A 144,179-nucleotide genomic window follows, 5' to 3' on the forward strand; every position below is an offset into this window, starting at 1 on the left:
TTCTCTGTCATGCGAGTCAGTCATGTGAGTCAGAGGCTCCACCCAGCGTTACAGCTTCAGACACACTTTAAGTGACAGATGTAGCCAAATACATAAGAGATTGTTTTATTTATTCCTAATTGTATTACATACTCCAGGCTTATCTACCCTCCCGGAATTGCCGGGAGGCTCCCGAAAATTGGGTCCCCTCCCGGCCCCCCGGGAAGGTGGGCAATCCTCCTACATTGGCCAGGCAGCCCTCGCACCTCCCTTCCCTGCAGCACAAAATTACAGTTTTTCGCGGGTCCGCGGTGAGGGGCTATAATGACACCAATCGCGTCATTTCGCATCATTTTAGCCCCTCCCAAATTCATGGACCCGCGAATTACGTTGTTTGACTGTCATGGGGCGGTGTTTGATGGTGTCTGCCTGTGCCGCCCCCCTGACTTGCTGCTGTCGGGTCTCCTCTCTGGGCTTCTCCCGGAGAGGAGGAAAAAAAAAAGTCGGCAAGTATGACATACTCCTATGGTATTGATTCCATCTGTCAGAGCCGGCCTTAGGCATAGGCAAACTAGGCAATTGCCTTGGACATTTGGAATGCCTAGGGGCATCACCAGCTTCTACTGATTAAAATGATATGCAGCATGCCTATATTCTGTGTGTGAGTGAGGCTGTATCTGCATATGAAATAGTGTATTCATGGAAATCACTGTAACATAGCATTCTGTAGGCAGGTACAGCCACAGTCGCACACAGAATATATTCATGCCCAGAGCCAGATTAAGGTCTAAATGGGCCTGGAGCTGAAAATTATCAATGGCCTATTATGCACAATAATAGGGGTTGTGGCCAGCACCTAATAATGTGGGGGGTGTGACCAGTGTTCTGTTTGGGTGGTCTGCTCGTGGGTGTGTCTGTATTTGTGTCAACTAATTATATATGCCTGGATAAGGCAGGGGGCTGGCATAAGAAAAATGCAGGGAGATATGTTATCGGGTGCCCTCCAAAGGTGCACATGCAGGATAACGATGTTCTAAGATACTTGCAGGGTGAGGCGGCACTCCAGTCATAAAAAAATACTGAAAGCCGAAACTTGGTAGACAACATTTCAGCACCTTTTATGTGGCTACCTAAATTTACCACACCATATACCACTTATACAAATCATGCAACACAATAGTAACCCCCTTATACTGTACTTGCCTCTTACACATTGTGCCACATGGAATGAGCCAAAATTCACACTGACTGAGCCAAAATTCACACTATGGCACACAGATTGAGTCAAAATTCACGTTATGCCACACAGATTAAGGCAAAATACACATTTTGCCACATAGATTGAGCCAAAATACACATTATTATACCAAACAGATTGAGCAATAATGCACAATATGCTTCATAAATAGGGGCATTGCACGCTGAAGGCGCGCATTAAAAATTTACACCATAATGCCCATTACATGTTAAGCCAAACACCATATTCTCCATTACGTATTATGCCAAACACCATAATGCCTATGAAAAATGATGCTACTTAAGTGTTGCTTACCAACATGTTCATTGCCAGGGGTTCCATGCTCATTGCCATGTGGGATTACATGCTCATTGCCAAGGGGGAATACATGCTTGCGGTAACTGGGGGATAGCCGCCGCCGGGCAGAAATGACAGCCATTGACAGCTGGGCAGAGAGCAGGGGGCTGCCTGGCTGTATTCAGAGCACTGCATGTCCCGGCTATTTGAAATAATACCCCTTTCACACCAGAAAATGCAGGGATTTACCCGGGAATATGGCCCCAAGATCATGCAGGGACATTCCCGGACTGGACCGTTTTACACCAGCCTAGTCCCTGCATTTTTTTGTGTGAGGGGGAGAGAAAACAACCCCCGCCCCCCTTTAAACAACCAGCACATCTTCGGAACCAACTGACCGATTTACATGTAGGCTTCAAATGATTTTGGTGCCGTGAAACTGGGCCATTTGGTTCCAGAGAAATCTGTCAAACAACATGAACAGCCATGAAATGACATTTCAGAAATGAAAAAAAATTGGTTTACCCGCAATATCTCTAGAACCAATGAACCCATATAGACCAGGTATCAGATTGAAGGCCCAGCGATTTGGGTTCGACTGAGATCAACCTCAAGCTTCTGTGATGCCGGAGCGGGAACTGGCAGCCGTTGGAACCGGGTGGAGGTCGGAATTAGCGGGTCCCATGTTATCCTATGGGGAAAACGTTCCAGGTTTGCCTGTCGGTATCTCCGGTTCCCGGGGGGCTACCGACACGGGGCTGGGCTCATTGGAAAGCTCTGGCCCTCAGCTACAGAATGGGCCTATTTGGAGAATGGGCCTGGAGCTGTAGCTCCATCAGCCCCATTGTTAATCCGGCCCTGTTCATGCCACATATAATTTTAATCATCGGAACCTCCTTGTGTGTGCTGGTCATAACAATGCAAATAAGACGAATTTTCAGCAAAAAATGCACCCAGCGTTAGCAGAACTGGCCAGGAGCTGTATGGGTTATTGAGTCAAGTTGTATGAGGAAACATCTGTATCCAAGCAGAGGCAGAGGTAACAGTGCGAGTGCTGTCTGTGGGTGGGTTGGTTGTGCAATAGTGTTTGGCATATGTGTAAGGGGCATTATGTGTGTCATGTATAAATGCATTAATAATGTGAGACATATGTGTAACAGGCATTATGTGTGTCGGGTATAAGGGCATTAATAATGTGCAACATATGTGTAAGGGGCATTATGTGTGTCATTATGTGTATGAAGGGCATTAATAAAGGTTGGCATAATGTGAAAGGGGCATTATGGTTATAAGGACATTAATAATGTGTGTCATGTGTAAGGGGCATTACTGTGTGGTATTATCAGGGGTGCCGAGAGAAAGGGGTACAAATTACCCAGGCCAAAGTCTGATGGAAGGGCCTAGTGGGGGCCCCGGGCCCCCTCCCCTTAAGTGACAGCAGCAGCTGCAGCTCTTCTCCTCTGCCCAGCACACACTGCTTTGTGCTGGGTTGCAGTGTGGCCATGGAGGTGCTTTAAATACAATATTTTCTCAGGATTTTTTTCTAAGGGTATAATGTGAATAATGTGAGGAGTAATGTATATAAGGTAAAGTGGTACTACTGTGTGAAGTAACGTGAATAAGGGACACCATTGCATGATATAATGTGAATAAAGTTGCACTACTGTGTGGCATAATTTGAATTGGGGGTACTATTGTGTGGCCATGCCCCTTCCCAGCAAGAACACACCCCTGTTTGGGCTGCGCACCGAATGTGTGCACTGTTTCTATTTAAAATATTGCGGGTAGGAGCACCAAAATGATGACTGCTATGATGAAGGTTGATGGTGCTGGGAAAGGGGAGCAGGGTCAGAGGCGAAACTAGTGGCGGTGCTAGGGGGCACCAGCCAAAATCTTGCCTAGGGCGTCATTTAGGCTAGGGCCGGCTCTGTATCAGGCCTTGCCAAGTACTATACTAAAGTTTGGGTAGGGGTCTGTCAGTGCTGCTTCAGCCTCTGTGCTCTCTGAAGGTCAGTTCAGGCACCGCTACTGGTCATGTGCGACCCGGATAAAGCCATTAAAGTGAAATGCGCATTGACGGAACACCTGTGTTGTGTTGGGATTCGGTATGGAATCCCGGCGGTCTGAATCCCGACCTCCGAAATCCAGACAGGGGGGGGGGGGGGGGGGGACGACTTGGATCGCCCTCCCCCCCTTGTGGGCTCGCCATGCAGCAGGGCTCGGCACGCTAATTTATTTAAGTTTCGGGATTTCGGCAGTCGGGATTCTGGCGTCAGGATTTTGACCGCATCGCTTGTGTTGTTATGGTAACAGTGATAGGTTACTGTGTGTGGCCTACACAGAAGGGCTCAATAGTGGAGTTACCTGTAAGGCATAGGATTAGGATTACCACCTCATCCCTTTAATTCCGGACACATATTAATTACACAGGATCTGTTGCAGTTTAAAACCAGGTGAAATGGAATCTTGAAGTCAGCCAGCCACAGAACTTGTAATTAATGTGTTTCCGGAATTAAAGGGATGAGGTGGTGCTAACCCTAGATGTTGCTACGCGCAACCAATCAGAATCTACTAATTTATTTAGCACCTTCTAGAAGATAATATATAGAATCTGATTGGTTGTCCATAGCAACATCCCATCTGAAATAGAACTCCCGTCTTCGTAAATTGCCACCACACAGTCAGATTATTTTTCTGGTCCAATAATCAGGGTCATTTTTAGTCAAATTGAAGGCTCCAATATCTGAGCTACGCAAGAAGCAATTTGGTTATTTCAAGTAATCGATTTTCTGCCCAAGCGCACTGAATTTGCATGTGTTTGCCCACAATGAGGACGATGTAGTCATGGCTAAAAACATGGGAGATGTTATTGAGAATGCTCACACACTGAACAATTTGGGGAGATTGGAGCCTAGAACATTGTTGCTGACTGTTAAAGCTACTTATCAACAAGATTTCACCAAATTATTGTCGAAACGCCAAAATGATTATTCGTACACACTAAAAACAAAAAATACCAGGTCAGTGGTATAATGGGGCCTACACACAGGGTGATTTAGGGGCATTTTATAAGCAATCTCACTAAATCGCTTAGAAAACACCCCTACATTGCTCCGTGTGAGGGGGGGGGGGGGGCATAGCAATAGTGATGCTATTGAGAGAGAACACTGGCCCTGACAGATCGCTCAGCACACTGTGCGGACACATCGCTGTGTGCTGAGCAATCTTGCTGAGCGACCTATCATCGCTCAGAACGCTCAGCATGTGTGTAGACAGGTGCTTCCACTAGGCAGCTTTAGGCATTTGCATAGGGCGCCGGCCACTAGAGGGCGGTGGTGAGCAGCAGCAGAGCTTCCGCCGGCACAGAGGGGAGAAAGCGGCTGGGAGCCTGGGACTGGAGGTGAGTCAGCCATACCCCCTCCCCTGGATAGCGCCGCCAGCACACTACTGACCCCCCTGCTCGCCCGGAGCTGCGGCTAATTCCGCATCTCTAATTCCCCCCAGTGGAGCGATACGGCATGCTGCGTAACTCATTCCTAGTCAGGCTTCGCTGTGTATCACCAGTTATTATAAAGAGGCACACCGCTGAGAACCTCCTACAATAACTGAGGGACATCAAGGGCGTAACTACCATAGGTGCAAGGGGTGCAGCTGCTATGGGGCCCAGAGCTGAAGGGGGCCCATCTTTACTGTCTAAGTAATATGTTTTACATACATTTATCACCATCAGTTGATAAATAGGGGGCCCTTACAAACTTTTGCTATGGGGCCTACGAATATTTAGTTACGCCTCTGAGGGACATCATTGCACAGTGGCTTACCCCACCTGGACTCTCCTGGGCATGCGATATCTGACAATGCCACCAATATTGTGAGGACGTTACATCTGGGCTAATTCCAACACGTCCCAATAAAAAAGTGAGAACAATGCATCAGCGCACTGTTCTGTCACTACCCTGGTGCGACACACCTATGGTCTCCCTAAGACCAATGGATAGTATTATGGAAAGAGAGCTGTGGACCATAGGTGCTCAGAATAAAGTATTTAGTACATAAAAAGTATAAAACAGGACAATGCATAAATAGGTACAAAAAATTATCATAATAGAAACATATGGTGCTGGTGTAAGAAGTATAAAATTGTGCTTACCCGGGTTGCTGGAGCAAATGGTGGTATAGGTACAGGGTGAGTTATCTGGAGTCAAACAAACCCTGCTGGCTCCAAGAGGTTTAGTCTGGGTAGCATCCTCAGCTTCCCTCTGTAGCGACAGTCACTTTTCCAATGAATTTCAAGCCTCTAAGGCAGTGTTTTTCAACCACTGTGCCGTGGCACACTAGTGTGCCTTGAGCTGTTCTCAAGTGTGCCCCCAGATCTAGAGATGCCCAAACCAATATACAGCCACCACCAGTTCAACTGTTATTTACTGGTCTCTTCTTTTCTGCTAAAGAGCCAATGTACTTTATTTGTGTTACCTGTGGGGACCAGTGTGATTGTTTTTTATATGGGGGCTGATAGGTTGTATTTTCCTGTGTGGGCCAATGTGTTTTGCCCTGTGGGGATCTCATGGTGTGCCTTGGCAATTTTAAAATCTTATTTAGTGTGCCGCAAGGTAAAAAGGTTGAAAATCACTGCTCTAAGGGCTCTTCTTCAAGGCAGGGAGATGCCTGTCCAGGGGGTGTCCTGTCCAAGGGGGGTGACAGCTTACACCAGGGACAGAGGGGAAGCGAGATTACGGCGTTCCTGTAAGGGCCAGACCGTTCTGGATTTTACTACTTCCCCAGATCACCGACCGTGCTGATTTTTCAGACAGTCAAAACATTGGCTGTTTCATTGAATAAGTCGAATGTAAATTCAACTGAAAATCTGCAAAAAAGTGCAGATTTTTCGACAGTCGGAAAAACCGTTACTAATTGAATACCCCTTACTGTGCAATAGAAGGAATGAAGCAATAAAGTGTAAGTAGTGTACAAAAAATTGTCATTTATTAAACATATCCATTAAAATTAAATATAGAAAATATTAGAATTTTGGGAGCCCAGGGGGTGCAGAAGGCCGTGGTTACACTGTTACTGGTTATCTTGGTAAGGTCTATCCAAAACAATGCGCTTAGAATGCAGACATTGCGCTGCTGATGGAGGCAGAACCTAAAAGGAAAACCATAAGGGGCTAAGACAGTACAAAACACAACATATTAGAAATCCTATTTTGTTAAAATTTTTTCTCAATCTCTGGGTCTAATTCAGACTTGACCGCTAATGAGAGAATTCCCAAATTGAGCGATTATCGAACGATACGCTCCCGCATGCCCGAGTGGAATTAGCGACAAAAAATGCTTATGGATCGTCAATGCAATGTGGCCGGACTGACAGGAAGCCGGCATTTAGGGGTGGAGTTTGACCGTTTTCCAGGTGTGTCTGAAAAAAACGTAGAAACGGCTAGGGTGAGGGTGATACGGTCATCAGACAACCCTTATTAAGATCGACATGCATTGGGTTGACCACTGAAGGTAGTCAGGCCTTAGGACGACACCTGAAATAGGTTGACATGGGTATGGCCGACAGTCAAAAAGGTCAACATGAGTTTTCCACTTATTATGAGTGACAGGTGGTATTTCATGCCCTGCCATCAACTACGGCGTGGTGGTAGATTAAAACAGTGTGCCCAAAGCATGGCGCGGTACACTTAGCCGATGTCCATGGTGACTGTGTTGACATTCAGATAAACGTGAAAAACTCATGTCGGCTTTTCCATTGTCGACCTTGCAACCCTTTCAACCTTACCCATGTTGACCTATTATAGGTGTCGACCTAAGGCCTGTGGCATGACCCATACCCTTCTGAGGAGAGTCATTGCGGACCACTTCCACCCAGCCTCAGTGGCAGATTAGTGAAAGCCTCAGAGTTACTCACAATTGCACAGATGGAAAAACTGATGGTTCAGGAATTGCGTATGGATTTCTGAGTGGATAGTGATTAGCGATCCATTCACAATTCTCTCGCAATTCAGAAAGGGGCGTCTTCTCTTTCTGTCAGGGAGGTGGCCTTCTCCTCGCAGTGCACTGTGAATTCTCATACTAGTGCTCAAGTGTGAGTTAGGTTTTCTGTCCTCTAGGTCTCCGCACACAAGGGTGACCTAGGAAATTTCAGGACCAAGATTGAGAACCACTGCTTAGATTATATGCATGGTAACTTCCACCTTTGGTGTTCTAAAAATCCAATAGACCCCAAGTATTCATACAGTACATGGAACCGTAAGCCAGCACTAACCCTACATTAATCCAGGTGCAGTCATTTTACTTTAAGATATTGTTTTGTACATGAAAAAAACAATTTTCCCACATAATAACTGATAAAGGCCGTCATCGGGAGGTAATCCATCCACTTTGGGACCACATATAACAATCAGGACCGCCACCGCCTCTAGGCATTTGCCTGTGGGCACCAGCCACAGTTGAGCTGCACATGGGAGCTGGTCAGCAGTGGCCGCACCCCCACCCCCCTACGAGGGCATCCCCCCCCCCTGTGGAGCGGGTGAGCGGTGGGTCTGCCCACAACACCCCCCCCCCTGTGGAGCGAAACGGCAGCGGACGCACCCCCCCATGGAGCGGGTGAGTGGTTCCCCCCATGGAGCGACTTAGCGGTATACGCATCACCCCCCACCCCTGCGGGTGAGCGGCTAGGTGTCCCTCACCCCCCACCCCTGCCTGGGACACTGAGGCCCTGATAACAATACTGAACCAATTGTAAAATTAGATCCTGATTAAAGTTAGGTCATCTTGCATGTCTGTGGGGAGACCTAATCACAGCGGTGACATAAGCAGGTTAAGCCAAACTTGCACATTAGATGAGAAGTGAGCGCGCACCAGGAGAGAGGTGGAGTGTAAATATTGGTAACATGATGCGAAGAGAGGGGGGGGAGTGGGACCAGAGAAGGGAGGAGAGCTTCTGGAATGGGACGGATGCAAGGGGGACGGCATCCGGCTGAGATTAACCTGCAGTGTCGGCTCCTGCACTGTGATAGAAGCCAGGCGCTGCACGTAATATCAGAGTGCAGCACCTGGTTCCATCAGTGAGGCACCGTCAGCACTTTGGTCCCACCCCTTAGATGGTGACACCTGCAACCCCCTGGTGACGCCAATGCCATGTGGGCAATCTGACCTGTAACCAATGTCAAAATTGTAAAGGGACACTCAGATTCACACATTAGCAAGCAGCAAGTATTAGAGTAAGCAACAGAGCCCCCACCCCCTCTTTCCTGGGGTTCCCATTTCCTCCCACATGCAAGTTATAAATAAACCAAACATTCTGGTGGTTAATTAGCTTCTGACAAAAGTGTGATTGTGTGTACATGTGATAAGGAATATAGATTGTAAGCTCCACTCGGGCAGGGACAGATGAGAATTAAAGATACTCCGTAAAAGCGCTGTGCAATATGTGTGCACATTATAATAATAATAATAATAATAATAATAATAATAATAATAATAAAGTAATGCCATCACAGGTTACCCACTACCCAACACCATAAATATATCAAAGTTTAGCCCATGTTACGCTGACGATGAAAGTGCAGAATTCGGCCAATTGTGTCACTGAAAAGTCGTAATTGGCCAGGAGTGACTAGTGTACATCTGGGATGCGGTCATTTGGTCTACTGCATTATGGTCGACAGTCATTAGGTCGAATCCATTAGGTCGACATGCTAAAAGGTCGACATGACTCTAGGTCGACATGACTCTAGGTCGACATGGGAAAAGGTCGACATGATTCTAGTTCGAAAGGTCATTAGTTCGACAGGTCATTAGTTCGACATTGTCTATGTCGACATTCACAAGGTCGACATGGAGTTTTTCACTGTTTTTCGAGCCAACATGTGCCGACAGGCGGTATTTCATGCCCTACCATCCACTAGGGCGTGGTGGGAGAATAAAATAGTGTGCCGAGCGTAGCGAGGCACCGTGCCCGACGCATAGCGAGCGCAGCGAGCGATGCGAGGGGATGCAGTGCACTTTAAACTGTGTCCATGTCGACTGTGTTGACATTCAGGTAAAAAAACAGTGAAAAACCCCATGTCGACCTTGTGAATGTCGACATAGACAATGTCGAACTAATGACCTTGTCGAACTAATGACCTGTCGAACTAATGACCTTTCGACCTAGAATCATGTCGACCTTTTCCCATGTCGACCTAGAGTCATGTCGACCTTTTAGCATGTCGACCTAATGGATTCGACCTAATGACTTTCGACCATAATGCTATAGACCAAATGATCCCAACCCGTACATCTCTACCACCTGGAAGCCACACTTACCTCTGGCTGGGTGACCGCAATCTGGTACACAGCTGGCTCTGAGGGTCTGACACTTTTCCTGCGTCTAACACTGCGAGACCTGGAATGTGACCTGGAACGGGAACGGGAGCGGGACCTAGAACGGACCCTTCTTTTTGGAGTGCTTGTGATATGTGCTTCTGTAATGGGGACAATTAAACAAACATGAAGAAAACTGCTTTAGGGCAAAATACTCACTACCCAAAAAGAAAGGGGTCTCAGGACTGGAGTCTATGGAGTATGTGCGTCAGACACCGAAGATCTCACCAGGCACGCCGGGGCTCTAGAAGGGGCACTCCCTTTTTGGTCATTTTCGGACCCCACAATTTCTGATGGCAGCCCAGCTGGGGTCTGCTAATGTGGTGTTCACTATGAGCAGTGCTGGAGTTCCCATTAGGCACATGAGGCATGGGCTGCTGCGGGAAGTGTGCTGGTTGTCGGTGGCCTTTAATCTCTTTTGCATGGCCGCTGCCCATCCAGGACTTCCACACAGTCTTCCATCTTCTGGAGCTCATCCACACTCCTCCACTACCATTGGACTGCCTCTCCGGCCTCAAGCAGACTAGCCGATGCAAGGGGGCAGGGGAATGACGTGACAAGCCTCAAGTGTCCCACCATGGCCCCCTTGGTTTTTCAAAAAGGCACAGCAAGCGACATGCCTGTCCTGGATGGTTGGCAGCCAGGCAAAAGAGCTTAAAGGCTGCAACACACCGAATGAAGAGAAGACACCATGGAAGTCCGAGGGGAGACGACGGCCATGCAAAAGAGCTTAAATACCACCGCACACCAGGTGAAGAGCAAGATGATGCCGTGGAAGTCCCGGTAGAGGCAACAGCCATGCAAAAGAGCTTAAAGGCTGGGTGAATAATGAAGCAAATGTCTCTATTTCTCTCTCTCTCTGGGAGGGCGGCCAATCATCCTGTGCCTAGGGGCGGCCTGACCCTTAAATCTGGCCCTGTAATACACTACAATACCTTGTTTTCCCAAATATGTTCATTTCTCACAATACCTTAACATTGGTATGTCATAATATAAGGATTTGACATACCAAGCTGTACAGAGTCCAGCAGACCGGCCCTTATGGAACGCTCCTGAAGACAGGACTCTGTAATTCCAGAATCTCCAAACAAGTCTTCCTTCAGCAGAATCTGGTCTTGGCCACAACTGGGTTTGGTGAGAAGTTTCTCTAGAGGAATACAGCAACATGTCACAGAGAGCAGAAGACAAACCAACAACTTTTCGCTGTATGGGCTATTATTGTCATACATGTCTGTCTAGGTGCAAGTCCTAACCGACAAAGTGATCTGGGAAAGTTACAAGGTGAAGAATAGGTCCAGGGCTGTTCTAGGTCCTCATCTGCCAATCTTCAGGGACTGGCAAGTTTCTCTGCACTTGAATCTATTTCAAACCACTTAATATATTGGGCCCAATTCAGACATGATTGCTTCTCTGCAATTTTGCAGAGGTCTGCAATCAGAAATGCGTCGACCCAAGACAGAGTGAAATCCTGCAATGTGCTAGTCTGCGAATGATCGCAGTCATCTGCAAATCCATTCACAACTCACTCCCCATTAACGGATTTTCCCATTCTGTGCAAGTGAGCTGACCCTTCCCCAACTCTGTGACAGACACCGGCTGACCAAGCCCAGCACGGATATCACAGACCCTCCCTGAAAATACCTGGACACACCTGCATTTTTCTTGACACTCACTGAAAAGGGCCGATTGCCACCCCCAAACCTGGGGTTCCTGTCAGTCAAGTTCTGAGTGGGGATACGGTCACTAGGTCTACAAGAATTTGGTCAACAAGCATGAAGGTCGACAGGGTCATTAGGTTGACACAATCATTAGGTTAATATGAGTAAGGTCGACAGTCAAAAGGTCGACATGTGGTTTTTCATATTTTTTTTAATGAGCAGACATGTGCCGACAGGTGGTATTTCATGCCCTACCATCCACTAGGGGGGAGAATAAAATAGCGTGCCGAGCGTAGCGAGGCACCCAGCCCGAAGCATGGCGAGCTGAGCACAGCGAGGGGACGCAGTGCTACGTTTCAGTGTACATGTCGACTGTGTCGACATTCGGGAGAAAAAACTGAAAAACTCCATGTCGACCTTTTGACTGTCGACCTCCGCCGTGTCAACCTAATGCCTGTGTCGACCTAGTTGCTGTCTATCCAATGATCCATACCCGTGAGGGGATTTTGAAGAAAAAAACTGCAGACTTGTCTCTGTTTGGCATACGCATGTTTACTGCGATCTGTACACATGTGCAGTCATTTCATAAATCAAACAGATTGTGAATCGCACAACAGTAATCAACTCTGAATCGGGCCCACTGTTCAGTATCAGCAAAAAACTACTTCGGATAATTGTATTGCTAAGAAAGAGGACCATAAATTCAATACCTGCCTCTTGTATAATGCTCCGCAGTTCTGCCTTAGTTTCCTGCAGACCCTGCAGCACCTCCAGGCTCTGCCGCTGCACATCCCGATAGGTCACAGAGAAGTAAAGGAGAACCAACAGCCCAAGTGAAATTGAGACTCTCCGGGATATTCCGATCCAGAACGTAATATTCTCCTTGGAAAAGAGACAATGATATATTTATACACCGAAAGGAAAGGAAACATTTTGAAAAGCCATTGCTGGCAGCAAAACCGTGCACCATGACAAAAGCTTGATGCACTAGTGCCCTTATCCTGGTTGACTCACAAGGCTGCGAATGCCCCAGTCTTGCAAGTCCACCAGTCGCCGCCCGCACAGAAGTCAGCCCCCCCTCGCATGGCGAAACTACCCACAGGCAAGCGAATGGATGATTTGCATAATCATCCATTCGCAGCCTTGCGCGCGGACACAAAATCATTCGATGGTCGCTGACCATCGAATGATTTTTCAAGCGCTCGCAAATCTAAGACACCTCTTTGGTGTCTTACATCTGCGAGTGGCTGTAAGGTATGTGGGCGGTCAGCTGACATCCGCTGACGTCAGTTGTCCGCCCCATCGGGGAATTACCATGAGAACGCCCAGCGTTTTCATTGGAATGCCCATGAAATGCTGGGCGTTCCTATGGGCGAATCTCCCTGGGCGCAAACCCATGCCCCCCCTTTCCTCACAGTGTGAGCGCCCTAGGTCCACACTGTTGGACGTCCAAACAATCAAGGTGCTTTTCCAGGCTTATGGTGCTGAGCTCCACACTAAAGCTGGGTACAGCGTGAACAATTTTTTAAATAATTTGGATGATTCTCAACGATCAGAACAACAAATCGGTTAAATCGTAAACTGTGTACACACTATGCAACTGACGGTGTGCGCTCCAACTGGTCAGCGATTGCAACGTCTGAACTTTTGTACTTGCAGAAAGATCTGAACACATCGTTAACGACAGCATACTCCTGGATGTAACCACTGACCATATCTTTTGAAGGATTGCACTTTATCGTTTGTCCAGGAGCTCCGGGGAGTTCAAGGAAAATAGTTAACGATATTGTATAGTCTAATGCAGGGGTGGGCAATTATTTCAGCTGGAGGGCCACTTAACACTTCCAGTAAATATTCAAGGGCCGTGCTCTGGAAAAAAGGGGTGTGGCCATTTAAAAAGGGCTCACGTCTTTCAGTGTAGTGTACCAAAATTTATACACATTATGCGTCTCAATAGTAGACCCCCTTATACTTGCCCTTTACACATTATGCCACACGGAATGAGACAAAATTCATACAGAAGAGGAGATCTCTTGACAAGTGTTAAAGCCCCCATCCACTAGTGGGATTTGGACTGTTTTCATCAGATTCCGAGGCCAAAATTACATGCGTTTCACTCCGACTCTGATCCGATGCACGTCACATCGGAGTCAGAGATTGTAAGTGCTGTACCAAGGATACATCGGATCCCACAGCCAGGAAAGGACCTCATACTATGTGTCTAATGCGATCCTGCCACCTGGGACCTGAAAGCTTGGGTGCATCATGGGGCATTTCCTTTGTGCCATCAGATACTTGTCGGCATGGGGGTTGGACAAAGTCGCGAGAGAGGATGTGCTGCTGTCATCTACTCTTGCGTTTTGGCGTCTGACAGCCCCCGTGATGCACCCAAACTGTGGTGATATTATGGAGAATGCCCACACACTGCATGGTATCAAGAGATTGGTTGGCCAGAAGATCGTAGAGTCCTGTTTTGCTCCTCCCACTACAATCTCTAGACAGTGGTGCTCAGGCGGGTGAGCAAAGCACAAATCATGCAAGTATATTAGGCAATCACAAGTTTAACTACTGTACTAAAGCTGGGTGCACACACACTAGTTAATTCCCAATGGGGGGGGGGGGGTGTTATGCGGGGGTCAATATTGATTCCTAGGTGCGTGCATCATTAACGATATTGAGCATACACACTGGCCGATATACATGAGATATCGTCAACAATATCGTCCATACGTTTAGGAAAATATCACCTATTGTGTACCCACCATAACACCCAATGACTATTTCTGTTCTTGCAGTTGTGCTGTTGGAACATTTCCCAGTGCCCTCTTATGTACGTATCATCTCCGTAATAGTGAAAAACAGAACTGGCATTTTAAGATGTAACTTTCGAATATAGCCTCACCGTCTCGTCATAGGTGGGCTGGGAACCACCCAATATATACGAACAGATCATCCTCTCAGTGTAGATGTTAGCAGCTACCAAGCTAAACAGGATCAGTCTGCGGAAAGAGTCACATTGGGGCATCACATCAGAGTCAGTAGACCATGGTCTCAACACAGGGACATAGAATATGATGGCAGAGAAGAGCCACTTGGCCTATCTGGTCTGCCCTGTTCAGGGGTGGTGATTAGGGTATGGGGTTACAGGTGAACTACAGTTTTGGTTAAGGTATTAGGATCACGCTTCAAATAAATGAAAGGGTTGGGTGCTAGTGCAAGCCTGGTGGGATTAACTGTGAGGGTTAGGGTATTAGTGTTACAGGTTTGGATTAAGGGTGAGGGTATTGAAGGTACCTAGCACCAGAAGTCCTTTGAGTAGAGGTGAGCAGGAAGACTGCTCCACAGCCCATCAGGTTGTACAGGAAGGAGTAGAGGGTGTTGGATTCTCCCACCACAAACTGATGCAAGTAGGTGATGCGGTTAAAGATCTCAGAAAACAGAACACGCTGCTCATTGGCGGATTGCTGCATTTCTTGGAAAACTTGCTTCACTCCTTGGGAGAATAAATAAATAAATCAGACCAGAGAGATATACACACCACTAAAATAATGGGAGTTGCAGGTTAAACAGATGGGGGGGGGTTGATTGAATATTTTATCCCTACGACCACCACTAGATGGCGCCCAAAAGAGCAATTCAATTGTTTTTCCGTTCAGGCACAATTAGCTGCGGGGAGACTAATTTCAGTTCGCAGCCTCTCGTGGTGGATTAATTGCTCAAAATGTGAACCGTTTATAAACCCAAGCAGCAAACTGGTCCGGCTAACGCCCGCCCCCCAAACACTTTAGACAGAAGATCGGTTGCGACGAGCAATTGAATCACCCCCATAGAATGTAATCTCTTAAAAATGTATTGTGGTTGTAGCAAAATGCAATGTCGACTTTGTGGTTGTTACACTACACTTATCCTTTGTTTTGCCTCTTTAGTATGTACAAAGCATCAGTGGAGAACTTATAATGGGTGCTTCTGAGCCTGGAGGGGCCCACACTGCACCAGTTTTTTTTATTTTATAACACTTAAGGTGACCATACACGTACCAATTACCTGGTACTTTTTGTGCTAAAATAGCATTGCATCGCTTGCACAATGCATGCACAACGATGCTATTTTAGCACAAAAAGTACCGGGTAATTGGTACGTGTATGGGCACCTTTACCCCTCTGGAGTTCTTGCCATGACGGCAGCAGTACTGCATAAATTGCCAGAAAAATGGCCATTAGGGATCTGCCCCCTCTAGGACAGGCATGTCCAAACTATGTACCTCGTTGTGAAACTGCACATCCCAGCATGCCTTGCCATAGTTTTAGCAGTCCCTAATAGATAAAATGGGGCAAGGCATGATGTGATTTGTAGTTTCACAACAGCTAGAGGGCCATAGTTAGGACTCACAATCTACACTACTAACAGCAGAGAGGAAGGGCCTGGATAGAGGCCTGCACACGGTCCTCCTCCTCTCTTATAATGACCATGCAAAGCATGTTACAGTGGTTATCAGGAGGAAGGTCTAAAAAGATATCAAGGGAAAGGCACTTTGAAATGAGTGTGCTTATAACCAAGCAGCAGTTAAAATAAATGGGTAGTCACTCCCAATGGTTAGCAAGAAAAGGTCAGGAAGGGTAAACTGCGCTAAATATACAATAGAAACATATATATTAAAAATAACATTTAATTGGTAAGTGACATCATGGAAATCACTGTATACGATAAAAAAAATGCTATAAGCAAACACTTGTTATAAATGAAAAATAATAATAAAAAATATGATCATAAAAATAAGTACACTCAGTGCAATGAGTCCAGTACAGTGAGTGAGGAGGAATTTTTCCTGGTAAGTGAGAAGTCACCGGGTCCTTGGGGAGGTGGCGTGCCTCTCAATCTGTTGTTCGCCACGGTGGAAGGAAGAAAGGAAGGTGCTTTTTTCCAAATTATGGTACACTGATGAACCCAGCTTTTTCAAGGATGTCTTGAAAAAGCTGCATTTCAGCAGCGAAACGTGTAGGTTCTTGCTACACTCATGGAATAGCCACCCCATTCCACCCCAGAAGTGATTGCCAACTGTTCCAGCCAATATTTTGCACATCTCTCTCACACAGCAACATTGGCACACAAAGCATGCCTCCCAACACAAACCTCTCCAAGCGTGACTCAATGCTGCTCGCTACCCCCTGCCAGCCGAAGCGTGATTAGCGTGCTGTGGAGTTTGGGTGGCAGAGAAGGGGTGGCACTGTTCTTCAAAACAGGGGCATGTCACCACCATTTTAAAGGTGTGATGGGTCCAGACTAGACTTCTGGGTGTCCGAATCAGAAAGCCAGCCTGAGCTTCAGCTTCTGCAACCTGCCTGGTGTCAGATGTAGCACTTGGATCCTCTCTAATGCAAACAAGAGGTGCCCATCTCCTATAGACTCCTGCATTAGAATTTAATTGCACACTGTTCCATGCGTCTGTGCAATTCCATACAGATATGATTGGTACTTACGTATTATCTGGGCGCTCGATTTTTTCATTGCATGCCACTAAAGGCACGCGATGCGATTTTTCATTGTAAAGACCCGATTTTTAATTGTATAGTCAACATGGATGATTTCATACCCCCACTATCCAACTATGGAGTTGATTCTATATAGTGTGGCGAGCGCAGCGAGCCACCGAGCCCGAAGCGTGGCGAGCGCAGCGAGGGGACGCGGAATACTTTACATGTATTCTGCGTCCGCTCGCCATGCTTCGGGCTCGCCACACTATATAAAATCAACTCCATGCGTAGTTGGATAGTGGGGGTATGAAATCACCCATGGGTGACTATACAATTAAAAATTGGGTCTTTACAATGAAAAATCGCATTGCATGAATTGTATGCCACTAAATTGCATGCGATGCGATGAAAAAATGGGGTGCCCAGATATTACCAGAAGTACCATATGATTTATGGATAAACTATTCTGTGACCCACCCATTGTAGATTCCTGGAGCGTTTGCTTCAGTAAGTGGCCATTGCGTAGGATTGCCTCTTGGGATAGGAGCGTTGCATTCTGGGCCTGCATCATTTCTTCCGCCATTATGTTTGTGGCTTCCAGCTGCCTGGCCACACTGTCCGAGTTCACCGTAAGCCTGCGGAGAGAATCCAAGAAAAGAGCTGCAGCTTCAACATTAAGGTGACCAACTTTGAAGGAAAAAAAATATTGTAAATAAAAGAAACATTTTATTCATTGCAACACTAATACACTATAATATGATAAATGCATAATAAAGTCCGTAGTGGCTCCCAGCATGCGGTGCCTGCTCCACCATCGGCCTGCCAAAATCACGCTATAGGGTCCCGCTGAAAGAATACGTCAATCACGGTGCAGTCGCTGAGGAGGGTTATCTGCAATTACCAGCGTCTGAGCAAGGGGGGGGGGTGCTCTTTTAAGGGACAAATTTGTATGGCCCCATAAAATGGTGGTCGTGCATCAAGGGAAAGTCATTTAAAAATAATAAAAGGACTCACCTAAACCACTACACTTCCTGAAAAACTTGTCATGCAGCCCACACAGACCTTCCTCAGCTTCCACTTGACCACAAGTCCTCTTCGCTGCTCCGCACAAGGCAGCAATGAGGTCTAAAATGGCCGGGGGAGAGGAGCAAACCTAAATAGACTGGCAGGGTGGTGAAAGGCAGGCCTAAACAGGGGGAGGACGGAGCTAACAAGGCCACTTGTGCGGAGTGCTCTCTCTCATGGTCTCCTGTGCCATGCGGAGCACATGCGTCTCATAATCGCGCCTCGCCGCACTGTACCGAGCCTTGACAAATCGTCATAACAAATACGTCATATAACATGCAAAAGATCAGGATCGAACGAATATGGGGATTTACAGATTAGTCTTCAAATATCGAAAAGGAGGAAAATTGGTCACCTTATTATAATCAGAAGGAAAATGAACAACAGACCTCAATATCTTCTAAATACTTAACATTTGGGGGATTCAATTAGAAGTGAGGGGATATAGCTCCTGGGATGAGTGGTCATAGCTATTGAAATGCCTACCATGCTGCAAACTCTCACACAGCAGATATTTGGTTGCACCCTCCATAGGAGCAAGCAGAAATAAGTAAAAGTGCCCATACACGGTGCGACAGGGCAGTGCGATGAGATGCGGGCTCCCGTGCACATCCAATCGCACACCACATAAAGTCTGTGCTGCCCGTGCTCTTAGTACTAGATTGCATCGTATCACGTATCGTACCGCTGTAGCACATTGTATGAGATGCAATGCAATCTAGTACTAAAAGCACATAGTTCATTGCACCGTGTATGGGCACCTTAATTAAGACTCACGCAGTAGTCACAGTAAACTGCGTCTCCAGACTTAAGTGCTGGATGTGATGAAGTGAAGCAAATGCCTCTGGGAACTCTGGAAGCTACATCCCCTCTCTCCTAATTGAATTCCTTCCTTGGCGTCAGTTGTTATGACTTCAGCATTGAATTGTTATTTTTCTGCTTATTTACTATACTCCAAGTTATCTTCCAGACACCTGTTGCCCCTCTCCTCAGTTGGTAGCATATATCACCACCTCTACAAGTGGATTCTATTGCATACTAGTCATCTAACGTACCCTGAGCCAGAGTGCAGAAACCTTCTCAAAACTGACCTCGGAGATCAGATGATGTCACCGGCAGCGGCCGGTATGTGATGGTATGGCATATCCCTGCTTAATTCTCCCACCTTTATTGGTCTATTCATTAGGCAATAAAAAAAAAAAGTGTGCCAGTGAAGAAGTTGCTCATGGCAACCAAGCAGATGCTACATATAATTGTATAGTGTTGATTTTAGCACCTGCACCTTTGAATACCTGTACAGTTCCTCCCTCCTGTCTGGAGCCTGTTGCTTTCTGCTGTGGTGCTTCCAGAACAGTGTGGTCTATATATCAGTGCTGAGAAACAGACCAGGCTGTGCTAGATGCACCACAACTGAGTGCAACACCCCAGGCAGGGAAGAGGAATTGAAAGGGGGTTGAAAGGTGCAGGGTGCTAGGATGGACACTCATTTTATAGAATTCACTTTATAAATGTTACTTCAAAGCAGATTGGGTGCCATGGGCCAACTCTCCACTGACTTTTCCACCGTTCACTGCTTGATGAATTGAAACCTTAGTTACATGAATGATCTAGTAATGTTGCTGCACGCAAGGCGTGTCTAGTAGAGTGAGCAAGATACATTAGTTAGGTCTCTGTGCTACCCAATGTATCTATGAGGGGGGTGCAGGGGCGAGAGAGGGAGCAGGAGGAGATGATGGGGGAAGGAGGGGGCGAAAGAGGGGTTAAATAACTATTTAATATAACATGGTTTCTATATGGTATAGACCAGTGCTTACCGGAGAATAATGTCCTCAGCCTTCTCCTGCCATATCTCATTCTGCAGGTAGTAGCAGATGCTGTGAGCATGAGTGAAGAATTCCGTATACGTGTTAAAAGCCACGGAATCCATTCCACGCGTGCACTGTCGTACTGTGCTGTGTTCTGTGCAGGTTGGGAAGCTGCGGCCTGACCTGTAGGAGATGTAGGTTATACTGCTGCACATTACAGGGGTTTCCAAACATAAAGAGCCAGCAGTGAATGATTCGTTTAGATGGTCAATATATCCCAGTGGGTTGTGGATTTCTCCAAATGATATGCTACAGGCAAAGCCATATTAACAATGGGGTGCATGATACTACAGTCACCAAATAAAAATAGTTGGAAAGTGTTCAAAATGAATTTCTATTTTCCTAAAAAAAATACATCGGGCAGCTTCGCACCCACCATAGAAATCTATGGGGGATGTGGCTGGCGGTGACTCGGGGGGGAATCTCAGCATGGATCGGAGACTCCTGCTGCGCTCCCCATTTGGTCGATACCTAATATTTGTAGCTTACCACTGAAAACAGGTATTTTCAGGGATTTAAACGCAGATATCGTAGAGATCTCGAGGGTATACACACCCATATGGCACTGGCCACACCCACACCACACTGGCCACTCCTCCTCCACTTCTTATAATTACAATCAGCCACAGCCAGGCTATAGACATACCTCCCAACTTCCTCTCAGAGGCAGGTGGGACATCTGTACATATCTGAGCTGCTTGCCCAAATTTATGGGGTGTGGCCTCACATGATAATCCATGCCCAAATGCCCTCCCATTCACGTCACTGTGGGATCATGCCTAGCTCCCCCCGCCCCCCAGTTGCTCTCTCCTGTGAATGTTGGGCATCCCAACTGCCTCCACCCCCACCATGGGACAATGCAGCCCTCAGGTGGAAGAGCAGGACAGTGCCTGAAAAGTGTGACTGTCCTGCCGAAATAGGTACAGTTGGGAGGTATGCTGTAGGTGATAAAAAATAAAATACAAAAACTGTATTCTAAACATCAATAAAACACTAATGTTTAGTGCACTTTGGGTTGGTCGGTTGTTCATACTCTTTGCCACTATAGATCATTACACAGAACCTTAAATGTATTAACCACAAGCGAAGGTACCTCTCCAGGTGACAATGGGTGAACGCGAGTGCAATTCGGCTCTGCTCCTCTTCATTCAGCTCCTTACACCCTACATCCACCCTCTGAAGAGCCCGACTCCAGCAGTCACCATATCGAGGGTGTTGGGCAAAGTTCTGAAGAACCTGCAGCTGGGACCTTCCTATCTCCATAGTTCTGGCATCCAGATCAGACCGGGCTGTCCACAGCGTGAATGCTGATAGCAGAATAGCAATGTGAATGAAGGTAGCCATTTCTCACTGATCAGGAGGTAGGTATCACCTGGAAGTGTAATGGCTGGTGTTATGCATGGAGCCACACATATCTAACACATCCCAATACCCACATCTTGGGTGGACTATAGGCCGTAAATTATAATGTAGAGCCATGGTGGCATTCTGCCTACACTCCCGGAATGACTGCGTGGCTCCTGAAAAATTGGGTCGCTCTCCTGACCCCCTGAAAATGTGGGTAGTAGTGTTCATTCTAGCACCCTGCATCTTTCATAACAAGAATTTGTTCTACTAACAAGTAGAAGTATGGTCGCCTATGATATGAGTTGGCTCTCACAGAGCAGCTGCTGGGGTATAGGGGCACCGCACCACCAGAAAGGACACAGGGCAACACACGAGGGTCCACCTGCTATATCATCTTTACGAATTCCTCCAGAAGCACCAGATTGGGAACCGTACAAATAGTGAGGACTCACCACCCTGTACCCTTTGTTCCTCCAGCGGTAACTGGGGGCACCGCATGACCAGAGAGGACTTAAAACGAGGGTCCATCTGCTGTAACATCTCTATGAACAGGAGGAGAGGAGGCTGAGAAGCCCGGAGAGCCACACCCAGCTGTCCGCCGCCGCCCCACGTGACCCAGCCCGGACAGCAGCAGCATGGGATGAGGAGGAGAAGGGCAGCAGCCGTGGCGGTGAGAGGACTGTGCGGGGAGGGGGGGGGGGTCTCCGGCGCCAGGGACAAGGCGTCATTTGGTCCGGTCCCCCGTGTCAGCTGCTAACTAAGCAGCGGGGAATAAACGCTGTGCGCATGCGCACAGCGTCTATTCCCGCAGCCAGGGGGCTGGGGGCATGGCTAGAGGCTCACAGAGCCTCTGGGTCATGCCCCCATAGCGGCAAAATGGGGGTGTGGCCTCGTGGGAGAGCAGCGATTATAGGCCACGCCCCCAAATTAGGCCACGCCTCCCGAAAATTTCGGCGCACCTCCGGCGCGCAGCAGCATCACTAGGGGGCTGGGGGGGGCACCAAAAGACTGCCTTGCCCCGGGCGCCAGAAACCCTAGTTTCGGCCCTGCTATGAATTCCTCCAGCGGCACCAGATTGGGAACTGTACAAATAGTGGGGACTCTTCACTTGCTTCTAAAATTTAATCTTCAGGCAGCTGAATTGGTAAAGTGCACTTCCCTTTAAACTCATGACATATCCTAGATATCACAGATGCTATTGGGCATCCAGCTGAGGAAGCCGCCGAATACATACAAGGCGGAGAAACGCGTATTGGAAGCCCGATACAGCCCGGTGCCAGGACCCCGTTACGCTGCACTTAATAGCGTTTGTTACACCACTAAAAGTCGGGTGAGCAAATCTGACTGCATATTCATTAAGGAGCCCTAATTACATGAACACTTGTCGCCTGGAGCTGGTCTAACTTTATAATCCTAAAAAGGACTGCTCGGATATAGGGAAAGTGACTGGGATCTCCATGATCCAAAATAGGATCAAATATGCTACAAACTACTGAACGGGACTGGTAACTATTTGCCATGATTTAAATGCCTCGAAATATACTTGTATAGTATAAAGCAGGGGTCCTCAAACTTTTTAAATCGGGGGCCAGTTCACTGTCCCTCAGTCTGTTGGAGGGCCGGACTATAGTAAAAACAGAAACAATTGTACACAGTAACGGCAGCCACCACAACAGACAGGCATGCTGTGCAGTGTGTGTGTGTATATATATATGTGTATATATATATATGTGTATATATATATATATATATATATATATATATGTGTATATATATATATATATATATATATATATATATATATATATATATATATATATATATATATACACACATATATCATTTTAAATATTTTAGTATAAAAAAACAACGCACCTCTAACAATAAGAAAACAGTCAAGAGTAGACTGTGTGCGGACTGGGACACTGTCAGTGTCTGCTCAGTGCCACTGCTCCCTCCCTGCTGGCTTCTCGTCCGGCTCCTCTCTCTGGATTCTGGAAGCTATTCTCCTCTCTTCAGCGTGTGACGTGATGACGTCACACGCATAGGAGAAGCTTAAGCAGGGAGAAGGGGTCGGACCAGCAGACACTGCTGCTTCCTCTGACATCCCAGGCCACACCCCCGCCTGTCCATTCGCCAGCCAGCCTGCCCATCCATCCTTGGGCAGCGGCAAACCCGGCGGGCCGCATAAAAGTCCTCAGCGGGCCGCATCTGGCCCGCGGGCCGTAGTTTGAGGACCCCTGGTATAAAGCCTCATTCCTATATATCGCTCTGCACAATTTATGTTCAGTGTTGTATGTCTTGTTTGTCCTTTTGAGTGTATTGATTGTATATGCATATGAATTGTTTAATATGTTTTTTTAATAAAATTAAGTGATATCACAAAAATATGTCATAAAATTGTACTTTGTGGTGAAGCAGCGCCACCTTGTGGTAGATTTCTATCACTCCCCAGGTTGTTTATATCCTAGAGCAGCGGTTCTCAAACTGTGGGTCCTGACCCCCAAGTGGGTCCCGACCATCTCAGTATGGGGTTGCAACTATTCAAAAATCTGTTGAATTGTTTATTTTAGACTCCTCCCATCATTTTATGCCTCCACAATGCTGCCGTGCAGGTGCTCTCTGATGACTACACATGTTATGTGATCTTCTGCAATAACTTTCTCGGGTCCCGTAATTATTTTTATTGTCTGATGGGGTCCCAGAGCAAAATAGTTTGAGGACCCCTGTCCTAGAGCCACATGAAATTAGTCTCCCAAAATTCATCCTATGAGTGAGGCTATTTGTACATTTCTTTTTACTTTTTAATACTTCATTTATTGTATGTTTTGTGTGTGTGTATGTAAATGTATTAAATATGTCATATAATAATCTTTCTTAATATAATTTTTTTTTAAATTGAACTATTGGTATCTTTCATTCATCGTAGTTGTAGCGCTGCTTCTTTTGTTTTTATCTTTCATAACAACTACTCTTCCCTGCCTGAGATTTCACTCTCTGTGCTAAAAGCACCACAGCAGTTTGGTCTGTATGCCAGTACTGAATTACAGACCACATTGTGCTATAAGCACCACAGCAAAGAGAGACACCCCAGGCAGGAGGAGGAACTGCACTGTTCTCAGAAGTTGCAGGGGGCTAGAATGAACACTAGGAGAGTCTCCCCCATCCCCCCTGTAATCACAACCCCCCAGACAAGACAAATACTACATGGATGGAATGCTGTATATTACGCCATTTGTGTAATTTTAGCCCCGAGATCTACATCACATCGCACACGTTTTGCAATGCAATGAGATGCAATCTAGTACAAACAGTATGTGCAGCACTTTTTGTGCTTTGCACAGGAGTACTGTATATGGGCACCTTAACAGTCCAGGTTTTAAGGATATCCTTACTTAATAAGGTAACCACCTGTGCTCAAGCCTGCTAGGGTGCCTTAAGCATGCCTCCTAACTTCAAGTCTCAGTGAAGATGGACACAGGCGCAAGCATAAAATTAGGTGGCGTGGCCTTTAATTGCATCTTCACGCGAGGCCACGTCCCCATTTTGACGCTGTGGGAGCATGGATTAGAGGCACTGTGATTCTCTAGGCATGCCCACAGCCCCTCTGGCTACGGGAATAAATGCAGTAAAAATTAGCAGGGGGACTCCCAGCCCGTGCCTGTGATGCGCTGAGCCGGATGCCAGAGGGTCTGCGCATGTGCGGTCAGTGCTGCCCCCCCGCCAGTGCGGTCTGTAGCCCATAGGCTACAATGGGCGACCGCCATCACAGAATGGCGGTAGCCCAGGGAATACATCGGGCAGCTTCGGATCCTCCATAGTAACCTATGGGGAATGTGGCTGGCGGCGCTGCATTAGGGATTGCAGCAGGTGATACTTCATATTTGCGGCTAACCCCCGAACGGGTGGTTTCGTGGATTTAGCTGCAAATATTAAATGATAAATGGGCCCTGTAGTGAGGCAAAACTACATATGATGCATATTACGGGTTCACATAGATAATGCAGGGATCAGTCACGCTGATCTCTGTATAAGAGCGGCAGGACAGATTAGGAAGATAGTTCAGGAATTGGGCAGCCTGTCTGGGAACATGTGACTAGCTCTGGCTGACCTAATTGGCTCCTGCAATCATGTGTACAGCCATAAAGAGAAAAAGGACACCATAGAAAAAACAACAACAAAAAAGAAAACAAATTATTAGCAAATAACATGAGTAAGGCCTCATACACACGGTGCAATTCATTTTATATTCAATCGGGATCGAATCGCACGGGGCCGTGCACACATTTGTTTTAGATTATATAGTACAGATCTGTTCTATATATTGCCTGCAGTCTATTTTTCTATTAGATTTTAATGTCGCATATTGGGATTAAATGCGGCTGAGAACTATTCAATTTCGCCTATATAAGTAAAAGTGAATAGAAAGTTAGACAATATCGAACCCTGTGTACGGGGCTTAAGACGTGTGCATATTTTCTTTCAATCATTATAACCAAAACCATGATAATTAGTGATCTCCAAGAAATAAAATCACTTTATGTGGACCAGTACCACAGGCTTTTAGGATTGCTGCAAGTTTAATAGAATCACAGAGCACTTCATGTACTATATCCCATACAATACACTGCACATTACCTTGTCCTTACTGATGATTGGGATCAGAAGAAGCAGCTAGGCTTATCCCAGCAGTACACCTGATACCACTGAACCCAACCTGTCCAGCTGCCCCGCCCAGCACACCCAACCTTTCCAGCTGCCCCGCCCAACACACCCAACCTGTCAAGCTGCCCCACCCCGCACACCCAACCTGTCAAGCTGCCCCGCCCAGCACACCCAACCTGTCCAGCTGGCCCGCCCAACACACCCAACCTGTCCAACTGACCAACATAGCACACCCAACCTGTCCAGCTGCCCCGCCCCGCACACCCAACCTGTCCAGCTGCCCCGCCCAGCACACACCCAACCTGTCCAGCTGCCCCGCCCAGCACACACCCAACCTGTCCAGCTGCCCCGCCCCACACACCCAACCTGTCCAGCTGCCCCGCCCAGCACACCCAACCCTGTCCAGCTGCCCCGCCCAACACACCCAACCTGTCCAGCTGCCACGCCCAGCACACCCAACCTGTCCAGCTGCCACGCTTAGCACACCCAACCTGTCCAACTGACCAACATAGCACACCCAACCTGCCAAGCTACCCCGCAGGGTGGTGTCTACCCCACCCTGCACACCCAAGCTGTCCAGATGCCCTGCCCAGCACACCCAACCTGTCCAGCTGCACCGACCAGCACACCCAACCTGTCCAGCTGCACCGACCAGCACACCCAACCTGTCCAACTGACCAACATAGCACACCCAACCTGCCAAGCTAGCCCGCAGGGTGGTGTCTACCCCACCCTGCACACCCAAGCTGTCCAGATGCCCCGCCCAGCACACCCAACCTGTCCAGATGCCCCGCCCAGCACACTATGTCGTTTTTTATGTCAATGTTGAGCCTTCAGACAATTCAAAGCTGTATTCCTCAGCATGGCTCTAGCACTAGTGATATTGCTAACAAACCATGGGAGCATGCATTTTTAACTCTTAAGGTGCTAACCCACTGGGCAATATTTTAAACAATTTTGGCCGTTCTGAGCAATATCATTCAATACATTATGTCATTAAGGAGGTTTTTTTCATCTGTTCATGCACCACATTTTTGGCTATGGGAGTTATTCAGACCTGAATGTAAAGCGTTTTTTTTTCAAATGGGAAAAACCATGCTGCACTGCAGGTGGGGCAGATGTAACATGTGCTGAGTTACATTTGAGGAAGTTATTTTGCTTCTGTGTAGGGTAAACACTGGCTGCATTATTTTAACACTGCCATTTACAGTTCAGTTTTAACACACCCCCACCCAAATCTAACTCTCTGCACTTTACATCTGCCCCACCTGCAGTGCAACATGGTCTGAATAACCCTTTATATCTTTCACAAAGAGCTGCAAAACTAGATTGTTTGTTGTTCGGCATATTGTTCAGTGTGTATGCACGAGATTGTTTGCCCAGGACACTGGAAAGCTCAAGGGAAACTGTTCAACAATATCAATGAACAAATCGTCTAGTGCAGGCATGGCCAAACTTGGCCCTCCAGCTTTTGTGAAACTACACATCCCAGCATGCCTTGCCAAAGTTTTAGCATTCTCTGATAACAAAACTGTGGCAAGGCATGATGGGACTTGTAGTTTCACAACAGCTGGAGGGCCAATGTTGGAAATGCCTGGTCTATTGTGTATAGGTCTTTATATACACTTTGTAATATTAGCTATTTTTTTTATGGCATGGACTAGGAGAGGAGGATGCCTATGTGCAGCCTCATCTGTCTGTGCCCCCTCCTCTTTCTCTGCAGCGTCCCGCTTCCCAGCACACATTGCAGTTGCACCCATTATAAATACACCACTGCATGGATTCCCTAGTAATCCATGGCTATGTTATACTGTATAAACTGTACTTACTGTTTTTTTTTTCTAATACCAACTTTCCAGCTGGGAGGGGACAGCTGTATCCATGACACAGGGGGCGTGGCTGTTCCGTGAAAAAGGGGGCGTGGCTGTTCCGTGAAAAAGGAGGCGTGGCTGTTCCGTGAAAAAGGAGGCATGGCTGTTCCGTGAAGCAAGAGCCTCCTGGCTTATATGGGACAGTAAGCAAGTATACAGTGAACACATTCCATCTGGGATGAGCAAGCCTCTGGAAGGATCTTGGCATTAACAGACTGGAGGAATCAAGGATGGGTGTTGGTAACCCTAGTTCTGGGTCACATATAAAAGGTACTTGTTTCCTAGCACGGCCACAATCATTGGGATCGTGTACCTTTAAGTTAAGGTACACGATCCCAACGATGGACCCGATTTCCTTTGAAATCAGATCCATTTTGCCGGCAAAGGTAAAAAATCGGGGGCATCGCGTCGGTCGGGACCATTAACATTGGTCCCGACGCGACCGATGCGATGCCCCCGATTTTGCCATAGGCTTCAATGTTAAAATATTTTTTAACATTGTAATCGTGAGCATCGCATCGGTCTTGTGCCATTATAATGGCACAAGATGAGATGGACTTGATTTAGTCCATCTCACATTGAAAAAAATGTGAAATGGGCCAATATGACCCATTTCACATTATATATGGCCCCGTCGTCACCCCACGATAGACGCCAACCCGAAGCGTGGCGAGCGCAGCGAGCCTTCGAGGGGCGGCGGTGCGCGTCCTCCGACCTTTTCATTCCCCTACTATCCACACTGGCAAATAGTTGAGAATATATAGTGTGGCGAGCGCAGCGAGCCACCGAGCCCGAAGCGTGGCGAGCGCACGCGTATACCTGTGAAGTTATACGCGTCCGCTCGCCATGCTTCGGGCTCGGTGGCTCGCCACACTATATATTCTCAACTCCACGCTGACGTGGATAGTAGGGGAATGAAATGGTCGGAGGACGCGCACCACCGCCCCTCGCGGGCTCGCTGCGCACGTCAGATTTGATTCAATCAAAAAATCGGGTCGGTCGCATCGCATGCGACCAAATCGCATGCGATGAGATCGACGCGATTTTTCCGACACGACCACCCCGATGTAAATCGGTGTGGCCGTGCTAGGAAACAAGTACCCATATAAATTTCAGTGTAAAAAAAAAAGTTAGCAATAGTCTATACCAGGTGCACCTGTATGTTTAACATTTATCTTTTATCAATTAACATATTTATAAAGTGATAACATATCACATAATGATGAAATATAAAATAGTAAGTGAAAAAAGTTAAAGAAATATGTGACAACTTCTTAGGATGTAAATGTGATAGTCTGCAGTTAAAGCACAAATTGTTTGGTTCATTTCAAATCCATTGTGGTGGTGCATGGCACCCAAAATATGAGAGTTGTGTTGATTTCCCAATATTTATGGACCTGACTTTGGGCTAGATGCACTAAGCTTCAAAAGTGATAAAATGGAGAGAGATAAACAACCAGCCAATCAGCTCCTACCTGCCACGTCACAGGATGTGTTTGAAAAATGTCAGACAGGAGCAGATTGGCTGGCTGTTTATCCCTCTCCATTTTATCACTTTTGAAACTTATGCTGCTTTCCCTCTGCCTACCCGGGTAAAGACCCGTTTTTTTTTTAAACGGGTCTTTACCTGGGTAAGAGCCACAAAGACCCTTTCCCACTGCAGCTTTTAAACAGTAAATTACCATTTAAAAGCAGTAAATGTCCCATTCACACTTACCCATGTAAACCACAAAGCAACACGTTTAAACTCTCTAGTAAACCTTGCCTGTCATTAAAAACATCACATGCACCAATCATGTTCTTAACCTTTATTATTACTTCTAAATACCGTTTGAAACCCTTTCCCATTGCCAAAAAAAACGGCTCTTACACGGGTAAAACACTGCTTTTTACCCGGTTAACAAATACCGGTATTTGTTACCCGGGTAAAGCAACCTGGAGCTTTCCCACTGCAGCTCTAGCCGTTTAAAAAGGCTAAAAAAACTGCATTTTACCGTGTAAAGCCTGCAGTGGGAAAGGGGCATTAGTGCATCTGACCCTGTAGCTGTTATTACAGCTTTAATGCATGTTGCTCAGGGGTAGATGTATGAAGCAGTTGATAAGGAAGAAGTGATAAAGTGCCTGGTACGCTATCACCAGCCAGTTCTCAGCTCCTGATTGTCCTTTTTAAAACCCAGCCTGTAACTTAACAGTCAGGAGCTAACAGGCACTTTATCACTTCTCCCATATTACTGCTTCCTACATCTATCCCCCAGTACTGCAGGAGCTGCTGGGAGTTGTAGTCCATCTCTCTGATGCGTGCTCTGTAAATAGTATGGAACGTGTATGCGTTTTATATTACAATTGCCGAAAGTCTGCTGAACTTCTCTGTGCGACAACCCCAGGAATGGCAGACCCTGAACGGGCCCGTCTTAGTCAAGAGGCTGGGAGCAACAGGTGAGAAGGGGCCAGAAACACAGAGGCCATTTTACTGGTGCTGAGTGGAGGGTGCTGTCAGATGCTTTTTGAAGAAAGGAAGGGAAAGAGTGCTGTGAGAGGATTAAGTAGGGGTTCTGTGAGGGGACTATTGAAAGGGGTGGATGTGAGGTGATCCTTAACAGAGGGTGCTGTGGGGTGATTATTGGGGGGGGGGGGGGGGAGGGGGGAGGGGACGACGGACCAGTTCCAAAATCTGAGCTATCGTGGTTACAGTTGTAACACATTTGGGGTGATCTGTTGTGAAACAAAACCTTAAAGAAGATAACAGACCTCATTGTTGGTGGGATGGGGCTCTTTGCATGACCCATTTTCAAGGACTCCACCCTTACCATCATCTACTCCATGTTGGCCTCAAGGTCCTTGCAAGAGTCAAACGGCCCTTTAAACCTTGTTGGATGTTGTCCTATTATTGCTGGTTATGTAGGGAATCCTTATAAGAGCTCAGGTTTCATGATCCCAAATATGTAGGTCCACCACAGGTTCCACCAATCCTTTTCTCTTTTCCCTACCTCTTCTCTTGATTCCTGTATTGTATATTGTTCCTCACAAGTACAGTGATCTCATGTCGTAATTAAAACCATTGTCTCCGTGCTTCTGCAGTTATTGCCCCTCTTTATTTTCTATTTTACTTTCTTATAATTTCTTTACACACAGAGGTGCAGTGTGGTACATGCCCTGGGAGCTGGTTGTGATACACATACGTGTATGCAGGATGGGGGGGAGACATAGACAGCTACCAATAAACAGGTTGCGTTTTCCAGGCCATCTGTGGATCTGTAGAATGTGCCAATATGAATGACTGCACCTGCCAGGTGGTCTGGAAATAGTGATCTGTTGGTATATCGCAAGGACCAGTTTGACCAGCCCTGCTCTATGGTCTTCCTTAATGGAAACACTTAATTTGAATACATAGCCCAGCCCACCACCACTGTAAAGAGATTAAACACTTTTCCAAGGCAGCCATTTGCATCCAGATGTCCAATATCTGACATGCAGGCAGCTAATGAAAAGCTGCACAGAGCAAGCCCACCCCACAAAATTTGCAATTGCAGCGCTATTATACCAGTGGTTCGCTATGTGCCGAAGCGCTCACATTAAGGATAGCCATCTGGCTGCTCAGCCAGTTGCTGGGCCACCACCTTTATTATCGCAGCATCTGCACATGACATCACTCAACTGCAATACCCACCCTACAATCAGTTCAGACGGTTGCACTTGCAATGCAATGTTGACATTGTCAAGATACTTTATCACCACACCACGCCACACCCCACCAGACCAGACCTTGAAATACTTATTTTTTGGAATGCAACCGCAGATTTATGGCGCACACATTTCCATTACCATGTGCTTGCATATGCAAATGAATTAAAATGGCTTGATAAAGCAGTCAGTAGTACTGCGAAACGCATTGGTGCTTATTGCCTCCTGGACCCAATTTGATTTAAGACTATTTCCTCAACACCAAAGGACCCTCCTTACATGCTAATTCATCTGATCTGACTCCATCCATCTCTGGAAGTCCCTTGCCCATTCCAATTTGGACACCTGACCACTCGCAGTAGTGAGGACCCCCGAGCTGGCTAATTACACCTTGTGCCATCGGTTGAGTCCATTCAAACACCATGAGGATACCATAAAGTGGCTAATAAGGACTCCATCCTATATACCAACCAGGATCAGTGCAGGTTGAACTATCCCAGTGGTCGCCAACCCGTCGCTCGCGAGCTACCGGTAGCTCGCGGCAGCGATCCGGGTGGCTCGACCACTCTGCCCCTGCCAGCCGCCCGCCCGCCCATCCGTTAGCCGAAGCTCGGCCTCCCTTCTCCCTGTCTGCTCTGAAGGGAGGAGAGTGCATCCCGCGTCTCTCCTACCCCTCACTGTGCATTCCTTTGACTGTGCCGTCTGCGAATCAGAACTCGCGGGCCAGCAGCCAATCAGGAGCCGGGCCGCGAGTTTTGATTGACGGACGCTCAGTCACAAGGAAGTGAGGGGAAGGAGAGACGCTCGGTGCTCTCCTCTCCTCAGAAGGGAATCAGCAGCAACGGCGACGACAACACCGGACACAGACAGCAGCGGGACAGCAGCACTGGTGAGTCTGCTGGTGCTGGGAAACTGGCACTGTGGGGGCATACTTGTTCACGGCACTATTGTGGGCATATGTGTATACCCTTTTCCTCTGTCTCCAGTGTTGGGAGGTATGTTTGTGACATATTGGACATTGCAGTGTGTGGCATATTGTGTCTGGGGCATTGTGGTATGCGGCATAATGTGTAAGGGCCATTACAGTGTGTGGCATAATGTGTAAAGGGCATTTTTTGATTATTATGCAGATTTCTTGTTTTTAAAAATTTTTAGTAGCTCTTCAGGCGGGTTATTTTGTCTCGCGTAGCTCCCGCCCCAAAAAAGGTTGGAGACCACTGAACTATCCTAAACTTAGTGACTATAAAAAATTGGGTCCATCATCAATTTATTTCTTGTTTTTAATATATATATTTTAATGTGTATTATTGTCATTAAATAATTTTTCATTGATTTAATTGATAAACATCAGTGCTGCTTCTTTTTGTCATTTTTATTTTCACTTTTTCCGGGAGCGGACTACTCCCATAAGCAGCTGCTTTGGGCAAACAATTCCTGGCAAGCGCTCTAAACTAACCTTTGGTTAGCATTTTTTTCCATTTTTGGCTCCCTAGCCTGCACATATAGGTGTATAAACATTAGAGCTGGCCACACTGTATAACTAATGCAGAGGTTCCAAACACCGTCCGCAAGGAACCCTGAAGGTACAGGTTCCATGCTTGACCACAGCTGACTTCATTAATACCTCAGTCAGTTTAATTTAACCCACAAGTTCTCAAAGGGGAGTATTCATGGTTTTTTTTTTTCTCAATGTGCAGCGAATCCTGTTTAGAATTCGCTGCACATTCGCCAGGGTTCAGGAGGGCTGCAGCGGCTCACTGCCCCGACTCTGAATTTTACGGAGGGAGGGACGGAGGTGTAAGCCTCCCTGCCAGCCCCAGAATTTGTGGGAGAGAGGGACACAGGCAGCAGTGCATGTTTTGCAGGTTCTCACAGAAACAAGCAAAATAATTAGCTCCACCTGTTGATTGTTTAAAATTGGCCAATGAGTAATGAGTGCACCTGTTGGGTAACATGGAAACCATGAACTGTGTAGGGTCCTGGGGACCAAGTTTGAGAAGCACTTCTTTAAACATCTGTACTGATCCATGGATATACATAAAACCTGCACCATTGGGGTGCGTTGAGGGCCACATTTGAAAACCTCTGACCTAAAGATTTAATGGCCAATCTGGCTGGTTTAAACAAAAACCTGGTAATGTTTGGGAGCTATAACAACGGACCATCTGCACCAAAATGCCAGAAAACTGACAAAACCAGTATAGTCGTTAATTTAGAGGGCTTTGTTTGCCTCTATGCTGGTTCCTAGTGATCGGACTGGCTAACCATAAACCTAAAGCTGCACGCCAGTCTAGTGTCCGTTTGTGTGTCTCCAAAACACTACCATCTGTTGGCAGTGAGTGAAACTAAAGCTTTCACTCTCACATGCACAAACACAGAGGCAATCACAAGGTAGACTAGCTTCCTTCAAGGGGGCTTACTAGTAACATTTGATTATGAACAGAAGTTTGTGGAGCTCAAGGCTGTGCAACTGTCTGCCTCAGCAACTTACACAGAGAGGCCTTTGCTAGAAAAGCCACAGCAGTATTACACAAGTCCTGCAAATACATGGTGGCTGTTTTTGCAATTCCTAGGTGGGTTTGTTATAGGACGGTTATGGTGTTCTCAGGATTCACCAGTCTTAAGAGAGAGTCCATCTGTGTGTAGGGCAGCGCAATACTGCAATTCCAAAATGTACAAGAACCAGTTCTATAGACCTGTATGTAAAAGGTTTAACAAAAAAAGGGGGTTTTTGGTAGTGGCGTGGCGCTACTTCAGGTTATTCATAGAATTATTCTTAATGCTTTTGTTTTTCTTAATCATGTGGGGTGATCTCTCTTCTCTCCTCTTATTGTTTGATCTCGCAGATTAGTATAGAGGATGTGTTTTTATTGTGAGAATATTACAAGTTTGTCCTAATCCTTTTCAATATACCTGGACGCGAAATTTTTAAATGTTCTTACGTAAGTAAGGTACGAATCCACAGAGACTACGATCCGTTGAGTATAAAGAAACCCAGATAGGCTTACCCTCACTACATTGATGTGTAAGTGAGGTAGGAATACCTACAAACTGGGGCATATTCTTCTTTGAAAAGGATTAGGACAAACTTGTAATATTCTCACGATAAAAACACAATCCTCTTCTCTTTTATCTCCTCTATACTAATCTGCGAGATCAAAAAATAAAAGGAGGAGAGAAGAGAGATCACCCCACACGATTAAGAAAAACAAAAGATAAGTAGTAAGAAGAATTCTATGATTAACCTGAAGTAGCGCCACACCACTACCAAAAAAAACCTTTTTTTGTTAAACTATTTAATCAGGACTTTAGGGAATAGTCCCAATTTTTGGGTATAGGCGGGCAGCAGAGCTCCAGAAAGAAGCGCCAAGGCTTCTGTTTTCTCACACACTGGGGGAAATTTACTAAAGGAAAAAAAAAAAAAATAGGTGTATTTGTATTTAGAAATACACTTATTTTTGACATTTACTATCCCGAAAATACGGCAATTCGTATTGATAGGCACTAGTATGAGGTACCTTGCATGGGGTACCTCTTCAAATGGTCCGGCAGCTCCCTGCCAGCTGGATCGCATGGGATAACTCATGTGTGGTTATTTTGCATACGATGTATGCCATGTGATCCCAATCACCCTGTGGAAATTTTTTTTTTTTATCCTTAGTGCAGCAGTGACCATATCCAGATGCGATGCACACAGAACTGCGCCTCGGATCAGAATCATAAGTAAACTTCATTTGACACAATTTAATTGGCCCAAAAATCATGTAGAAAAAAGGGCCAAACCATACTAGTGTAAAACCCACCTTAAGTGTTGCTGGCTAAAAAAGACAAACAATTACATTCAGGGCCCGATTCTGAATTGGGAAGATCAAGCAAGCAACTGTGCACCTGGACAAACAAGGTTAGTGGAGTGAATACATGGGGTTTTTTTTCTTTGCATGTAGGGTAAATACTGTCTGCTTTTGCATGTAGCCCACAGCATTATTCTCGCACTGCAATGCAGATTTGTTTGTACACCCCACATAACCTAACTTCCTGCGTACATTATATCTGCTCCACCTGCAGTGCAGCATGGTGTTACCCAGGTGTTAAAAGGTAACTGCACTCTTACTTCATTCCAGAATCAGGCTGTCAGTCTCGTCCATATCCATTTAACAGACAGACACTGCCGACACTGTTAAAGTGTTTTGTAACAAACCGCTAAAACACAATTAAAAGGATTTCCACCTTCAGGGGACTTTAATATTTCTGGTTTACTCACTCCTAGAAGTTTTTACATTAATATATCTGTTTATCCATCTAGTTTTCTTATTTGTTTTTAATCAAAGCCCTTATTTCATCCCTGTAAAAGCATGTAACTGCTTAGTGGCTAGAACTGCAGCAAGGTTTTATGCAGAACAAGTCGTATCGAAGGGTAACGCACAAAGCACAGTCGCCATTTCCAAAACCGTAAAAAGGCAGACGTTTTATTCCAGAGGGTGAGCATAAACCAAATTATCAGTCACCTAAGGGGGGAAAGGAGAACCACCACCTGCAGCTGCCACCAAGACTGCTACTCCCACCACTGACCACGGCAGAGGCCACAGTGATTGTCAAAGAACTTTATGAAGTATTGAAATAGTGGGATACTCAAAGTACTCTCTAAGAAAGACTGTACAGACTTCATAAACTAAGAAATAGTTCCAGGTAAAGAAAGGTAATAAGTTAATCTTTCCTACAGATAGTCAAAAAAAAATTTTTTTTTATATATTTATCCCCACAAGCAGGAACCATAAGTCTCAGAGGTAACGTAGTCATGCTTAGCATAATTTATGCAAAATAAACATCTGCAATACTGAGGTATAAAACACAGCGGAACGTTTGCCTTGCAATGCAAACCCGAGAGACACCGTCCAAAAACCTCTACCTTTATTTCTACATGTCAGAAAAAAGAACCCTCCAGAGTGGAGATTTTAGGGTCAATTTTTTTTGTCCTTTTAGATTTTTCTAGAAACTTTTTTTTTTCCTTCTTTGTTTTTTAACAAAGTGTTCTTAACAAAGTGAACATGGTTTACAGGGGGTGGGAAGTGCAGAGCACCCCCTCAAGGATCCTGTACTACAGATGGGGGAGGGCAGGGGGGGTAGCCGGGCAATTAGTGAAACTATAAACCACAAGGAGGATAAAGGGAATAAATAAAAAAAGGTGTGCCCATCGCCGCCTCCCGTCCCCCCAAAAAAACAATGTTACAGTGTCCTTTGTGACAAAAAGCGTGCCCTTGCCCAACACGATACCAGATGCTGGTATTGGTCACACGCTTAGCTTCAACTCCCATGTGGCATACAAGGGGCGTGAACTCCATGTACTTGCCGGGGGCCTCCATTATCTTGCAGGGAGCCATGGAGTAAACGTGTCAGGATTTACATCTCGTCACCAGCAGGAACTAATTGCTTGAAGGTCTACGAGACGTGGGGAAAACGTTAGTCCTCCAAAGTCTCCTAGAGTCTTTGCATCCGTTAGCAGGGTTATGTTGTGTCACACGGCGGTAGCACCAGCTTCCACTAGGTGTCCCCAGAGAGAAGTTCTCTCCTCCAACCAGGAGAGGAGGAAGTATAGAACAGAGACTGCTGTGTAAGAGGTAGAGTGGAGGGGGTTTCTAGGTCGCTGCACCCCAACAGTCGCCTCTTATCATTCCTCAGCGAGGTATAACTCTGAGCATGTCCAGTGGGGAGTGTCACGGTCCCAGTTCCATCGTGTCAGGGGAGGCTGAATGTCACAAGCGCTTCTAGACCGGAAGGGGGGACAGAGGGAATAAAACAAATGAGTGATTAAACATTATATATCTTTGCACTTTAAAAACCACTGGTAGCTTCTATTTAATAAGTTAGGAGATGGCAAAAGTTCCCTTTTATTCCATACATTGTATTTTTCTCATCCCTCCGGAACATTGTCAGATGTGCACACCTTACATATAATTACCACACCCCATCAGCACACTTCTATGGGGTGTGAGGAAAATGACACAAGGTGGCGGTGTCCTGACAATTTCTCTGGCACTACAAGTAAAGCCATCAGCTCTTCATTGTGCTGGAAGGAAATCTATTAGAGAGGGGTATGGGTCGACATGGCTAAGGTCAACAGGGTGGGAAGACCAACACAAGCATTTGGTCGTCAGTAAAATGGTCAACATGAGTTTTTTTTCCCTTACGTCAACATAGTCGACATGGACAAGTACCACAGTGCTCACCATGTCACGCTCAGCACACTACTATATTTTCCCACCTATTATACTATGGTCTGTAGTAGATATAGGGCATGAATTACCACCTGTCGGCTAAAGAAAAATGTGAAAAACTCTTGTCACAATGCATGTCGACATAAATAGGGTTGACCTAGTGACCGTATCCCATTCGAACCTGCTATTTACGGTGCACGCCTCTAGAGGAGAACCATGCGGTAACACTGTAGACCCAATGGTTCCATGCACAATTATATACTGCACTGGATTACCCATTAGGTTTGGAGCAGAGTCATTTAAACATGGTGTCCCCCCTAAAACCTCTGATCAGTATTAAAATTAGCCCAGCCCCCACCCCCAGTTAGGTGAACATGCCAGGAGTGAGATTTAGTTCATGCTACAGAAAACTCGAACCTGAAGACCAGAAAAGGTTCCATGTTCTAGGCTACTGTGGTCCATCTTGTTCTTACCTCACCATTCTGGTTACTTTCTGTCCCCACTTTTCTCAGACTCTCCTTGTCCGTCAGTGTGTCCTGTGCCCGATCACTGCGACTCCTCTTTGGTCCCAGCTCCTCCTTCGGGAGCATTGGTGGAGAATATTCCCCCTCAGCCTTTTCACTCCTCCTCTTCTTTCGTTTGTCGTGGTCTTTGCCCTTCAGGCGACTGGCTCTCCGCTCACAGCGTTCAATCTAATGACGGGGACAATCGGATTTGCAATTGTGGCATCAGTCTCTCGCTCTTCTTAAGTATGTTGAACAATATGGCAACACACCATCTGTTTGGCACAATACCTAAGGTGTTCTATACATTTTATACAATGTGTAAGGTCTGCGACGTCCATGTGTTCCCAACTTGTAAGTCAAGAAAAGACAGATGCGTTTTAACAATAGAGCTGGACTCCACTTAAGTTTAGTCTTGCAGGTGTCAATCAGTGGGACCTAGCAAAGGTCCAATCAAATCCATTTTGTGTAACCTATATGCCATTTGGAATTCACCTAACCTTCAATAGAGAGCGACATGTAAATCCAACAATTCTAGAAACAAAATCTTACGGAATTGGTTCGACAACCCCTTAAAAAGTTGAAGTACAGGATTTATAATATCTGTATTAATACATCTGCATTGCAAAGGTTTACTTTATAAACTGCTACACAACTTGGGTGGGTGATGTGCACCATATTATAGTACACTTTCCTCTTACTACTTCCATATTAGGTATGTACGTACGTAGTAAGGGGAGGATGTGGACTATATTACGTACACATAAATGTTTGGGACTTACTTCGATCAGGGTTCGCAGTCTCTCCACACACGGCGTTTGCGATGCCTGTAGAAGCCTCCAAATGCTCTGTTCCTCTTCAAGTGTTACTTCCAGCAGATCCCCCTTCCAACATGAGGTCCTCAAGCAGAGCTCGCGACCCAATAGAAATCTCCAGAATCTGCTTCTTTTCAATACGCGGGAGCAGGGCAGACAGGGCATCTAGATCTTGATTGCAATGGAAAAAAAATCAGTCTACTTAGTACACATACAGCATCACTGTACCCTATAATAAGACAACGGATAGGATGAGGTTACCTGGCATAGCAAAAGTGCCATTCTCGGAGTGAGAATCTCCGTTCTCATGGGAGACCTGAAAAACAAACAAAAAAACCCCCCACTAAAATTAGAATGTGGTTAAATGTAAGCATTATAATGACAAGATGAGATCTGCCCTTTCTTTCAATATATAACAGACAATTCAACAGATTTTTCAGACTCCTTGAATCACCGACTGAGATTAGAAAAAAGTCATCAGCCCAACGGTCAGCAACATGGAGTCACGACCCCATGCAGAGGTGGTCAGAACCTATATAAGGCCTATCCATCAACAGTGAGAAAATTTACAGAATTCAAATTACACAATCTGATCATTAAACCTAAACAATTCATTACATGCAACTCAAATTATGTGATTTACGCTATGCGGTGTTCCTGTGATAAACTATATGTCGGCAAGACCGAAAGGAATCTTAAGATACGGCTTGCCGAACATGTACGTAACATTAAGAAAGGTTTTAAAGAACATCCATTTTCCTTGCATTTTTTAGAAGTACATAACAGCTCAGTCAAGTCAATCACTGGATTTTGGGGACTTGAGGCAGTCAAATGCAATTGGAGACATAATAATAGGGACATTAGACTTGCCCAAACAGAGATGAGATGGATATTTAATCTGTCCACTCTGACCCCGAATGGTCTTAATCACGAATTTGAGTTAAAATGTTTTTTTATGAGAATATATTGTTTTAAAGATTACTTGATTTTATACATTAATTTATACACCTAATTTGCTGCTAATGATTGCTGCTATTGTTTTTAACCCCCATTTTGCTGCTAAATATCACTGCTTGTATTGTACATCATACAAGGGATGGATTCATCCATTCATATTGCTGCTTGTTAATTATAATTGCTGCTTGTTTATTATAAATTGCTGCTATTTTGTGGGTCTGGTGTTTTAAATTTAAATAGAATTGTATGTGTTTCTTAATATATTTTTGTAAATGGAGGAACGATGGAACCATTCAGTGTTGGAAAACAGGGAGGATATATTTTGTGGGTGCACGCATACTGATATGTAGCGTCACCACTGAATACTGCCCATTAATTATTATTTTTTGGTCAAGAATTGGTATAATAGAAGCCTCCTTACATATATGTCACCTGACACCTATCCTTTATATGACTAGGGGGCTCAGACCACATCCCAAGACAGTGACACGCATATGCGGGTCACTGAGCGGACATCTAACTTCCGGGCGTGCGTTCCACATCCCGGAAGTAGCTAGCACAGGCACTTGAGCTTCGCCAGCAGTAAGCCTGATGCGCGTCACGAACGGACACCCGACTTCCGGTTGTGCGTTCCACGTCCCAGACGTGCGTTTCACATCCCGGAAGTGGGATATTCAGACGCCGGAGCTGCATTTAAGTATAACAGGCTGGTTAATCCCCAGTTTCTATGGCCAGTAAACCCTGTGCTTATCCGCCGATGAAGCTACAGATTGATCTATTTATCGGTTAGCTTATTTCAAGTTATAAGCCCCGTTTATGATAATGACACTGAACCGGAAATGGTTACTCCATACTGCTATATAAACCCGGTCTGATTCACTCACTATCTATCCTTGAGAAAGGCGGCTGGGACCGTCGAAACATGTTGGAAGATAAGTGAGTTTTGTTTTTATTGTATTTTATTCTTGTTTTCTGTATTTTGTGGCTTAAGGCCATTGGGCCACTATACAGCAATAAATCCTTGAACTAAGACCGGTCATCCCCTCTGTTTTTTCGGCATACCATCTGCCTGGGGGAGTTGATTGGAAGAGGAGTGCTAACTCCACAAAGATACCTTGATAGGTGTATCTTATTTACATCCCCAGTGAGTACGGTACGCAGTACCCTTGTTCATTCCTGCTACTTTGATTGCCTGACGATTACTCTGGTATTTGAGTGTAAAGATACCTTTATATGTTTGGAGACTCCTGAATTTTCAGTGAGTACGGTATGCATTTGAGCCTATTGACATCCAATTTTGGTACATATCTTTTATCCATCACTGTGGTGAACCTATAAAGAAACCGCTACACACCTGTCCCACTCCACTGCAGAGTGAGTTTCGGTACGAGTTTCTTCCCTGGGTGCAGGGTGCCCCCAGAAGTTTAATAAATTGAGATTGTGTCACTGATGCACATTTTTCTTCTTTGTTTATTTTTCACGTGAGAAAAAATCACATCACGGAGCATACAAGTCAAGCGCCTGCACTTTCTTATTTGTTCTGGAGAGTTGGCGAGTGAGGATTACTGGGTGGTCCTCCATTTGAAAGTGAGGCTGCAAAGATCAGTTGCGCCTTGGGACTTTTCTATTTTTCTGTTTTTGTTGGTCAGAACCTACAGTTTGAGAACTGCTGGTCTAGGGGGATACAAATTTTACAAATTGCAACATAACAACATAGTATGAGGAACACTGTTTAACATAATGTGGATAAACCTGGGACCTCCTTAGTCAAGCTCTGTTCCAAATCAAGTGCTATTCAATCCCAGCCAAATTTCATGGCCAGGCGAAAAAAAAAAAAATCAGCAATAATTAGCTCATAATATTCAATCACGTGATTTTGAGACCATTTTCGCCAATGAAGTTTCACTTTTTAACTGTGTAAATCGGGATGGGTGAAAACGATCAAAGTGGTTTTTCCACAATGCTAGTTTTTCTACCAATGCAAAAAAAATTGGCATCGGGATTGAATTGGTCGAGTCGAATTCACCCCCAAACAAGTGGGTCTAAAAATTGATGATTTGCATGGGATTGAATAAAACCTAACAAACTGGCAGATTCCTTTACCTGTGATCCACCCGGACAGTCTGCTAATAATTCAGTGTCTGTGATCACTTAAATGAATGCAACTTGCAGAGCAGAGATCCCAGGCACAAGGTGTCCCAGCACTGTAGGAGTGTGTGCTGGTAACAGGTCGTAATGAAATGGTGCCTTAGGGGACTAGGAGCAGGTTGCCAGGCAAATGGTAGTGGTGAATTGATGTTACCCATAGGCCACTACTGTTGAAGGCTTTGGTAGCTGGAACAAGGCTGTTCTCGCTCTGTATATGCAGGACAGTCCCTATGCTGGGGTAAAAAGTTCCCATTTCTGCAGGCTGACGTCTGACGTTATCATGTGGTGTCATACAACCTCCCCCAACACCACCAGACCTCAGAGAGCATCACACAGCTGCACACAATAATGGGAATCAGCACAATATTCCATTGACTGAAAACTAACCAAATGATCAAAAGTCAAAGAACACTTCGTTCATTATCCTTCCTGGAAACATACACAACCGAAGGTTACTTATATAAACAGCAAGGTCTTCGAAAAGCACATGCAGAGCCTACCCCAAGGATTCCTAACCCTTGTGGTAAATGAGCGAGGATTGTTACAACGTTGCACCCGATTACCAAACATCGGTTTTATGAAGTGTGCACTAGAGTGAACGTGTCCACTACATACACTTTACCTATACAGAAGTTCTGACTTCTTGCGACATTCAGCCGCAATGAGGGGCCATCTTTTTGCTCTTCCTGGAGCTACACACTGCCGTCATCTGCCCATTAGACACAGCTGATCCCCCGGCTGCTGCCTCCGGTCACTCCCTGATCCCCCAGTATAACGCAGCTGGCTTTAACCTTCACTCACTGCCAATGTTCCCTCTAATTTTACGAAGGCTGCGTGCGGGTAAAGATTTTGGCTGTGCAACTTTGGAAGGAAATTTAAATTTTTGTGCGTCACTTATATATAACTGGAAAATGACGTTCAGCATTTGTGTTAACTTTACTTCAAAAATGAAATTAAACATTTAAACATTCAAAACACAGCACACAATGTAGTTAATGGGTGAAACACACATTAATTGACTCCACAACTGCAAAAAGGGACCACTGCTGCTTTGTGCGCTCTGTTGTAATGTCTGTGCGCACGCTCGTCGAGGTGTGTGCGCGTGCACAGCTTAGAGGGAACACTGCTCACTGCTCCTCCCATGTGTGCGCCGCCCCGGCCTCCTGGCTCTGGGACCAGGGGATCAGTGTCTTCATGCCGCAGCCTGGTGAGGGGTGTATGCAGGAATTGAGGAGGGGGTATATATGATATTGGGGAGGGGGTGTACAATATATTGGTTGAGTATGTAGGATTGGGGAGGGGGTATACCAGATATTGAGGAGGGGTACAGGAAATAGGGCAGGGAGAGCGTTTGTGTGGACCCCGGCACTCAGCAGCTGGCGGCCCCCGGGAAAGAGATGCGACCCCCCAGAGCACACCCCATGTGACCGCGGGAGGTGCCGTTCTGGGTCCGGGCCGCTGCAGGGAGAGAACAGCCAGGTAGGGGACGCAGGACTTGGGAGCCGGGCTCGGAAGGCAGGCTCTGGTCCCTGCGCTGCGGGGTGAAGGAGTCACAGATTCCTTGATCTCGGAGCGATGAGGCCGTGACGTCGGGTACATGGCAGGAGGTAACAGGTGGCGGTGTTATACCAGGGGGATCCGGGGAGGGAGTGGATGCAGCAGCCGGATCAGCTGTGTGTGATGGGAGATGGTGACAGTGTGTTGCTTGTGGGAGAGCAAAGAGACGGGCGGTCCGGTACTCAGGGCAGTGTGGCCGCGGAGTTACTGCTGTAAGGCTCCCACGTGGTGGTCAGCAGGAATCGCGCAGGGGGACTGCAATTATTGGTGGAGGTTGCCATTAATCGCAGGGCTAGTGACAGATCTGGGCTATTATGTATTATATAAGATCATATTGTAGATTGGATTGTATTGGGGTGGAAGGGCTTGCCAGATCTGTTGGACTCCGTGTGTTGTGTGTGTATAACGCTGGAAGGGGGGGGGGGGGGGGGGGGGACACAGTGATTGACGGATCTGGCTAAATATATAGGAGATAAGACAAGACTTCGATCCAAAGCGCGATGAACAGTACCCATGAAATCCACAATGAATATGGCGCGCGACTCCTGATGGAAGAGCACAGAGGCCTTTCCTTTCACATACAGCCTGGATGGAGTAATTACTCCACATAAGTTACTATGGGGTAGATGTATGCAGCGGTGATATGGGGAGATGTGAGCCAGAGGAGAAGTGGCCCATGGCAACCAATCAGCTGCTCTGTATAATTTTAGATTATGCATTTTTCAGATGTTACTTCAGTGCTTATTGTTTGCCATGGGCCACAGCTCCTCAGGCTCACTTCTACCTTATTACTGATTCATACATCTGCCCCTACTGCTGACAATTTTTATACCGTGAAGATTCTTTTATCAACTGACCCTAACGTTCAATAAACGGTCACACCCATAAGCCCGCTGTAGTTACTTACCGGGTTCTGCTCGTTTCGGGTTGTCTCCCTTAGTGCCTGCGGGTCTTTGCTATGCTGTACTCGCTGTCTCCGCTCTACGAGGTTGGCAGCAGAATTGGAAATTTCCGGTGTTGCAAGGACCCTACGAGCTCGATCCTGCCAGCTCATTGCTCGCTCTGTTAAACATTGTAGGGCCTCTCCTTCTGGTAAGCGCACGGGCAACTTCTGAAGAGCAACCAAAAGAGAGAGAATAGTCTGCAGCCGCGGTCGCCGTGACCGCACACAAGTGGACACAAGAAGCGACTGTCCCATTCCCACCAGGTCAGAGTTGGGTTGGAGTGTCCCCCCCGATGAGAGGAAAGTCTGGGGCCGGGGACACAAAGCCCATGAAACAAGTCCTGGCAAAGCTCACAACGAAGCATAAGCTCTCCTGAAGGCTCGCCGCACACACAGACGCAATCCCTCTCCAGTGAGGAGTTCATTGCTCTCAGTCGCAGTATGCCAGCTTTCTCTTTATGCTCCCCTTCTTTAAACGCTAGAACCTGAGGGGGATGGACATGGAGGTCAGTATCTGAGCTAGACAGTGTCACGTGATACACAAATATGGCTGTTACATACTATGCAGCCTGGGTCCCGCAGGTCCTGGGCAGACAGCCCTAGGCTCTCTATGTCAGACTGATAGAGCCCATGTTCTTTGTCATGCTTCAGCTTGGACCTCTTCCCAGTACCAGACGACACATCTGCACTCGGGCAAAGCACCTGCAGTAGTAAAAAAAAACACACATCTTCATCTAGACAATTCATGCCGTTTACTTTCTTCTAGGCTGAATATTACAGCAAATCCTATACCAAAAGCAACGCTTCTCAACCCGGGCCTTACTTACCAGCCCAAAGAGATGTGTGGTGTATTTTTTTTTTTTATTCATTCACAGGTGGGGTTCATATTTTACTGGGTTAGTAATTATCCCACCTGTTACAGACAGAACCTTAAATACAGGCTGTTCGAGAGCTTAAGCTGGGGCCACACTTAGCGGAGCAGAATGGGTTGCGCTGTGTCCAAAAGGCGCCTGCACAAAAGATCCTAGGTGGCTGCCCACACATTAGCGGTAGGGCAGCAGCTGCAGGGTCCTACCGCCGGGCTGCATGCTTACAATGTACGTGTTCATAAAGAGCGGCTGAGCTGCACTGTGCAACAATATAAATCCGGTCAGCAGTGGTGTTTGTGACCCCCTCCTTGTGGACAAGAGGGTCCTGTTGGCCGATGTGTGGCCTAAGCTTATGGTGTGTACACACGGGCCGATGTGACGGCCAACGTTATCAATTACATATGTCGATGGCCACCGGGTCCCGGTATTGGCTGGCTGGAGGGACGGACGGCGCGGCCATGCTGCAATGAGCAGCAAGGTCCTAGTTCTGAGGGGTAGGCTATGTCTAGGTGTAGACCATGTCTAGGTTGAAAGAAAGCTACAATTCTCAAGGTGGCATAGAAATGGTCATCGAATGAGCAAAAACAGTAAGCGTGCTGTCTGGGCCAGGGGACAGGCCCCCTAGTGGAAAGGGCAATCACCTCCAGAAGGGTGTAGGCGGAGCTCTTCTTGAGGAAAGTCTTTGTTGCTTTGTCCCGCCAGGAATGAGCTGCAGCTACTTGGACCTCCAGCTGGTGCAGCTCGTCCATCTTGACAGGAAGGTCCCGGCCCACAGCGACCAGACCCTCTAAGTCATCGAGGCAGGGGTAGTGATCTCCACTCTGCAGACACACAATACCCATGTCAGAAAATGCACCATCACATGCAGTGCAAACAGAAGAAAAAAGTCCAGAGGAAAGAATTTGAACAATTTTTTTTCTTTGATGTTTTCTATACAGATACCCTTATTCTTGAACCAAACACTATGCAAGTCAAACTGCCTTAACAGAAGCATCGCACATCTGCTCATCATTCCATCACAGAATAGTTCCAAACTGATCAGTTCATATTAGTGACAGAAGGCTTGTTCATTGTCCATCTATAACAGCCAGACTAGACCAGGCAAGATACATCTGTAACAGTGTAGGAGTTAGTAAATGGTCACCTGTATCTCATCCACATCGGCACTCCAGGCCCGGGCTTTGCAGAGGGCCTCCTTCAAGCTAAGAGTATTAGGGAGCTGCACAGGGATGTTCTCAGCTTCCTTAATGATGGCCTCTAGTGTTGCAGGAGGATGTTTCTGCCTAATAAGATAAAGAAGCAATCAGCAGGAGACATGCACCTTGATAACCAAAGGAGATGGCGATATAGGACAGTGTGGTGGGGTAGATTGATCATGGAAACCACAAATGATATGTTAAGCATCACCTGGCCTCTAAACACATTTTAGCCTTCTCTTCCCAACGGAGAGCAATGGATATGAGCTCCTTCAGCTCACTACGGGCTTTCTCCACCGCAGGGCTCTCCGCCACTTCACCGGCCTCCTGCAACAGCGAGCGCATCTCTTGGAGTGTGCCTGACCGACCAGCAACCAGGGCTGCCCGAACCCGAGATAACCACTCCCCCTGGCGCAACTGCCGCTCCAGCTGTTCGGCTTCAGGCAGGCGCACCCCAGAGCTTGGCACTGGTCCAACATGTCCTGCATCTGGGATGCTTTGTCTGGGAGAGACTGTAAGCACTTCTTGGCCTCCTCCTGCAAGGATTCCGCCTGTTCCTGAAGTTCCTGAGAACAGAGGCAAAAGCGTGGATGTAATGAGTCCAGAGAGCAGGTCGGTCACGCAGCAACAAAGGGCCCAATTCTGTCAGCTTACCGAGCACCAGAGCCCACTCTACCAAATCCCCCCCCCCCCCAAAAAAAAATGGATTCCATTAGAAACAGACTTCATTGCGATTGCTTCGACGAAGACAGGGTGGGTGGCTGACATCCCATGGGAGCCTCCATTAAAAACGCTGGGCATTCCCATAGGTGAACCGCGTCCCCCCCCAATACCTGCGAATGGCTTGGTGACTATGCAAGTTGCCGGAGCCGTTTGCAAAGGGGACCTGCACATAAAAGACCATGCACAGTGCCACAACCATCGGGATGGGGCCGAACTCTCCGTTTGGCAAGTAGATTAGAATCACCCCCAAAGAGTTTAAAGATGAAGATTACCTGTAGTGAGGATAGCTGATTCATGACACATGGAAGAGCTTGGACACGTTGCACAAGCTTCTGCAAATTTTCCAGAGACACAACCGTAGCATTGTTCCTAAGAGAAAAGAAACATTTTAACAACGAAACAAGGAAAGTTGAAACTAATTAAGATTCTATTGGTAGCATTTATAAAATCGGGGGAGGGGAGGAGAAGAAAAAGAAAAAAGGAAGTATAAAATAAATAAAAGGCTAACTCTGCTCACCTCTACGAGGTGAAGTACCGCCACTGATCACTAGAGACCACTCGGCGGACAAAATTACTCCTTTGTGTGCTAAAAAATATCTTAACAAATTGAAAGCAATTTTTGCAGGGACACTGGTCTGTTTCAAACTTGATGGATATGGAGAGAGCAAGCTGTGAAGACAGATTGGAGGTAGGAGCAGATAGGGACTGGGGGTTGGGTGGAGAGTTTGTGGCCTAAAAACGGTCACAGTTCAAAGTTAGGTTAAAGTCGATGGACTAATGTCTTTATTCAACCGTAATTACTATGTTAAAAGAAACTGTCACAGCTCAGAGTGAAAGTACATTGCAGAAGTATTCTTTTTAACAGGCTTTTAAAAAAAACCTTTCCATTAATACGGGGGCTACACAATATTGCTGAAACCAACCGATGCACAATCATTCCCTTGGAAGATTGTAAACAATCTTTAATGCCCTCATTCATATAAAGAGGGTATTCAATTGGTTTTTCACAACCATTTCAGCTCGCAATCCCCAGAGGTGGTGAGCTCAAATCTGCAAATGCATGCCTTAACCTGACCATAATGAGCGTGATATGCGGGAAAAAAAAATCAATTAAATATCGGACCGCTATCTACTATCACTTTAGACAGGAGATTGGGAGCAATAGAACAATTGAATAGCACCCAAGGTGTGTTTTACATAACTTGAAGATCACACATTTCTATGTTCGTTTTACTCCTTTTAGGAGGTGCATAAAAGCACCCCACAGCCATTTATTACCCTAAAGAACAGACTATTCTGCACAATGTACAAACCGTGATGACCGGAGGTCACTTTGTAGCTTCTGGGTCTCCCTGATACACAATTCCGCCTCCTTAATGGTGCACTTCAGAACGTGTAGCGACCCATTCTCCGTAAACCTCTTCTCCGATGCCTCCTCCTCCAGGACTCGCAGCTGCTCCAGCTCTGCTGTACACAGGAGCAATCACAATTAGTTCCATCATGCTGATGACATCAATACCGGAAAGGAACACAGAAATGACGGGTGAAAGTCGGGAGTTTACAGAAAGGTATGCTCCATCCTTACCTTTCTTGACCCCATCCTGGCCCTCCAAGATCCGACGCACTTTGTTTGCCCACGTGTCAAAAGATTCAGCCCGAATTTTCAACTTGTGTAACATGGCTGGGAGCTCATCCAGGGTGTAGCGATACCTAAGGGGGACCACAAGATATTTGGAAAGGTCACTTAATACAGTAACTTATGACATCCACCGAGGATTACCAGGTTCACACTGTGCCAAGAGCAACTTACCTGAGATACTGACGAGCTGGTGGACACTGGCACAAGTCCTCAATGTGATAGAGACAGACTAGACCTTGAGGGCAGTCGTAGCAAGCCAAAGCAGACAGAAAGCACGTAGTCTTGCACTTCTGGCATTGTCTTTCATCATCTGGGAGCAATTCGAACGCTTCCCTTTCTGCCTCTGTTACTCCCCTCTCAAACAGGGCCTTACGTAACCGCCGCTCCTCCTGCACCAGCAGAAACATCTCCTTATGCACCGCAGCGGCCAAAGTAAGGTCTAGTCTTTCAGGACATGCTGCCATCTTGCAAACAAGCTCCTCGTGTGAGAAGACACAATATCGTCGAAGTCTCCGGTAATGCTCAATGCATTTTCTGCCTGCGGTGAGCTGGAAATTGGGCAGAAACCACAACATTTACTCGCACAAACCGTGAACACATTTCTATGTATACACTATAGGTGGCAGGGTTCACTTCTCCCTTCATACTCCTGTGGAGGTTTAATTATACATTTGATATTTAAAAAAAATAAAACCCAACCTAAATAGATTTTAATGCAAGTACAGGGGTTAGATATAAATATGGAAACCACATTCCGATGTCATGAATGAACTAGACCTGCGTTTTCATTGTCAATCTGGACGTGTCTCCACAGTAAGTTGTGTTTCGAGGTGGTTGGAGATCTCTGTTCCTCTGTGGACATTGTTCTATGCAGGCGTTAGGGAATAGGGTCTGAGCTAACGTACTTTCAGAGGGGGCAAAATGTTGGTGCCCGCCCAGTGGGTGTGTTTGACTGCAGTAGCCAGTTTATATTTGGGAGATTGCACGAAACTGTATCAAAAAGGTAACAATGGCTTATACTGTTCCCAGAAGAACATCATCAGCTGAACACCAGTGTTAAGCGAGTGCCAGAGACTGAAGGGAATTAAGGAGGATTGTGGCCAAGATTAAGACAAACGTTGCAAAAGTGACTGAGCCGAGTTGCACACGCAGGGATTTAATTACCATGATGGGAGTTCTATTGAAAATGAGATGTCGCCATGGGCAACCAGATTCTATTCTCTTCTAATAAAAATAAAAGTGTTAAATAATTAGACTCGGATTGGTTGCTATGGGCAACATCCCAACTGCAATAGAATTCTCATCATAAGGTCCTCATACATGGTGCGATAGCATCATAGATTGCGATGCACACTCCCGCGAGCATCGCATAGTACAAAAAATATGTGCTCTACATACTTTTTGTACTGCCCGTGGATTGCATCGCACGCAAAACGTGATGCGATCCAGCCGATAACCGATCGCATGTGGCTATCGCAGCGTGTATGGGGACCTTTAGTAAATAAAGCAACAAGTGTCTACAAGAACAGTGAGGAGGGAACTTCACAAGTACGATATTCATGGACGAGTGGCATTTGACAAACCACTGGTAAACTTGGGGAATGCCAAGTGAAAGATTGAGGAGTTTGAAGAAACTCAGGGAGCCAGAGGTGTGCTCCCACCACCACCAGTGCTGTGCATAAACACGTGCAAAGGGGGCAGCCGTACGAACGTGTGGACCCTCTCCCAAAGGAGAAAGGCCCCATGGTTCCCCTAACCCCCCTCAACCATAAGGCCGAGGAAGGGAAAAAAGGGATCGGTGGGTCCTCTTCGCCAAAGCTCAGAGAGACCCGCGTTTCCTCCACCCCCGGAAGGGTTTTGGACGGTGGGTCCTCCGCACCCGAAGGTTTTGAGAGACCCACTGGCCAGTCCATACCCACTGATAAGAACAGATACTACACTTGATCTTAGCCAAGATTGATGTAACACTCAAACTGTGGACTGCCGATGGTAATCTGATCCGATGAATCGTGCTTCACCATATTCCCAATTGCAGAATGAGTTTACATGAGGAGATCATCAACACAGGGGAATATGATCTGGACTGTCTGGTGCATACGTAACGGCTTCAAAGTTTGCCAGAGGGGCGGTATGCCAGCCGAACTCCCTTTTTATTTTTTTTAAAGCAGCAACCAGTTACAAGGCAAAACTGTGCCTTGTAAAGGGATTGCCACAAGAAAAAAAAAAAAAAAAAACAATTAAAAGAGTTCCACAGGCATTCTAAACTTCTGGCAAACTTGGATGCTTTCACATATGCCCTCAAGAGTGAATCATGGTAGAGGGTTGATGAGGATTTGGGCATCCATATCATAGTATTTTGCCGGCCCCATGAAAACCATTCATTGTTCAGTCACTGCCGAGGATGATGCAGACATATTGGTCAGGTCTATTCCATGGTGTAGACCTTTTTTCCGACATTGGGACTCCTGGTACCAAGACAGTCAGGCATGGATTCATACAGCTTGTGTTGTCCAATCAAGGATTTCTGAGCATGCAGATGAACCCATCTTCCATGGGTTTCCAAATTAAAAGGACCTCAATGTCAGAGCCCGTGTTATTTTTTGCAGTACAGGGTTCAGTCACGTTATGAGACTCCTGGAACTTGAAGTTTTGCATGAAGGGTACTTGTGTAGTTTTACGCTCCGTTATTAGCGTAGCGCCCCCTGAGGAAGCTACTCACCGTACTGTTGCCAGGAACTGCATCTCTGTTCCCGGCGACCCTGGCAAGCCTAGTGAACACCTCACACAGTGCCAGCGCCCGCATGATCCCCTCTCCGGTGGAGAGGGGATCATGCGGGCGCCGGCGGAGCTGCGCTCCATCTGTCTGAGTCACAGAAGCATCTGATACGCTTCTGCATCTGAGTAACTATTGTGGCAGGGTACAGCAACCCTACAGACAGGGTTAGGGGATCGGTAGCACGTGCGCCTCCTGCACAAAGAGGGGGTGCGGACGCAAGTGCTTCTCATGCACAATAAAGGAGGTATTTGCCAGTGCTCCATGTTACATACTGGCAAATGCCTCCATTTGAAACCCACACTATCCACACCAGCCCGAAGCGTGGTGAGCGCAGTGAGACCCACGAGGGGTCACGTTACGCGTCCTCCTGACCTTTTTATACCCCCACTATCCACGTTGGTGTGGAGTTGATTTTTAAAGTGTGGCGAGCGCAGCGAGGGGACACTGAATACATTGAAAGTAATCCGCATTAGCCACGCTTCGGGCTCGGTGGCTCGCCACACTATATAAACTCAACGCCAACGTGTATAGTGGGGGTATGAAAAGGTTGGGAGGACGCGCAACACATCCGCTCGCCACGCTTCGGCCTGGTATGGATAGTGGGGGTGTTTCAGGAACACATTCACACCTGCCATATCATATATACGCGGGAACACTAAGCTACGCTGATTCTGATAGGGACGCTCGCAGAAACAATACGCTATTTTAACTACGCTGGCCGCGGGAACACTATGCTCATTCTGACAGGGACGCTATGCTGACTACGTAACTGCCGCCGTGAAACGACACAAGTACTGCATGAAGAATTGTTTGAGATTCCATTATCATTGCCCATTCCAAGGAAAGTTCAAGCAGCCTTGCACCTTATAGAGAACTATAAATCCATTATTTTCCTAGGGGATTTGATATTTTCCTCTAACTCCCTTTATAAGAGTCCTATTTTTGACATGGGCGCTGCATTTGAATTGCATGACAATCAAAACGGGCATCTTCGGAAGCAAAAAAATAAATAAAACACTACCCTAAATCGCCATCTGTTGACACCTTATCTTTGAGATTGATTTATATAGAGGAGAGTTGAATAGCCCTCACAGCCCTCCTGGGGTGTGAGAAGAATTACGACAAAACTAGGTGTGCAATGCAGTTTTGTGTCTCAGCACGGTGCAACCAGCATCGCGGCACTTAAGTTTGAGAATGACGGTTCCCGCCACTGAACCGTGGCCATGAGCACTGGAATTCTCCAACATAGCAGCACTCTGAATTGAATCACTCCCTATGTGAAGACGGAGCAGCTGTTGGAGCCAAGTAGGCAGGTAGAAGCCTAGCCTTGGCTAGAATTCAGGGTATGGAACTTGCCCTACATTAAACAACCGAGACATCACTTGCAGTTCCTGTGAAACAGAAAGTCTCTTCATGCAAAGTCACTCACCCAGTCGGCAGTGCAGAAGTTGACTGCCTCCGCAAAGTTGTAACCTTGGTTGAAGCCACTGTGATAAGCCCTCGGAAAGGTGATGACAAACTCCCCAGCACATTGGTTAGTGCGGACAACCTACAGGAGACACGGACATCTTGTGAGGACATGAACAGAAGAAACTGCAACACAATGAAGACTGGAGTAGAACAAATACAGCAAAAAGTTTCTAAGACATTGGAAGATGTAAAAACACTCACCGGCACCCCATGTGCCATTAAGGTGTTGGGGTTCATTAAAGTGACCAGCTGATGCAGGAGATCCGGCTGGCTCTCAAACAGCTCTGGGGTCAATTTCTTCATGACCTCTTCAAGCTCTTCGGCGGCAGATGAGGGCACCCCATACCAGGTCTTGGGCTCACCCCTGTGAAATGTCACGCCAGAAGTTTAATACATAGGAGTCAGTGCACTATATACAGCAAGTCTCACACGTGTAGTTTCCCAGAGATAATGATTTACTAAGTCACAACATTCCATGGACACTAACCAATGAAGGTAGTTGATAGAATAGCTCCAGTGATCCTCAATGTGCCAGCAGAAAGCAGAGAACACCATACCCACATACAGCCAGGGAACCTTCATGCCAGAAATGTCTGCATTGATGTGACACAGCACGGACTGCTCCAGAACTGGCATCACATTTAAGTTCCAGCCGCTTGTGGCATAGATCTGAGAATGCAGAGACATTATAAAAGGTGAGACCCAACGATCAACCAGAAAATGCTGGATGAAGAGACGCGAATTACCTTCTCCTCAGCCGTCAACTCCGTCTTGCCATCCATCATTGGGAATCCGCTGCCGAACTCCTTGGAGTGTATATCTGCCCCGTACTGCACAGTGACGTCCTCCTCTATACTGTTCACCAAGCGCCAGAATTCTTTTTCCACCAGCTCTGTAGGTACCATCTGTACAAAAAGAGGATTTTGGTACTTACCGGTAAATCCATTTCTCCGAGATCAGCAGGGACCACTGGAATCACATCGGGTATTAGAGCTGGGAATGCTGGGAGCTAGGCACTTCTTAATAATAATTAGGGGATACTGGCTCCTCCCCTCTAAGACCCACAATCCCCCAGTGAGGAAATTGGCCCACCAGAGGAAAGGGTTACAGAACAAAACCATAACACAACCATACATACAACACGCAGATATCGGACCGGGCTGCAACAGCAACCACAACAGGCAGAATCCAACAGCCGGGCGGGTGTCCAGTGGTCCCTGCTGATCTCAGAGAAATGGATTTACCGGTAAGTACCAAAATCCTCTTTTCTCTGACATGCAGCAGGGACCACTGGAATCACATCGGGGAGGTTCCAAAGACCAAGCCCCGGGAGGGAGAGTGCTGGGGATTCTGTAAGACCAGACGACCAAAAGCTGAAGCTGAAGTTGCAAAAGTATCGAACTGGTAAAACTTAACAAACGTGTTCTGAGACGACCAAGTGGCCGCTCTGCACAGCTGAGAGATAGTAGCCCCTCTCTCAGCAGCCCACGACGTACTCACCGATCTGGTAGAGTGAGCTGTTACGGAGACAGGAGGCACCTGTCCCGCATGAAGATAAGCACTACGGATCGTCCACTTGATCCATCGTGCAATTGTCTGTTTTGACGCAGGCCACCCCCGCGGAATGCGTCATAGAGAACAAATAAAGAATCCGATTTGCGTATAGACCTGGTTCTCTTGACGTAAATCCGAAGAGCCCTGACCACGTCCAAGGAGGATTGCTCCGGTGATTCCCCTTGAAAAGCCGGAACCACGATAGGCTGGTTTATGTGGTATGAGGATACCACCTTCGGAAGGAACCCTGCCTGGGTACGCAGCTCTGCTCTGTCCTCGTGGAAAATCAGATAAGGGGGCTTGCATGACAGAGCACCCAGCTCTGAAACTCTGCGAGCTGAGGCCAGGGCCAGTAAAAGAACTGTTTTCCAGCACAAGAACTTCAGTTCCACCCTGTTCAGTGGCTCAAATGTCTCAGACCTCAAGAAGGCTAGTACCAAGTCCAGATCCCAAGGAGCTGTGGGAGGCACGAAGGGAGGCTGAACTCGGAGAACCCCTTGAAAAAATGTTTGTACCTCAGGAATGAGGGCCAATCTCCTCTGAAAGAGAACAGACAAGGCCGAGACCTGGACCTTGAGAGAACCCAGTCTCAGACCCCCATCCAACCCCCTCTGTAAGAACAACAGAAGGCGGGACAATTTGAATACCCGGAATGGCCAGCCCTTACCCTCGCACCAACCCGCATATGAGCGCCATATTCTGTGATAATGCGCTGCTGAGGCGGGCTTCCGGGCCCTTAACATCGTAGGGATTACAGCTCTTGGAATTCCCTTCTCCCGCAAGACCTCGGTCTCAACAGCCACGCCGTCAAATGTAGCTGTGGCAGATTCTGATGAAAGAAGGGTCCTTGAAGGAGCAGATCCGGTCTGAGGGGCAACCGAACTGGCTCGTCTGCCAGTAACATCTGGATGTCTGAGAACCACGTCCTGCGAGGCCACCAGGGTGCTATGAGAATAGCCTGCACTGGCTCCCTCTTGAGTCTCTTCAGTACCTGGCCCAGAAGTGGAAGTGGCGGGAACAGGTAGACAAAGCTGAACTCCCACGGGGTCGACAGAGCGTCTGCCGCTATGGCCTGAGGGTCTCTTGTACGAGCCACGTACGTTGGTAGTTGGTGGTTCTTTCGAGACGCCATCAGGTCCACCTCGGGAACTCCCCACCTGTCGGTGAGTTCCCGAAACACCTCGGGGTTGAGAGACCACTCGCCTGGGTGAAGGTCCTCCCTGCTGAGGAAGTCGGCCTCTAGATTTTCCCGACCTGGAAGGAACACTGCTAGCAGAACTACTCCTGATCGTTCTGCCCACTGAAGAACCTTCTTTACCTCCCTCATGGCCATGCTGCTCCTCGTGCCGCCCTGCCTGTTCACATAGGCAACTGCCGTGGCATTGTCCGACCTTATCTTTATGTGTTGACCCTGAAGGAACTCCTGAGCCTCCAACAGAGCATTGTAGATGGCTCTGATCTCCAACACATTGATGGACAAGCGCCTCTCCTGCAGGTCCCACCTGCCCTGGAGGCAGAGATGAAGTACTACGGCACCCCAGCCGCGTAGACTTGCGTCCGTTGTCAATACAATCCAGTCCTGGACTGCAAACCGACGACCCTCTATTAGATTCCTTCTGTGTCTCCACCACAGTAGTGAATGTCTTGCCTCGGCCGACAAGTGGATTCTTTTGTGCAGATTCAGGTGCGAGCCCGCACCCTTTCTGAGAAGATCCAACTGAAACGGTCTTGAGTGGAAACGTCCCCACGTCAGAGCTGGGAAGGCTGCCACCATCTTCCCTAGCAGCTGAGTGCACAGATGGAGGCTGATCCTCTGTGGAAGTAAGATCCTCTGCACTAGGTGCAAGATAGCCTGGATCTTGTCTTCCGGCAGGAAGATTCTCAGAGACTCCGTGTCTAGCCAAAGGCCTAAGAACAAGATCCTCTTGGATGGAACTAAAGAGGATTTCTTGAAATTCATTATCCACCCCAGGCTGGTGAGCGTCTGAGTGGTTAACCTCGCATGACTCTCCAGTAACTCCCTCGATGGGGCCTTGATTAGGAGATCGTCGAGATAGGGAATTATTGTCACCCCTTGACATCTGAGGTATGCGACTGCTACTGATAGAGTCTTGGTGAATACTCTGGGCGCTGACGATAATCCGAAGGGCAGAGCCCTGAACTGAAAATGATCCCGACCGATGGCAAAACGAAGAAAGGCCTGGTGAGGGATGCAAATCGGGATGTGTAGGTAAGCATCCTTGATATCCAATGATATCATGTACTCCCCTGGCTCCAAAGAAGCAATCACTGAGTGGATTGATTCCATTTTGAATGGTTGATACGAGACTAACAGATTCAAAGGCTTCAGGTTGAGAATGGGCCTGACTGACCCATCCGGCTTGGGGACTACAAAGAGGGTTGAGTAGAACCCTGTGTTCCTCTGAGTTGCTGGGACCGGCATGATGACCTGAGCCTCCAGCAAGATCCGAATGGCTTCTAGCAGGCTCGTTCTCTTTTCCTGAGATGTTGGCAGAGCCGTTGTGAAGAATCGAACCGGAGGAGTGGAGTCGAACTGAATCCGGTACCCCTCCGATACCACCCTGCGAACCCAAGGATCCTCCGAAAGGGAGAACCATTGGGTTCCGAAGGCCAACAGACGGGCACCTACTGGTAAACTGTTGACTGAAGCTGGTAAACCGTCATGCCACCGGCTTCTGCTGGGGCTTAGGTTCCTGGGCTCTTGGAGCAGCCTGAGGGCGGGCTCTGGCTCTGGACCCTCTAGAGGACTGGAAACCTCTTCCTCTACCCCGAAAGGTGCGCTGAGTCCGAAAGGACTGAAAAGATGGACCTGCGAACTGTCTTCTGGGAGGAGGAGGAGCTGCCGACGGTAAAAATGCCGACTTCCCTCCCGTCGCCTGTGAGATCCATTTGTCTAATTCAGGCCCGAAAAGGATGTCCCCGGAAAAGGGAAGACCCTCCACAGCCCTTTTAGACTCCGCGTCCGCCTGCCAAGAGCGAAGCCAGAGGGCCCGCCGTGCAGAAATGGCGCTAGCTGATATTCTGGAAGAGATTAAGGATACATCCTTAGCCGCCTCTCCTAAGAACATAGCAGACTCCTTAACATGTTCAGCCAAGCAACGAATCTCATCTCTAGGCATACCTGATTCCAATCCTTCAATGATTAGCTCCGCCCATTTAACATTTGCCCTATTTACCCAGGCCGAGACTATTGCCGGTCTGAGTTGAGTCCCTGCTGCTACATAAATGGCCTTGAGAGTAGCCTCCAATTTTCTATCTGAGGGATCTTTCAAGGCTGAAGCCCCTGGGACTGGCAGAGTTGTTTTCTTGGACAGACGGGAAACTGAGGTGTCCACCGGAGGTGGAGTCTCCCACTTGCTTAGGGCCGCAGGCTCAAAAGGATACAGAGAAGGGAAGCGTCTGGGAATCTGAAAACGTTTGTCCGGATTCCTCCATGCAGCCAGAAGCTGATCCTGATTTGGACAAGGAAAGACCACTGATGTCTTCTGAACCCCTCCAAACAGATCAAACTCCTGTGGCTCTGGTCTGGGATCCTCCGGTAAACGAAGAACCTCCTTTACCGCCATAATGAGAGCCTCTATCCCTAAAGGAGTCGGCTCTCCCTCAGGAATGACATCCTGAACCTCTCCTCTAAATCATCTTCCACAATAATAGCCTGATAAGGTCGCTTATTGCTAGATGTAGAAGGCCTCTCTGGTCTGGCCATGGAGTTAGCTAACCCCTCCACCGACCTTGCTAGGGCTGTAGCCCAAGATGGCTCCGCTCTGCGAGCCAGCGCCAATTCAGAAGTGAGCTTTGACATAGTACCCACTAAGGTAGAGGCCCACTGGGGCGCCTGAGACCCCGCCAGTGATGCAGATTCAGCACCTGAACATGACTGACAAACAGTGGCATTACCCTCAGCTGTGTATTGAGAAAACTTAGCTGTACAGACAGTACAAGCAAAAACCTTCTGAGAGGCTTTGGATTTGCCCGTCATGATCCCTGCTCGCCCGGTCCAACAACAGCGCGCGATACAGGTGCAAACACACACACACACACTGAGTACAGATACACCTCTCACAAGCCAAAAACCTCAGGGTTCTGTGAGACCTGGAGGGAATGAGCCCTATTAGTGACAATACAGCGCAAAACACTGTGTCAGTAATAAAACCTTTAGAGCCTTCCAAGCTGCAGTAACCTGTGAACAGGAAAGAGTCAGCTTACTGTGTATCTGTGTAATGGCCGCGCCATGCCGGCCTCCGTTTTACAGCGTGTCCCCTCTCCCTCTGCTTAGCCAACCTGTGGCGTTCTGACAACGTCCAGAGGCACCCGCTTGCTAGCGCTCACTCCTGCAATACCTCCGGCACTTAGTACAGCCGCGTGGTATAGTACAGCGATACGCGCCCTTTCGCAAGATGGCGGCGCCTCACCTCGCTGCAGAGACCCGCGCACAGCGCGGCTGACGGAGAAGCAGGGGACGGCGTGTGGAAAGTGCGCTCAGCGCTCTACTCACCACCGGAGGCTTCCTTCGTGACTGGCGTCCCCTTTGCTGGAGGGGCGGCAGGAGCACGGAACCCGTGCAGGCAGGCACCTTTAGTGAGGTCCTGACTGACGACCTGGAACTCCAGGGGCGCTGAATGCCCGGACCCACACCTTTCAGTAGGTGGGGAAGGGATTCTATCAAGTAAAGATGTAAAAAATTCTATTGTAAAGCCAAAGCTAGAAAAATGTGCAGGAGCAGAAAAAACTGTGACCTAACTCCCTGGCACAATTTTCTCACTGGGGGATTGTGGGTCTTAGAGGGGAGGAGCCAGTATCCCCTAATTATTATTAAGAAGTGCCTAGCTCCCAGCATTCCCAGCTCTAATACCCGATGTGATTCCAGTGGTCCCTGCTGCATGTCAGAGAAAACAGGAAGAACGGGCAGAAGTCACCACTTCTACAGTTACAGGATTGTTTCAGACTGGTGATATTAGCATATGGTAAATTGATTGAGGATCGGTACTTACAAACATTGCCAATAGTCAGATCAGTCTACATTGTGCCACTGACAAATACACACCACATTCAACCATAAAGTATACTCTAGGCTGCTGCATGGTCACCTTGCTCTATGTTTTGGTACAGGTTTGGAACGGTTTCTTAATGCATCATTAAGAGGAAACATGGGCTCCAGGTGGCCAGGAAACAGTGAAACGCCTCTGTGTGACACTTGATGGTATAGCATTGGTACAGACATGCTTGCAAAATAAGTTCTGCATAATGATTTGGTCAGGTCTTGCTCACCTCCCACATGCATTGGCACCATGCACCTGCCTCGTGGGGTTACAATATAAATGGTAGACCATGTCTTGGTCGACAGTCGCTAAGTCAACACCTTGCAAATGGTCGACATACCAAAACATGCAAACCTCACGTCAACCTTATTAATGTCGACCAGAATATTGTGTCGACCTAGTATTTGTCAAGCATTCATGGTCAATCTAGACATTGTCTACCCGATGACCGCATACCCTGTGGTTCCCACTGCTAGAGATACAGGACAGACCTAACCCAGGTGGAAGTCCCCGCCAGCCCTGTGACTGGGGCAATTGTGACTGAGGGGTAAATGTATGAAGCTTGGAGAAGTGGTATCTATCCACATAAAGAACATTATGTGCAAGGTGATAATGCTCCAGCCAATCAGCTCCAATATGTTAATTGACCATTAGGAGCTGATTGGCTGGTGCATCACCACCTTGCACATAATGTTCTTTATGGGATAGATACCACTTCTCCAAGCGTCATACATTTACCCCTCATGGGGGAGTACTGAACAAGAGGGGGAGAAGCACTGGTTAGAGAGAAGGGGATGTACCAGATGGAGCTGGAGACAGACTGAGTTCAATCAGTTGGGTTCCTTTACAAACATGGGCCCTTATTCAGATCTTATCGCAGTACAAATTTGTTCTCAAAATAGGCAAAACCAGGTGGGGCAGATGTAACATGTATAGAGAGTTAGATTTGTGCGAGTTATTTTGTTTCTGCGCAGGGTAAATACTGGCTGCTTTATTTCTACACTGCTATTTAGATTTCAGTTGCAACACACAAATTAACTCTCTACACGTTACATCTGCCCCACCTGCAGGGCACATGGTTTTGCCCATTTTGAGAACAAATTTGTACTGCGATCAGATCTGAATAAGGGCTATATAGTGTGATATCAATTTACAAGAGAGGTACCTTTCTGTGTCTGCCATCCACAGAATAACAAAGTTTACATAGACCATGAAATAAAGAATTCCAGTGATGGAGAACACCGGCGTACTCACATGAACCGGCATGTTGAAGTAATCTGCCTTAAAAGAATCCGCCATTTCGCCAAAGCTTTGCAGAGTGTACTCCCGTGTCGCTTGTTCAAAGCCGAAGGCCTCAGGTGGCCTTTTACATTCCTACAGATAAATATATATAAATATTCATGCCATCACAATATAAAAACAAAAACCATAGATCTGGGAAAACTGGTACATAGAATTTTTAGACTGTTTTTGGAACATTTCACTTACTGCCATGACACACTTGGGACAGTGCCAGAGACCCTTGGGAGGTTCTGGGAGGGGAGGCAGCAGGCAAAATGTATGGTAGTTATCATCACATCCGTCACACAGTAACAAACGATCATCGTCATCTCCCCGTGAACAGATTCGACAAATATAGGAATCCACCTGAAGCAGGAGGTTAATGTAAGGATAATGAGGTCTCTAGAAAACATGCCATATAAAAAGGACAGATCTGGACATAAAACGACACATGACATGAGAGTGATCCGTGATAAACGTACAAACTGGGTGTTACTATTATTCCTGCGAAGCCTCATGGTCATCTTGGTGCAGGGTTCCGGGCTCAGAGCTCTCTCCCGCTTTATGTATTGATGCCCTTCTCCAGGCTCAACTTTCACATCGGCACCAACCTCCTCCTTAATTACCAGCGTTGGCGGGCACTCTGGTATATCACCTTCTGCAACAGAAGACAATACGTTACACCCCTGCGACAATGAGGAGCCACACTGCTACCACTTAGTCATGTCCGGAAAATATGAATTCTGATGCTTTTTAGCCAGCTAGAACCATGATAACACCTGAACAGTTTGCTTCAACTTAGATCTACTTCTAGCTTTGACATGTGTATGAAGCTCCACCAGCGGAACATTTAAAAACATCCCCAATTGTTGGCATGGAGTGGACCAGAAGGGCAGGTTATGCACAATTTTTACCTTTCTTGCGCAGATTTTTATCTTTTGCCATAAGCCCAAGTCCCATCATTTTCGGACCAGCACCATAGATTTGAAGCTTCTTTAACTCTGGGTTCTTCTCTATGTCCTCCTCAGTGGGTTCCGGCTTCAGAGGAAGAAAAAAAAGAGAGGATAAACCAGTTAGTTAGGGAGATGCAAGGCATGTGCACAATGCAAGGAACATTGATAGGGAATAGAACACAAGAGCAAAACCACAGGCACAGAGAGCAAGGGGATAGATTACTTATTAGGGAACACTGTACAGAAATGCAAAAAAAAAAAAAATAATAATATGGGCGTTGTATTTTACATGTAGTTTAAATTTAATGAGTCTTGGTAAGTCACACACTCATTGGGAACATAGCATTAAGCAGACTAGAGTGTTAGGGAATAAAAACAAACAGGACCGTATACCCAGGGGGGTGATGTTTCAGAGGGCAGGGAGGAGTTTTGAGAGGCAGGATCTAAGCCGTCAGGATCCTGCATAAAATGACAAGAACATGGAAAGGGGCATGTGAGAGGCTCAGAAGTGAACAGGAAGCCAGGCTATTGGTGGAGGCCCCATCCCAGCCTCCATAAACACACTGTCGTCATGAAGATGGATAAGAAGTCATGAAAATTATAGCTGAGCAGTAATATAAGTACAGACCCCCCCCCCCAAAAAAAAAAAAAATTAGTAAAGGACTATCAAAGTCAATGATAGGAGTTAGGAAAAACTTACTTCTTGTGTCAACCGCTTGGCTCGGCGTCCATAGCTGGTGATTTTGGAAGGCTGCACAGACTGCCGCAGTGGGATACTATGAGGTTTGTACTCCTTATCCTTCTCCTCATTGTCGTAGCGTGGCCTTTCTCCGTAATCCTGTAACGGACACCCAGGAGGAGGGGAGCAGAATAGTGAGGACTCCAAATTCTCCTTTTCTATACAGACAACCCAAACAAGTAAAAAAAAAAAAAAAAAAGTGGGGGAAGCACCAGTGACTTACCACCATATTTGCTCCTGACTGGTACATGTGAAAGGGGTATATGATGCGTTCATAATGGGATCGCAATAGTGAACCAATGTTCTTCCCTGAGGGATACCCCATGCGCTGTGCCACTCGAGACCATCTTCTCTCCTTGCAGATCGGTTCATATCCGCCCTCTTCTATTACAAGCTAGAAAAAGGAGAGATGCAGGGACATGTGTGAGTATCAACCCCTAAGTACCAAGACCACCCCGAAATCTGCATCATAAACTCAGACCTCTCTGCACAGCATATTACACGTTTCCAGAGTAACCACTTAATGAACAAACCACTATAACATCTCGTATTACACAGATTTCCTTTCCAAACACAGGCTGCGTATTACAATTTTAAGCAATTACGTCCGCTATATAAAATAACCAGCTTTCCATACCCAGGCTGTATAATACATAGAGGATTTACCTGCAACCCCAATCCCTCAAACAGCTGTAGCGAAAAAGGGCTGGCCCGAAAGCTCAGGAGATGCCCGAATATACCTGCTAGGCGTGCCTAAATATCAGCAGCTGAAATGCTTCCAGAACATTTGTAACCCTCACACGTGCCCCACCTTATTCAGGCTGTACAGGTCCAGGATTCTGCGCTCCACATTTGGGATTTTCAGAGAGGATCCCTGGATTTCCCAGAACTTGGCAATTTGGTCCAAGTAATTCAGCTTGACCCTAGTTTCTGCCTAAAGTTATATAAAAACAAAACATAACTGTTAAAATCAAAGTAAGAAACTTCATTTAAAAATAGAACACGTAAAGAATCAGATTTCAGTGCGGTGTATAGTTATTCATACGATCACATTTTTTTTTTTTTAAATCCTCTCACATTCTAAACTATGATAAAGGTCCAGCAAAGTTGTCTCAACTTCGGACCGTCCGTCATAATCAGTGGACAATCTGTCCGGGACGGAGCTAAAGACCACATCCGTTCTATCGATCAAAGATTAAATGTGCAATATGGGAGCAAGCCAAGAGGTCCATCTATATTTAGAGAAACAGATACACCAGCTGTATTTGTTAAGCTTTGCCTAGGGGGCTCCCAAGAACGAGAAGATACATCATTGACTATTTCCTGAAATGCAGAGTAGCTTTGTTCTGAACAAACAATATATTGGCAACTGGAAGAGAGCTTGTACAATACGCACCGCTGTGCAACAAATCATACAGTACGTGCTTACATGAGCTATCAACTAGACCAGTGGTAGCCAACCCTAGCCTACGAGAGCTATAAACAGTTCACATTTTCCAGACAACCTAGCTGCTGCACAGCTGCACTCAATCAGTGACACATTTTAAAAGATCCACAGATGGAGCTGATTAGCCCCCTTGTGATTCTGTGAGGAGACCTGCAAAACATGCACTGTTGGTAGCTCTCGAGGACTAGGGTTGGCTACCCCAGAACTAGACGGTCTTCGGAGAAAAGACTGCTGAAAGCTGACCAGTCAGGCAACACTAGGACTTAGAGCAGGGTTACATGATGGATTTACAGAGGGCGGGCAGACCTGACTTTTCTGACACACACACTACAAAATGAATTATCCCCCAGAACAAACATGTTTGATGGGCTGAACAGCTACATAGAGCATCACACACATTTCAATCTGATTCCAACAGATCGTCCCAATATGTTGGATGAAAACTGGCCAAATCAGATCACATGCGCTTTCCTGTGCATATTGGATCCTAGACACTTTATGCGCAGCACATCACCGGTGCAATTTAGCGCCTGCGATGTATTGCATCAGATTTCCCTTTGAACTCCTTGGCAGCACTTTTACATGCTTGCGATTTATCACGTGCGAAAGAGTGCCGTCAGATTAAGCCCTTCTGGGAGCTGCTGGGGGAGTTCAAGGGAAGTCAGGTATGACTTACTTCAGACAAGTCTCATGAGTAGGAGAGTCGCAAACTCCAGGATATTGTCTAAGTAGTTATGTAAATACGCTTTAATTACCAAAGAGGAGTCATTTCCCTTTTAAACCGTCAGACCAAATACATTGTTCACTCTCTGGTCGTGTGCAGATGTAACAAACAAAAAAAGCCTAAAACACGATATACACTTCTAAAGAAAAGTAATCCATCATCAACGCAAGATATTCCACCACAACAAGCAGCCAAATGCGCTACGATACATTAAGGGTAACCGGTTTGACACCAATTGCTTTATTTTTTTCCACACATGAAGTCACTAAGATATTGTATTTCCCCTACACATCCCAGTATGCTCTGCTAAATGTTTGCTATCTGGCCATGATAAATCCTTGGCAGGGCTTCATGGGATGTGTAGTTTAACAACAGTTGGAGCACCAAAGTGAGAGTAATAAATATCTATCTATCTCAGCTGTTGTTTGGGGCACTTTGATTTTAGCACCAATAGTCGGATCTGTGGCTCTGTGGATCCCCCCACCCAAGCCACAACATTTGGTGCTAAGACACTCACCTCCAATTCATTTAGCCTCTGAATACGCGGGGTGAAACGAAAGTTATCTACCTCAACTGCAAACGGTGGTTGCCAGTCCTGTAAGAGAAGGGAAGAAGCATTAGCGGTTGCATTATCGGCGGGTAAAATTAAGAACACAGGCAATAGTTATGCCACTGCGAGAATGCTGGTCCTCTGTGCCACAATGTATCGAGGGGCTCAGGTTTCTGTACAAGAAGCATGGAATTTTCAAAGACATTTTAGACCAGTGGTCTCCAACATTTTTTGGTGCGAGAGCTACTTGAGACAAAATAAACCATCTGAAGAGCTACTAAAATTATATAAATCTGCATAATAATTGAAAAATGCCCTTTACACATTATGTGCCACACTAATGCCCCTGACACAATACAGTATGACACACTGCAATGTCCAATATGCTGCATACATACCTCCCAACACTGGAGGCAGAGGAGGTGCATTATGCTGTGTACACATGGGGTAATAGGATTGCTGGGGGTTGGGATCGTTTGGTCGAATGCATTATGGTCGAATGTCATTACATCGAATCCATTAGGTCGAATTGCTAAAAGGTCGACATGGGAAAAGGTCGAAATGATTCTAGGTCGAAAGGTCATTAGTTCGACAGGTCATTAGGTCGACAAGGTCATTAGGTCGACATTGTCTAGGTCGACATTCACAAAGTCGACATGGGGTTTTTCACTGTTTTTTTACCTGAATGTCAACACAGTCGACATGGACACAGTTTAAAGTGCACTGCATCCCCTCGCATCGCTCGCTATGCGTCGGGCACGGTGCCTCGCTACGCTCGGCACACTATTTTATTCTCCCACCACGCCCTAGTGGATGGTAGGGCATGAAATACCGCCTGTCAGCACATGTCGGCTCAAAAAACAGTGAAAAACCCCATGTCGACTTTGTGACTGTCGACCTAGACAATGTCGAACTAATGACCTTGTCGACCTAATGACCTGTCGAACTAATGACCTTTCGACCTTTTCCCATGTCGACCTAGAATCATGTCGACCTTTTAGCAATTCGACCTAATGGATTCGATGTAATGACATTCGACCATAATGCATTCGACCAAATGACCGCATCCCGATTGCTGGGGATATATTGCTAGCTATATATCCCCAGGAATCATATTGCTCAGTGTCTCCTTTTCATCAGCGATGAAAAGGAGACACTGCTACGGGGCGGAGAGGGAGCGCAGCAGCAGCAGACGCTGCTGCTGTCACTTTGATGGGAGGAGGGAGGGAGCAGCGGCATGGGGCTGGGCTCCCGGCACAGCGTTCGCCGGGGAAAGCCGCTGGAGCATGCTCCTGCGACCAGCGACCATTAGGCAGTGCACACGGGAGCGCGCAGCTGGCGATTTATCTGTGCCATATAAACACATGCCACCAGCAGTGCCAGTTGCACAATGCCCCCAATACCCGCAGTAATGCCATAAACAATGCCCCCAGCAGTGCTTGATGAAAAATGCCCCCACCCCCCACCCCCCCCCCCCAGATTCTGGTGCCATTCTAAATAAATACTCTTGCGATACGGTTTTGGGTGTAGCCACATGGGGTGCGGCCAATGAAAATGGGGGATACACATTTACCCCCACTAGTGCAGTGCCAGATACACATATGCCCCCAATGTGCCAGAATTTCCCAGCAGCAGCACAACTCACCGTTGCTGCTCCTGCCGCTGCCGGGGAGAGGAGAGTCCGGTGTCAACCAATCAAAGCTCGCAGGCCAGTTCCTGATTGGCTGACAGCTCAGTCACACAGATACAGTGAGGGGAAGGAGAGACGCGCAATGCTTTCTGCTCCCCTCAGAAAGGAAGCAGCAGGCGATGGGAGGGACAGGGGGGGGGCTGCAGAGAGGTCGCAAGTGACGGATTGGAACCACTGTTTTAGACCATTTTAATATAGCCACTGCCATGGGATGCATACAGATGACCGACATCGGCAAACCAAAGGAGGAAATCCCAACGGGGCCACCTAAGTGTACCTGCCAAACCAACACCCCCCCCCCCCCCCACGGTGTGGAGTTCTCTGGAGCTCTAGCTGTAGAGGACTAAAGTTGAGAGAAGCTCCGCTTTTAATGGGCCCTACACACAGGGTGACATTCAGGCATTTTTAATACAATTTTACTAAATTGCTCAGAAAAAGCATGTAAAATCGATATGTATGTAGACCACGCGGCGATTTAAGTGTGCAGCCCCACCAGTCTGATTCAGGCAGCACTTAATAAACTTCATGCATATTATTAATAGGTTGGGGCCAGTGTTCAACAGAGAGCACTGACTGACACCTCGCTCAGCAGCGGTGTGCTAGTGAGTGAAGTAGCTCACAACGATTGTTGGCCCATGTGTAGGGCCCTTAAGACCTGCGAAATGTATGAAAGCACACTATATCATTTAAAAAAACTCCAGCACAGGTGTGGACATTGAGGGGAATCACTTAACATAAGAATTATACCCCTTTTACACCACCGCAAAACCTGGGTCATGCAGTGTCCCTTTACACAGGACTTCTACCCAGGTCTTGACCTGGGTAGAACATGGCTAGGACCTGGGTAGAGGGCGGTGTAAATGGGTACGACGGGTCAGTCGACCCGGCTCCCTTTTACATGAATGGTGGATGTTCAATCTGCAGACGTTGATGGGGGAGCACACACAGCCTCCGCTGCTTTCTGCTATACCCTGCAGACAGCAGCAGCAGTGGCAGCGGAGGTGAATGGATTCCTGTGTGCAGCATCCATTCACTTCCTGGACTACGGCTGGGGGGTGCACAGGGGCTGGGAGCAGCCAAGCAGCTTACCTTGGTGCTGGGCTGCCGCCCCCCCCCCCCCCCAGCATGGTGAACAGCGGTCCCGGCGGATATGACGAGGTCCCGGCGCTTGGAGCTTATGTCATCTCCAAGCGCCGCCTCAGTCTACACTGTGGGTAGGCACCACAGTGTAAATGGGGTAAATCCAGGATCCGACATGGCTTGGATCCTTGTTCCAAATGCCAGGTCGGATACGGGATTTTTGGTGTAAAAAGGGGTATTACATACAAATCTACAGATTGCACATCCAAAAGACAATGTAAAAATGGTATGCTTACAACTTAAAAAATGGGTACTTATGTATTATCTGGACTCCCATGTTAAATGCACCCCATTTTTTCATACTCCTACTATCCAACTACGCATGGAGTTAATTTTATATAGTGTGGCGAGTGCAGCGAGCCACCGTGCCCGAAGCGTGGCGAGGGGACGCGGTCTCATAAGAAAAACGGGAGCCCAGATATTACATAAGTGCCAAAAAATGTATACCACTGTGATAGCTCCTGATGCTGAACAGCTAGTGCATACAGCCAATGTGCTAGTTCCTGGCATCCGGTGAACACAGCCCAGTGCTAGCCCCTGGCTACCTCCCAGCAGCTGGCACAGACTGCCCTGTGCTTGATCATGGCTCTGGAGCATACACCTACTGTGCTAGTTCAAGGCAGCTAGGGTACACAGGCACAATGCTAGCCCCTGATGCTGAACAGCTGGTGCATACAGCCACTGTGCTAGTTTGTGGAAGCTGGTGTACACAGGCCCAGTGCTATCCCCAGATGCTGAACAGCTGGTGCATACAGCGCTACGGATTATGCTGCGCTATATAAGAAACTGTTTATAAATAAATACAGCCAGTGTGCTAGTTCCTGGCATCCGGTGGACACAGGCCCAGTGCTAGCCCCTGATGCTGAACAGCTGGTGCATACAGCCAGTGTGCTAGTTCCTGGCATCCGGTGGACACAGGTCCAGTACTAGCCCCTGACGCTGGTGCATGCAGCCACCATGCTTGTTCCTGGCATCTGGTGGGACTGATGCAATGCTAGTCTCTGGCAAGCTGACAAACACTGTGCTAGCCCCTGGCTACCTCCCAGTAGCTGGGGCACTTCCCCATGCTAGTTCAGAGCTCTGCACAGATGGTGCATACAGCCACTGTGCTAGCTCCTGGCAGCTGGTGGACACAGGCACACAATAACTCCTGACTGTGATCAGCAGATGGATATAATAACTGCACTAGCCCAAAACCAGCAATTTTTAGATGACCGGATGCAGCCCCAAACATCCATGTTTTACAGAGGTTTACACACACACGCAAAATTTCCTCAAATTGTGCCTAACAGCCCCATTTAACACATTGCAGCCTTCACAACTTAGCAGTCATAAAATGACCTGCATGGTTATGTTTATCTGTGATTTTATATCAATTCATTTAAGAAAAAAAAAAACTATTTCCAACTACTAATGCTTTATGTAGCATATTGTGTTGTGAGAAAAATGCTGAGTATGGAAATCACACCATATAGCACCAAGGATAGATCTAGAAAGACGATACACTATGGGTGTGAGGGGGATGGGGGGGAGGGGGTTTAAAATTGCTCATGTTAAATTAACAAACATAAAATAAAAAGGGCCATTTACCGTTCTGTGATTGGTGGTATCTGGTGATTTAACAGCAGCCTCTCTATTTGAGCAGTAAGTCCATATGAAAACATGGGGTTTCACGATACATTCCTAGATCCCCGTGTTTGTGTCATCGCAAAAAAAGTCACTTATCAGGTATAGTGTGTCTGCTGCCTCCAGGCAGGTGAAACAAAATCCCTGATAATGCAAACTATCGGCTAATTGAATTCCCCCTCCCACAGTCTGCAGCCTTTCACCTTTATCTAGTCAGAACGGTAAATTAACTACTAATAGTTTACTGTAGTGGGTCACAATATCCCCATATACACAAAGTTCAATCCACCAATCTAGAGAATTGTGTGTCCCCCATTGTTAATGATGAAAAGTGTTCAAATCCCGCGCAGCTTCTCTTCCCTCCCAGGGGTATCACTATGACAGGCATTCCCAACCACGGTCCTCAAGGCACACCAACAGTGTAGGTGTTGTAGATATCCAGGCTTGAGCACAGGTGACTTAATTAGTATCTGAGGGATTCTGATTAAACCATCTGTGCTGAAGACTGGATATCACTAAAACCTGCACTGTTGGTGTGCCTTGAGGACCGTGGTTGGAAATTCCTGCTCTATGCTGTGGTGCTTCTAGCACAGGTCTGATCTGCATATCAGTGTTATAATACAGCCCACACTGCGCTATAAGCACCACATCAGAGAGCGACACCGCAGGCAGGGAAGAGGAACTACACAGGATTCAAAATATGCAGGGTGCTAGGGTGAACACTAAATACCATTACCGGGCAAACATGATCAGAGTCTGTGTTTAGCCCTAGTTTCTAAAGGTAGTGGTTCAATTGTTTGGGTGTCTACTTTGCCTATCTAAACAGGAATATTTTGACATCAAAAACAGTCAGGATATATTTGAATTAGGCGCTCAAGCATGAAAAAACGCTTACTGGGAAAACTAATCCCAGGTCATCTTCAATCCTGCAATACGGTACTGAAAAATGCTCTATCCTGCGATCGGCTTCCATGATTTACTTACATTGGCAGGTGCACCCCAGGGTTGGGCGGTTAACAGCGAAGAGTGTGGGCGGTGCAGACTGGGGCTGAGCAGCCAGCGCAGTGTGACCTCCGACACGTCAAGCAGCAGAGGGAGGGAGGGAGAAGCCCTGCAGCGGCTGCTCAGACGCAGCCCGGCAGACTGCGTATGTGCAATAAAATTCTGAAATCCTGGGATTGGAAATTAAAATCCTGGCAATTTTGGGGCCAAATCTCAGGTTTTGCCACCCTACAGCTAACCTGTATCAAGTCCTACTCTGCCGACTTAGCGCACATTTTCCCTCACACCTCAGGAGGCTTCAGCAAGAAAGGTCATGGCTAAAGGGCAATAACTGAAATGCTCTGCACCTCCTAGTGGCAGCAAATAGAGTTGCCCACACTTCAAGTAAATTGGTTCATTACAAATACGGTTCTATGATTCATGAATATAGCTCAAGACCTTCTTTGTAATTCAAACTGTATTCTTGCGATTTCCAACATCTATACGAACTGCACTGTACTAATATATATATATATATTTTTTATTAGCTCTCCTTACTACTTCCCGAAAGTCGAGACCCAATTCAGAGTTATACAACAAACCTTGCTGGGGCTGTATTATTTCATGCACCGGATTGCTGAGCATTTGTACTGCGTCTGTAGTGTGCATTTAACGAAAGCTAAATACCTGCACAATTTAAAGCACTGAATTCAGGTTTACCCAGAAAGTTTGGGATCTTCAATTCTCTAAATAAATAGATTTTAATCATTTTAGACACCACACCTAAACACATATAAAAGTCTTTCTTCCTCCCACAGCCTCTGGCTCTAATGAAATGGTTCAGCAGCGCATCTAATGGTGACGGACTGTACATTTTTCAACAATCATGTCAGCAGATGGGTGACCATGACAAACATCAATACTCTGCTGGGACACCACGCCAGCCAATGGTATAACGACTCAGAAGTGAGGCAACACAAAATAAAATAGGTATAGAACAGCTAAAGACTGGAAATTAAAACGACCCTTGACAAGAATTGGCATCGTAGTTCGGAGTGACATCACCAGGATCGCTCGGCCGTGTGTATTGATGATGGGGGATTCTGCTAAACATCAATGCCATCACTACACACAACAAGGTCACACTGGTGAGGATGATACTGCGGCAGTAATCACCATGCCTGGGCTCTGCCTACTCAACCTGCAACATAGGACTCTATGGGGGAAATTTACTAAGATGTCTATTCTACATCACATGTGATGTTGCTATGGGCAACCAATCAGAATCTACTTAATTAGCACCCTCTAGAACAGGGCTGGGCAACACCGGCCCTCCGGATTGCTGAGCATTTGTACTGCGTCTGTAGTGTGCATTTAACGAAAGCTAAATACCTGCACAATTTAAAGCACTGAATTCAGGTTTACCCAGAAAGTTTGGGATCTTCAATTCTCTAAATAAATAGATTTTAATCATTTTAGACACCACACCTAAACACATATAAAAGTCTTTCTTCCTCCCACAGCCTCTGGCTCTAATGAAATGGTTCAGCAGCGCATCTAATGGTGACGGACTGTACATTTTTCAACAATCATGTCAGCAGATGGGTGACCATGACAAACATCAATACTCTGCTGGGACACCACGCCAGCCAATGGTATAACGACTCAGAAGTGAGGCAACACAAAATAAAATAGGTATAGAACAGCTAAAGACTGGAAATTAAAACGACCCTTGACAAGAATTGGCATCGTAGTTCGGAGTGACATCACCAGGATCGCTCGGCCGTGTGTATTGATGATGGGGGATTCTGCTAAACATCAATGCCATCACTACACACAACAAGGTCACACTGGTGAGGATGATACTGCGGCAGTAATCACCATGCCTGGGCTCTGCCTACTCAACCTGCAACATAGGACTCTATGGGGGAAATTTACTAAGATGTCTATTCTACATCACATGTGATGTTGCTATGGGCAACCAATCAGAATCTACTTAATTAGCACCCTCTAGAACAGGGCTGGGCAACACCGGCCCTCCAGATGCTGATGAACTACACATCCCAGCATGCCTTGCATCAGTTTCAGCATTAGCACATAGCAAAACCAATGCAAAGCATTCTGGGATGTGCAGTTCACTAACATCTGGAGGGCCGGTGTTGCCCAGCCCTGCTCTAGAAAATAGTAGACAGGATCTGATTGGTTGCCCATAGCAATATCACACGTGAAGTAGAATACACATCTTGGTAAATTTCCCCCAATATGTGGCGTTATGTGCGGGGATTGTGTTCCGGATAACACTGTCTCTTGCTAGGCTAAATATGCAGTCTGAACAATGACATAATGGCAGGCAGGGAAACACACCCACACGGCCTGTTAAGTCACGTCCCTTTTGCCACAATAGGAAATTCAGGCTTTGCGCGCTGTAACCTCATTTATCTGCTGAATGACTAATCTACCCAATGACTACACACAGCCATAGTTACCAGTCATTACAATAGTGGGTAATCTTACTAGGGGGGCGTGTGTGTGTGTGTGTGTGTGTGTGTGTGTGAACTAAAGGCCCCAACGCATTGGTCCAACTTGTCAGGGGGATACAGTCACTAGGTCGACAGGGCTGGAAGATCGACATGAGTTTTTTACATTTTGTGCCGACAGGTGGAATTTCATAACGTACCACCCACTAGGGCGTGGAGGGAGAATAAAAGGGTGTCTAGGGTAGTGAGGCAGCCCGTCCAAAGCATGGAGAGTGCAGCGAGCCATGTGATGGGACTCGGTACACTGATACGGTGTCCTTGTCAACATACGTCAAAGTTTTAGACAAAAAAATAAATAAAAACTCCTGTTGACTATTTGAATGCCGACCTTCCCATTGTCCACCTGACCCTGTCGACCTATTTTACGTGTAGACCAAAGCCATGTTGGCCTAATGTATGTCAACCATCATACACTCGACCATATAACCCACGCCCATTTTAGGCACAAGTTGAACCAGACATCCCTTGAACTTCACTTGATATGCCATTTTTCACATGTGATATATCATATGTAAGAAGACTCCCGGGGAGTTAAAGTTAAACAAAAAAAATAAATAAAAAAAATTAAAAAAAAAAATCGGATGCAATACATCGTGGATGTATAAAGCACATGCAATGTGCACCTGACGGCTGCACGTACAATTTATCTTATGTGCAGTACGTCCGACCTCTGACTATGCGCATGGGTCAGATGTCAAACATGCAAGTTATGCAGTAGAACCTAGATGATATAAACACACGACGTAGTAGTTAGAACTACTCTATGCTTCAGATTCTTGTTGACCTCATTTCCTGTCAGGCCTGAAATGTGATCTGTACTGTGACTGCGCTATAGATTTCCCAATAGCATGCTAGAGGATATAGTCGCTAGGTCAACACTATGACCATACCCCATGCTAGCCTGTGAGTATACAGCCAGCACAGGGCAAGGCAGCGCCACATGCTGGATCCATCCCTGCAAGGTGCCAGCCAGCCATGTTCCCGGTCACAGCTGTCCGGGCACGCCCACCTTGTCTGGACCAGTACAATGTGTTTTCGCCCCAGGCTATCACTGAAACGATCTCCTGTGACCGTAGTTTCTGGGATGACACATGCACCCTGACACGCACAGATCTGAGAAAATTGCCGGTGATTTTTTCACAGATCTGCATTAGGGTCGGAATCAGGACCAAAAATGCTAGTTTGGGCACCCAAACCAGAACTTCACACGCCCAATCAATCAAACCAGAGCTGTGCGTCTGCTCGGAGAAACAAATGAACCATTTGGATAGATGCCAAGTACAGGGCGCGCAACACAACTGTGTTGGGTTTTAAGGTCCACCTGAAAGTACTGCTAGTAAAAGCATTGAAAGAACGGGAAGCGCCAGGCTTTAGAAACAGATGCTTAGTGAATAAACCCATTTAGGTCAAATCAAGTATATGATGGGCAATAGATTTCACTCCGCTTAAAGAACAAGTTAAATGAGGAAACCGTTCTTCCATGTCACAAAAGCCCAGCAATGCAGCTCTTCATAGGTCACTGGTGAACCAAAGATAATGGACATTAATGAATCCGTATTAGGTATGGCTACATTACAAGAGGGGCCCGTGCAGATCACCTACAAGCCACAGATTCCCTGGGAACAACATGGCTTCAAAAATCCTTTCACCATGTTGCTTCTAGCACACAAAAAATATAAAAGGATTGGTTAATTAAATATAAGAAGTTAATTAGGCGTTATTTGATGCACTCCTAGCCCACTTAGTGCTCGCCTTGTAGAACTCGATGTGACTCTTTGGGCTTCAATTATCTAGTCATAATAAGTATTGGCAAAAAGTTAGCAGTAGCAAAGAACAATCATCCGACTGTACACATATACCCCCAGTGAATATTTAGCTTCTGTCCTCTTGTGTGGATGAAATACTCAGGGCTGCCCAAGCTGTCTCCTTTAACTATCCGGCTGCTCTGTAGACAAAGGCCCTCACTTAGCAGCCATGTCATACAATACGAAGGTAGTGCAGAATGGGAACAGGGGGGAGGGGTGGGGTTGGCTTGTACTACACTCAGGTCTTGAAGTTGTCTGTTCTCCCAGGGTCATAAGACATGGAAACAAAGAAGGGCCAGTGGTATTTTACAAGGAGCCTAAAAAAATATGTGACAGTCACCTGCCTGTCTTATCACTGCAGCTTTAAAGGTAGAGATAGGAAGTCTAGCCTTCCTTTACGACAGGATGGAGTAAACATTGTTAAGTCCAAAAGACATCAGTCCTGGGCTTCACGTACACAATGCTTTACTGAGGAACAATGTTCACAATCAGCCATTTTTGTTGTGGTTGTTTATTTGAATTGCTTAGGTTTAGAATAGAAATCAAGAACACAAATAAGCAAAACTCTAAAGCTGGACAAAGCTACAGTGAAATGGTATTACAATCAGCATGTAATGATACATCTGGTCCAATTCAGACACATTCAGTTGGCTGCGTATTCACAGCCTGTCCGATAATCAAAAGACCACATGGTGCGCTGTGCGCATGGGCCAGCCATCCAAAGACAGCCAGCAAAGTCTGGCAGGGTGATTGACACCCTGAGGCTGTTTGGGGGCGGTAACCATACAGTTCTGGGAGTTCCCTGGGTGGAGCTTCTACCTGCCGAACACTCGCAACCCAGCGAGAAGGTATGAATCAGGCCCATCATAATTTCGCACAACAGATCGTGCAGTGCATACGACAGCGCCAAGTTTCACTGGATCGTCATCAGGTGTATACCCAGCACAATAAAGATCTTTAACACTGGGTAAATAAGTTATTATGAACTCCCTATTGAGACCTTGTCTCTAGTTATAAAACTCATTTTATAGAGTTCAAAATAAAAAATGTAGCAGCATACGCGCTATAGAAAGACTCGATACTCACCACAGGGGGGCGGATTTTGCATATGCCAGACTTTTCTGCAATAGGCCGGATTCTGGCAATATAACCCAGTGGGTCCGCAAACTCTTCCCACGTCGGCTCAAAAACAGGGCATTCCGGGGGCGGTAGAAAGTCATCGGACTCCATGTCTGTACGTCACCTTTGACAGAAAAAAAAGCACGAACTGGAGAATCCAAAAAGTTGGGTGTCGGCACGTAATCACAGCATCATCCTTACACGTCACAGGGAACTAGGCCGTGCGGGCACAATGCTGAACTGGTGGAGTGAGTTAGGCCTGTGACTGCATAGTAAAACAGCACCCTGGGTGTAAAGGCTTCGGCCGGTTCCTGAGAAACAGATTATTCAGCCTGTGTAATAAACAGAGAAAAAAAAAAAAGGGAGTGATCAGACTCAGACGGAGACACAAACCAAACCCACCACCCTTCCTCCCAATTTACAGCAAACCTCGGTGCTATTTATACTCGGAATGTTATTGTTACCCAGTTGCGCCATACTTGCTGCCGACACGATTAACATAAGGGGTGGGGGAATAAAACGTCCATTGGCGACGTGTTGTGTTAATATAATCCATGTTGGCTGGGTATAACCATTAGATACCAGCACCAGTCAAAACCACGACTGGTCACGCTCCTATTAAGCGTATAAAGGTCACGGTGTAGACATATATATATATTGTGTATAAATACCTTGCATCAACCTTATGTATTATAAAGCTGTGAGGAACATTATGAGAGGGCTCACATTCTAGAACTTGGAATCCATATGCTGCAGCTTTCCCCAGGAATATATAATAACTCACAGCCCCAGCAGCCAATGGCAGCTGCTCATCCCTAAGGAGCCCATCTTCTCCCTGAGAACATACTGATTAATGGCAGTGTGACAGGGCTGGGGGACCCACAGGCAGCAGAGGACAGCCTTCAGTCCCCCCAAGACCACCTCCTGATCCATAGGGCTGCCCAGTAGGCTGATAGGGCCACTACCTGGGGAGCTCTTCACCTTGTTATTGTTGTTTTCTTCCCTCAGAGTCGACTCTCCCCCTCAGTCTCCGCGGCCGCCATCTTGAAGTCGCATCACCGTCCTCCTTCCGCGCCCCCTCCGGTGACCCCGCCCTTTAGCGGGCTCGCTGCGGCAAAAGCAGGGCGCCAGGTGTGACAGGGGGAATCGGGAGGGCCGACGGGGCTTTCGCCGAGGCCCACAGCGGTCGGAAAGGCAGGGACAGGGAGCTCATGGGATGAGCACGTCAATGAGTCCGCTCAGCGGAGGGATATAGGGACACACCGCAAGTAGGCCGGCAGGAGGGGGGAGAGAGCCGGACTTGATATTCCCGTCCAGTCGCACGTTTAAAGGCCCTAGGTGCGCCTGCGTGGCCCGGGCAGGAAACGGGGCTGTGCGGGGAAGGGAGAATGCCTCCTGCGTGACGTCACCGGCACCCGGAAGTCGGAGGATGCACGTTGGGAAAATAAGGTTTAAAGGGACAGAAGAAGCGAATTGGGGACTGGTTGTGTGTGTGGCCCATGTCCTTACAGTAATGCAACCCAGGATAAAGTATATATCAGTTGTGGTGAAAGTCAAGAAATTAAATACTGAATAAAAATATTAATTTGGGTATGGGTCATAGTGCCGACACTATAAAGGTCAACATACATTAGGTCGACACATGAAATAGGTCTACATGATGTACAAGGTAGACAAAGGTCGACAGTCAAAAATGCTGACACCAGGGGGCGACAGGAGTCTTTCTAATTTTTTTTGGACTTTTTCATACTTAACCATCCACACAGTTGGGAGCAGCAGAGTGTGCTGCATGAGGCACCTGAACCGAAGCATGGCTTGCGAAGTGTGGGTATGCTATTTGGGGGTCCATGTGCTTGGGTGTCAACATTGACAACATTGTTTAATAAAAAAACCTCATGTCAACCTTTCCATTATGACCTTTTGCTTGTCGACCTTTTGTCAATGTTGACATTGTATATGTTGACCTTTTGTCACTGTTGACCTTGTGCATATGATGGGGATCATTTTGTGTCGACCTAGACATTATCTCAGGGTTGCCTACTTTACATGTCTCTGGGAGACGCCCGGAAAGGAGACTTTCCGAAACATTTTCGGGGGGCGGTTCGGAGCTTGATATCATCAAGCCCCACCCCCAACACAGTAAATGCCGCCATTTGCAGCTCTTCTGGAAGGGGATAAAATGATGTTATTCGCATAGTTTTGGCCCCGCATTCTCCCGGAAGTGCCAGGAAATATTGCTCTTTTACTGGTGGAGGAGGGGTCTGCGAGGGGAGCCAGCTGAATGTGGGAGGCTTGCACACCCTTCCGGGGGGTCGGGAGGGGGACCCAATTTTCGGGTGCAGCCACTACTTACCTTGTCAGGAATGGGCCTAAAGCCCCATACACACTGGGCAATATAATGAGCCTTGTCGCTCATTCTAGCCCTTCTGAAGGATAGACCTCCTTATAATCACCCAGTGTGTATGTGTGCCTGAACTGACGGACGATAAGCACTCCCGTGGGTCTTTACCGATCATCATCTGTGCATGTACAGATGAGGGAGGGGATCCTTAACTATGACCATAGTCTGAGTCGGAGGGTGAATGTGCAACCAGGTTCAACCCCTGACTCTGCACGGGACCGCGGATCGGATATCAAACACACCCGATGTGTCGAAATTGGCTAGTGTATGGAAATTGGCTAGAGGGGATACGGTAATTGGGTCACCAGCATGTTGGTCGACAGTCATTAGGTGGAGACCATTAGGTCGACATGCATTTATGTCTACATGAGTCTAGGTCGACATGCAGGAAGGTCAACATGGGTTAGGTTGACAGGTTCATTAGGTTGACACAGGCTAGGACGACAGTCAAAAGGTCAACATGGGGTTTTCTCCAAAAAATATGGAGCCAACATGTGCCAACAGGTGGTATTTCATGCCCTACCATCCACTAAGGTGTTGTGGGAAAATAAAAAAGTGCTGTGCCTGAAGCATGGCGAGGGGACGTGGTGCTACGCTTCAGCATACCTGCCAACATGACCCTCTCCAGGAGGGACACAATGCTCTGTTTCTAGACTTCCCTCTTAATTATTGATTGCCATCACCTGTGGTGAAACACCTTTCTCATCAATTACCCTGTTCAATACAGGTGCTTGCAATTATACATTAAGAGGGAAGTCCAGGAGCAGAGCATTGTGTCCCTCTCGGAGAGGGTCATGTTGGGAGGTATGCTTCAGTGTCCATGTTGACTGTGTCGAAATTTGGGACAAATAAAAATGTGAAAAACCCCATGTCGACCTTTTGAATGTTGACCTACCCCTATGTTGACCTAATTACCCTGTTGACCTAACCCCTGTCGACCTAGGCTCATGTCGACCTTCCTGCATGTCGACCTAATGGCTGTCGACCATCATGCTAGTGACCTAATGATCCATACCCCTTTAGAGGTGCATCCCCTTCGATACTGAACAATGGCCCTGATTATTATTTGATTGGTTCCCCATGTGTTCGCACAGGAGACTGATGTTTGTGCCCTGCGCATATTCTCATATATTCTCCTCTCTTTGGAGCTCCCTGTCTGCCAGCTTTCTCTCTGTCTTCCAATGCTAGTTGCTCAGGGAGGCTCTATCACAAAGCATTCCGTTTGCATGGTAGGGGGCTAGGAATTCCAGCAGGCCACAGAGCTCTAGATTCTCCCTAGACCACCAGGGGTACACGGAAGGGCATTTTCTACTTAAAATACATTTTAAATACCTGGTAATACTTTTTGTATGGTGCCCTGCACTAGGTGGTATTCCGCTACACCACTTCAGTGTGTTACCTGCAGTTATTGCCATGACGTATAAGGGGTATTAGTGGAACAGCCCTGGAGCTGGTCCTGTTTGCCTTGGTTTGTATTTTTCTGATAGCCGCCTATGCTCCTGCATTCTGCAGGAGACTCCCTGAAATAGCTGCAATCTCCCTCCCTCATTAGTCTAGCAATCTCCCTCATGTCACCTAGATCACATACAGTTACATTTTTTGGGAATGAGAGACAGATACATTTACATTGAATCATCAGCACCATTTCCCAGCACTTTACCAAGTATAGCATCTCTTGCTAACTGCTCTGGGGATCATCTACATAAAGATCTACAGTAAGTCATTTTACAAAATTCCTCTCAGATGTAGCAGTACACACCCACGCTTCTAGGTGCCACGTTCACAATCTCTTTTCACAATCTCTCCATATATGGAACTAATAAAATTCTAATACCAACTATAATCTCCCTAAAACTAGTATTCAAAAGTAGGCCAGTATGATTTTTCTGCTGAAAAATGATTAGAGCCTACCTGTGCTGGCTCCTCTCTGTGTGACGTGCTTCTCCCAGTATAAAGCAGTTAGGTTGTGGGACATAATTCCTTATAAGTGGAGAGAGATAAAATACCAACAAGCCAATCAGCTCCTGTCATTTTTAAGTGGAGAGATAAAATAAGTGGAGAGATAAAATACCAACAAGCCAATCAGCTCCTGTCATTTTTCAAACACAGAAAATGGGGATTAGAAGACGCAATGTTTTTTCCCCTTTTAACCATTTGCATACTTCTAACTACCGATTTTGAAGCACAGTTCCGTTTTTTGGGGGACTGTTCCACATCCCATCGGTGGCTGGCAGTGTCCTGGGGGGGGGGGGGTGGGTGCAGTTGAGAGGTTGAGAGTCCCCCCCTGAAGTTGTATCAGTGAATGCCAAGAGCAGCATCTATTTAGGGGCACAGAGGGGCTGGGGGCATGGCTGGCAGCTCACAAAGCAACAAGGGATGAGACTTCATGGGAGTGATGCGCAGGTGTCCCTTTTCACTGGGTCTGAAGTTGGGAGGTATGCATTTGCATGGCTATGTCACATGTGGTGCGACCGGAGCCAGGAGTACGTTACCTAGCCATGTGGTGGCAGAGACTTTACCTCTCTCCACTTTATCTATATTCAAACTTTGATATGTATGTCCCTGTGTGCTTACCTCTTTTAGATTAAAATTATACAGCTTCTGAAATTGAAAAGAACTGATGTTGCCCATAGCAACCTATCGAATTCTGCATTTTCTAGGATGCAATAGAGATATGAAAGACAGCATTTGATTGGTTGTTATGGGCAACATCAACTTTTTTATTTTTTTTTAGAAGTTTAAGTAAATTGACCCCATAGTTCATGCAGTAGCCCCCTGGGTCCTAGGCCCATCTAGGTATCGAGGAACAACGGCCTTTATTCTGGTTCACTCGCAAAGGCAAATTCCTTCTGGAATGGACAAAACCATGGGCCTTATTTGGGTTCATTCTTTCTGACAAAATCCTTCTTAGATGGGCAAAACCATGTGCACTGCAGGTGGGGCAGATGTCACATGTGCAGAGAGAATTAGATTTGGGTGGGGTTTTACTTCAAAGTGAGATCTATATTGCAGTGTAAAAATAAAGCAGTCAGTATTTACCCTGCACAGAAACAAAATTACTCACCCAAATCTAATTCTCTCTGCACATATTACATTTGCCCCCCCTGCAGTGCACATAGTTTTGTCCATCTAAGAAGGATTTTGTCAGAAAGAATGAACCAAAATAAGGCCCCATGTGCACTGCGGGGGGGAGGGGGGGCAGGTGTTACTTGTGCAGAGAGAATTAGATTTGGGTGGGGATTTACTTCAAAGTGAGATCTATATTGCAGTGTAAAAATAAAGGGATGCGGTCATTTGGTCTACTGCATTATGGTCGACAGTCATTAGGTCGAATCCATTAGGTCGACATGCTAAAAGGTCAACATGACTCTAGGTCGACATGGGAAAAGGTCGACATGATTCTAGTTCGAAAGGTCATTAGTTCGACAAGGTTATTAGTTCGACATTGTCTATGTCGACATTCACAAGGTCGACATGGAGTTTTTCACTGTTTTTTGAGCCAACATGTGCCGACAGGCGGTATTTCATGCCCTACCATCCACTAGGGCGTGGTGGGAGAATAAAATAGTGTGCCGAGCGTAGCAAGGCACCGTGCCCGACGCATCGCGAGCGCAGCGAGCGATGCGAGGGGATGCAGTGCACTTTAAACTGTGTCCATGTCGACTGTGTTGACATTCAGGTAAAAAAAGTGAAAAACCCCATGTCGACCTTGTGAATGTCGACATAGACAATGTCGAACTAATGACCTTGTCGAACTAATGACCTGTCGAACTAATGACCTTTCGACCTAGAATCATGTCGACCTTTTCCCATGTCGACATAGAATCATGTCGACCTTTTAGCATGTCGACCTAATGGATTCGACCTAATGACTTTCTACCATAATGCAATAGACCAAATGATCCCAACCCAAAAATAAAGTAGTCAGTATTTTTCCTGCACAGAAACAAAATAATTTACCCAAATCTAATTCTCTCTGCACATGTTACATATGCCCCACCTGCAGTGCACATGGTTTTGTCCATTTGAGAAGGAATTTGCCTTTGCAATTGAACCAGAATAAGGGCCAAAGCTTGTGAGTATTGATATATATACTAATAGAGAGAGCTCCCTCTTGTGGTAGAAATGCAGTGGTAATGCTGCTATTAATTAGAGGTTAAGAGACTAGACCAGTGGTCTCCAACCTTTTTTGGGGTGTAAGCTACTCGCGGCAAAATAAACCACCCAAAGAGCTACTAAAATTTCAAATTAAAAAAATCTGCCTAATAACCAAATAATGCCCTTTACACATTATAGCACACACTGTAATGCCCCTGACACATTATGCCACATACCGTACTGTAGGCGCGTGCCAAAAAAATTGGTGAAGCCACATGGGGTGCATCCAATGAAAATGGGGGTGTGATACACATATGTACTCAATTGTGCCATATACACATATGCCCCCAATAGTGCCAGATACACATATGCTCCCATGGTGCCAGGTATGCCCCCACAGAGCCAGAAACAGGAATACCCCCACGGTGCCAGGTATGCCCCCCAGTGCCAGAAACAGGTATTCCCCCACAGTGCCAGCAATGCCCCCACAGTGACTGCAATTCCCAGTAGTTCCCCCACAGTGCCCGCAATGCCGCCACAGTGCCTGCAATGCCCCCACAGTGCCAGGAAAAAGTATGCCCCACAGTGACGGGTATGCCTCCACAGTGCCAGCAATGCCCACAATAGTACCAGATCTTCCCACAATAGTACCTATACAGTGTCTCTATGAGCCCTGCTGGGGATTCAGGTGGGGCACCTCTAAGTGCTTGGAGTCAGTGATCGGTAAGTGGTGGTGGGTAAGGGGCGAATGGGTGGATGGGATGACCAGGGGATGGTACCTCAGAAATGCCCAAGATGCAGGCTTTCGTCACTCTCTCCTGTTGCGGCCTCCTCCTTTATCTGGCGACGTCCTCCCATCAGTCACCACCGGAGCACCCGGCGTGTAGATACGCATCTCTTCACGGGCGCCCTCTCATCACCTGGCTCCCTGTCCGCCCCGATGCTGGATCACACATGTGGGTCTCGCCGCTGCGTCTCCCCTTCTTAGGCACATTGTCAATCTCTCACTTGGGTACTTGTGAATTATCCGGGCGCCCGATTTTTTGATCGGGTCCGAAAAATCGCATTGCGTGTTAACCAAATGGCATGCGATGCGACGCGACGAGAGAAGGACCCGGTTTTAGCAGTGGACCCGATTTTAACATTGGAATCAATGTAAAATGGTCCCTGAGACCCGATTTTACATTTATTTCAATGTAAAAATGCCCAAAACCCCCAAAAAAGTGAAATACCACCCCCATTGTTAACGCCACCAAACTAATGACGCCAACCCGAAGCGTGGCGAGCGCAGCGAGCCCGCGAGGGGCAGCGGTACGCGTCCTCCGACCTTTTCATACCCCCCACTATCCACGTCGGCGTGGAGTTGAGAATATAAAGTGTGGTGAGCGCAGCGAGCCCCGCGAGGGGACGCCGATACCTTCACAGCTATCCGCGTCCCCTCGCGGGCTTCACAGGTGTCCGCTCGCCACGCTTCGGGCTCGGTGGCTCGCTGCGCTTGCCACACTTTATATTCTCAACTCCACGCCGACGTGGATAGTGGGGGTATGAAAAGGTCGGAGGACGCGTACCGCGCCGCTCGCCACGCTTCGGGTTCGCGTTGATAGTGGCCTGGGCGGGATTACAATTGGGCAAAATGGGTTAAAATCGCGTCACATCGCATTGTATACCATACAATACCATACAATGCGACGCTTTTGTCTTCAAGGAAATTTCAAGGGAAATCGCGTCGCATCGCGTCGCATCGTATTCTTAATGTACTGTAATACAATTTCAAAATCGGGCGCCTGGATAATTCACAAGTACCCTCACTTGTCACTTCCCTGTGACTGGGCCGTCAGCAAATCAAAGCTGATGATTGGCTGATGGCGGCCCAGTCACAGGGATACACACTGAGGGAAAGGAGAGACGCGCAATGCGCTCTCCTCCCCTCCCCTCAGAACTAGTGTCGGGGATCGAGGGAGAGACTGACAGGCGGGCGGCAGTGTTCGAGCTACCGGTAGCTTGCGAGTGACGGGTTGGTGACCACTGGACTAGACTATTGTACTCCATTGTACATATGTTTCCAATTCACTATTTTTCTATACAATAGAATCCCAGAAGTGACCCTAAGGGTGAGCATGGGATGAGATGAACGTAAAGTAGAAAACCCCCTCCTTTCGCTGTTTTGTCTGGAACATAGGGCCTGATTCAAAGACGCCAAAGACGTTCACACAGGGGGTCAGCACATGCTTTTATACATACAAACAGGTCTGAATTGGCCTCTTTATCTCTTTCCACTTTAGGTCTCACCAAGGCTTAGTAAATAGACCCCATGATCTCTGTAAAGCTCTTATGAATATTGCAACTTCTGCTAACGTACCCATGAAACTGTGCAGTACCGATGGTGTAATGGTTAGTGCCTCATAGCACTGAGGTCCTGGGTTCGGTCCCCACCATGGCTCTAACTGTGCGGAGTTTGTATGTTCTCCCCGTACTTGTATGGGTTTCCTCTGGGTACTTCGGTTTCCTCCCACAATCCAAAAATATACTTGTAGGCTAATTGGCTCCCAACAAAAGTAACCCAAGAATGTCTGTGTGCGTGTACATGTGGTAGGGAATATAGATAGTAAGCTCCATTGGGGCAGGGACTGATGTGAATGTTTAAATATTCTCTGTAAAGCGCTGTGTAATATGTATGCGCTATATAAGAAACTGTTAATAAATAAATAAACTGTGCTGAAGAAGATTAAAGTTTTCAGATGTCAACAAAGATTTACCAAAATAAATTTGCTAGTGCTCATTCAATCCAATGCTGCTTACAGTACCCAGCTACCCCTGCTGTAGCTCTACTTCACTCTTATTAAGCTGGCATGTGACCTGGGCACAGGTGGAGGGGAGTACAGTGTATTGTAGGACAGAAACAAAACCTTGTTTCACTTCTGCATTCTCTGTTAACTGCAAAAAGGATGTGATCTTGAATACACCAGTGGAGTAGCAATGCTCCTGGAGACCGGGCGGTGGTCAGCAGATTGTGAAGGCCATGGCAAAACCTTCAGTTTACATATCTTGATGTAATCCACCGTATATTTTGAGGTGTGTTTAGGATCATTATCCATTTGTAGAAGCCGGCCTCTCTTTAACTTCAACTTTTTCACAGATGGCATCAAGTTAGCATCCAAAATTTGCTGGAAACTTATTGAATCCATTTTTCCTTCTACTCGCAAAATGTTTGCTGAGCCACTGGCTGCAATACAACCCCAAAGCTTGATTGATCCACCCTCATGCTTAACAGTTGGACGGAGGTTTGTTTAATTAAATTCTTTGCCCTTCCTTCTCCAAACGTACCTTTGCTCATTCTGGCCAAAAAGTTATATTTTAACCTCATCGGTCCACAGAACTTGATTCCAAAATGCATCAGGCTTGTCTATATTATTTTTGTGAAGAGGTTTTCTTCTGATGACTCTTCCATGAAGACCATATTTGTACAAGTATCTCTTTATAATGGAATAGTGTACCACAACTCCAGTGTCTGCCAGATCTTCCTGGAGGGATCGTGCAGTCAAACATGGATTTTGATTTTCTTTTCTCACAATCCTGCGAGCTGTTCTGTCTGATATTTTTCTTGGTATTCCAGATGACTACCATTTCTTAATTACATTCCAAACAGAGGATATGGGCATCTGATAACGCTTTGCTATCTTCTTATAGCCTTCTCCTGCTTTGTGAGCGTCAACTATTCTCAGTTTCAATGTTCTACACAACTGCTTAGATCAGGGCTGGGCAATTGCGGCCCTCCAGATGTTGATGAACTACACATCCCAGCATTCCTTGCATCAGTTTCAGCATGGCCACATAGCAAAACTAATGCAAAGCATCCTGGGATGTGTAGTTCATCAACATCTGGAGGGCCGCAATTGCCCAGCCCTGGCTTAGAGGAAGCCATGGTGCTGATTGTTGGGGCAAAGTCAGATGAGTCTGGGCTTTTAAAACCTTTGAGATTGACATCACCTGGTCTTTCCAGACGATGATTGAGAACAATCCATGACACTGCCGCGTCTCAGCTGTCCAAAGGGGGAGGTGCATGCTATAAACTCTGCAGGGTACCCAAACTTTTGCAGACGCCATTTTTTTGTTTTCTGTTATTTTGAAAGTGTAAATGATGGAAATAAAATCAAACTTTTTTTGACATGTTATAAGAATGTCTAATCTGTAATTTGATGCCTTTTGGAGATTTTTCCATCTTTCCTTGGCTTCTTTTTGCACATTAAAATGAATTTTTGCCTGGGGTGCCCAAACTTTCGCTCCCCACTGTATGTGATAAAAGACAAGAAGTGCTTTTAGGCAGTGCCGCTCTGCCTGCTGCTATATATTTTGCAAATTTTATAATATAATTGTATATAACCCTCTCCTCCGTTCTGACCATAACCCTTCATAATTATATTCGGGAATTTGGCTGATGGTATTCAGGCATTGGCATCCTGATGTGTTTCAAAGTTCCGATGTCAGGTTGCCGGCGTCGATATACTGAACGCTAGCATCCTGTCCACTGGGATGTTGACCATATCTCATATATCTTATTTAACGGGCATTACGGTGTTTGGCATAATATGTAATGGGGATTGCGATGTGTATCATAATGTGTAACAGGCATTACGATGTGTATCATAAAGTGTAACGGGCATTACGATGTGTGCCATAATGTGTAATGGGGATTACGATGTGTGGCATATTGTGTAAGGGGCATTACTAGTAGGAGGGGGGGGGGAGGTAAAAAAAAGCCATGAATCAGGCAAGTTTTCCCCAATGGTGGCCAATGTCTGTGCTTTCAGATTTCAAAACTAGGGTATAAGGCCATCTTTCCTGCAAGGCCACACACCCATTCTTCTTACTGTAGATTGTACAATTTTACTGTTCGCACTGGGCATCATATTGCCTAGAAACAGCCCTGTTTTTTTTTTTTTTTACCAAAATACTATGACGAGAGGGGGGCAGGCTGCACCAGAAACCATTTTGACAGGGGGGAGCAAAATTTGTAGTTATACCACTGCATAAAAGTAAGTTGAGGTCAATTCACAGACATATCAGCAAAAGCAATGGCAAACTTAAGCAATGGCAGATTTAGGGCCTTATTCTGGTTGGTGCGGCCGGATCCGAATATGCGGCCAGGACCGAGCGTCCTAAACCCCGCCTTTCATACGGATCGCTCACTGCGTCCGAATGCGGTAAGCCGCTGACCGCACGGAGCACGAATGTATTTCTCAGGTATACACCTCCTCCATCTCTGGGAACCTCCCCCATCATTCGAAGATCACAGACCATCGAATGCAGGCCCGAGTGGTCAGGCAGCACTCGCGTGCTCAGACCACTCGGGCATTTCTCCGTACAAAAGCAGGGATCTGGGCGGGCAGCTGACATCCGGCAATGTCATATTTCCACCCACTACACGTGCGTCACGGCCGCATTACCATACGTACGCCCAGCGTTTTCATGGGAACGCCCATGAAATGTGGGGTGTACACATATGGTAATGAGCCCAAACAGCCCTTCACGCCTTCTCCTCCCCCTGTTCGTAGTGTAAACAATTCATGCGGAATTTGGACGTGCGTCCCGTTCGCACATGCGCAGATATGCCTCTGCACATGCGCAAACACAAAACATCGGCGGAACGAACGCACGCGGACAAATCCGCACCAACCAGAATAAGGTCCTTAGAGAGGAAAGAATAAAGAAGCCTTCTGCCAGAGCAGCAAAGCGTTAAAGGCTGTTCCTGCTTCTGTTTTAAAAATAGCCACATTGTATGCAAAAATTTCTAGCAGATTTGAATATAAAACGTATATTAGTCCCAGAGGGTCATTGTATAACACCCATACATCCTGTACACACTCACCTATTATTAGATGCAGCATTGTCAATGCCCTGTTAGACCTTGTACAGCCTATTGATTGTACTGTGGCGCAGATAGTCCAAAGACTAACGTAGAGCGGATGGATACGTGCGCACACTACCTGGCAAAACTTTGCTTTGTCAGTCTTTGAAGTTGCCCATGGCAGTACGATGAACTAAGGTGCTGTGAGATACTAAATGAATCACCATGGGAACGCTCATTAAGTGCCGCAGTAAGTGATGCCACAGGGAAGCTCGGAGACTCTTTATTGATTACGCTTCTACCGCGATGTTAAAGTGAATATTAAAGGAAAATGTTCTCTCACATTACCTAGGAGTTACCGATTGGGGTAACTCAGACCTGCTCTCTAGGATGTGTATATTCGGAGCCTAGCGAGCAGATTAACGCTGCCCCAATCCCCTCGCTACACTATGTGCGGATGTGTGGGCTTACGCAAGCTCCCGCACAGAGGAGAACTTATTTGATGGTTGCTCACCATCGAATGACTTTTCCTCTGTAGCCCAAGACTTACTTATTGGCTGTATGTTGTTGTACGAATTTCGGGCGCTGACGTCATGAGATAACATCCACCCGCCCCAAGCAGGCCAAGGAACGTTTGCATTTCATGGGGCCCACACAGCGTTTCTAGGGGCAACGCTCCCCCCTGTTATCACATCAGCATCTACAGAACAAGTTCCCAATGCCGATATTTGAAATCTCAACATCCTGCACTGCCCACAAGTGATGGATCAGGGTGAGGTTACCTGAGGGCAGCCTTAAGGGTGGGATGGAGGTCACTAGGTCGATAATGTCTAGGCCGACAGTCAAAAGGTCAACCACTGTTGGTCGACAGTCAAAAGGTCGGCACATGAAAAAGGTCGACATGAGTTTTTCACAATTTTATACAAATAAAAAAGGACTTGTTCATACTTAACCCATCCCAGTGGACATAGAGGGGGAATATAATAGTGTGCCGAGTGCAGCGAGACATTCGGGGGGACGCGCTACACTTATATGGTGTCCATGTCAACACAGACTCAAAAATGTAAATCACTTATGTCAACTTTTTTTTCTTGTCAACCTAATGCATAATGAACTTTTCATGTGTCGACCCTATGACCCATAAGGGTTAGAGGTAGCATTCAGGGGGAATTTTGGGCCAGGCTACCGGAGGGGTGTGTTAGGGATAGACTACGCGAGGGGTGGGTTAGGCATAGGCGTTAGGGGGAAATTATGGGGTCAGGTGCTACGGGAAATGATGGGGTCAGGCGTTAGGGGGAAATGATGGGGTCAGGTGCTAGGGGGAAATGATGGGGTCAGTCGCGAGGGGAAATGATGGGGTCAGTCGCGAGGGGAAATGATGGGGTCAGGAGCTAGGGGGAAATGATGGGGTCAGGAGCTAGGGGGAAATGATGGGGTCAGGCGTTACGGGAAATGATGGGGTCAGGAGCTAGGGGGAAATGATGGGGTCAGGCGCTACGGGAAATGATGGGGTCAGGAGCTAGGGGGAAATGATGGGGTCAGGCGTTAGGGGGAAATGATGGGGTCAGGAGCTAGGGGGAAATGATGGGGTCAGGTGATAGGGGGAAATGATGGGGTCAGGAGCTAGGGGGAAATGATGGGGTCAGGAGCTAGGGGGAAATGATGGGGTCAGGTGCTAGGGGGAAATGATGGGGTCAGGTGCTAGGGGGAAATGATGGGGTCAGGTGCTAGGGGGAAATGATGGGGTCAGGAGCTAGGGGGAAATGATGGGGTCAGGTGCTAGGGGGAAATGATGGGGTCAGGCGCTAGGGGGAAATGATGGGGTCAGGCGCTAGGGGGAAATGATGGGGTCAGGAGCTAGGGGGAAATGATGGGGTCAGGAGCTAGGGGGAAATGATGGGGTCAGGCGTTAGGGGGAAATGATGGGGTCAGGAGCTAGGGGGAAATGATGGGGTCAGGTGATAGGGGGAAATGATGGGGTCAGGCGTTAGGGGGAAATGATGGGGTCAGGCGCTAGGGGGAAATGATGGGGTCAGGCGCTAGGGGGAAATGATGGGGTCAGGCGCTAGGGGGAAATGATGGGGTCAGGCGCTAGGGGGAAATGATGGGGTCAGGTGCTAGGGGAAATGATGGGGTCAGGTGCTACGGGAAATGATGGGGTCAGGTGATAGGGGGAAATGATGGGGTCAGGCGTTAGGGGGAAATGATGGGGTCAGGCGCTAGGGGGAAATGATGGGGTCAGGAGCTAGGGGGAAATGATGGGGTCAGGTGATAGGGGGAAATGATGGGGTCAGGCGTTAGGGGGAAATGATGGGGTCAGGCGCTAGGGGGAAATGATGGGGTCAGGCGCTAGGGGGAAATGATGGGGTCAGGCGCTAGGGGGAAATGATGGGGTCAGGCGCTAGGGGGAAATGATGGGGTCAGGTGCTAGGGGAAATGATGGGGTCAGGTGCTACGGGAAATGATGGGGTCAGGTGCTACGGGAAATGATGGGGTCAGGCGCTACGGGAAATGATGGGGTCAGGTGCTATGGGAAATGATGGGGTCAGGCGATAGGGGGAAATTATGGGGTCAGGCGATAGGGGGAAATGATGGGGTCAGGTGCTAGGGGGAAATGATGGGGTCAGGTGCTAGGGGAAATGATGGGGCCAGCACTAGGGGGGAAATTATGGGGTCAGGCGCTACGGGAAATTATGGGGTCAGGCGCTAGGGGGAAATAACGGTTAGGCTACGGGAGGGAGGGTTTATAGCTAGACTTTGGCTGGGAGGGGAGGGTTAGGCATAGACTGTGTGAAAGGAAGTTAGGCACTAGACTAGGGGAAATGATGGTCAAGGCAAAGGGTTAGAGTAAGGCACTAGGGGAAAAGTTAGGTTTAGGATGATGGAGGGGAAGTTAGGCTTATGTCCCAACTGTCCCGATTTTTGTGGGCTAGTCCTGTTTTTGTGGGACAGTCCCACCTGAGGCCGACAGGGTCCTGCAGTTAGGAATCCCCCATGTCAGTGCAGTGAATAGATGCTGTACACACAGCATCTATTCAGGGAGACAGTGGGGGCAGGAGGCATGGTCAGCAGCTCTCACAGTGATGGCCAATCTCCCACAGCGATGATACGGGATGTGTCTCCTTTATTGGGAGCTCCATTATCCCTCATATTACTTATTTATTTCTGTCACTGTACAACTCTTAAGCAGGGCCAGCGCCACCACTAGGCAGCTTTAGGCATCTGCCTGGGGCACCGGCCACTGGAAGGCGGCAGGAGGGAGCAGGATGTGGCACTGTGGAGCCACTCGACCGCCGCCGCTTCTCCTCCCCTGGAGTGACGCGGTGGGAGGAAGGATGGAGATGAGCAACACTCCCCCCCCCCCGTGGAGCCTTTTGGCCACCGCTGCATCTCCCCCCTTCCTGGAGGGAGCAGAATGGAGGTGAGCAACCCCCCCCCCCCCCTGTGGAGCCACTAGGTCGCTGTATTTCCCCCCCCGGAGACTGGCGCAGCGGCTTTACCCGCGGCTACTCACACACACACCCCAGGCGTGTGAGCCCCCCCCCCCCGGGGCGCTCCGGTGCCACCGGCCCAGCTCTTAAGGCCACATACACTGGGCCGATTCTGATGAATCGAGCTGCCAATGTGAGGTCCCGTAAGCATTGGACCTGAAGTGGTGGTCGGACCTGCTGGACGCCCAACCACCCTCCCGGCGGCCGGCTGGGGAGCATGGTTGCATGTGATCCATCACAACAAATTGTGATGGATCACATGCGTCCCGGGGCTCACGGGGTAAGGGCTGGCCGCACACTGCAAGAAATCGCAGTAGTGTATGGCCACCTTTATAATCATGCACCGAACTCCAATTGCTATTATTTATGCACCACGGTGTACTCCTCCCAGCTGACCCAATGTAGGATCTACAGTCCATATTTGGGGTCTTTGTCCTGACCAGGACAGCTTTACGCTAAACTTGACCAGTATCTACTTTCTCTGCTGCGCTGTGAAGTCCATACAGTATAGTAATTTAGGTCATTTAATCAAAGGTAATTAAAAAGTCCTGAAGAAGTCCTGATATATGGTAATTAGTGCCCAGAAGCAAAGTCCCTGCGCAAAATAATTTCTTCTCCTTCCTGCTCCCAGGTTTCTGGAAGGTTGGGACTATGAGCTTTTAGCCTTTATTTGTTTTCTTAATGCCAGTGTGGTTTACATTCTCTTTTAGGAAATTATCAAAATTGGGTGCAGAGTGTACACGGAGTACACCCTTTAGTTCATAGTTTTCTTGTTACGCAGATGGTGAGCTAGTGAAGGTTGCTGCAGAGAAACTTAGGGGGAAATTTAGGTACTTGTGGAGTATCACGGCTCCCACGATGGGCATCGTACATGAAAAAATCGCATCGCATGCGATTTTTAACAGAAAAGCATCCAAATGTATTGAAATTAGTATGAAACATGTTCAATGGCCCCCAAATGGCATTTTTGAGGCTGTACCATCCCCACTATCAACGCGAACCCGAAGCGTGGCGAGTGCGCGAGGGGCGGCGGTACGTGTCCTACGACCTTTTCATACCCCCACTATCCACGTCGGCATGGTGTTGAAAATAGAAAGTGTGGCGAGCGCAGCGAGCCACCGAGCCCGAAGCGTGGCGAGCGCAGCGCGCCCCGCGAGGGGACGCGATTACCTTCACAGGTATCCGCGTCCCCTCGCGGGCTTCACAGGTGTCCGCGTCCGCTCGCCTCGCTGCGCTCGCCACACTATCTATTCTCAACTCCACGCCGACGTGGATAGTGGGGTATGAAAAGGTCGTAGGACACGTACCGCCGCCCCTCGCGGGCTCGCTGTGCTCGCCACGCTTCGGGTTCGCGTTGATAGTGAGGGTGGTACAGCCTCAAAAATACCATTTGGGGGCCATTGAACATGTTTCATACTAATTTCAATACATTTGGATGCTTTTCTGTTAAAAATCGCATGCGATGCAATTTTGTCAAAAAACTTTAAAAAACGGCAAAAATCGCATCCCATCGCATGCCACTATATATGACATGCGATGGCATTCGATGGGAGCCGTGATAATCCACAAGTACCGAAATTTACTAAGATGGGAGTTCTATTTCACATGGGAAGTTTGCTATGGACAATCAATTAGATTCTATCTATTATTTTCTAGAAGGTGCTAAATAAATAAGTAGGTTCTGATTGGTTGTCCAAGTGAAATAGAACTCTTATCAAGTAAATTTCCCCCACAGTGTGAGGCTTAAGAATATAAGGGGGAATTTAATAGCATGAGAGATTCAGAAAGTGAGAACGTTGGAAAGAAATCTCCAGGTTTTTTTCTTTCTTTTAAAGCGGCAATCATTTACACTGTAAAACCAGTTTGATTTTGAAGTGTAAATGATTGCCACTTTAAAAAACAACAACCCTGGAGATTTCTTACCAAATTTCACCCTAAGCGTTGTCTATGGTTTCCAAGCACTGATTTAAAGAGCTTAGTTGATCAGCTGTTCTATTCCTTGCTTTACCGGGATACGGTCGCTAGTTCGACACTATGAGGGTCGACCACTATAGGTCGACAAGGCTTAGGTGGGCACATGAAATAGATCAACATGGCTAAGTTTGACAGGGTCGGAAGCTCGACACATTCGACAATGATAAGGTTGACATGAGTTTTTCACATTTTTTTTTTTAGCCAACTTCTGACCGCAGGTGGTATTTCATACCCTACCATCCACTAGGGCTGGGGTAGCCAACCCTAGTCCTCGAGAGCTACCAACAGTGCATGTTTTGCAGGTCTCCTAACAGAATCACAAATGAGCTAATTAGCTCCATCTGTGTATCTTTTAAAATGTGTCAGTGATTAATGAGTGCAGCAGCTAGGTTGTCTGGAAAATGTGAACTGTTGGAAGCTCTTGAGGGCTAGGGTTGGCTACCACTGCACTAGGGCATGGAGAATATAATAGTGTGATGAGCGCATCGAAGCACCGTGCCCGAAGTATATTGAACGCAGCGAGCCATACGAAGAGCGTTCTCCAGTAAGAGAGTTCCAAAGTTTGACTGCTCTGACCGTAAAGAATTGTTTTCTTCTAGATGAACAAAATATTTTTTCTTCTAATCTAACCTCGTGCCCTCTCGTCCTAGATTCCTTTCTAGCAGAAAAAAGGGTGTTTGACAGTTCCTTATATCCCTAATATATTTATACATGTTGAGCATATCCCCCCATAAACACATCTTATCTAGTGTAAATAGTCCCAAATTGCTTAATCCAGGGGTGTTCAACCTTTTTTGCGATGAGGGACAGTTTTGGTGAGGTGAAAATGTGGGGGGCCGACCATTCAGCCTGACATTCTTTGAATCATTAATCACATCAGAATGGTCCCCCACTCTGGCCCCATTCACTGTACATCCCCAGCCTGCCCCTTCACTGTATATTCCCCTGCCTGACAATCTTTCTCTGTAAGTCCCCCAGCCTGCTATTACTCCACTGTATGTTCCCCACTCTGCACCCATTCACTCTGTCCCCCCTTCTCTGAATGTCTATCACTGCTCCATTCACTGTATGTCCCAAAGCTTGACCCTCCTTCACTGTATGTCCCCCAATCACTGTATGACTCCCATTCACTATGTCCCACAGCCTGCCCCCCCTTCTCTGTATGCCCCCTTCACTGTATATTCCCCTGCCTGACCATCTTTCTCTGTATGTCCCCCAGCCTGCTCCTCCTTCACTGGATGTCCATCATTCACTGTATGTTCCCCACTCTGCACCCATTCACTCTGTCCCCCAGCCTGTCCCCCTTCTCTGAATGTCCATCACTGCCTCCATTCACTGTATGTCCCAAAGCCTGACCCTCCATTGCCTGTATGTCCCAAAGCCTGACCCTCCTTCACTGTATGTCCCCCAATTTGCCTTCATTCACTGTATGACTCCCATTCATAATGTCCCCTACTCTGCCCCATTCACTCTGTCCCACAGCCTGCCACCCCTTCTCTGAATGTCCATCACTGCCTCCATTCACTGTATGTCCCCCACTCTGCTCCCCCCCCCCTTCTCTGTGTTTCCCAGCCCCTTGTGTGAGCCAGAGGATGGAGAGGCAAAGCAGGAACTGCAAGGACAGGCGATGCTTAGGCTTCCGCTGCCGCCCTCCTCCTCTCTGCATGTTACGGGAGCAAGCCCCCCCCTCCCCACACACGGCTGTCACTGTGATTGTGGAGGAGGGTGATATACAATTGCAGCTGCTGGGGTTGGATGCATACTCACCCGAAAGACGCCAAACACATCTCACTGTGGCGGCCAGCACCTCCTTACTGCTGCAGACAGCAAGGTAAAGGCACTCTCGCTGGGGCCCCACCTTTAGTGCTGTGTGTCCCGCATCTGATACTCCACCCGCTTCTGGCTGGAGGCTGCGGGCCACTTGAAATGACAGCACGGGCCGGGCTGGACTTTGGACATGCCTGGCTTAATCTCTTCTCGTAGCTTAAATTCTCCATTCCCCTAATAAGCTTTGTTGCTCTTCTTTGGATTTTTTCTAATTCTATGATGTCCTTTTTATAGTGTGGGGCCCAGAATTGTACTCCGTATTCGAGGTGCGGTCTAACCAATGCTTTGTACAATGGCATAATTCCGTTTCCATTATTCCCTAGTTTCCATGCCCTTTTAATACATGCTAGAATTTTGTTGGCCTTTTTTGTTGCTATATTACATTGAGCACTACACCCCAGTTTGTTGTCTAGTTGGACTCCTAGATCCTTTTCAAGGGTACTTGTGTAGTTTCACGGCGCCCGCTAAGGTTATAACTAGCACACATTGAATCTCATCTTCCACTTTATTGCCCACTCATCTAGATTGTCAAAATCTAGGAAAATCACATCTACAGCGTGTCCGAGGTTTTTGCTAACCTCCTCATAGAAACCTAGTAGATTAGTTTGGCATGAACAATTTTTCACGAAACCCATGCTGGTTATTACTGAGTAAACTATGAAGATCTAAATATTCCTGGATACCATCCCTTAAAAATCCTTCAAATAGTTTACCCACTATTGATGTTAAACTCACAGGTCTGTAATTAGCGGGATCCTCCCTCCGTATGGCTCCGAATGTGTACGGACGGCCGATGTTTGGTGTTTGCGCATGTGCAGAGGTGTATCTGCGCATGTGCCAACGCCGCACACGTCCGAATACGGCGTGAATTCTGTACAGAAAACGATCGGTTGGAACAATCCGAACAGGGGGTGGAGAGGGGCGTGAGGGGCTCTTTGGGCTCATTACCATATACGTACGCCCCGCATTTCATGGGCGTTCCCATGAAACCGCTGGGCGTACGTATGGTAATGCGGCCGTGACGCACGTGTGGGGGCGGACATATGACATAGACGGATGTCAGCTGCCCGCCCATATCCCTGAGTTTGCACAGAGAAATGCCCGAGTGGTCTGGAGCACTCGGTGCTGCCTGACCACTCGGTCCAGCATTTGATGGTCGGCAACGATCGAATGATGGGGGAGGTTCTCACAGATGGAGTAGGTGTTCACATGGAAAATCCACTCGCGGTCTGTTCGGTCGGCGTCTTACCGCATTCGGACAGTGTGAGCGATCCGTACGGAAGGCGGGGCTAAGAACACTCGGTTCCAGTCCGCAAATACGCATCCATCCGAACCAACCAGAATAAGGATCTTTGTCCTGTTTTGAATATAGGCACTACCTCTGCTAATCTCCGGTCTATTGGTACCTTATCTGATGACAGTGAATTATCAAAGATGTAATGCAGAGGGGTCGCTAGTTCCTCCCTTAATTCCATTAGTACCCTAGGATGGATCCCATCTGGCCCTGATGATTTGTTGGTTTTGATTTTGCTGAGCCGCAATATTATTTCCTCGGTCGTTCCGGCTTGTTTGTCCCATTTCTGAACTTTTTCCATTGATATCGGTTTAATGGGCCTATGTTCTCCTTAATTATTTGATTACTATTTATGTATTTGAAAAACTTATTGGGGCTGGTTTTGCTTTCAGTGGCTACTTACATAAAAATTTGGTACAAAAAATTTGGAGAACTCACGTTGACCTTTTGACTGTCGACCTATTTCATGTGTCGATGTAAGCCCTGTCGACCTTTACCTTCACTCAGTAGTTTCAGGAATGCCAAATAATCCCTCTCAGCGCATCAGGTCCCCGGCGACGTGGCTGCACCAATCATCACTCTTGCTCAGTATGTGTGAGCATTCGTGTAATTTAAACAGCTGAGACTGTACAAACACATTTGCTAGATTATTCTGGCTAGTAGTCTCCTGGGATTACGTCTTGTCGGAATTTTGTTTTTCAGGATAAAACCGAAAATCTTCCCGGAAATCCGTTGCAAGCATTATTTATTTGTCGTAGTAACGGTTCCCACACGTCTTAAGGTGCCCATACACGGTACAGTTATTGTATGCCATTTGGACTAGATCGCATCACATTGCATATGTTTTGCAATGCAATGAGATCTAGTACAAAAACTATGTGCAGCAGATACTTATTGAGCTGTGCGATGACATGTGTACGGGAGCGCGCATCTCGTCGCACCCAGCAATTGTACCGTGTATGGGCACCTTCCGATTGTAAAATCATTTGGACAGGACAATCCCATTGTATGTTTGTCCTATGATCCCTTCAAAGTACAGCATTGCATAATATGAATGATTGTTTTACATAGTATTCTTTGCATAAAAACTTTTTCCATAAAAAAAACTTACTGTAAAGAAACCTGTATAATGTCTCTATCCACAGTCTATCCTACAAGCCTTTCATTTTTTAATTATTCCATATGGTTGTAAAGCGCAAAGGAATATGCTGCGCTATATAACAAACTGTAAATACTGTAAATAAATAACTCTAAAGGCCCCCGGATGTGATTTAGGCCCTTGGATCGATATCACATGTAACCCAGGGGAGCTACAGGCGGGGTTGCAGCAGGAGAGCAGGGTCCGGGATAGCGGCAGACGGGGACCGGAGAGCAGGGTCCAGGGTAGCGGGGAGACCATGGAAAAAATCCTATTCTAAAGACTGGGGGGGCTGCTGATTGACTGAGATCTCAGCCAATCAGCAGCTGCCCAGTCTTTTGAATAGAATTATTTTCTATTCTCCCGCCGCTACCCTGTACCCTGCTCTCTGGATCCGCCTGTCACTACCCCAGACCCTGCTCGCCGGTCCCCGCCTGCTGCTATCCTGGATCTGCGCAAAAGATTTATCCATATATCAGATCGAATGTCATACACTACGCAAAATGGGCCTATTTCACCCGATTTCTCTGCCCGATCCTCCAGAAATCGTGTGAAATTGGTCCTAAATCACGTAGTGTATGACAGCCTTAAAGGTGGCCATACATCAGAAAGACATTGCACCCAATCATACAATCTCAATGGATTGTATGGACATCATGTGCACACAATCATACAATTCTGTCCCTGGGAGATTGGAGAATTGGTCCTCTGATCTGACGTGCTGCATGTAAAGGCCCCCATACATTAGTCCGACTTGTCCTAAGGACAAGTCGGACCTGATTTCCCCCTGCAGCTCCCCGGGAGGGGGACACACGATTAGGCACTGATGTGCCAAGTTTTGCAAATGATACATCGCATGCGATGTATCATTTGCAACTCCCAGGGAGCTACAAGGTGGAGGGAGCTGAGGGCAAGGGGCATCCAGGTGGCGGGTGGAGGACGCTGCGAGGTGGCTGGGGGGCGCTGCTAGTAGCCCAGAGGCAGCGGATGCTGCGGGGGACACAGGCGGCAGTAACGTAGAGGCAGGCAGGGGGAGCCGGGAGCTGTCAGCGCTGGAGAAAAAAAAAGCCCATACAATGAATGGGCGGCCTGTGATTGGCTGAGCACTCTCTCAGCCAATTGCTGACTGGCTGAGAGCGCTCAGCCAATCACAGTCTGCCCATTCATTGTATGGGCTTTTTTTTTCTCCAGCGCTGACAGCTCCCGCTGCCTGCCTCTACGTTACTGCCGCCTGTGTCCCCCACAGCGTCTGCTGCCTCTGCGCTACTAGAAGCGTCTCCCCCCCCCCCCCCTGCTCCCTTCACCGGATGGAGCATGGACAGCTCCCTGCTCCGGCTCCCCCTGCCCATCTCCCTCGCCAGCATCCGCCGCCTGTGTCCCCTGCCCGACTGCACATAAGATTTAGCAAATCTTGTGTGCAGCCGGTCCGACCTCCCGACTCTGACCCGATGCGCACGGGACCGCACATTGGGTCGAACCGAGTGTCTATACCTGCGATTTGGTCCGATTTCACTGCCTGATCCATCTGAATCTGGTGAAATCGGGACCAAATCGCATAGTGTATGGGGGCCTTAAGATCAGTTAGGATTGGGAGCAGATTGCATGTACTTTTAAGCACATGCAATTTGTCTTTAGATGGTTCCTACAATCATGTGACACTCCCTCCCTGACTAGCAGAGAAGAGAGGTACAGCTTCCGGGCGGCCCGTGGCAGTGAAGATGCTGGGAGCCACAGAAGTTTCCAAGCGGCAGATTGGCGAGCGGCTGAAGAGAGCGGTGGACGTCCTTTTGCACAATTCTGTCACTATGAAAACAGTTTTCAGAGGATTGCTGCATTTGGGCTATTTAATAATGGCCTAACACAGCAGATGTCAGCAGATTGGTAGTTGGTAAATTAAATTTAAAAAATTTGATTTTTGGTACTCCTATCCTTTTGATCCTAGTAGGCCAGCCCCCTATTTAAATGAAGCTTCAATCATACAGCAGATGGATTGAATGACAGAATGTGAGTACATTGTGTGTCCAAAAACCACCAAGGACTGCCGGGGAGTTTAAGGGAAATTGGACACAATCATTATTGTAAGACCGGTCTTTCTGATGTATGGCCGGCTTAAGGACAATGCCAAATAAAATAAAATCTATTGGTCTATGTAGCATTGATGAAGGTAAAAAGGGGATTTGGATTACCTACCGGTAAATCCTTTTCTCGTAGTCCGTAGGGTATACTGGGGTTCAGGTAGACAATGGGGTATAGATGGGTCCAAAGGAGCCGGTGCACTTTAATAAAAATTAACATCCTGTGTGCTGGCTCCTCCCCTCTATGCCCCCTCCCACAGCCCAGTTTAGAAAACTGTGCCCGAAGGAGACGGTCATACTATGAGAGGAGGAATAACTTTAACTTTAACTACCAACAGCATAACACTGACGAAACCAGTCAGTCAAACACGCCAAACAGTAGAACGAAGCACAGAGGTGGGAGCCCAGTATACCCTACGGACTACGAGAAAAAGGATTTACCGGTAGGTAATCAAAATCCCCTTTTCTCTAACGTCCTAGGGTATACTGGGGTTTAGGTAGACAATGGGGACGTCCCAAAGCTCCCACAACGGGCGGGAGAGTGCTGAGGTCCCTGTAAAACCGAATTTCCAAACTGTAGATCCTCTGATGCCAGAGTATCAAAACTGTAAAACCGTACAAAGGTATTGTTCCCCGACCAGGTGGCTGCCCTACACAACTGTAGTAATGAAGTCCCCCGAGCAGCCGCCCACGAGGCACTCACCGACCTGGTAGAGTGAGCGGATATGGAGGCCGGAGCAGGAATCGAGGCCTGCGAATAAGCCATCTGAATAGTTAATCTAATCCATCTGGCGATGGACTGCTTTGTCGCTGGACATCCGATCTTTCTAGCATCATATAGAATGAAAAGAGCATCAGACTTCCTTGTACGCGCTGTTCGAGAAACGTAAGTCCTCAAGGCTCTGACCACATCCAAAGATTTAGGGGTGGAAGAACCAGTAGTAACCGATGGAACCACAATGGGCTGGTTAATATGAAAAGCCGAGACCACCTTCGGGAGGAACTTCGGCCCTGTACGCAGCTCAGCTCTGTCTGCATGAAAGATTAGATATGGACTTCTGCAAGATAGTGCGCTCAGCTCGGAGACTCTTCTACCAGATGCTAACGCCAATAACAGAACCGTTTTCCAAGTAAGGAACTTTATTTCTGCTGTCTTCAAAGGCTCGAACCAGGATGATTGTAGAAACTCCAAAACGAGGTTTAGATCCCAAGGCGCCACCGGACTTTTGAAGGGTGGCTGGATGTGTAGGACCCCTTTGATGAAGGTCTGCACCTCTGGGAGAGTCGCCAACTGTCTCTGAAAAAATATAGACAGTGCAGAGATTTGGACCTTGATGGATCCTAGCCTAAGGCCCAGATCAACACCAGCCTGTAAAAATCTAAGGAATCTTCCCAATTTGAATTCCGAAGGAGAAAATCTATGGCTTTCACACCAAGAGACATACCGCTTCCAGATTCTGTAGTAATGCTTTGAAGTGACCATTTTTCTCGCCTGGAGCATAGTCGGAATAACGGCACTTGGGATGCCTTTTCTTGCTAGGATTTCCCTTTCAATCTCCACGCCATTAAATTTAGCCGACGTAAGTCGTGATAAATGAACGGCCCTTGCTGCAGAAGATCTGGTCGATGTGGCAGAGGCCAAGGGTCTTCCAGAGACAGGGACAGAAGGTCCGCAAACCAGGTCCTGCGCGGCCAATATGGGGCGATGAAGATCACCAGAACCCTTTCCCGTTTTATCCTCTTGAGAATTCTCGGGATCAATGGGATGGGGGGGAATAGGTAAATGAAACTGAAGGGCCATGGCGCCGTCAGTGCGTCCACCGACACTGCCAGAGGATCCCGCGTTCGAGAGCAATACCTCGGAAGCTTCTTGTTCATTTGTGAGGCCATCATATCTGCCTGAGGACGCCCCCACCTGTCCACCAGCATTTGAAAAATCTGAGGGTGTAGACTCCACTCCCCTGGGTGTAGAGTGTGTCTGCTGAGATAATCCGCTAGTAAGTTTTGTACTCCCGGAATGAAGATGGCCGATATGGCCTCTGCGTGGTTTTCCGCCCACCTTAGGATTTTTGCCGCTTCTCTCATGGCAGACCTGCTTTTTGTGCCCCCTTGGCGATTTATATATGCCACTGCCGTGACATTGTCCGATTGGACTTGAACTGATTTTCCTCTCAACAGATCGGAGGCCTGTAGTAAGGCCTGATGTATTGCTCTTAGTTCCAAAATGTTTATGGGGAGAGAGGCCTCCTGCTCTGACCATAGACCTTGAAAGTGAACTCCTTGAGTTACTGCTCCCCAACCCTTCAAGCTGGCATCTGTTGTTAGGAGTACCCATGGGTGAATTCCAAACTTCCTTCCCTCTAGAAGGTTGGATGACTTCAGCCACCACAGGAGGGAGACTCTCATTTCCGATGACAGAGTGACCAAGGAGTGCATGTGGAGGTGAGAACCCGTCCACTTGTTTAAGAGGTCCAGTTGGAAAGTCCTCGCATGGAAGCGTCCGTAGGGAATCGCTTCGTATGCTGCTACCATCCTCCCGAGTAGTTGTATGCAGGAGTGGACAGATATTCTGCGCGGTTTCAGAACCAACCGCACCATCCTTTGGATGGCCAAAACCTTCTCCATTGGCAGGAAGACCTTCTGTGCCACCGTATCTAGTATCATCCCTAGGAAGAGAAGTCTTTGAGATGGTACCAGCTGCGACTTCTTTAGATTCAGTATCCATCCGTGTGTCGACAGGATCCTGGAGGTGGTGCTGACACTCTCCTCCAGTAACTCTCTGGTGGGGGCCTTTATTAAAAGGTCATCCAGGTATGGCACAATATTCACTCCGGCCCGGCGGAGTAGAAGCATCATCTCTGCCATGACCTTCGTGAATATCCGAGGGGCTGTGGACAGGCCAAACGGCAAAGCCCTGAACTGGTAGTGGTCGTTTAGAATCGTGAAGCGAAGATAGGCCTGATGTGGCGGCCATATCGGGATGTGAAGGTAGGCATCTCTTATGTCTAACGACACCAAGAACTCCTTTTCCTCCAATCCCGAAATGACCGCCCTCAAGGACTCCATCTTGAACTTGAAAGTCTTGAGATGCATGTTCAGAAACCGAAGATTCAGTATAGGGCGTACCGAACCGTCTGGTTTGGGTACGACGAACACGTTGGAGTAGTATCCCTTTCCCCTGAGATGGGTAGGTACTGGAATTACCACAGCCTGATCTATTAGTTTCCGAACCGCCTCCAGAAGGTTCCTTTGAGATTCTTGTGAAGCTGGTAAGGCTGACTTGAAGAATTTTTGAGGCGGGGTAGAGGCAAACTCTATTCTGTATCCCTGAGTCACTATTTCTAGCACCCAGGGGTCCAGGGCAGACGCCCGCCAGACCGGACTGAAATGTTGTAAACGTGCTCCCACTGGAATGTCCCCCCCTTGAGGAAGAGAACAGTCATGCTGAGGGCTTTTCCTGAGTGGAGGTGTGAGCCTGATCGGGCAGGACTGCTGACTGGGTTCTGTGGGACTTGCCTCTTGTGCCTCTTACTGCATTTGAGGCTCCACGGCCTCTGGACCTGAACCTCGCGGTCCGAAAGGACTGCAAGGAGGGGCCTGAATAATTTCTCCGCGGGGGTGGAGGGGCAGACGGCAAGTAAGTGGACTTCCCAGCAGTTGCCTGTGAAATCCACTTATTTAGTTCTTCACCGAATAGAGCCTCCCCGGTGAAAGGTAAAGCCTCTACACCCCTCTTAGACTCTGGGTCGGCCGCCCATTGTCGCAACCATAAGACTCTGCGGGCGGAAACAGACATCGTGTTTGTCTGAGCTGCCACCACGCCAATCTCTTTTAACGCTTCACATAAGAAATCCGCAGATTCCTGGATATGCCTCAACAGAGTAAGCATATCCACTTGAGGGTTATCCTCTTGTAAGTCAGCCTGAATTGCCTCAGCCCATTTGCTAATGGCCTTGGTTATCCAACAACCTGCAATAACTGGCCTCTGAGTTGCCCCAGATGCCACATAAATAGCCTTTAATGTAGTTTCCAGCTTTCTATCTGCTGGATCTTTCAAAGATACTGCCCCGGGGACTGGGAGCACTATCTTTTTAGAGAGCCTGGATAGTGATGTATCCACTGCCGGTGGGGTCTCCCACAACTTCCTATCCTCGGGAGGGAAAGGAAAAATAGATCGGAACCTTTTAGGCACCTGAAATCTCTTTTCTGGGTGAGCCCAGGACTGTTGAAATTTCCTATTAAGCTCTGTAGAGACAGGAAAAGTGACAGAGGATTTTTCTTTTGTAGAGAAAAACATTAGTTCTGTCTGTTCCTCTTCCTTGTCAGGAAGATTTAGGACCTCTCTAATAGCAAAGATGAGAGCATCCACCCCTTGAGAGTGAGATTCCTCAACTACCTCAGGAATATCTACTTCATCCTCCTCTAATTCCTCATCTTCAGTGTCTGTGCCAAGCAGAGCAGGCAAAGAGCGCTTTTGAGGAAGAAGCTTAGGTGGCCTTTGAGCAGCAGGTGTAGCTCTAAGATCAGCCACAGACTTCTGTAAATCATGTCTCTCCTGTCTAGCCACAGCTAATTCAGAAGAAATAGAAGACATCATTCCCTTAATGGAATCCAACCAAGCAGGCTCCTGGCTGCTAGTACCCTGCTCAGGTGGCATACAGCTTTCACACACAAGAGACCCCTCCACCAGGGGGGTGAATTTTGTGTGGCATGACTGACATACAGACTTCTTCCCTGCCATGCTGTCGGAAAGTATATAAAGCTTTTATAAGACTATCTGCACCCACAGAGCAACTGTCTCTTCCCCAAGCAGTGAGAAGGGACAGAGAGAGAGAGCCAGCACACAAGCCCTTAGCTGGGCGTTAGGTAGGCACCCGGGCTAACAACAATCGCAGTTTTGTCCTACAGAGGACAAAAGTGTGGCACTATACAAGCACCCACGGACCCCCACAACCCCACTGTGTTACCAGTCTGTTGTACGGTCTCTGCTGCGTCGTCGCGGTGCCCTCAGCAAGCTGTAATGGCGCCGGCTGCTGCTGCTTTTTCGCGCTCTCCGGGAGGCTCCGCCCCCAACATGGCGCGGCTCTGTGTAAAATACACGCCGCCGCGGCTACAAGAATCCCTATTAAAGGGAGACTTATTGCCGCCGTTCTCCGTCACTCTGATGGGGCGGCGGGCTGATGGTGTGCTCGTCAGTCCTTAATGACTGCGGTAACATCACCGTCCGGGACCAAACCCCGGCAGCAGGACACGGACCATTAACCCTGTAAGAGGTTGGTGCCGTGTCCCTCCATCAGTACAGCAGTAAGCTCAGCTTGCTGCAAAATAAAAGTAAAAAATAAAAATAGAAAAATAACGTAAAAACTCTGGAGCTCCAGAGTGTGCTACCGGCCCGTAGGGCACTTTTTTCTAAACTGGGCTGTGGGAGGGGGCATAGAGGGGAGGAGCCAGCACACAGGATGTTAATTTTTATTAAAGTGCACCGGCTCCTTTGGACCCATCTATACCCCATTGTCTACCTGAACCCCAGTATACCCTAGGACGTTAGAGAAATAGCGATAGACATGCAATGAAATCCTCCTGCTTGCCCAAAGCAACACATTTCATCATTAACGCGAGTACTCAATCGGACCATACACCTTTACACTCTTCAGTTAATTGGCCACCAGGGAGATTTGTCAAACCTTCTCCAAGGAGCTGTTATGTTAGCAAGCATTTTTCAAGAATATACGTTGCTATTGGCAACAAATGAACTATATATTTTTAAAAGGTTTCCGGGGTCTATATTCTGTGTGCCTTGAAGAGAAATCAAATACCAACCCAATCAGCTCCTGCCATGTGACAGGCTGTTTGAAAAATAAAAACTGACAGGAACTCATTGGCCAGTACTTTCTACACTTTTTCCTTAGAGATGACTTTCGAGGGGTTGAAATCATCGATGGTCTATGACTTCTTTTACCATCGATGATAGTTTCCCGTCATCGTTTGTATATTTTTTCACCAAGCGTGGGATCACGTAGCTTTGCTCAACCCCCCGACACAAGTTTCAACCCGAGCCCTAATTGGCTTGTAGCTTACTTATCAGGAAAGCAGAGGTGATGATCGTGGGTGAAACTATTGATGAGTTTCTTACAGATGAACAATAGTAGATTTACCTGCACTTCAAGATAATAACTGGATCGGGGTCAGCTGCAAGTTCAAACTAAGGGCCTGATTCAAGATCAATCGTTCCCCAGCGTATTTACTCTGGGGACCGATTATGTGGCAATGCCAGGGCCTCTGTACGAACGCCTTCCGTGACTGCCACAGTCACGGGTAGGGAAGGGTGTGTGTGTGTGTGCGTGTGTGTATGGGGGGGGGGTATGAGGGGAACGCCCAACGTTTGATGGGTGTCCCCATGAAAGTGCTGGGCATTCCCTGGGAGCATGGGTGGGCCAATGCCTGCTGGGGGTGGGCAGCAGACTTGACAGGATGCTGAAGGAAATAAGTCAGTTCAGGCTGGCTTTTATTTCCAAAGGGGAGAGAAAACATTAGACGGTCGGCAACCATCTAATGATTTCTCTCCACTCGCAGGGTACTGAGAGGATTCAGCATCTCTGGGCTCACTAAGCATCGAACGAATGCTGCTTATTGAACCTTACTGAATCACCCCCCAAGTTTGTTCACTTGTGCAGGGTTTCTTACAGATTGTATACACCGGGGATGGGAAACCTTCGGCCCTCCAGCTGTTGCTGAACTACACATCCCAGCATGCCCTGCAGCAGTTTTGCTTTTTGGCCATGCTAAAGCTTATGCAGGGCATGCTGGGATGTGTAGTTCAACAACAGCTGGAGGGCCAAAGGTTCCCCATCCATGGTATACACCATCAATGGATAACCAACCATAAAAATTTTTTTTTAGGATAAACTCATTACCAGCAGAACATCCTAACAGCTATGTCAGCGCAGTTGGCTGTGCACACCCAAACAGGGCAACACTTGACATGCTCCATCGGACGCCATCTAGTGGCCTCCGGCGCACAAAACACCCCCATAGCGGAGAGGAGCAGCTTAAGCCTTTTATTATATAGGATGTACTGTATGCAGAAACGAGACACCAGGTGAATAAAAAAAAGAGAAAGGACACAATAGAATACACACCAGTAACAGACTTTTTTTTCCATTTCTGTGGCATTAAATATACACAATATATACATCTGGATTTAATATATATTTCATAGGATTTTCATTTACCCCTGGATCCCGCCCCCAAGCACACCCCCACACAAAAATAAATCAGTCCATAACTGGGCGTAAAAACAGACCTAAAAATAATAGAATCAAATGAAAATAAGGACAAGATACCTGTCCCACAGAGAAATGGCGCAATACTTCCCCATAAAGCCCTCTCCCACCCCCCACGCGGCACAGGCTGGATTACCATTCCATAGGAAATATTTATCATATATAGTCTATACACACATCCAGAACTGTACAGCAGTGCTGTGCCTGCAAGCAGCACACCACAAGCATGCCATGTGCATACACAAGGGGACTGAACCCAGTTAAAGAGAAAAATAAAAAAAAAATGGCACTTTTTGGCCGTGTGGGAATAAAAATAAATACTTTTTTTTTTTTTTTAAACGATAGTGAATGAATCTGCCTCACCTATCTCTGCTGGACAGTGTCACAGACCAAAGGCGTCAAAAACACTCCAATGTCACATCATTTGTGAGAATAACAAACTCTATTGGGTCTTAATGAGCTTTCTGAGACTGGACAGAGTGGTAATTCCAATTTGAGGCGTCTAAATTAAAATGAGTCATTTATAGTGAGTATATAATTTTTATAGTTAGAATCGCTGCAGAAGGTCTATACTGAACAAAACAGCACCTCCCACAGGACACCCTGAGAATTACTACAACATTTCATCAAACGTTTATATGTAATTGATGACTAGCGGTAATGTACTATGTAGGTAGTGACCTAGTGTGGCGAGGGTAGCAGTGTCTGCCATGTCTTAGATTAAAAAAAACCCCACCGTGGCAACGTCTGCTCGGCAATAAGGAGGCTCTCATCCAATCAGATTGTGCGCAGTTACATTTGCGGATACATATTAAATGTTCACGTTTTTTCCGTTAGACAATTCTTGTGTAAAGGCCATTTTAGTGTGTAGGGTAAGGGATTGCTCTTTACTAGCAACTAGTTAAAAGCCATTCAAATTGCCAGCTTTTGCAATGTACTTTCACTTTGAGCTGTGACAGTTTTTACTTTCACTTTGAGCTGTGACATTTTAGCCCACAATCTTTCCACCCCACCCCCAATCTGCTCCTACCTCCAATCTCTGTCTTCACAGCTTCCCTCTCTCCATATCTACCAAGTTTGAAACAGTGTCCCTGCAAAAATGGCTTTAGTTTTGTCCGTCGAATTGCCTCTAGTGGCTACTGAACGTATTTCACCTCATAGAGGTGAGGAATACTTAGCCATATATATGTGCCACCTTTTATTCGGTTCATTACTGGACTTAATAAGAACACCATGTTTAAAGAATATTACACAAACGTTTTGTGGTAAATCCCCTTAAACCGGTTCCGCTTCTATTTAATTTTTAGGTCTGTTATAGTTTTGGTTATAGTCCAACATGTTAAGCCTATTAACATGGTCCTCAATAGAAGAGGCTATGTTAACAACTAATAATACTGCCAGTTGACTCATTTAAAGCAGTATTACTATCTGGGAAGTAATCTTAAGAATGTTCCAGTGGTGTCGAACTCATGGCCCTCCAGCTGTCGTGGAACTACACGTCCCAGCATGCCCTGCAACAGTTTTTATAAAATGGATTGCTAAAACTGTGTCAGGGCATGCTGGGAAGTGTAGTTCCACAACAGCTGGAGGGCCATGAGTTTGACACCACTAGTTTAAACGCTCGTTCTAGAAATGGCCTCTGAATTCATTTTGACGCTAGTTTAGATTTAGCAGTACAAATCCTGCCCCATACGCCCATATGCATGCACAGAGCTGCAACATCGGTCCTCAGACCGAATTCGGCTCACAGCGAGCTAACCTGAATCACCCCTATATGCACAGATTTGTCTGACTGTAGTCAAAGGAATATTAAATGTATATACTACAGATCGCCAAGATGAGTAAAAACAGTATTTATATGGTCTACACAAGCCACACACAGGCCACGGTACATTGGAATGACCTTCTAAGGAAAGAATATGGGGATAATTGCAGATGACAACAAGGTCATTACATTAAAGTGCATTATATAAGATAAATCTTCTGTACACGGGACTTTTTGAAGCATAGAATGGTAAATAATGAAGAATACAAATCAGCAAAAGAAAAATTGCCGTTTGTAACATCTGCAGGCAAATGCAGGTTCTTTGAATGCACTCACAGGCTTAGAACTTTGAGGAAGAATTTAGTATTAGAGATGAACTTTGATTTTAGACCTATGGGCCTGACAGCAATTTATTTTGTGTCTGGAACAAACCATGAAAGGCGAGCAAATACATTTCTATAGTTTATGTGTAGGGTAAATATGCTCTTCTTTTACAAGTATCCTACAGATGTTCGCTTTCTTTTTACACTGCACTTTGGATTTCAGTTGGTTGCGTCTGGCCCACCTGCATTTCAGCATGGTGTTGGCCATATGCGTGCTTTTTTGCTTTGCTAACAAAGCAGCTGAATCAACCCTATGGGCACGATTCAGACCTGTTTGCAGCCTAGCAAATAGGTAAACTCCGTACGCTTACATATTCCCTCGCATGCTGCCGCACAGGCGAAAAATCGTTCGAGGGTCGCCGACCTTCTAATGATTTTTTTCCCCGTTTGCAGATAACAGTCAGTCTAGACTAACTTTTATCTAGGCCGGAGATGGCTGAATTCGGGGCGGGTGCTGACGCCAAGTGACATCACCCGCCCGCCCGAGCAGGCATCGACACACCTCCGTTCGCAGAGGAACACTCAACGTTTAAAAAAACCCGCTGGGTGTCCCCCCTGCACCAGCCAGCTGCCCGCCCCCCCTGCACCAGCCAGCTGCCCGCCCCCTTCCCTCACCTGCAAGTGCCTCTGCGACCGAGTAAACCTGAATGCGGCCCTATATCTGGCTAGCTATACCCTATAGGACAAAGCCAGAAGGAAGAAATGTGTGGTATGCCTTACATTGTATGTGGGTAAAATAAAATATATTTATATATATAGATATATTACAGGAAAATACATTCTCCATAAGAATTCATACATTGCACCACCCAACTAGCTGCAATTTCACATTCATTATATCAGGGGAAATTTGGATATTTGGAACACAGATGGGTGTTGATACGAGAACAATTCTGTCACGCCCAAACGACAGGTTTAAAAAATTCATTCCTATACATACAAATCCTATTTTACATGACATTAATAGTAAATCTACTGTATATGGGCAGAGCGGAGGTTGTGTGCAGCTGCGAATTGGCCTTATCTATTGCACTAACTTGCCTACAAGTAGTGTACAATACAAGAGAATATTTTTTAAATGTAATCACTATTTGATATAATCTCCATGGTATAAAGCTACTACCTCAGTTCTTTATTGTAAAGGTTTCATATAGTCCCCAACGCTTTCTGCCCACCCTTGTAGGCACATCCCCCTGCAGCAGATCATGTTGTGCCTGTATATTTATCATTTAATAGAACTCACATGTGGCATAGGAAAGAGATATAAATAACAGATTAGTACTGGTTCCCACTAAAACCTATATCACATTTAGTTCAATGTACATTGGTGTTACATTGCTTTTGGTGGACAGAGAGATAGTGATCCCTGTTACAGGTTTAATATCATTGAGTGATCTAGTAGGAAGACCACAGCGTTTGCAGATTATCGGAACTGGTACCTGCAGGGATCTAAGCCGTATATTCCTTGCCTTTCAGCGCCGAGCTATACACGCAACTGCATGTAGAGCTACAGATGCCATTGCATATAGTATGGATCCGAGGAATGCGTCAGATGCCTATACCTTGATTAGGGTGTGGCTATGAATGGAAGATTTACAGTGGACTCTGAACTGTATACATGGAAGAGGCAGCCATTTTGTGGTCTGAACCAATGGTTTTGCTTATTAGTTCACAAGGAACTAGTTCCATTAATGGATCATGAGGTACGAAGTGCCTCCTGCCTCAGCGAGGTTACCGATTCACAGCGAGCTTACAGTTTAGCTTACAAAATGGCTGCCTCTTCTGCCTGTGTACACTACGAGGCTTATTTTGGGTGAATGTGGTTAAGGTGTGTGCTGCTGAGGTAATTCAATGCAGTTCTTGCGATACCCTTCCGTTCATCCGGAAAAATCTTCACATGAAAGAACATCTGAAGCAGACATACTACCTCGTACAAAGGATTATATAGATTTCTTTATATAGTTTAGATTTAAAAAAAAAAGCAGTGACTGCTTAATGATTGTGCGGTAATGGTCGTGCACAGAAGACACCCCAAAATGTATTTTCTTATTCCTATATACATTTTTTCTTAATGTTACTAAAGGGGGACCCATCCTTGCATTGTTTAGTGCAGGCATGTCCAAACTATGGCCCTCCAGCTGGTGTTAAACTACAAGTCCCATCATGCCTTGCCACAGTTTTGCTATTTGGCAATGCTAAACAATGGCAAGGCATGCTGGGATGTGTAGTTTCACAACAGCTGGAGGGCCATAGTTTGGACATGCCTGATTTAGTGGTTTATACCCTGGACTACAAATATACAGGGGAGTGTTTATAGGAGAGAGAATATAAAAGAGAGGGCTATTCTTGACACAATGCATGAATAGCACGGGATTGGGGGAACAGAGCAGGCCTCAAAGTCGCAGTAACTGGGAAGTGGTAGCATTGCTCCAGAGCCCATGCTTGCTCCTTCTGTAACCACAGCCAGCAGCCCGTCTCTCATCACATTCACAGGCCCTTATAGCAGTAGCAGCAGAGTTGGGTGTGACCCATAAGTCCTATTCTCTCTCCGATGCACAAGCAGACTCTCTCTTGTCACATACAAGTAACCGATTCACACGTTAGCACAACAATCCCTACACCATCACTTCCTACCAAGACTACACACATGGATCTTGGATATTCATCTCCTCTCAGGCCCTGGGTGAGCCTGGGGTTAGAGCAAGACCCACCTCCCAACCTAGTAGGACTAGCTTTCGTGCAGAGGAGATGGAAGGACGATGCATATATCAGTACTGACGGCTTTGTGTGTCACTGCTTTAAATGGCAGAAAGTTCCAGCGAGAGAGTATATGGTCAGCTGTGGCTTAGTCTTGGTGCTGAGGACTTCTGATGGGGAAGGGACAGCGGGGATCCTTCAGCCAGTTCCCCACGTGCATGCTGTTCCCTCGCTTCAGATCCTGCACCTTCTGTACGTGCTCCTGCCCCATGTCACCTGAGGGTCTGCCGGCGTCTTCTCACACTACCGTACTGATCCTGTTAACCGGTTTCTGTTTCGGGTTGCCCTGGGAGCTGTTTGTCCCCATGGGATGGTGGGAGGCATGCTGCGGCAGGGGGGATGTTGGAGGGAGAGGGGAGTGTGGCGTGAGGGGAGTATGAGGAGTGTGTGGAGATGGTGGGGGAAGAGGTGGATAAGATGGATGTGGTGGGATGGGCGATAAGGGGGAGCATGGAGACTGGTTGTGCTGCATGGGGTGCTGCGGATTGTACGGGGCCTGCTGGGGGCGCTGTTGCTGAGGAGGCATCTGAGAAGGGTGATGGCTGAACACGAAGTGCTTGGGTGGCTGCTTCTGCATGGAGTGTTGGGACTGGTGCATGTGCTGGGGGTAGGTGTGCGTCATGGCATGCTGCGGCACAGAGCCATACATGGGTAAGGGGGACTGCGGCTGGTTGGAAGGGTGCCTGCCGTGCAGGGTATACTGTGGGTGTGGAGAGCTGGGGGTCAGGGGAGGTGCTCCTACGGGTGGTCTCTTCTGCTGGCCTGGGCGCTGCAGTGTAAACTGAGCTGGCGATGGCGGCACATGATAGCGATGAGAAGGTGGCGGGGGTGGTTGGTGCTGCTGCTGAGGTGGTGCAGAAGATGGTGGAGGCTGGGAGTGATATGGAGGTGGAGGCTGAGCAAGAATTCCCTGACTGTGGCAGTACTGGGCATGCAGAGCCTGGATTTTGGATGGTCCATCAATCCCTGGTGGTGTGATAGGGTGGGCTGGCAATGAGGCTGGCGGCAAGTTCTGGAAGGGGCCCTTTCCTCTCTTGCTTCCAAACAGAGAGCCCAGGAAAGAGGAAGAATTGGATGCTGGTCTGGGAGTCTTGTATTCCTCCGGGGGCGGCGGTGGTGGAGCAGGAAGCCGCTGGTGAGGCCGGGGGCTGCTAATGATAGACCCCTGTGAGAAAAACACAAAGATATAAGAGAGACTCCAACATTATCACCAGTGGCAGCTTCAGAGGATGGGCTGCAGCACAGTCCAAAATACAAAGAGAGGCAACACACCAACTGCCAGTGAGCCAGTTTGGCACGGGAGTTGCAAGGACTCCCCTATTTGAACTTTGCGGCAACCCCTCCTCTGGAGCCTCCCCTGATTATTACATGCACTGCAACCCCCCCCCCCCCCACAATGACATCAAGAGGAGGGAAGAACAGTAAGCCGCTATCCCTTTAGCCCCACGACACAGGGTACTAGCTGGGTGGGAGGTAATGCTAGCAAACACACACACACAGTCACATGCAGCTGCATCTCAACACTTACTTCAATGGTGCTGTCCAGAGATCCCGCGCTGTTACGCCTCCCTCTCTTACCTATGCACCAAGTTAGTAACAAGCAAGCATTAAGGGGCAGGAGGTAGAAAGAGAGGAAGACGATGGATGAAAGGGTGGAGGAGATGGAAAGGCCAAAGGAAGAACGAGGGACTAACTGTGAGATGTGAGGGCAGATGCATTTATATGTAAGCGGGAACACACCGGGTGGAAACAGACAAATGCAGAGAACAGTAAGATCATGTCGAGAATAAAAGGGCATTTTGTGTGTGAGCAGTTTAGATACGCAGTCCCAATTTACACCCATAGAGGTGGCAAGCTGTCGAGTGATTGCTGCTGCTGTGCTGCAAGTTACATGCCTGCCCACGCAGCCTCTGGTTAATCTATGGCCTGTTATAAAGCCTCATCAACACTAGGTGGCAGCAAATCTCTACCATGTTCTGCATAAACTTGCAGCAATCTGAAAATTGCTAATGGGAGATACCAGGCCGGCACACTATACCAGGGTGACTGAGGATTATTTATCAAATCTAAAATCACAGTATCAGCACTGTCAGCCATGTACAACCAGGGCCATTATTTAGCGCTTTCAACAAGATTAATGCTGTTACGGCTGCAAAAGGACACGCGAGTCTCAATACTGCTTGGTCTGCACAATGTTTGTGTCCCAACACTCCCAGCGCCAGCAGCAGAAATCCATTCATACGTTACATCCCGCTCCCCTGCCTGCGACATTTAACTGCTTCTAGTCTTCGCAATGCACTGATCCAGAGAAAGAGGGAAGCATGTGAAGCCAAAAATCCTCCTCTACCTAATGGATATATGTAACCAAACCATCTATATATACCAGAGTCGGTGCTCGCTTTCATGTATCACTGTCTTGTTGGTAGGGTACTCTGCTGGAGCTCCCGGCAACTGTTGCCATGCACAGAAGAGGAATGCAGAGGATGGGTAGTATACACCTGGCATGGATGTGGGAGTGTACTGAACACTATCAGACTGGATAGCTGAGGTTCTCTGATAATGAGAGGCAATGTGCCCATTCGGTTTACAGTTATTGGGTCGACTACTGAAGGTCGACAGGCCTTAGGTTGACACTTGAAGTAGGTCGACATGGGAAAGGTCCACAGTGTCGGAAGGACAACAAGCATTAGGTCGACAATGGGATAATGAAATAACGCCTGTCGGCACATGGTTTAAAAAAAGTGAACAAATCATGTCGACCTTAAGCTTGTGTCGACACCCCCGTGTTGATTTATTTTAGGTGTGACTTAAGGCCTTCAGTGATCAACCCAAATTAGGTCAATGGCCAAATACCCGCCTATTCATAGCCACACACACAGCATCTCCAGTGGGTGATATTGTCTTCTGCTAAAGCGGTCTGTGGGGAAGGAGAACGTAATGTAGGGGATCCCCACTAGGGGAAGGGAAGGGTGGGGATGTGCTGTAAACTATACTAATAAAACTTGTGGAAACTCCCTTTAAAATAAAAGTAAAACTGAAGAGAAATATATTTAGATTTAATGGGTGACATTTAATGAGATGTGAAAACTGTTTTTTTTGGGGGCGATTTTTCAGCATAAATGGCCGAAATCGCACGGTTTTCCAAAATCGCATATTTAATGAGATGCAAAAAGTGACAAAAATGCGAATTTTGCCGCAAATTCGCACATTCTGAAGGTGTGATTTTTAGTAACACCGGATCTCGCATCCAGATGTTTTCCCATTATAAAGTATACAAATCGCATATTTAATGGCGAATTTGCCAGAACCATCATTGAGATCTGTGCATGGTCCGGTCTTAAACATTTATAAACATTGATCCGGACCTGGTTCCAAAAATACGGGGAACAAAAAGCGTTGGGGTCCCCCGTATTTCTGAAACCAGACTCGGACTCTTGGACCGGTCCTGGTTCCAAAAATATGGGGGAACCCCAGATTTTTTTTGTCCCCCGTATTTTTGGAACCAGGACCGGTCCAAGAGTCCGGGGCTGGTTTCAGAAATACGGTGGACCCCAACGCTTTTTGTCCCCCGTATTTTTGGAACCAGCTCCAGCTCAATGAGCCCAGGGCTGGTTATGCTCAGGAGGGGGGGACCTCACGCCATTTAAAAAAAAAAAAAAAATTCCACATTTCCTCAAATTCCCAAATTTTCATGACAAAAATCGCACATTTTCATGACTAACAATCGCACACAATCGCACTTTATCGCACCTTTTTACCCAGGTTTTGCAAACCATTAAATATGCGTATTCCGAGAAAAAAATGCAATTGTGAAAAGTGCGATAGGGTGCGATTCTGGAAAGTGACTAAAATTCGCATCCTATTAAATGTCACTCAATGTGTATTTAAAGGACTCTGGCAGCTGGACAATATAATGGTAGCACCATGAGTGAAGGAGGTTTTTTCGTAAAACTCCGCACTAGGGTACAAACCTATCATGCAGGCTATGGCTCTTAATAAAGTTGGCGTATAATGTACTTAACCAGCTGGATTGTATTACACAGTCTGATTGCGAATGCATTACCATCGTTGGCACTGGGTGCTGCAGACAACATGGAATAGGGGAAGTACACCTTATCATTTACAGTCTATTGCAGGCATTCCCAACTTCGGTCCTCAAGGTACACTTTTACCGATATCCGTGCTTGAGCACAGTTGGCTTAATGAGTACTTCAGTTTTTTTTTATTTAACCATCTGTGGTTAAGCCTGGACATCACTAAAACTTGCATTGTTATACTGGGTACACATTGATCGATATGTCGCCGTTCGCTGGCGATCGGCCATTGTGTACCAGCGATATGTCTGTTACCGATGTTGTTCACAGACATATAGCATAGGCTTTGCAACACAGCCAAAATCACTGTGCGTACAAGCGATCCGCCAATCACCCATACACCCATTGAACAAGACAGCGGTGATTGATAGCCCAACTGGGCAGACGCTTGTCACAACTGATTGGGCAGCATGTATGGAGAACACACTTCCCAATTCATCTAAAGATATATCTTCAGATAATTGCTATAGATGATTAGTATTCCGTATACGGTTCAGCATGTTGACATTGTTAACGTTGACACGAGAATGCTGACATTCACAATATCCCACTGACAAAATGTTAACATTGTGACTGTCAAAACAATTTTAGAGCTAAGCTACGGTTTAGAGATTTACAGTCAATAGGCCGACCACTATTGTTCGACAGGCAAAAGGTCAACACAAGCAATAGGTCGACATGAAAAAAGGTTGACATGAGTTTTTCATGTTTTTTTCCCCAGAAATGGGACATGTGGACATACAGTAGAGGGAGAATATAATAGTGTGCCCGAAGCATGGCGTGCGAAGAGAGCTGTGCAAGGGGACGCGGTACACTTATACGGTGTTCATATCAACTTATGTCAACATAGTCACACACAAAAAAATGAACTCATGTTGACCTTTTTCATGTTGACCTATTGCTTGTGTCTACCTTTTGACCATGTCAACCTTTTTCATGTGTCGACCCTAGGACCCATACTCGGTTTAGAGTTTGGTACAGAATCAACGCACAAAAGAATGGTCGACATTATGTCAGTGAGGATATTGTGAAGGTCAAATTATCTGACACCAGTATTTATTTCCACTGACCTACATGACGCTTGGTAATTGCATACACACTCACCAATCGTCGGCCGCATGTGTAGTGCCTGATGTCACAACTGGCCTAGCATTTACATATGCCCGCCGAGCTGTGATGTCACCGGCGGCCATTGCAGCAATATATCGGCCATGCTGCAAGGCCAACATAATATATCTATGAACTATATAGTGCACAGAATATATTGCTGGCACGCACCTGCTGATGGGTCCATGATATAAGTAATTGATGGAACAATATATTGGACAGAGTGTACCCAGTCTTAGACGGAATATCCACTTAGCAGTGGTAATGTCCCTGATAAACAAACCTTAGATCCGGAATAACATGTGGGTTGGGGGGATTATTCTGGATGTGTTGTCGCCCGGAAACTAGACATTTCTTGGCCCCCTAAACAGGGCTATAACTGGATAACTCAGTTATTACCATTAGGCTTAAATTGAGATCATTCTGTTTTCTTGGATGATGTGGACTTGGGTCTACAGGTTCTGGGGAAGATCCCATATAGTCATAACCTATCGTAATTAAAAGACCCCAGGCTGCCACCCAGTACTGCATAACAAACTTGTTCAAGTGATCCACCAATACTATGCCTTTCATCCTTTTACCTACACTGTAACCGATTGGTCAGGTCCACTAATTGAGTATACAACCGGGCAGTAATTAGGTTTTGTAGAATCTAAGATCCCACCATCCCAGGCCAAATTAGCAGAATGCAGATCAAACGGGCTACATAGCCTGACCAGCATGCTAATCAGCCAACGCCACATCTCTGCAAGGAGCACCACACCAGCATGGAGTATTGCAGTATCAGGCTGGCGAGGGAGAGACAGAGAGCTGCTTGGTTATGCAATATGCATACTGAACGTGCTTCCTCAAGGGGAGGGCGGAAAATAATTTTTTTACTACGCAGTTTAAATAGCTTGTAACTAACAAGAGAATACGGGTCAGAGGTTCTCTTTTCTAAGTGTGCAATGAACAAAATTGTTAAACAATGTGAATGATGCACAGTTGGAATCTCCCAAATCTCATTAAGTATTTGCTTAACTCTTAAGGCCTGCATCCACTAGTGCGATTTGGGGCCTTTTCAACCAAATCCGAGGCAGTGGGGCGAATTTTCAACCTCCAATTCCGACCCGCGGTCCTGTGGGCATCATATCGGAGATTGTCATTGCTGTTGAAGTGGGGAATGGAGTCGCATGCGACCTTCCCGGGGCGGCTCAAAGGGGTTGCTGCAACGTCTAACCTCAAAGAAGTTGCATTAGTGGATGGCGGCCTTAAGAAATTCCTATCTATAAATATTGTTAAAGAAGGATAAACTGCACCCCGACAGAAGATATTAGATTACGCTTTGCATTCTAATGCTGTGTACACACAGGGGAGATATATTGCTAGCAATATATTGCTTGCAATATATTGCTGAGCAATATATTGCTCGGTGTACTTGCAATATATCTCCGCAATATATTTCTCAGCAATATATTGCTCAGTGTCCAGTTTTTCAGAGGGACCAGCAATTTTCCATGAAAAGCAATTTTGACTAGATTTTTTTTACCCTCTATTTAAATTCATTTATGATTGACATGGGTTGTGGGAAGTCTGTATATGGTGTACTTGTGGAGTATCACGGCTCCCACGATGGCCATCGTATGCTAAAAAAATCGCATCGCATGCGATGCGATTGCACCCGATTTTGCACTGAAATACATCCAAATGCATTGAAATGTGTAGGAAACATGTGAAATGCCCCCAAATGTCATTTTTCATAGTGTACCACCCCCACTATCAACCCGAAGTGTGGCGAGCGCAGCGAGCCCGAAGCATGGCGAGCCCCGCGAGGGGACGCGGATACCTTCACAGGTATCCGCATCCCCTCGCGGGCTTCACAGGTGTCCGCGTCCGCTCGCCACGCTTCGTGTTGACGTTGATAGTGAGGGTGGTACACTATGAAAAATGACATTTGGATGCATTTCAGTGCAAAATTGGGTGCAATCGCATCGCATGCGATTTGTTTGTATGCGATGCGATCGCATGCGGTTTTTCAAAAGATCACAAAAAATCGGCTAAAATCGCATCCCATCGCATGCCATCTCATGCCACTACATTTGGCATGCGATGGCATGCGATGGGAGCCGTGATAATCCACAAGTACCTACAGATGTAGCAGGGGTCATCTTTGTAGGGGCAGGATAATCTAGCGGCAGCAGCCGCTAGTGCCCCGCTCCCACCAGGGGTGTGGGGGCACAAGACGGCCGTGCGGCCCCTGCCACCGGTCCCCACTGCCCCAACCCCTCCCCCCCCCCAAAAAAAATTAATTTATTAATTTTATTCATTTATTTATTTATTCATTTTTAATCTGCTCAGATACTATTGGTGTGGGGCAGCATGGTAATGCTCATGCTGCCCACCGATGGTGCAAATCACCATCGATGGGCAGCATGAACATAATCATGCTGCCCGACACCAATGCCCCCTTCATTTTAAATCTGCTCAGATACTATTGGTGTGGGGAAGCATGGTAATGCTCATGCTGCCCACCGATGGTGCAAATCACCATCGATGGGCAGCATGAACATAATCATGCTGCCCAACACCAATGCCCCCTTCATTTTAAATCTGCTTAGATACTATTGGTGTGGGGCAGCATGGTAATGCTCATGCTGCCCACCGATGGTGCAAATCACCATCGATGGGCAGCATGAACATAATCATGCTGCCCGACACCAATGCCCCCTTCATTTTAAATCTGCTCAGATACTATTGGTGTGGGGCAGCATGGTAATGCTCATGCTGCCCACCGATGGTGCAAATCACCATCGATGGGCAGCATGAACATAATCATGCTGCCCGACACCAATGCCCTCTACTACAGCCTATGCACTTACTGGATAGTGCGGCTGTGTAGTAGTGTGCTGATGTGGGGGAGCTGCTGCTGTGTGCGGCGCGCTGGAAGACCGGAGCAAGAAGCAGGGGCTGGCTCCGTGTCTCCGTCGGGTGGGCGGTGAGTGACAAGCCGGGTGGGCGGTGAGTGACAAGGCGGGTGGGCGGGTACCCGGCCGGGTACCCGGCCGGCGCAGGAGGCTAGTGTCGCTTGTCGCTGGTGCACAGTGCTTTGTGCACCAGCGACCTGCAATTTTGTGCAGAATCTGAGGAGCAAGCTCCTGCGACCAGCGACCATGAAGCGCTGGCCGCGGGAGCGCGCTCCCAGCCATTTATCGCTGGCTGCACATTAAATTACTGGCAATATGGTCACTGAGCGACCATTTTGCCAGCGATTTAATGCATAATTGCAGCCGTGTGTACGCACCTTGTCGTGTTGAATCTTGCAATGGTACATTATTCGGGATGTAGTTAATATGTCGACACTCGGGATTCCCGCGCTCAAGATGCGGAAGCCAGGATCCGGACTGCCGACATTACAGCCAGACAGCATCCTGATGCACAGGATCTATTCTCCCCCTTGGGCAATTCAGAGACTTTTAACAAACAATTCTTGGTTGCAATTGGCGGTTCTGGTCTCATCAGGCAAACCGCACGCAGGTGTATGGGAGCCTTTAGGCAAATTTGGAACTTTAGCCAATAAATGTTGAACTATTGAGGCTTCCTTGGTATTAGTTAAAAACACAGCTGACCTATAGAGAGAGTGGCTCCATGCTATCAAGTTTGTAAGATGTTTCTGGGCAGGACGCGGACATGTTTCATGAATGATGGAATGGAGGATCATGGGGGACAGGGAACAATACTTACCAACATCAGAAAGATCTCTTAGGGAGCTGCTCAGCGCACTCCTCTTCAGCCCTTCACCAAGGGCATACGTGTCATCCAGACTGGGCCGGCCTAGAGTGCCATTCACCGCTTCCTTCATCCCTGGACCCGGGGAAGTGTTTGGCCGCATGACACCTTTCTGCTTCTCCAGTTCGGCTAAAGAAAGCAGGGAAGCAGTTTTAGAACTACATAAAATTACTTCCTTATCCAGATAATAGACATCAGTGTACTTCAAACGTAAACCCAGATGACTGAGCAATGTGTAGCTAAAAAAACAAAACATTGCACATATGCATAGGTAATCTTATGTACTGTATAGATGACCATATCAAATCGGAGACTTACACTCTACTCTGTACTTCTCCATTTCCTGCACCTCTGCAATAGACTCTCGCAAATCACTGGTGAACCTCAATCGGTCTTGAAGGCTTGGAGCGTTGAAGATGATCAGTACCTTCCTATCACCACCAGGGGCAGCAGAGAGCAACTTGATGCCATGCTGGTAATCTGTGCACAAGAGTAACTGATTAAGGTGTATACTGATGGACAAACACATTATCAAATGGACTTTTGGCTGTTTAATGCTCACATGCAGTTTGGGGGGGGGGGAGGGAGGAGAGAAAATATTTAACTTTCAATATGGCGTCAATGTGACCTACGGTAGCTGATATCGGGTAAGTTATAATTGTACTCTATAGCGTACTTGCCTACTCTTCCGGAATGGCCGGGAGGCTCCAGAAAATCGGGCCCTCCTCCCAGCCCCCTGAAAGGATAGGCAAGCCTCCTGCCCCCTTTCAAGTACACCTGCTATTCGTGGTATTTCCTGTACTGGGGACGGGACTCAGAGCAAAGCTCCGTCCCTACCCCCCCTGAAAGTCTCTATATGCTCTATAGCACTACAATTGGGTCACATTGGGTCAAATACCCCCCTCGCCCCCAGGCAAAAGGTGTCACTACTCACAGGAGTTCTGGAAGAGCTGCATCTGCATGTCCACCAGTGGGAAGGACTGCCGGAAGCTGTAAGTCACTAAAATCTTCTTCTTCTGGAAAATCTTTGTAACCTACATATGATGAAAGATATACACGTTGGATTCTGTTTCCAGTACTTATTACCCGCTATTGACTAGCCAGATAAATCGTCAACTCACCACCAAAAGATCATTGAAGAGGAAGACCTCCCTTTGGTGCAGACCCATCCTCTGTGGACGGTTTGGATCTGGAACCTCGTAGAGCTGACAGCAGCAGACAAGTCGGCGGTGTGGAAGAGAGAGCACCTGTCATGGGGAGGAAATGAGCAGATACAGGGGTGAGAAAAGGAAAAATCCAAAAAGTAAAACAAAAAGAAAATCAGATTTAAAAAACTTTTTCAAGCAGGGCTGTCTTCTCACCGGTTTCTTTCCAACGATCATCCTCTCCACGGCTTGCACCTGAGATACATGGTCATCATTTGTTCTCAACTCTCGTCCCTGGATCCTCTGATATATGCCAACTAGTAAGTCTCGGGGAATGTCCTCTCCATTATCAACCCCTAGCAAGCACAAGAAATTACTTTTATTTGGGGGGGGGGGGACGGGGGGGGGGGGGGGGGGGGACACGGGACGGAGGGGACGAAACATGCACAAAACATATGAATGGGGGCTACCAAAAATAAAAAAAATAAAAAGTTTGCAGGATGATGTCTCCTCCTGTGTCTGTAGAGCCTTAATAAATGTCCCGCTCTTACCACGCAGATTTTTGATGAAGTCATCTAATTTCATTTTGCGCTCGGCTTTCACACTTGGGCTGTACATGTCCGTGTTGAGCAGGATGATGGCGAATGCCAGGATAAATATGGTGTCCGGATTACGGAACTGACGAACCAGTGCCGGATTACACACGCAGTAACGCTGACTGGGGACCAAAGAGATTGCAGAAGTGTAAATGTGGGGGAAGGGACTGCAGCGACAGTATACAGTACACAATGTGTGATGGAAGATTCACCTGAAAGCTTCAATGAGCCTTTCCACTTTCTGGGCCTCCCCCTGAACACGGATGTGGGCCTGGAACTTCCGAAGAGCATCGTCCAGATCCATGTTGGAGAAATCCATTTCATCCACCACACAGCTGGAAACATTAAAAAAAGGTAAGCAACGGGAAATCCAATAGTGATCGAAATAATTATCAGCATTAATAGAAGGCACAGTTATCGGTCATTGGGATTTTCACCCGTCCAGAATGGCAAGTTACAGCCAATCAGGGAACTGCCCATTACAGCCTATCAGGGAAGTTACTGTTACAGCCAATCAGGGAAGTGACCATTACAGCCAATCAAGAAACTATGTGAGGGGAAAAAGGTAGTACTATAGACTGCAGTAGTCCGTAAGTTGAGGACAATCTAATTGGTTCTATACAAATCAATGCACACAGTGAACACCTGTGTTTTTATTCATTTGTGATCTAAAACACAGGTTCTCAAACTTGGTCCTCAGGACCCCACACAGTACATGTTTTGCAGGTCTCCTCAAAGAATCACAAGTGAAATAATTAGCTTCACCTGTGGATCTTTTAAAGTAAGTCAATGAATGCACCTGTGCACCTGCCGGGTGCCCTGAAAATCGTGAACTGTCTGCCTGAGGACTGAGTTTGAGAACCCCTGATCTAAACGATGCTGTGACATTTTCAAGTGATCATATCACCCAGATGTAATAGCTTGGGAGATGTGAATCTGGCACAGCGATGTAATATGGCACTAACAGAGACATGACAAACTGCATACAGTCAGATGGTGGATTGTGTACTATACTAGTGTTCATTCTAGCACCCGCCATCTTTGAATACCCATGCAGTTCCTGTTCCCTGCCTGGGGTGTCGCTGTATGCTGTGGTGTTTCTAGCACAGGTCTGGTTGCATATCAGTGCTGATATACAGACCACACTGTGCTAGAAGAACTACAGCAGACAGCGACACCCCAGGCAAGGAAGAGGAACTGCATGGGTTTTCAAAGATGGCGAGTGCTAGAATGAACACTATACTATGTATTTTACTAGTTAGGATACAGTATTTACTACCCTCAGAAAACATTAACATTATGGACAATGTTGTGTTCCCTCTCCCACAAGATGGACAACACTATAACTATCGTGATCAGTACATCACAGGATTCTCTATTTAAAAGACATCTTTATCCTTTACAGAAAAGATGGCAACATCCAATATTTTGGCACATGCTGGTCTCCCACAAAATGGCAGGCCTCCAGCTCATCCTGATCCTCTCACACAAGATGTCAATGATCTTCATTCCAGCTCTTTCTAGCACATTATGCTTCTGAAACACAGGATTTCCTCACTAAAATTCTCCTATACACACACATCCCTAAACCTGCCTTCCTCACACAGTAGGGTGCCAGATGATGTCCCGAAAGTCGGAATTCCGACGAAGTACACCGACATCAGGATCCTGACTGAAAAATGTACGTCAGTTAGGATCTCAACTGAAAAGGGCTATTCTCCCTCATGGGGGTCCGTGGCCCCCACAAAGGGGGGAATAGAACCTGTGGCGAGCGCAGCAAGCCTGCAAGGGGCTTCTCTGCACTCGTCCTCCTGTCTGGAGGTACTGGAGGTCGGAAATCCCAACTGCTGGAGCCGCATACCACACCCACACAGGACTCCTCACTATAGGAGTACACCTTCATTACAGACATGAGGGCGGTACTCCTTCCTATAGAGTACCTTTAGATCACAGAGACAGAGTGGCAGGACTCCTCACTATAGAGTACATGTATCACACAGACACGGTGGCAGGACTCCTCACTATAGAGTACACGTATCACACAGACACGGTGGCAGGACTCCTCACTATAGAGTACATGTATCACACAGACACGGTGGCAGGACTCCTCACTATAGAGTACATGTATCACACAGACACGGTGGCAGGACTCCTCACTATAGAGTACATGTATCACGCAGACACGGTGGTAGGACTCCTCACTATAGAGTACATGTATCACGCAGACACAGTGGCAGGATCCCTCACTATAGAGTACACGTATCACACAGACACAGTGGCAGGATCTCTCACTATAGAGTACACGTATCACACAGACACGGTGAAAGGATCTCTCACTATAGAGTACACGTATCACACAGACACGGTGGCAGGACTCCTCACTATACAGTACACGTATCACACAGACACGGTGGCAGGATCTCTCACTATATAGAGTACACGTATCACACAGACACGGTGGCAGGATCTCTCACTATAGAGTACACGTATCACACAGACACGGTGGCAGGACTCCTCACTATAGAGCACACGTATCACACAGACACAGTGGCAGGATCTCTCACTATAGAGTACACGTATCACACAGACATGGTGGCAGGATCTCTCACTATAGAGTACATGTATCACACAGACACGGTGGCAGGATCTCTTACTATAGAGTACACGTATCACACAGACACGGTGGCAGGATCTCTCACTATAGAGTACACGTATCACACATACAAGGTGGCAGGACTCCTCACTATACAGTACACTTATCGGAGACAATAAAATTAGTATCTCTTTCATGTAGAGCCGTGTTGAGGTCACTTACTCTAAAACATCCCGATTAAATTGTTTCTGGCGGTTTCCCAGGAACTCTCCAATCATCTGTCGGCTCAGGCCTTTCCGTTCAAGGATGAAATGTGCTACCCCCACAGGAGTATCGGATAGGAATCCCCTCTCAATTAAATACTGTATCCCCTTTTCTGGTTTCCTGCAGACAAGAGGAAAAAGAGATTGTATTTACTAAACACATGGAACATTTTCATCTTCGAAGCATTCTAAACAGAACACAAGTGTCTTTACACGAAAGGAAACATGGAATTTCACGACAGATAAAAACAACTTGGCCCATATAATATTGCCCTTAGATAGATATAAGATGCATAAATATGAGGTAGATCAATAAATATCAGAGAGATATAGAGATGAGATAGATTTAAAGTAAGTTTATATAGAAAGTAGGCAGATGTAGACTGAAGTAAGGTAGATGTGAGGCAGATAGATCCTGAGAAAATGCTGCCAACAGGTGGGGTGCCTTCGCAATAATGCATGGGGAGAATTTGTTATATAAATTCAAGTAAAAAATATTTAAAAAAAGATTCTATTTCCTATATAAGGTAAACATTACAGATTATTATGATGAATAAAAAGGTTTGCTTGGCCATTTTTACACCTATTCTGACATATTCCCTCGGCACACAAAGAAGGGGTATGCAATCTGGGATCATGGCTGTCGATCCCCGCCGACAGCCGTGATCCTGGCCCGTTTGTGGTCAGATCGACCGCATAACAACAGATGGGATTCAATGTTCCGCCTGCCGATGGGCGCAAAGAGGGCGTGGCCGCGAAAACGGCCGTGGATTGTCGATCTGCGGCCTGGATCACCACAATACACGGCCGTTATCGGCAGAACGGGCCCGACGGCATTATAGTAAGAGTTGTGCAAAAAGATATTTGAGCTACCCACTCTCTCACATTTAGAGGGACAACAACAGTAGGTTCATTTAAAGGAATATATATATATATATATATATATATATATATATATATATATATTTTTATAACTGTTTTTCAAAACACATTAAATATATCTTTGTATTGATGTATACACATCTAAAATTGCTTATACACGAATAAGATATGTATTCATGTCTAAGACGAAATGCGTCGGATATATGAATCCATTAATATGAAATCTTGATAAAGTGTATTGCTATAAGAAATAAAATGCTTTTAATAGAAATAATTGTAAAACTTGGATTGTTTTTATTAAATTGTGATTTTTTTTTATTGTGAACCAGAAGGATAACGCGTGTATGTTAATTAAAAGATCTCAACAAGGGCATAAGAATACCCCTGATCATTTTTAAACACTAGGGTGGTAATTTACTAAGATATGAGTTGTATTTCACATGGGATGTTGCTATGGGCAACCAATCAGATACTATCTATTATCTTCTAGAAGGTGCTACAAAAATGAGAATAAAGGCCCATACACACTTGACGATTTTCAGCTGAAAATCACCCAGTGTGTATACCCCAGAGATTGCCGACTAGCGATGATGCGCGCTCCCGCATCATCGCTAGCGAGGTGGGCAGTCTGCTGGTTTTACCAGCACATCTAGCGATGATGGCTGGTTTTTCAGCCATCATCGCTAGGTGTGTACGGCCGCCGGGCTGAAAGATAAGAGACTTTCAGCCCAGGTGACCGCCCTGCACACTCCCTCCCTCCCCCTGCTCCATACTCACCAGCGCCGCCCCGCTCGTCCGCCCCGCTCCCTCCCTCTAATACTCACCCGGCCCGCTCCAACGCTGTCTGCTCTGGCTCAAACTGCTGCACGGAGAGCAGGCATCTGACAGGACGCCCCGGACATGGCACACATCTGACAGGTCGCCCCACCCCCCCCGGCTGACTGGCCGCTCCCTCCTCCTCCCTGCTGAGTATAGACACAGCCACTGCCCACCAACGTTATGTATTAGCCAGTAATGTATACATTGCTGGCACATGCCAGCAATGTATATATAACTGGCACCCCTGCCCACCAATGTATATTTTGTTTCTACCTATGTGCACGGCAGCAAATGAAATCGCAGCCGTGCAGGTGGGTGGGATTTCACCCTGGCGGTGCGGCATGGGGTGGCGTTTACCCAGGGCTGTGCCACGCACCGCAGCGCCCCAGGCGGGGGAGTGGTGGCCTCGCTGCTCACCGGGGGGAGGGGGGAGAGGTGATGCAGTGGCCGCCACCAAGTCCGGGGGTGGGGGGTGTGAAGAGGCCCCTGCGGGGGCCGAGTCCGAGGGAGGGGGGAGCTTGATGTGGCCGCCAAGTCCGGGGGGAGGGGGGGGGACAGAAATGCACTGAATAAAATGGACCCTGCTCCCACAACTTTGGAATTCAAACCCCGCCTATTATGTAAATAGCCTTATAATGAAAGATTTTCAGCAAAGTCTTTCGCCTCCTGAAAATCTTTTGCTCTTTGGGGAAAATAGCTCAGTGTGTATGCACTACTTTGGTGACAGATATATCTATCAGAGATTTTGGCAAAGTCTTTTGAAATTAAAATCTACAAGTGTGTATGGGCCTTTAGTTTCTAATTGGTTCACTAAGATGTGAAATACAACTCACATCTTAGTAAATTTCCCCCTAGATATGATAAACCCGTACTTAAAAGCGCCTCCCACACAGTGTAGTAATATAACCAGCAGAAATGGACAGATTTTAAAAAACACCCAACCACTACAGGACATGGAAACTGGATGCATAACTTGTACATAATATCATCATCCAGACTGCAGAGAGCTGGAGTCATGGAGTCGGAATGCAAGGCACCCTAACCCTATCATTTTTAAAGATAAATAACCCTGTAAATGTACAAGAGCCTTTTAATTGGACATCTGAACACTGACATAGCAGGAATTTTTCAGTTTTATTATGGTTATTACCTTTTACATGTAATTTAACATGAATGTGCCAATAAGTCCCCTTTATTAAAAACACCAGAGCCACGATTGTTTGCAAGCATTACTAATATTTACACCCCCTCCCCCCCCCCCCCCCCCCTAACACACACACTCCACAATGGAATCTTGAGTGTGCACTCATGGAGGTTGTGGTTACCTGCAGAATTTCACACTGTGGCTCAGGCCTGGGCAACCTGTGGCTCTCCAGCTTTTGCAAAACTCCAAGTCCCAGCATGCCCTGCATCAGTTTTGTTAGTATGGATTGCTAAAGCTGTGGCAGGTCATGCTGGGATGCGTAGTTACACAACAGCTGGAGGGCCAAAGGTTGGCCAGGCTTGCTGTAGCTCAGGCATGTCCAACCTGCGGCCCTACAGCTGTTGTGAAACTACACATCCCAGCATGCCTTGCCATAGTATTGCTATTAGGGAATGCTAAAACTATTGCAAGGCATGCTGGAATGTGTAGTTTCACAATAGCTGGAGGGCTTCAGGTTTCACATGCCTGCTGTAGCTGAACATTTTTATTTTTACTCAATCTTAAGGTACACACAGGGCGATTCATGGCACTGGCGATATCATTAACGGTATTGTTGGTTCCGCCGGTGAATGATATAGCGCTAAACACTGAAAAATACCATAATTGACATCGTTCAGTTAAATCTTCGAGTCCCCTTGCTGAGCATGCAGTTGTTTAAAGAGGTGTCAAATTGAGCTGCATGCATTCACAAAGCAAAGGAGGAGGGGGCGGGGGAAAGAGTTATTAACGATCTGTGGGAATGCGCATTGTTTGCCCCCACCCACATACTGGGCAATCATTTAAACTATATTGCTCAGAAGGGCCAAAATATCGTTTAAAAAAAATCACCCAGTGTGTACGCACCTTTAAACTCATCATTACCAACTACAACTTTTAAACATGCCAACCAGCAACTACCTGGCATTTTGAGAGCCAATTCATTTTTGCCGGGTGCAGTCTGACCCCCCTTTTACACAAGCAGCAAAGTACACGGGTATTTCCTTCAGTGGAAAAGGGTCAACCCGGTAACTTGCTGCTCAGTGTAAAAGGGGTTAAAGATTTCCTAAATCCAGTCCTCAGAGACCCCTAGCAGTGCATGTATTGCAGATCTCCTAATTGGTGGTAGACAGGCTGACACATTTTAAAAGATCCACAGGCAGCATATCAATTTACTTGTGAGGACTGGGAAACAATTAACTAAAAACTGTAGCTCTGTCTAAATAGCTGCAAACATAAACTCGCATAAAGCAGAGTACACACCGACCGATATATAGAGGATGTTCAAGCGAGCAGCCAATATATCACGGGCGCGCCAGCGGGCATAGACTAGTAATATGTGTGGGTTTCCCCCTCTCAAGAAAAAAACCCTCTATTCTTTCTGTTTATAGACTAGTAATATGTCCGTGGATATGTGTATGGGCAGACAGCCACCCTCCCCTGCTGTAGAGTGTGCCGGCGCAACTGAGCGGGCACACGTTAATCTGGCTTGACACACTGAGCCAACAATTGGTAAGAGTGCATGCACTAACCGACTACCAAATAGGCCGGAGGATCCGGTAGACGGCTGTACTTTCATCCTAGTGTACACCCAGCATAATAAAAAACCACCATGTTTTCATATTGTGCACCAACAATGGAAGGATCACCATGTAATTATTCATTTCATTTTTTGGCATGTGCTACCTTGACACTGGACTAATGCAGTATCCCTAAAACTTACAAAGCACAGAGCAACAGCTACAGATTCCCCAACGGGTTGAAGTATCTGTCATTTAGATATGGCTTTAAATGGAAATATTTGTTTTATACACCACATTCCTAAAGTATGCATGTACAGATCTTTCCACAAGAAAACAACTCAGGGAAACAGCTGAAATCCACTAGTAATGTGCTGGTGCTAAATCTACCCCATCTCATATAAGATGTTCCTGTACTACAGCTTCCTGTATTGCAGCAGGGGTGGCCCAACCTGTCCTAAAGATCTACCATCAGTTCATGTGTCTCATGCCACCTGTGGATCTGTAGTAGGAATGAATGCCGCATGTTTGATCATGTGATCGTTAGTAATCACTACAGCGGTGCAGCAGCTAGGTGATTTGGAAAACGTGGACCAGTGTGGTTCCAGATCTCAGATGAAGAAGTGCGCCTATATCATAGAACAGTGCTTGGATCTGCAAAAGAACATGGCTCTTATTGTTGTATTGGTGGGAACTACATTCAAGTGAACAGGAGTACGACAAGAGCTCATATTATTGGTTGCTGTGATTCATATTTATATTTCCAACATGATTTGTTGAAGAATTATAACCCTCTTGAAACTGATTTAAAGCCTGAAATATAATATATTTTTGGGGGCAAATGCTTCAAAATACAGGGTTTTCGGGAAAAAATAATAATTTAATTGAATGATGAGTAACAGAAGTAGAGGAAATGCTTCAGTGCTAGGACAGCTAGGCCCATGATAAAGGTGCTGTCCTAGCACCGAAACAGCTGTTGGTGACTATTTTGGGTGGGAGCACTGCTGGTTTTCATGTCCACTTTGGATGAGTACTATTTCCGGTGCCTCCCCCTGATTATGCTACTTCTTACTATTGCACATATATATGCCTTGCCTGGAAGTCCGCCAAAATAGTCAACGCTGCTGTCTTACAGATCATCCACACTATGCATTATGTAGCAAACAGAGGTGACAAGTCACACAAGTATGCTGGATTACATAAAAGATCCCTTCAGCGGGAACAAGGATACACTTCTGATGATTCATTTCCAGATTCCACACAAGCACACAAATGCAGAAAACAAAAACACAATTTCAGGGCATGTGTTTAGCCCTAGAACAAAGGACTGAAATTCCTTGGCTAAAAGTAGGATGTGCGTTAAGTGGGTCAGGAAACATTTAGGGAAATTCTGACACGTGCTCAACTTCTAAAGATCACCACTCGCGCAAACAGAGTGGAGGCAGCCATTTTGTCACCTCACTAGGAACTACTGATGTCACGGAGGTGCTGGTTCTTACTGAAGAAATGGCCTTCATTCCTCCACAATATGACTGTCGCAGTGTGGGAAGTACATATGTGCTCTCGTGTCTAATTCACCTCTCACACATTACTGGCATTCTAACCTACAAGATGGATGCTGCACTGTGAGGAATATGTGCTCTCTCATGTCTAGCACAATTCTCACACATTATTGGTAGTCTAACCTACAAGATGGCTGCCGCACTGTGAAGAACGTGTGCTTTCATATCTAGCTCACTTCTCTTACATTACTGACAGTCTAGCCTACAAGATGGCTGCTGCACTGTGAGGAACATGTGCGCTCTCATGCCTAGCTCACTTCTCTTACATTACTGACAATCTAGCCTACAAGATGGCTGCTGCACTGTGAGGAACATGTGCGCTCTCATGCCTAGCTCAGTTCTCTAACATTACTGACAATCTAGCCTACAAGATGGCTGCCGCACTGTGACTAACATGTGCGCTCTCATGTATACAGTAGCCCCATTCGCACACATCACTTGCAGTCTAACCTACAAGATGGCTGCCGCACTGTGAGGAACATGTGCGCTCTCATGTCTAGCTCACTTCTCTTACATTACTGAAAATCTAGCCTACAAGATGGCTGCTGCACTGTGGAGAACATGTGTGCTCCCATATCTAGCTCACTTCCTTTATAGATGTGCATAAACGTCAAGGTCAGTCTGACTCAGCATCCTAAAACCACAGCAATGAATCCCTATATTCTTTCTTTTTCTCTATCTACCTCTCCTTTACTATATCCTCCCCTCGTTTCTTTCTTCTCTTTCATCTCGTGATTTTATTTATGTTATTTTATTTTATGTTATTCCTGACACAAAAGTAATGTTGTAATCAAGATACTACATGCCAGTGTTTATATTCTATTCCATTCTGTCTCTTTTATGACTAAAAATTCAGTTTGCGCAAAAAAAAACCCCAAAAGTAAAGGCCAGGAAAGTAAAGTTGCTTTGTACATGTATGTATCTATGTATGTATGCATGTCTGTCTCTCTATATTATGCCCCAGTCAGCTCCTGCTTCTACAGCAGCTACGGGCATTCAATGAAAAAGAGCTGGCACTGTAAATGATTCTAGAAATGTTCTAGTGTTAAAGGAGTCTGAGCAGAAAGTAGAGCGATGAGAAATGTTATGAGCCATCGCTGCAATGTATAGCCCTGGTAACAAACCTGACAGGACTGATGTTCCTGTTGCAATGATAAACGGAAAACCATTGCAATGCCTACAGTGGCCAATCATATGCTCCCTGATATTATACTAGGGCAGTTCAGAAAAATAATCCTAACTTACGATTGGCTGCTTTGTGTGTAGGGTACTCTCACAATATGGCAACAGTGGTATCTTCTATGACTCAATTCCAACCAAACTTATAAACTAGTAATTGGCGGGACAATAACCTGGGTCGTGTTACCAGGAGCAAAACCAGGAAGGACCTTGATAATAATGCAGTATAAATGAGCAATCTGGTCATGCTAAAAGAACAGGGAAAGCTGGCTCATCAGCGCTTGGGGAATGTCATCTCCAAGAGCTGCAAGAAAGAAGACTCACCGGTAGGCTTGAACCAGTGTTAAACCTCCTTTCAGTGATCCAATCAACAGATCATGGCAGAGATCAAGGCATCCAAGCTCAGTCTAGGTGCGAGGGCAAGGAATATTAGGTGTAGTGGCCCGTCTCATTGGGGTGTACAGATAGGTCCTCATACATCTTTTCTGCAGTTAACGGAGCCAAGCTCATCCCTTCCAGTAGTTCTAGAAATCATATCACAATTTGGGCTTCTTTTGGGATGTAAGATCAATATTACCAAGTCAGAATTGATGCCACTGGGTCCAAGTACCTTATACCTGACACAATTACAAGATATACGAATATCTCCACCCATCTCAAATATCGATTTATGCATTAGACTGTGCCTGTTGTGTATCTTACTCTCCAGGTGCAAATCTAAAATACCTAATACCTTTTAGCTAGTATCTTACCTTCCATACCTAGCATTGTAGGCTATTACTAAGAAATTAAACAGAGACCTGAGATACTGGAAAAGGATTCCTCTTTGGCATAACCCCTTGTTCCTGCCTGGACTGGAGAATTACTCAAACCAAAAGGCATACATGCACAACCGCTACAGTCTTTGACCCAGTCCACAGACTACTCCAATTGACTTCTCTTCAAGAAAGATTTGGCATACGCACCACTGCCAATGTCATCGAGCCAGGCAGTGGACTACTCTCTTTTATGGCTCTTCAAGAAAAGTGTGGTCTGATTTCTATTACGCCTATTTTCAGACAATACATTTTGTAGAAATGTGTTTATTCCTGGGACTTCAGATTTCCTCATGTCTCTGCTGTCCATAGTTGAAGAAAAAAAACAAAAAACACTTCTAGGACAAGATACTTATATTAACCGCTTCTCAAACCTCACTCTAAGGAAATAGGGACATCCATATTATTGTTATGGCAAAAAGATATTCCTATGTTACCAAGTAACTAGGGTACTTGTGTAGTTTCACGGCGCCAGATATATCGGATGCGATATCGGCCGATATATCGTTGCAATCCAAAGTGATTTTGGTACTTGTTACCTAGGACGGCGCCCATCGCGGGCATCGCATGTACATCGCATGCCATTATAATGGCATGCGATGTGACCGATGCCCGCGATTTCACATAGAAATGAATGGTAAAAGGTAAATCGCGTCTGTCCCATCGCATGTGGCCAAAATAACGCATGCGATGCGACCGACGCGATTTACATAGGGAACAATGTTAAATGGCCCAATTGACCCGATTTCACATAGGGAACAATGTTAAATGGCCCACAGACCCCAAATAGCCACCCTGAAGTGTGAAATGGCCCCCCCAATTGTTAACGCCACCCCACGATCAACGTCAACCCGAAGCGTGGTGAGCGCAGCGAGCCCGCGAGGGGGCGGTGGTACGCGTCCTCCGACCTTTTCATACCCCCACTATCCACGTTGGCGTGGAGTTGAGAATAGAAAGTGTGGCGAGCGCAGCGAGCCACCGAGCCTGAAGCGTGGCGAGCGCAGCAAGCCCCGCGAGGGGACGCGGATACCTGTGAAGCCCGCGAGGGGACGCGGATACCTGTGAAGGTATCCGCGTCCGCTTGCCACGCTTCGGGCTCAGTGGCTCGCTGCGCTCGCCACACTTTCTATTCTCAACTCCACGCCGACGTGGATAGTGGGGGTATGAAAAGGTCGGAGGATGCGTACCGCCGCCCCTTGCGGACTCGCTACGCTCGCCACGCTTCGGGTTGACGTTGATCGTGGGGTGGCGTTAACAATTGGGGGGGCCATTTCACACTTCAGGGTGGCTATTTGGGGTCTGTGGGCCATTTAACATTGTTCCCTATGTGAAATCGGGTCAATTGGGCCATTTAACATTGTTCCCTATGTAAAATCACGGTAATCGCGTCGGTCGCATCGCATTGCGATTTTTTGGCCGCATGCAATGCGACAACGCGATTTTTTACCTTGTGATGCCTAGGATCAAAATCGTGGGCGCCGTTCTAGGTAACAAGTACCGTGATTTTTTACCTGTTCATAACCCCACTATCCACTACGCATGGAGTTGATTTTATATAGTGTGGCGAGCGTAGCAAGCCCCGCGAGGGGACGCGGTTTACTGCGCTCGCCACACTATATAAAATCAACTCCATGCGTAGTGGATAGTGGGGTTATGAACAGGTATACCGATATCGCATCCGATATATATCGGGCGCCTTGAAACTACACAAGTACCATAACTAGTTACCAACTACACCCACTTTGACACCACAACACACATTCCACAACCTGGTCCCTTACAAGAAATTCTTATTACATAGAGCGTATATCTTTTATAATATATGGTTTCCTATACCAAGTCTCCCAGGACCCACTGGCTTTATTGATTGCAGACTTCCAAAATTGGAATTTGGACTCTACAGGACAAGTGTTTTTCTCATTCTACTAGTTACTGCTGCCAAAAAAGTCATAATATATCTTTGGATAACTCATGTACCCTCTAAATTAGAAGATCCTATTATTAAAATGTTATATTTTAATACTCATCTTTAACATATATTGAAAAGGGAGTAATTAGACTTTATCGAAATGTTGCCTGATAATATACAAATAGAAATAAGGAAAATATTTGAATACACAGAATGGCATCTTCTTCAAAAACGTTGAGAAACCACTGCCCATAATCTCAGACTGTGATCTGGCAGAAAATCTATACATTTGTGTTTTAAATGTACTTACAATTATTATTATTATTATGGATCATTAGGTCACCAGCAAATAGGTCGACATGACTAAAGGTCGACATGGGTGAGGTCAACAGGGTCATTAAGTCGACATGGGTAAGGTCAACATTGAAAAAGTCAACATGGCTGTTTTTTTTTTACCCGAATGTCGACACAGTCAACATAAACACTAAAACGTAGCACCACGTCCCCTCGCATGGCTTGGCACACTATTTTATGCTCCCACCATGCCCTAGTGCAGGACAGGCCAACCTGTGGCTCTCCAGATGTTGTGAAACTACAAATCCCAGCATGCCTTGCCACAGTTTTAACACTCCCTTATAGCAAAACTGTGGCAAGGCATGATGGGATTTGTAGTTTGACAACATCTGGAGAGCCACAGGTTGGCGAGGCCTGCCCTAGTGGATGGCAGGGCATGAAATACCGCCTGTCGGCACATGTCATGTCGACATGGACACCGAAAAGTACCGCTGCGTTTGCCATGCTTCGGGCACGGTGCCTCACTACACTCAGCGTCTACATGTCGACCTTTAGACCCTGTCGACCTATTGTGTGCCGACCTTTAAACCCTGTCCACCTTTTGACTGTCTACCTTTTGACCCCCCTGTAGACCTTGTGACTGCCTACCATTAGTGGTCGACCATATGACTGTCTATCATGAGTCAGTCTATGATCAGTCTGGATACCGAGGAGGTTGAATGCTGGATAAATCTAGTTAGATCACCAGTCAGGGACAATGTTCTCAGCGGGGAACACTGGGCCTGACAGAGGCCCTTATTCTGGTCTGTGCGGCCGGAGCCGCATACGTTGCTCCGGCCGCACAAACCAAACCCCGCCCACGATACGGATCGCCACGGCCGTCCGTACACGGACGGCTGGCGATCCGCAAGAAAATGGTGGGGCGTACGCCTCCACCATGGAGGGAGCTGCCCCCTGCATTCGATGGTCGGCGACCATCGAAGGCAGGGCCGCACGCCCCACCAGGTCCCGCAAGCTGAGACCACACGGACAATCGTCCGTGTGGTAGCTTGTATGGGGGCTGAGAGCTGACATCCGGCGACGTCAGCTTCCCGCCCCCATCACTGGCGTCATACCCTCATTAGCATGCATACGCCCCGCGTTTGCATGGGAACGCCCATGAAACGCGGGGCGTATGCATAGGGAAATGAGGGTATGAAGCCCCTCACGCCCCTATACGCCCCCTTTGCGGCGGACGAACTACGTCTGCGGCGAATTGGGCTGCACATGCGCAGATTGACCTCTGCGCATGTGCAGACTGAAAACATCGGCGGTACGGCCGCACGCGGGCCGTACCGCACGATTCAGAATAAGGGCCAGATTGCTCAGCACACATCACTGGCATATCGCTGTGTGCTGATCGATCTTGCTGATCCTTCTGAGCCCCTTTAGTCCATCAAGATCAACCTAAATGTTACAACGCAATTCATGGTTATTTATATCCCTGGATACTTTTTTTTTTTGCAAAAAATGGTCTAACCCTTTTTTAAATATGACTATTGAGTCTGCCATCACAACATATTCCGGTAGAGTATTCTGTATACTGAGTATTCTGTAGATTATACTGAAAGAATGGGTGCCGGACGACTCGCGGACAGTCAGGATTCCTACAGTCATTACGCCGATGTCGGAATCCTGACTGCTACCGCGTGGGAGTCCGCGACCCCCATAGAGTGAGAATAAAATAGGTGGCGAGTGCAGCGAGGTGAGCGCAGCGAGCCCGCAATGGTATTTGTTGCGCTGCCCCCGCTGTGCAGTAGGGATTCTGACGTCGGGCTAATGACTGTCGGAATCCTGACTGTCGGAATCCCGACTGTCGGTGTGTTATTCCACACCCTTAAAAAATCCCTTCCTATAAAGAGTATGGAACTTCCTGTCCTCTAATCTTAGAGGGTGTCCATGTGTCCTTTATTTATTATTAACAGTTTCTTATATAGCGCATACAGATTCCGCAGCGCTTTACAGAGAATATTTGAACATTCACATCAGCCCCTGCCCCAGTGGAGCTTACAATCTATATTCCCTACCACATGTATACACATCTAGGGTTAATTTTGTTAGGAGCCAAATAACCTACCAGTATATTTTGGGATTGTGGGAGGTGACCGGAGTACCCGGCGGAAACCCACGCAAGTACGGGGAGAATATACAAACTCCGCACAGTTACAGCCATGGTGGGGATCAAACCCATGAAACACCATCGGTATTGCCATTACACATCCGTACTGTGGCCCTTATTTTGGCAAATTCCTTCTCAAATGGACAAAACCATGTGTACTGCAGGTGGGGCAGAGAGAATTAGATTTGGGTGGGGTTTTACTACAGTGAGATCTATATTGCAGTATAAAAATAAAGCAGTCAGTATTTTCCCTGCACAGAAACAAAATAACTCACCCAAATCTAATTCTATCTGCACATGTTACATCTGCCCCCCCTACAGTGCACATGGTTTTGTCCATTTGAGAAGGAATTTGCCTCTGATAGTGAACCAGAATAAGGGCCTGTGTCCTGTGCACAATCCTCATATAAAACACATTGCACACTTCATGCTTCAGTTTTGAGGAGTGAATAACCATAATCGTTAAAAATTAATGTCTCAAGCTGTTTAACACACAAAGGAAATGACCTGTAACTGTCGCAAAGGACGCCTTGCAATGATAATCTATGCTGGCCATTGAAGTTATGATAGGACTGGACAGAACTGGATGCGTGAGCAACTCAATGACAATGAACTCATTCGCTCACACTTACACAGATCTTATTACCCACACAGTCATTGCTGCAGTGTGGATTTGCATACTGTATAATATGCAGACCACCTGACCTAATGGGTTGGAAACACAAAATATACATGATGAACTGCTGTAACCCATAACACTAAATCAGGCAGTGCAACGAAATAGGTCATTGGATTCTATTTTGCGGTAAACCAGCCCGCAGGATATCACCAGTAGTAACCAGTAAAGTGTTAGCATTACTAATTAAATATTAGAATTTGAATCTATCTTACATTCCGTGGATACAGCAGCTGAAATTCACACTCAATGCAAGATATGGCAGAGTTGCATAACATAAAAGGGGTATAGGACATGGGGTTTAAGAAAAAAAAAATTGCTCAGATCCGGGAGCCCCCCACAGACGGGCGTATGCCGGTCACAGCATGGGCATGGCGAGCGGTTAAGCTTAAAACAAAAAAAGGTTCAAGTTCAAGTAATGCTAATTGCATAACCAAAGCCGAGCAACGCTGGGTGCCTCAGCTAGTACTATATATACAGGTGATTCATGGCGCTCTTCACACCGTCATAAGGGGCTGCGCCCCCTTAATTTGTGAACGTTTGTATTGTGAGAAATATGGTTAGAATTGTATAATTGTAGGCTGAAAGAGCCGGGGCTGGTATTAAAAAAATCAGGAAACCCGACAAATAGGGCTTCGCTGTTTTTTTAAAACCAGCCCCAGGCTCCAGGTCCGGGGCTGGTTCCCAAAATACGGGGGACAAAATGACTAGGGGTCCCCCGTATTTTAAGAACCTGCCCCAGGCCAAACCAGCCAGCAGGGTAATTCCACAGCCGGGGGACACTTATTATATAAGGTCCCGCTGCCAAAGCATTCAGCCCTCTGAGCGGTCAGCCTGGCCAGGGGTCCTGGGGGAGTGGGGACCCCCCCAATAAAGGTTGCCTGGTGCTGTCCTCGATGCCCCTGGGCGGTGGGCATCGAGCTGATTTCAGTGTAAAAAATAGATGAAAAACGATTGTCTTTTCCTGTGGAACTATGAATCCCAGCAAGCCTCCCCCGCATGCTGGGACTTGGAGAACCACAAGTCCCAGCATGCGGGGCATTAAAGGGCCCGTTGGCACTTGTAGTTCCACAGAAAAAAAAACAGTTAAATAAATACACACTGACACATTAGAAAAATAAAAGTTTAATACATACATTACACAAACACACTGATACTTACCTATCTTGATCCCGTAGGTAGGTCCCTGGGTCCGGTGGCTTGGTTCCGGGGCTGGCCCGGGTCCCTGCCGGCTGACTAAAATTTAGGCGCAAACCCGTCTATATAGAACTTTAGTCAGCCAGCAGGGTGACTAAACTTCTATATAGATGGGTTACTGCGTCTACATTTTAGTCACCCTTTTACTCATTTAAAAAAAAAACACGACGTGGGGTCCCCCCCACGGCTGCAACCAGCACCAGGCTGAAGAGCCGGGGCTGGTATTAAAAAATCAGGAAACCAACCAGATAGGGCTTTGCTGATTTTTTAAAACCAGCCCCAGGCTCCAGGTCCGGGGCTGGTTCCCAAAATACAGGGGACAAAATGACTAGGGGTCCCCCGTATTTTAAGAACCAGCCCCAGGCCAAACCAGCCAGCAGGGTAATGCCACAGCTGGGGGGAGACTTTTTATACAAGTCCCCCCGGCCAAAGCATTCAGCCCTCTGACCGGTCAGCCTGGCCAGGGGTCCTGGGGGAGTGGGGACCCCCCCCAATTAAGGGGTCCCCCCCCTCCAGGACTTACCTGACCAGACTGAAGCCTGGTGCTGTCCTCGATGCCCCTGGGCGGTGGGCATCGAGATGATTTCAGTGTAAAAAATGGATGAATAAACTATTGTTTTAAACTGTGGAACTATGAGTCCCAGCAAGCCTACCCTGCAAGCTGGGACTTGGAGAACCTCAAGTCTCAGTAGTTCCACAGTAAAGAAAATAGTTAAATAAATACACACTGACACATTAGAAAAATAAAAGGGTACTTGTGTATTTTGGCGGCGCCCGATTTCAGCATCGCTCGATGAACGCATCGCATGCCATGTACCCGATGGCATGCGATGCGATTCGATTTTGACCCCCTATGCGATGAAAAATCGTAAAAGCACCCGAAGCGTGGCGAGCGCAGCGAACCTGCGAGGGGCGGCGGTACGCGTCCTACGACCTTTTTATACCCCCACTATCCACGTCGGCGTGGAGTTGAGAATAGAAAGTGTGGTGAGCGTAGCGAGCCACCGAGCCCGAAGCGTGGCGAGCGCAGCGAGCCCCGCAAGGGGACGCGGATACCTTCACAGGTATCCGAGTCCCCTGGCAGGCTTCACAGGTGTCCGCGTGGCTCGCCACGCGGACACCTGTGAAGGTATCCGCGTCGGCTCGGTGGCTCGCCACACTTTCTATTCTCAACCCCACGCCGACGTGGATAGTGTGGGTATGAAAAGGTCGTAAGACGCGTACCGCCGCCCCTCTCAGGCTCGCTGCGCTCACCACGCTTCGGGTTCACGTTTATAGTGTGTGTGTGTGTGGGGGGGGGGGTGGCGTGGGGGTGCATTTAACATTGTAAGCACCCATTAGGGTGCTTATACAATGTTTAATCGCATCGTATGGCATTGTATGCCATGTACAATGGCATACAATTTGAAAATTGTATGCCATCGCACACTATGGCACGATATCGCGTTGCATCGCATACCATCGCATACGTTATGGTATGCGATGCGATGGGCGCCGCCAAAATACACAAGTACCAATAAAAGTTTAATACATACATTACACAAACACACTGATACTTACCTATCTTGATACCGTAGGTAGGTCCCAGGGTCCGGGGCTCCAGGGCTGAAGAGTCCGGGGTCCTGGATCCGTAGTAATCCAAAGGGGTACCTGGGGAAGGAAATCCTGCTCACCTGCTCCTGTGGCGACCACCCCGGCATCTTCTGTTGAAGTCCCGCTGCTCCCGGCTGCTGGTACCCGCTCTGCCTCCGCTGTATATTAGAGACGCAGAGATCCTTCTTCCTCGGCGTCTCTGCTCAGAATGATTTCTGGCCAATCAGGAGCCGAGAAAGTCGGCTCCTGATTGGCCAGAAATCATTTTATAGTATAGTAGGGTGTTTTTGAGTCAGCGGCTCCCCACTGGCGGAGGTCACGACACAGGAAAACAGGAGGCTGGCTAGTGATAGGGGTGTGTGGGCATAAGGGGGACTAAAGAGGAGGGTGGAAGACACTGTGCAGCTTCTGCCAGTGGGTGAGGGTCCAGCGTGGCAGTACAGGAGTACAGGACGGTGGCCCTGAGTCAGTGTCTCCTCCTACTGGGTGGGAGTTAGGGTGCATGAGAGCAGGAGGCTGGGCTATGAGGCATGATAGGGGTATGTGGGCAACACAGCGTCAGTGACTCCCCAGTGGTGGAAGTTACGGTTCAGGAGAGCAGGAAGCTGGGTAGTGATAGGGGTGTTTGCGGGAGGGGTCGCGGGGGGGGGGGGGGGGGGGGGTGCCGCGAATCGTGGGATTGGGGAGAGTCCGCAGGGGTGAGCGGTGTTTTTCCCGTGAATCACGGGAGGGTGGTCGCGGGGGGTGGGGTGCTGCGAATTGTGGAGGGGGGGGGGGGTTTGCCGCGAATCGCGGGAGGTCGCTGGGGCGGGGGTTGCCGCGAATCGTGGGAGGTCAACACATGTAAATGTTGACATAAGTGTGGCACTTCATTGGTGTCCGTGAATCGCGGGGGTGTGTGTGTTTGCCTCGAATCGTGGGAGGGGGGAGGGCGCGAATCGCGGGAGGGGTGGCGGGGGGCGCTTACCTGGTGGCTGTGGAGTAGCAGTCTTTGCTGGGCAACATGGGGGGGCAGAGGGTGTCTGGCACTGTCTGTGGGCTCACTGGGCTGGTTCCCTGTCATGTGAGTCAGAGGCTCCACCCAGCGTTACAGATACACTCACACACTTTGAGTGACAGATGTAGCCAAATATATGATATATATATATATATATATATATATATAGGTTAACTACTCCTCATTTCTATGAGAAGTACTGTCAGTGACCACTAGAGGCTCTCAACAGACTACATTACGCCTTTTTTGTGGGCTAAAAACGGTCACAGCTCCAATTGAAAGTAAAAACGGTCACAGCTCAAAGTGAAAGTAAAAACGGTCACAGCTCAAAGTGAAAGTTCATTGCAGAAGCTGTCATTTTCACAGGCATTTAACTAGTATTAAAAATAAAGGGTACTCTTTACTTATCACGGCGCCCATTGCGGCCATCGCGGGCATTGAATGCACTAAAAAATCGGGTGCGACGCGACCGACGCGATTTCCCATAGGGAACAATGTTAAATGTCTTAATTGACCCGATTTTCTTGTTCAATGCCTCAATTGACACGATTTTTCCATAGGAAACAATGTTAAATGGCCCACAGAGGCCAATTAGCCACCCTGAAGTGTGAAATGGCCCCCACAATTGTTAACGCCACCCCACGATCAACGTCAACCCGAAGCGTGGCAAGCGCAGCGGTACGCGTCCTACGACCATTTCATACCCCCACTATCCACATCGGCGTGGAGTTGAGAATAGAATAGTGTGGCGAGCGCAGCGAGCCGCCGAGCCCGAAGCGTGGCGAGCGCACACGGATATCTTCACAGGTAAACGCGTCCCTTCGCGGGCTTCACAGGTATCCGCGTCCCCTCGCGGGCTCGCCACGCTTCGGGCTCGGTGGCTCGCTGCGCTCGCCACACTATTCTATTCTCAACTCCACGCTGACGTGGATAGTGGGGGTATGAAAAGGTCGTAGGACGCGTACCGCCGCCCCCTCGCGGGCTC

General features: G+C 47.1%; 3 protein-coding genes across 11 annotated transcripts in view; all 3 read right to left on the reverse strand.

Moving 5' to 3' along the window:
• Nucleotides 1-6,474: 6,474 nt before the first annotated feature.
• On the reverse strand, nucleotides 6,475-26,062 carry LOC146036570 (uncharacterized). Of its 2 annotated transcripts, none has more exons than XM_083160532.1 (10): nucleotides 25,927-26,062; nucleotides 21,035-21,313; nucleotides 19,891-20,064; nucleotides 17,489-17,646; nucleotides 14,835-15,033; nucleotides 14,443-14,539; nucleotides 12,251-12,422; nucleotides 10,892-11,029; nucleotides 9,826-9,983; nucleotides 6,475-6,658 (listed from the first exon to the last, which is right to left on the reverse strand). In XM_083160532.1, exons 2-10 carry the CDS (start codon nucleotides 21,283-21,285, stop codon nucleotides 6,581-6,583), a joined length of 1,425 nt encoding a protein of 474 aa, XP_083016658.1. In that variant the 5' UTR covers nucleotides 21,286-21,313; nucleotides 25,927-26,062; the 3' UTR covers nucleotides 6,475-6,580. The 2 variants fall into 2 exon arrangements, with proteins under 2 accessions (XP_083016658.1, XP_083016657.1); XM_083160531.1 differs by lacking the exon at nucleotides 6,475-6,658 and adding an exon at nucleotides 6,684-6,928.
• A 9,892-nt stretch (nucleotides 26,063-35,954) lies between these two features.
• On the reverse strand, nucleotides 35,955-77,904 carry LOC146035415 (lysine-specific demethylase 5C-like). The gene is given in 31 exon segments (XM_083158838.1): nucleotides 35,955-37,267; nucleotides 38,191-38,409; nucleotides 39,003-39,104; nucleotides 39,106-39,206; nucleotides 39,297-39,351; nucleotides 44,605-44,870; nucleotides 44,873-45,125; nucleotides 45,202-45,342; nucleotides 46,151-46,330; nucleotides 46,654-46,792; nucleotides 46,917-47,163; nucleotides 47,166-47,271; nucleotides 47,701-47,797; nucleotides 48,742-48,895; nucleotides 49,014-49,138; nucleotides 49,239-49,615; nucleotides 53,273-53,392; nucleotides 53,515-53,677; nucleotides 53,801-53,982; nucleotides 54,060-54,218; nucleotides 61,182-61,301; nucleotides 61,416-61,574; nucleotides 61,691-61,866; nucleotides 62,123-62,246; nucleotides 62,555-62,620; nucleotides 62,862-62,999; nucleotides 63,124-63,294; nucleotides 63,712-63,834; nucleotides 65,589-65,666; nucleotides 76,487-76,851; nucleotides 77,501-77,904. Coding segments are annotated over 30 exon segments (4,497 nt in total). The 5' UTR covers nucleotides 76,631-76,851; nucleotides 77,501-77,904; the 3' UTR covers nucleotides 35,955-37,255.
• A 29,887-nt stretch (nucleotides 77,905-107,791) lies between these two features.
• Nucleotides 107,792-144,179, reverse strand: part of IQSEC2 (IQ motif and Sec7 domain ArfGEF 2) — a 188,653-nt gene continuing 152,265 nt past the window's right edge. For 7 of the 8 annotated variants that reach the window (XM_083158839.1, XM_083158841.1, XM_083158840.1 and 4 more), the window contains 10 exons: nucleotides 126,373-126,534; nucleotides 123,770-123,892; nucleotides 123,513-123,679; nucleotides 123,178-123,317; nucleotides 122,938-123,063; nucleotides 122,751-122,850; nucleotides 122,135-122,296; nucleotides 121,772-121,945; nucleotides 114,379-114,428; nucleotides 107,792-114,015 (listed from right to left, as the gene is read on the reverse strand). In XM_083158839.1, the coding sequence (XP_083014965.1) occupies nucleotides 113,089-114,015; nucleotides 114,379-114,428; nucleotides 121,772-121,945; nucleotides 122,135-122,296; nucleotides 122,751-122,850; nucleotides 122,938-123,063; nucleotides 123,178-123,317; nucleotides 123,513-123,679; nucleotides 123,770-123,892; nucleotides 126,373-126,534 (2,131 nt within the window). In that variant the 3' untranslated portion in view covers nucleotides 107,792-113,088. The remainder of the gene's footprint in view (nucleotides 114,016-114,378; nucleotides 114,429-121,771; nucleotides 121,946-122,134; nucleotides 122,297-122,750; nucleotides 122,851-122,937; nucleotides 123,064-123,177; nucleotides 123,318-123,512; nucleotides 123,680-123,769; nucleotides 123,893-126,372; nucleotides 126,535-144,179) is intronic. The other variant, XM_083158846.1, reaches the window with a different exon arrangement.

This window comes from Crinia signifera, chromosome 9 (genome assembly GCF_055691185.1).
Source record: "Crinia signifera chromosome 9, ASM5569118v1, whole genome shotgun sequence".
NCBI lineage: Eukaryota > Metazoa > Chordata > Amphibia > Anura > Myobatrachidae > Crinia > Crinia signifera.

Excerpts from the sequence above, each read along its gene's own strand:
- LOC146036570 (XM_083160531.1), bottom strand. The coding sequence starts at position 21,285 with ATGGCTACCTTCATTCACATTGCTATTCTGCTATCAGCATTCACGCTG. Across the intron at positions 17,647-19,890 it reads GCTGAGGACATTATTCTCCG|GCTTACGGTGAACTCGGACA; the intron begins GTAAGCACTGGT and ends TTCTCTCCGCAG. Across the intron at positions 9,984-10,891 it reads GCTGGACTCTGTACAGCTTG|AAGCACATATCACAAGCACT; the intron begins GTATGTCAAATC and ends TCCCCATTACAG.